This window comes from Anomaloglossus baeobatrachus, chromosome 1, assembly GCF_048569485.1.
Source record: "Anomaloglossus baeobatrachus isolate aAnoBae1 chromosome 1, aAnoBae1.hap1, whole genome shotgun sequence".
Classification (NCBI taxonomy): domain Eukaryota; kingdom Metazoa; phylum Chordata; class Amphibia; order Anura; family Aromobatidae; genus Anomaloglossus; species Anomaloglossus baeobatrachus.
The window spans coordinates 919,219,074-919,326,688 of record NC_134353.1 but is presented as its reverse complement, the minus strand read 5'-3'; the positions used below and the strand labels follow the sequence as shown (position 1 = coordinate 919,326,688).

Here is a 107,615-nt window from a genome sequence, read left to right as displayed (position 1 = left end):
ACAAACTCTAGTGTCACCTATTGGAAGTAGCAATCCTAAAAGTCAATAGTGACCCTTTAACAAGCCTTTTCGTATGACAGTGTTTATGCCAGATCAGAACCCCAATTTGCAGACACGGTGTTTCGGGATGGTTGTCCCTCGTCAGTGCAAAGTATGAGATCTGATCTGGCTGTATGAGAAGCTATAGTGGGGTCTAAGTGGAAATCTTTTTTCCTCGCGGAGACATAACAAACCAATTCTGGCTGCCAGTGAGGAGTCTTATCTTCTGTCATCTTCAGGACCTCGGACAGGGTAGCACACAAATATATACATTACTTAAGGCCTTGTCAAGTTTCTGAAGATGCCAAAAGATGATGTACGGGGAAGTACCAAGCGAACAACGGAACAGAAGGTAAGAGAAACCCTGTGTCTAGAGAAAGAAAAGATGGTGACCCCCTGCCAAACCTACAGCTGGACCCTGGGGTCCCTCACCAGCCCAGATAGGTTCAGCACCTATCCGCCGAGCCGGATACCTGACCCTAGGTATTCCTAGTGCTGGACTCTAAATAGGGAACAGATGGGATGAGCTCTTTGTCAAACCCACTAAACACTAAAAACGACAGAAGGATGACACACAGGGGGAAAGTGCATGAACTACTTATGCACAGATGACTCACGTAGAAGTTCAGCAGGGTTTTCAGCAATGATAGCACAGAGGAGTACAAGCCACCTGCTTGCAACCAAGGCTTGAATGAACTGAAAATATCACCAGCACCAGTCCAAGAAAAGGAGTATTTAAGCACCAAGAGAATTATTATGATCAGCAGCTGGTTCGGAGTCAAGCTACTGCTTTGTCCAAAAGGGGTACAGATGAATCCAGCAGGAAAGCTACCTATACCAATGAATACTGACAGCAGGAACAATAGAAAGTCAGGGAGCATTCTGCGCATACAAACACTGTGACCTTCTATTGCCAGAAACCACATGACTGTCTGCCACCCGAGATACACTCGTGACAGAAAATCAGCAAAGAAAGACAGGTGAGGACTAAGGAAAGAGGAGTCAAGAGATCACACAGCAAAACAAGGGGCATTTCATGTAAATTAAATAAATTCAATGCAAATCAAAATTCCCAGAAGAATTTGTGCAAATTGGCCGAATTCGAATTTCATCAGATTTGCTCTTCTCTACTCATTTGTCTTTATTACAAATATAATCAAATGTAACCAGATACTTTCTTATTAGCTTCTGTTTAATGTAGATAAACAGTTCATAAAAATATAAGTAGATGTGATATGCACAGCTATGCTTGAAGAATAAAGTCTCAACAGTCCTCTCGTGTTTTATTGTCCTGGCCAGAAGAATAGTAGTGGTCAATAAAGGATAGTTTATATCTAGTGATGGGTGAATACCAAAATATTCGGCTTCAGATTATTTGTCCTGAATAATCCATAATATTCTTGTATCAGTCACGAATAATGAATCTAATGGAAGCCAATGGGAAACTCAAATAATTTTCGGGCCTGTCCTCCCATGATAAACAACATGAAACACATACTATAAGGCCAAAAATTTAATCAATTTATTAAACAAAAATTATTTTCATAATAAAAATACACGGTGCCAACAGATATTGGGAGAGGACAGAGGATAAATATTACAATGAATTAAGATAACAATCAATAAATCAAATAAATATATCAAATATATCCAAAGGATTTATAAATATCAAAGTGCAAAATGCCTATTTGATTCCATAGATAAATATATTGTTATTCCATCCTAATTGCAGTCCATATAAGGTATAAAGTGCATAATGCAAGCTCTAGCAGCAACCAGCCAGCAGGGGGAGCTCAGATTGTTTATACATATGTAGATCTGAGTAATGTGGGATGATATAAATATACAGGGCAAATAAGGAAGGAAATATAGCAGCTACAGTGTGCATAGATTACACAAGAAAGGCTGGTGACCGCATAGCAGAACAGGCAATTAGAACACATAAAGATCTATTACAATAGGGGCTGCAATAAGAGCTTCCAAGTAGCACACATTACCTCTGTCCACACACCCACACTTCCAACGTACGTTTCGTGAGAACTTCTTCAGGGAGAAGATGCCATCCAGAGAAGATGCCTGGATGGTTGCAGCATTACTGTGATTGGAAAGCAATCCCTGCATATTTAGTGGCTGAAAATCAGGTGCCAAACAAGTGGGGTGGGGACTTGAAACTTACCAGCCGAATACCAAAATACTCAAACTGTATTGAATATTCAGAATACCTTAATATTCATGAGAGTAAGGAATAGTGCTAAGTATAGTCGCTTATCCCATTTGTGATGTTTAAAGTACCAGAAAACTATTGACACACATGCCAACTGCGTCTGTAGGGTTCTAATAAGACCGGATTCACACTGCCTTTTACCCGACTATCAGTGGTTCTGTCGGGCCTTAGATCTGAAGCCCTGCAAAAGGGATTCAGGAATATGTGCTGATAGCCGTTTAGATTGAGCACTGAATGCTCCATCCAACATCATTTTTGGCCATATCTGCCTATTCGAGGTGGGCTACAAGATGCAGTCGACCACGTCTTCAGCCAGTATGCTGCAAAAACAAGGTATGGGATCATGTAGTAGGCTACAGTATTGAATATGTAATACAAAAATGTATATACAAGAAATATATCTAATATATAAAGCTGAGTGTGTGTGTGTGTATGTGTGTGTATGTGTATATGTGTGTGTATGTATGTCCGCTAAAGGAATCCGCATCGTCGCATTTACAATCACAAAATTTTGCACAGACACCTCATGTGACTCAGGGAACGTCATAGACTATGCTTTCACAAGAAAATTTAACCCCACGCTTTACAGTTATTTACCAAAAACGTGCCTTCATTAAAGTCAATGAAGCTGCGAGCTACAGGCTATTAATAGCAGCTGTGATTAGTTGCTATAGGAACGAAGGAAATTCATAGCATAAGAAGCTTATGTGTGAGGTAATATGATGTCGGTGGAGAGACAAACACAGACAGCGACAAACAGAAACAGAAAGAGACAGACAGAAAGACACATGGGGAAAGAGACAGACAGAGGCAGACAAGAAAAGAGACAGAGAGAGACAGACAAAGACAGATGGGGAAAGAGACATGAATGGAAAGAGACAGACGGGGAAAGGGATAGACAGGGAAAGAGACAGACCTGGAAAGAGATAGACAAAGAAAGACAGGGAAAGAGATGGGGAAAGAGACAGACAAGGAAAGAGACAGACAGACGGGGAAAGAGTCAGACAGGGAGACACATGGGAAAAGAGAGAGACAGACAGGGAAAGAGACAAACACAGACGGACAAAGACAGACGGGGAAAGAGACAGACCTGGAAAGAGACAGACCTGGAAAGAGACAGACAGGGAAAGAGACAGACGGCAAGAGAGACAGACGAAGACAGACAGGGAAAGACAGGGAAAGAGACAGACCTGGAAAGAGACAGAACTGGAAAGAGACAGACCTGGAAAGAGACAGACCTGGAAAGAGACAGACCGGGGAAAAAGACAGACCGGAGAAAGAGACAGCCCGGAGAAAGAGACAGACGGGGAAAGAGACAGAAAGGGAAAGAGACAGATGGAGACAGACAAGGAAAGAGAGAGATGAGGAAACAGACAGATGGGGAAAGAGATATGGAGACAGACCGGGGAAAGATACAGACCATGGAAAGAGACAGACCGGGGAAAGAGACAGACAGGGAAAGAGACAGACGGGGAAAGAGACAGAACAGGGAAAGAGAGAGACCGGGTAAAAAGACAGACGGGAAAAGAGTCAGACGGGGAAAGAGTCACACTGGGAAAGAGTCAGACAGGGAAAGAGACAGACGGGGAAAGAGACAGACGGGGAAAGAAACAGACGGGGAAAGAGACAGACAGACACAGAGATAGAGAAAGACAGAGAGACTGATACAGAGACAGACAGAGAGATAGACACAGACAGACACACAGAGACAGACAGGGAAAGAGACAGACAGAGAGACAGACAGACAGACGGAGACTGGGAGAGAGACAGAGAGACAGTTACTATCCCGGGCAACGCCCGGGTACTACAGCTAGTACTGTATATAATTTATCATTTTAAATGAAGCCTTAAAGTATATATGATAAGGGCTGAGATACTCATTTCAGTAATATGTCACTTATTAGGCTTTGTGCTGTTGTGTACAATGTGAGTTTTATCAGCAGTAGATTATTACTGCTGGACTGATGCCCGCGTGAGTCCTAGTCCAACACCACCCCAGCTCTGATTAGAAGCTCACTGTCAGAATACACTGTACACAGAAATCAGTGGTGTGGCCGGGGTTAGCTTTCTGAGCTCTGTTAATCTACAACTCTGATTGTGTCACAACTACTGCACCTAGTAATCTAAGTGACACATTGTTGGAATCAGGGTCTCTTTCCCTACATCATGCTGCTCTCAGATAAGGTAGCAAAAACCTGCTGACAGATTCCCTTTAGGAATGTTGGATGCAACTGTATGGCAGCCTTCACAGGCATTCATACCCTGTATATCAGGAGCTTTTCCTAGCTTTATGGGCAAAGGACCTACGTATACTCCTGTCAGAGGTGTACTTTGGGAGTTCTCCAGACGTTTACCGAAAAGCGAAAAGGTTGCAACATGATGTGACCTGGAACTGACCCAAAGTAGCTCTTAGCTCATCAAGCTCATCAGAGAATTATCAAAATAAAATCCCATCTTATATATACAGCTGGGTCCAGAAATATTTGGACGGTAATTGAATCTTCATGATTTCAGCTCTACATACAACTATTTTTTATTAAGATGAAGCAACTGAGATGCAATTGTACCTGCTTGTATTATATAGAATAAAAGACGTCTCAACAAATAAAAAAATAAATGAGAAATATACACGTGATCAAAATTGTTGGTCCCCCTCATTTAATGAAAGAAAAACCCACAATGGTCACAGAAATAACTTGAATCTGTCAAAAGTAATAATAAATAAAAAAAATCTATGAAAACTAACAAATGAAAGTCAGACATTGCTGCTTTTCTGCTTCCACTGAATCTTCAAAAGAAATAAAACTCATGAAACATACAGTTAATAAACATTGCCATTATACTTACAGGTCCACGCGATGCGTCGTGCACTCTGTCTCCCGCCGCTTTTCCTTCCGATCATCGCTGCGTCCTCCTGGTAACCAGCACTGATGATAGGACCTTCCGTGACGTCAAAATAGCATGTGACCAGTCACGTGTCTATTATCTCATTGACTACAGACTGGTCACATGGCTAGATGTCATGCTAGGTCCTGTCATTGCATCTCTCCGGTACGCGGTGCTTGTATCGGTGAGATGCTTGGGCACATGCTTGGCTCCCCGTTCTTGCATGTCGGCGCTCTTTACAGAGTCAGCCCACATGCAAGGACTGGATACCACAGCCGGTGAATAACTGAGATCATCGTTGCTATAGTAACCCACCTGTCAGCGGTGACGTCACCGCTTACAGCCCACAGCCTCTGCTAACTCACTAAGTGATTAGACTGCACAGGAGCAGCAGCATCTTCCTCCCATGCAGTGCTGTCTGATGTAGCAGAGCTGCATGGGTTGAAGGAGAAAGAAGACAGAAGACCAGGATCGTGGAGGGATGAGAGGGAGTAATAAACATGGAGTCTCTAAGTGTGTCTGTGTATTTATTTCTATTAAAAGTATTTTTTGTCTGTGTGGTGTCTTTTTTTTAACCCTTTATTGGAGATTCTTAATGGCCGGGTCAAACTTGCCTGACATTAAGAATCTCTGGCTTAATACTAGCTAGTAAAGCAAAGCTAGTATTAACTCATTATTACCCAGCAAGCCACCTGGCTTCAGGGCTGCTGGAAGAGTTGGATACAGCGCCAGATGATGGTGCTTCTATGAAAGCGCCATTTTCTGGGGCGGCTGCAGACTGCAATTCGCAGCCGAGGGGCCCAGAAAGCTCGGGCCAACCTGGGATGCAGATTCCAATCCCCAGCTGCCTAGTTGTACCTGGCTGAACACAAAAATGGGGCGAAGTCCATGTCGATATTTTTTTTTTAATTATTTCATGAAATTCATGAAATAATTAAAAAAAGGGCTTCCCTATTTTTTTAGTTCCCAGCCGCGTACAAATAGGCAGCTGGGTGTTGGGGCAGCCGTACCTGCCTGCTGTACCTGGCTAGCATACAAAAATATGGCGAAGCCCACGTAATTTTTTTTGGGGGGCAAAAAACTCCTGCATACAGTCCTGGATGGAGTATGCTGAGCCTTGTAGTTCTGCAGCTGCTGTCTGCTCTCCTGCATACACTAGTGAATGGAGCATGCTGAGCATTGTAGTTCTTCAGTTGCTGTCTGCTCTCCTCCATACAGACAGACAGCAGCTGCAGAACTACAGGGCTCAGCATACTCTATCCAGGATATATGCAGGAGTTTTTTGCCCCCCAAAAAAATGACATGGGCTTCGCCATGTTTTTGTATGCTAGCCAGGTACAGCAGGCAGCTACGGGCTGCCCCCAACCCCCAGCTGCCTATTTGTACCCGGCTGGGAACCAAAAATATAGGGAAGCCTTTTTTTTTTAATTATTTTATGAATTTTATGAAATAATTAAAAAAAAATGACATGGGCTTCTCCCAATTTTTGTGTCCAGACAGGTACAACTAGGCAGCTGGGGATTGGAATCCGCAGCGCATGGTGCCCAAGCTTTATGGGCACCCCTTCTGCGAATTGCAGTCTGCAGCCACCCCAGAACATGGCGCTTTCATAGAAGTGCCATCTTCTGGAGCTGTATCCAACTCTTCCAGCTGCCCTGGTGACGGGTGTCTCGCTGGGTAATAATGGGGTTAGGGCTAGCTGTATATTATCAACTGGCCCTAAGCCCAAAATTCATGGTGTCACGCCAATATTAGACATGGCCACATTGAATTTCTAGTACAGATAAAAAAAAACACAACACACAGAAAAATATTTTATTAGAAATAAAACACAACACAATTAGTGAATCCATCTTTATTGAAATAAAGAACCCCCCTCCACAGTAATCCTAGGTCAAGGGTCCTGCACCGTCCACTCTGGATCCAATATCATCTGATCGGTTTGCTGGAAGGCAAAGCGATCAGATGATGTGTCAGGTTTAAGGGCCTGAATCACACGAAACAGCAGCTGATTGTATAAATGGCTTTTATTCAGCCATTATATTTATTATTTTATTCAGCTGATGCATCAGTTAAAAAAAAAAAAAAACAAACTATACACTTCTGTGCAGACTCCTGTCCGACAGCAGCAGCTGATAGTTTAGCTGGCCGGGCAGTGCTGTCTGATGTAGCAGAGCTGCATGGTTTGAAGGAGAAAGAAGACCAGGATCATGGAAGGCTGAGAGGGAGTAATAAACATGGAGTCTCTAAGTGTGTCTGTGTATTTATTTCTATTAAAGTATTTTTTCTCTGTGTGGTGTCTTTTTTTAACCCTTTATTGGAGATTCTTAAAGGCCGGGTCAAACTTGCCTGACATTAAGAATCTCTGGCTTAATTCTAGCTAGTAAAACAAAGCTAGTATTAACCCTTATTACCTAGCAAGCCACCTGGCCTCAGGGCTGCTGGAAGAGTTGGATACAGCAGCAGATGATGACGCTTCTATGAAAGCGCCATTTTCTGGGGTGGCTGCGGACTGCAATTCGCAGCAGAGGGGCCCAGAAAGCTCGGGCTCACCTGTGCTACGCATTCCAATCCCCAGCTGCCTAGTTGTACCTGGCTGGAGACAAAAATCATCATCACGTCATTTTTAAAAAAAATTATTTCATGAAATTCGTGAAATAATTAAAAAAAACAAAGGGCTTCCCTATATTTTTGGTTCTCAGCCGGGTACAAATAGGCAGCTGGGAGTTGGAGGCAGCCCGTAGGTGCCTGCTGTACCTGGCTAGCATACAAAAATATGGCGAAGCCCACGTCATTTTTTGGGGGGGCAAAAAACTCTTGCATACAGTCCTGGATGGAGTATGCTGAGCCTAGTCTTTCTGCAGCTGCTGTCTGCTCTCCTGCATACACTAGTGGATGAAGTATGTTGAGCCTTGCAGTTCTGCTCCCCCTGCCTCTCCCTCCAGCATACAGTGCTGAATGGAGGATGCTGAGCCTTGTAGTTCTGCAGCTGCTTTCTGCTCTCCTCCATACAGACAGACAGCATACAGCAGCTGCAGAACTACAAGGCTCAGCATACTCCATCCAGGACTGTATGCAGGAGTTTTATGCCCCCCCAAATAATGACGTAGGCCATGTTTTTGTATGCTAGCCAGGTACAGCAGGCAGCTACGGGCTGCCCCAACCCCCAGCTGCCTATTTGTACCAGGCTGGGAACCAAAAATATAGGGAAGCCCTTTTTTTAAAAATTATTTCATGAATTTCATGAAAATAATTTGAAAAAAAATGACGTGGGCTTTGCCCAATTTTTGTGTCCAGCCAGGTCCAACTAGGCAGCTGGGGATTTCTGGGCACCCCTGCTGCAAATTGCAGTCCGCAGCCACCCCAGAAAATGGCGCTTTCACAGAAACGCCATCATCTGACGCTGTATCCAAATCTTATAGCAGCCCTGAGGCCGGGTGGCTTGCTGGGTAATAATGGGGTTAGGGCTAGCTGTATATTATCAACTGGCCCTAAGCCCAAAAGTCATCGTGTCACGCTAATATTAGACATGGCCACCATGAATTTCTAGTACAGATAAAAAAAACACAACACACAAAAAGATATTTTTCTTAGAAATAAAACACAACACAATTAGTGACTCCATCTTTATTGAAATAAAGAACCCCCCTCCGCCGTAATCCTGGGTCAAGGGTCCTGCGCCGTCCAATCCGGATCCAATATCATCTGATCGGTTTGCTGGAAGGCAAAGCGATCATATGATGTGTCAGGTTCAAGGGCCTGAATCACATGACACAGCAGCTGATTGTATAAATGGCTTTTATACAATCAGCTGATGCATCAATGCAAAACAACCCCCAAAAAACTACACACTTCTGTGCAGACTCATGTCCGACAGCAACAGCTGATAGTTTAGCCGGCCGCTCGACTTATAGTGTCAGCTGATTCCGTCAGGTGACTGCATCAGCTGATCATCGCCAGGTCTGAGAGAGAGAAGAGAGAGAGAAAAGAGAGAGAGAAGAGAGAGAGAAGAGAAGAGAGAGAGAGGAGAGAGAGGGAAAAGAGAGAGGAAAGAGAGAAGAGAGAGAGTAGAGAAGAGAGAGGGAGAGAGAGAGAAGAGAGAGAGAGGACAGAGAAGAGGAGAGAGAAGAGGAGAGAGAAGAGGAGAGAAGAGAGAGAAGAGAGAGAGGAGAGAGAGAGAGGGAAAAAGAGAGACTGAGAAAAACAGAGAGAGAGAAAGAGAGAGAAAAAGAGAGAGAGAAAGAGAGAGAGAGAAAGAGAGAAAAAGAGAGAGAGAGAAAGAGAGAGAGAGAGAAAGCGAGAGAGAGAAAAAGAGAGAGAGGAGAGAGAGAGAGAGAGAGAGAGGAGAGAGAGGAGAGAGCAATGCAGCCTCATTCCGTGAACTGCTCCAATTTAAGAGGTGTGTCCCGCGGCTCACAGATGATGTCCGGCTCCTCCCCTCAGTGCATAATTAAATTAAATTATAATTATAAATAAATAATGATTATAATTTAAAATAAATTACATTCTGTACCGGGACAGCCAGGACTCGAACTCGTGAACTAACTCTCCTTAGGTAGCTGCTCTATTCATTGAGCCACTGCCCCTAATGAAAAGCACAGGAAGATTTGGTAATCTTGACCTCTATACTGCAGTAGAGAATCCAGAAGCAGATTGTTCAGCTGCAAGGATGGATGGATGTATGGTGAAAGGAGGAAACACTGGTACAATTCAGCGCGCTGGATGGATGGATGGGCGGATGGATGGATGGGTGGATGGATTGATGGATTGATGGATAGATGGGCGGATGGATGGATTGATGGATGGATGGGCGGATGGATTGATGGATGGGCGGATGGATGGATGGATGGGTGGGCGGATGGATGGATTGACGGATGGGCGGATGGATGGATGGGTGGATGGATGGGCAGGCAGCTACCGACAGTACCGCACTCAACACCGCACACATGCAGACATTACAACCACCATCATCCTCGCACACACGCAGGCATTACCTCAGTGACGTCCCCGCTGACAGCGCGGCTCACTTCATTGCTCCGTGGATCTGACACAGAGCGCTCGTGTTCTACGGCACTCTTGTCAGCTTCATGTAGCAGAGCTTGATGCATCGCAGGACCTCTATGGATTACGCTGGACCTGGAAGGGTATTTGGGGATTTTAATAAAATGGTGAAAGAGGGTGTTTTTTTGTCTTTTATTCCAAATAAAGGATTTTCCGCTGTGTGTGTTTATTTACTTTCACTTACAGGTTAATTATGGAAGGTATCTCGGGGAGACGCCTGCCATGATTAATCCCTTATTACCCCGATTGCCACCGCACCAGGGCAATTTGGGATGAGCTGGGTAGAGTCCCGGGACTGTCGCATCTAATGGATGCGGCAATTCCGGACGGCTGCTGGTGATATTGTTAGGGTGGTGGGCTCCCCATAACGTGGCGCTCCCCATCCTGACAATACCAGCCTCCAGCCGTGTGGCTTTATCTTGGCTGGTATCAAAAAATTGGGAGGAACCGCATTTTTTTTTATTATTATTTATTTATTTTACTGCACGGTATAGACCCGCCTGCCGGCGGCTGTGATTGGTTGCAGTGAGACAGCTGTCACTCATCGTGGGGGCGTGTCTGACTGCAACCCATCATGGGCGCCGGTGGGCATGGGAAGGCAGGGAATACGAGATTGAATAATGAAGCGGCAGCCACTTTCAAAAGAGGAAAAGCCGCCGGAGCTTTGTGACAGCTGTGCAGCGCCGCGCCCGTGATCGGTGAGTAGGAAAGAAAGAGGGATTGTGCTGGGGACGCAGGACGCATACAGATACGCAACGTGCGCACATACTTACTGTGAAAAGCCACGCTTTTGGTGATCGAACCGTTCTCGAACGGTAACTCGAACTGCCGAGCTTTAAGGAAATCGTTCGAGTTCGTCGAACGACTCGAACATCGCCCAAAATCACTCGAATTTGAAATTGGCGAACCGTTCGACTCGAGCATCGCTCAACTCTAGTATTAATTTCTTGAAATGCATCTCTTATATAATTTTTCAAATCACTGACACTTTTTGGGTTTCGACTATAAACCTTGTCCTTGAGTACTCCCCAAAAGAAAAAATCTATTGGGGTCAAGTCTGGTGAACGTGCCGGCCAATCAAGTGGGCCTCTTCGGCCAATCCATTTATTAGGATTAGGATTAGATTTCAGGATTCGCATGATAGAAGCTCGTGAAATTCCCAATTCTAAAGAGACTCTTCTGGGGGACTTTTCTGGACTCTGAACAAATGTTTAAGCAACAAGTTGTTTATTATTTTCTGTACAGGCTGTTTTGGGTCGACCAGTTTTTGGAGTATTAAGGATTGAGCCAGTGGCATCAAATTTGTCATGAATGCAGTAAATGGTTTGTCTCTTTGGGGCTTGAGCACCAAATGTTTCAACACAATTTGCTTTTACGGTTTCAGCATTTTGAGATTTTTAATACTCTTTTAAAATCCATTTTCTTTGATCTGTATTTAAATTATTTGCCATTATTGGTTATCTGAATTATCTTAAAAGAAAACAGATTTGGGGGAGATTTATCTGTGAAAACTGGATCTGTGAAACTGACTAAAGGGTACTTTACATGCTGTGATATCGGTACCGATATCGCTAGTGAGAGTACCCGCCCCCGTCGGTTGTGCATCACGGGCAAATCGCTGCCTGTGGCGCACAACATCGCTAACACCCATCACACGGACTTACCTTCCCTGTGACATCGCTGTGACCGGCGAACCGCCTCCTTTCTAAGGGGGCAGTTCGTGCGGCGTCACAGTGACGTCACACGGCAGCTGTTCAATAGCAGAGGAGGGGTGGAGTTGAGCGGCCGTAACATACCGCCCATCTCCTTCCTTCCTCATTGCCGGTGAATAGAGGTAAGGAGATGTTCGTCGCTCCTGCGGTGTCACACATAGCGATGTGTAATGCCGCAGGAAGGAGGAACAACATCGCTAGTGCCCAAGCAACGATATTTGGTGTTATAACGACCTCTCCAAAACCAACGATTTTTACCACTTTTGGGATCTTTGAAGGTCGCTCGTACGTGTCACACTCTGCGATGTCGCTAACGACGCTGGATGTGCGTCACAAACACCGTGACCCCGACGATATATCGTTAGCGATATCGCAGCGTGTAAAGAACCCTTAAGTTGACCTTAGCAACCAATTAGATTCCACCTTTCATTTTCTAAAGAGTCTGTGAAGAACGAAAAGTGGAATTTGATTGGTTGCTAAGGGCAACTGAGTCAGTTTCACTTTACACCATGTTTGATAAATCTCCCCATTCATAACCCTATTACACATAATGTCCACCTACTTTTGGACCACCCTGTATTTTGTTGCAGAACCTTTTGAGGCAATCACTACAATCAGATGATTCCTGTAACTGTCAATGAGACTTTTGCTCCTCTCGACAAGTATTTTGGCCACTCCTCAAGAGCAAACTGCTCCAGTTGTCTTGTGTGTGAAGGTTGCCTTTTCCAGATGGCATGTTTCAGCTCTTTCCGAAAATGCTTAATAGGATTTAGGTCAAGGCTCATAAAAGCCACTTCAGAATAGTCCAATGTTTTCCTCTTAGCCATTCTTGGGTGTTTTTAGTTGTGTGTTTTGGGTCATTAATCCTTTTGCAAGACTCATGACCTGTGACTGAGACCAAGCTTTCTGACTCTGGGCAGCACATTTCTCTCTAGAATCCCTTGACGGCCTTGACATGTCATTGTACCCTGCTTAGATTCAAGACACCCTGTGCCAGATGCAGAAAAGCAGCCCCAGAACATAACAGAGCAGAGCCTCCTCCATGTTCCACAGTAGTGACAGTGTTCTTTTCTTGATATACAGTGCCTACAAGTAGTATTCAACCTCCTGCAGATTTAGCAGGTTTACACATTCGGAATTAACTTGGCATTGTGACATTTGGACTGTAGATCAGCCTGGAAGTGTGAAATGCACTGCAGCAAAAAAGAATGTTATTTCTTTTTTTTTTTTTTTTTTTTTTTTAATGGTGAAAAGTTTATTCAGAGGGTCATTTATTATTCCACCCCTCAAACCACCAGAATTCTGTTTGGTTCCCCTAAAGTATTAAGAAGTATTTCAGGCACAAAGAACAATGAGCTTCACATGTTTGGATTAATTATCTCTTTTTCCAGCCTTTTCTGACTAATTAAGACCCTCCCCAAACTTGTGAACAGCAATCATACTTGGTCAACATGGGAAAGACAAAGGAGCATTCCAAGGCCATCAGAGATAAGATCGTGGAGGGTCACAAGGCTGGCAAGGGGTACAAAACCCTTTCCAAGGAGTTGGGCCTACCTGTCTACACTGTTGGGAGCATCATCCGGAAGTGGAAGGCTTATGGAACTACTGTTAGCCTTCCACGGCCTGGACAGCCTTTGAAAGTTTCCACCCGTGCCGAGGCCAGGCTTGTCCGAAGAGTCAAGGCTAACCCAAGGACAACAAGGAAGGAGCTCCGGGAAGATCTCATGGCAGTGGGGATATTGGTTTCAGTCAATACCATAAGTAACGTACTCCACCGCAATGGTCTCCGTTCCAGACGAGCCCGTAAGGTACCTTTACTTTCAAAGCGTCATGTCAAGGCTCATCTACAGTTTGCTCATGATCACTTGGAGGACTCTGAGACAGACTGGTTCAAGGTTCTCTGGTCTGATGAGACCAAGATCGAGATCTTTGGTGCCAACCACACACGTGACGTTTGGAGACTGGATGGCACTGCATACGACCCCAAGAATACCATCCCTACAGTCAAGCATGGTGGTGGCAGCATCATGCTGTGGGGCTGTTTCTCAGTCAAGGGGCCTGGCCATCTGGTCCGCATCCATGGGAAGATGGATAGCACGGCCTACCTGGAGATTTTGGCCAAGAACCTCCGCTCCTCCATCAAGGATCTTAAGATGGGTCGTCATTTCATCTTCCAACAAGACAATGACCCAAAGCACACAGCCAAGAAAACCAAGGCCTGGTTCAAGAGGGAAAAAATCAAGGTGTTGCAGTGGCCTAGTCAGTCTCCTGACCTTAACCCAATTGATTGAAAACTTGTGGAAGGAGCTCAAGATTAAAGTCCACATGAGACACCCAAAGAACCTAGATAACTTGGAGAAGATCTGCATGGAGGAGTGGGCCAAGATAACTCCAGAGACCTGTGCCGGCCTGATCAGGTCTTATAAAAGACGATTATTAGCTGTAATTGCTAACAAGGGTTATTCCACAAAATATTAAACCTAGGGGTTGAATAATAATTGACCCACACTTTTATGTTGAAAATTTATTAAAATTTAACTGAGCAACATAACTTGTTGGTTTGTAAGATTTATGCATCTGTTAATAAATCCTGCTCTTGTTTGAAGTTTGCAGGCTCTAACTTATTTGCATCTTATCAAACCTGCTAAATCTGCAGGGGGTTGAATACTACTTGTAGGCACTGTACCTCTTTTTTCCCATCTGTGAACATAGAGCTGATGTGCTTTGCCAAAAAGTTCAATTTTTGTCTCATCTGTCCTAGGACATTCTCAGTATGGTTATAGGAATCCATAGAAGAATACAATGATCTACGCATTTCAGATGTGTACATCCTTATTCAGGATATTAAAAGACTGCCACTGGTGGATTTAAATAGTGAATGGATCCAGATTGCACAGGAGCAGGCTGATTAATTTATCAAAGATATGTCAAATTGCAGATGACGTAGAAGAGCAATACGAATAAAAGGAAACATGTTCCATAAATCCTTCAAAATATATTCCTATAGAGAGTATACATTAAAAAATGTAAAATGGATCAGATCTACAATGCTAAACGAATATAAATTAGATATTTTAGAAAGTACATTTTTTTAGTATAGAAATGCACCAGTAAGATTAACATGTGCAAAATGTATTAGTTATCTTCAAATAAACAAATAAACAGCAAACACTATAATATGACATGATGTCTGCAATCTTTTTCCAGCCAAAATTTTGCTGCAAAATTCAAACAGTGCTCCTTCCCTTCTGAGCCCTGCCGTGCACCCAAACAGTAGTTTTACCCCACATATGGGGCATTGTCATACTCAGGAAAAAATGCACAACAAATTGTATAGACCATTTTCTCCTATTACTCTTGTGAAAATGAAAAATGTGTGACTAAAGCAACATTTTAATGTGAAAAATTATTTTTTTCATTTTCACATCTCAACGTTAAAAAAGCTTTGAGAAGCACCTGTGGGTTTAAAGTGCTCACCAAATATCTAGATAAATTCCTTGAGGATTACTTTCCAAAATGGGGTGACTTGTGGGGGAGGTTCAAACTGTTTAGGCACATCAGGGGCTCTGCCATCATGACATGGCATCCACTACCTATTTTAGGGGAAAATATGTGTAACTGGGTTAAAAACTGGCTCAGTGATAGGAAACAAAGGGTGGTTATTAATGGTACGTACTCGGACTGGGTCTCAGTTCATAGTGGGGTACCACAGGGGTCAGTATTGGGCCCGCTTCTTTTCAACATATTTATAAATGACCTTGTTGGGGGCATGCGGAGTAGAATTTCAATATTTGCAGATGATACTAAACTCTGCAGGGTAATCAATACAGAGGAGGATAATTTTATATTACAGGGAGATTTATGTAAATTGGAGGATTGGGCTGAGAAGTGGCAATTGAAGTTTAATGTAGATAAATGTAAGGTCATGCACTTGGGTAGAGGAAATAAAATTTATAATTATGTACTTAATTGTAGAGCACTGGGTAAAACAGACACAGAAAAAGACTTGGGTGTATGGGTGGATGGTAAACTTCACTTTAGTGGACAGTGTCAGGCAGCTGCTGCCAGGGCTAATAAAATAATGGGATGTATTAAAAGAGGTATAAGTGTTCATGAAAAAAATATAGTTCTACCTCTGTACAAGTCACTAGTGCGACCGCACTTAGAATACTGTGTACAATTCTGGTCACCGATATATAAGAAGGATATAGCTGAACTGGAGAGGGTGCAGAGAAGAGCGACCAAGATTATTAGAGGAATGGGTGGGCTGCAATACCAAGACAGGTTATTAAACTTGGGGTTATTTAGTTTGGAAAAACGAAGGCTTAGGGGGGATCTAATCACAATGTATAAATATATGAGGGGACAGTACAGAGACCTTTCCAAAGATCTTTTTACACCTAGGCCTGCGACTGGAACACGGGGGCATCCGCTACGTCTTGAGGAAAGAAGGTTTAAACATAATCACAGACGAGGATTCTTTACTGTACGAGCAGTGAGACTATGGAACTCTCTGCCGCATGATGTTGTAATGAGTGATTCACTACTAACATTTAAGCAGAGCCTGGACGCCTTTCTTGAAAAATTTAATATTACCAGTTATGTATATTAGATTTTATGACAGGGTATTGATCCAGGGAACTAGTCTGATTGCCGGATGTGGAGTCAGGAAGGAAATTTTTCCCCATTGGAACTTGTTTGCCACATTGGGTTTTTTTTGCCTTCCTCTGGATCAACATGTTAGGCTACGGGTTGAACTAGATGGACTTAGAGTCTCCCTTCAACCTTAAAAACTATGATACTATGATGATACTAGACAATTTTTTATTCCAAAATTCATACAGCACTTCTTCTCTTCTGAGCCCTGCCATGCACCAAAACAGTAGTGTTTCACCACATATGGGCTTGTGCAGAAAAATTGCACAATAAATTGTAATTTCCATTTTCTCCTGGTTACTTTTGTGAAAATGAAAAATTTGAGATTAATCATTTTTGTGGGAAAAAAATGAAAATGTAAATGTTTCTTTCCACATTGCTGTAATTCCCATGAATCACCTATGGGGTTAATAAACTTCTTGAATGTGGTTTTGAGCACTCTCAGGGGTGGAGGTTTTAAAATGTTGTCACTTTTGGGTTTTTCAAATAGGCACCTCAAATTCAATTCAAATGTGATCCCTAAAATAATGGTTTTGGTATTTTGTTTGGGAAAAATGAAAAATTGACGATAAACTTTTAACCCTTCTAACTTACTAACAAAAAAATTAAGTTTCAAAAATTATGCCCATGTAAAGTAGACATATGGGAATAATTTATTACCTATTTTGTGTGGTTTAGTTATCTGGTTTGAGGGCATAAAAAAATCAAATTTCAAAAATTGCAAAATGTTTTCTCAAATTTTAGATATTTTCACAAATAAACACAAATCATATCGACCATGATTTACCATTAATATAAAGTACAACATGTCATAAAAAAAAAAAAAACTATCTCAGAATCACTGGGATATGGTAAAGTATTCCAGAATTATTGCCTCATAAAGTGACACTGGTCGGAATTGTAACCTTTGGCCTGGTCAGGAAGGTGAAAACAGGATTGGTGGTGAAGGGGTTAAAATTATGTCAAGGCAATTAAAAAAATTAGTATAATCACTTAACCTGTAAAATGCTGCTAGTTTGTAATGTACTCACTTTCAGCATTCATCACTGTTACTTACATACCACACTTTGGTATGTGACCATCCTCATTTTTAATTTTGGAGGGTCAGGTCACATACCAACTAGTCTTTTCCTGTCTGAAGTCTAGTTGTAATGTCACAACTGACATTACACCCACTGTAAAAAAGCGAAGCAGTGCTGGGCTAGGGAATGCAGGCGAGCGCTGTGTGAACAGTGATTGGTCTGAACTGTCCAATCAGCTGTAAGGAGGGACATTTCATGTATATTCACAGCACTGTCTCCTATGCAGGGAATGCCATCCCCATGCCAATGCTATTATAAATGATTGTGAATTTTCTTGGAATGTCCCTCATTATAGCTAAGTGGACCTTACAGTCCAATCAGCCGTTTAAGCGCTGACACAGCACTGGACCATATCAGTATTACTTGGCAGCACGGCAGCTATTTCTGATTAGCAAATTTCCTTTCTTGGCAGTCGCAGCGTTTCCAGTTAGTGCCAAATCTCTGCGTTATCTCTATTGAACTCTGGACGCCTCTCCCCCCTCATCTCCTCCTCACATCAGACCTGGACTAAATTAATTACGAAAGGGAGGAGAACAATATCTTGAGCCATGGTAAAACTCCCATTATCAGCTGCAAGCTGCACAGTTTTCACTTGTGGACTCTTTTCCTCCTTTCTCTTCTTAACCTGGCTATTCTTCAGAAAACGTAAGTGTATGTGGATATGTTTGAGTTTGGATGCTTGAATGTGTATATATATATATATATATATATATATATATATATATATATATATATATATATATATATACACAGTACAGACCAAATGTTTGGACACACCTTCTCATCTCTAGAAAAACTATTAAGAGGAGACTTTGTGCAGCAGGCCTTCATGGTAAAATAGCTGCTAGGAAACCACTGCTAAGGACAGGCAACAAGCAGAAGAGACTTGTTTGGGCTAAAAAACATAAGGAATGGACATTAGACCAGTAGAAATCTGTGCTTTTGTCTGATGAGTCCAAATTTGAGATCTTTGGAACCAACCACCGTGTCTTTGTAGAAAAGGTGAATGGATGGACTCTACATGCCTGGTTCCCAGGATTTATTCAAAATTGAAGGAATACAGAACCAGCATGGCTACCACAGCATCTTGCAGCGGCATGCTATTCCATCCGGTTTGCGTTTAGTTGGACCATCATTTATTTTTCAACAGGACAATGACCTTAAACACACCTCCAGGCTGTGTAAGGGCTATTTGACTAAGAAGGAGAGTGATGGGATTCTACGCCAGATGACCTGGCCTCCACAGTTACCAGACCTGAACGCAATCGAGATGGTTTGGGGTGAGCTGGACCGCAGAGTGAAGGCAAAAGGGCCAACAATTGCTAAACATCTCTGGGAACTCCTTCAAGACTGTTGGAAAACCATTTCCGGTGACTACCTCTTGAAGCTCATCAAGAGAATGGCAAGAGTGTGCAAAGCAGTAATCAAAGCAAAAGGTGGCTACTTTGAAGAACCTAGAATATAAGACATATTTTCAGTTGTTTCACACTTTTTTAAGTATTTCATCCCACATGTTTTCATTCATGGTTCTGATGTCTTCAATGTGAATCTACAATTTTTAGAGTCATGCAAATAAAGAAAACCCTTTGAATGAGAAGGTGTGTCCAAACCTTTGGTCTGTACTATATATATATATATATATATATATATATATATATATATATATAAAATCACATTTTTGTAGACATAGCTTTCGTGGGACAACACTGATGATCTGACCCCACGGCTCCTCATGGCAAAGAATTCTCTGAGGAGCTGAAAAAAAGAGTTGTTGCTCTAAATAAAGATGGCCGAGGCTATAAGAAGATTAATATCACCCTGAGACTAAGCTGCAGCACGGTGGCCAAGACCATACAGCGGTTTAACAACACAGTTTCCACTCAGAATAGGCCTTGCCATGGTTGACTAAAGAAGTTGAGTGCACAAGCTCAGCGTCATATTCGTCTTTTCAAAACAGATACATGAGTGCAGCCAGCATTGCTGCAAATGTTACAGGGGTGCGGAGTCTGCCAGTCACTGCTCAGACCATACGCCACACACTGCATCACATTGATCTGTATGGCTGTCATCGCAGAAGGAAGCCTCTTCTAAAGATGATGCAGAAAAAAGTCTGCAAACAGTTTGCTGAAGACAAGCAGACTAAGGACATGGATTACTGGTACAATGTTTTGTGGTCTGATGAAAGTATGATAAACTTATTTGTTTCAGATGGTGTCAAGCGTGTGTGATGGTAACCAAATGAGGAGTACAACGACAACTGTGACCTGCCTACAATCAGGCATGGTGGTGGAAGTGTCATAGTTTGGGGCTGTCGGGAGCTACAGTTCATTGAGGGAACCATGGATGCCAACATGTACTGTGAAGCAGAGCATGATCCCCTCCCTTCAGAAACTGGGCTACATGGCAGAATTCCCACATGATAATGACCCCAAGCACACCTCCAAGACCACCATTGCCTTGCTAAAGAAACTGAGGGTAAAGATGCTGGACTGGCCAAGAGTCTCCAAACCTGAACCCTATGGAGTATCTGAGAGGCCTCCTCAAATGGAAGGTGGAGGAGCGCAAGGTCTCTTAACATCCACCAGATCCATGATGTTGTCATGGATAATGGTAGAGGATCCAGTGGCTATTGTGAAGCTCTAGTGAACTCCATGCCCAAGAGAGTTAAGGCAGTGCTTGAAAATAGTGGCAGCCACACAAAATATTGACACTTTGGGCACAATTTGGCCATTATCACTTAAGGGTGTACTCACTTTTGTTGCCAGCGGTTTAGACATTAATGGCTGTGTGTTGAGTTATTTAGAGGGCACCAAATCTACACTGTTATACAAGCTGCACACTGACACTGTACATTGTATCACAGGGTCAGATCTTCAGTGTTGTCATTAAAAAAAATGTACACAAATGTGAGGAGTGCACTGTGAAATATGTTTATATATGTGTTTATGTATATGTATAGTGTGAGTATGTGTTTGTGAATACTGTGTGTGTAGATATCTTATATACTGAAAGGGAAAATGTCATCAAGTTTTTCCCTTATAAGCTGCGGCCACCACCAGTGAGCTCTTATATACAGCATTCTAGAATACTGTATATAAGAGCCCAGGCCACTCTGTATAACGTAAAAAAACACTTTTTATAATACTCACATGAGGTTGCAGTCCGGTCCAATGGGCATTGCCATTGTGGAGCCCTTCAGGTGCGGTGCAGCAGGGTACTACCCTTAGGGACTCCACGGGATGGAACGGTCGGGTCACAGGTAGGGAACCTTCGTTTTGGGATTTGCCGTGACGCCACTCTCAGAATTGCGGTCAGTGAGGACCACCACTGCAGGTTAAGGGATGCCTGGGGCTGATGGTGGGTGCAGTCAGTATAATAGCCTCCTGAGAGTGAGGCAAGCCCCAGGCCCCTGTGTATGTGTGTGGGACCACAGGTCGCAGAATGACTCAAACACAGTCCAAGTAGTCTTTTAACGTGTTTACTCACTGTTTAGAGGTCACGGTGAGATGCCCGGGCGACACTGTGATAACCAGGTGGAACCAGGAATTCCAAGAGGCCGTTCTGAGGGTAGCTGTCCACTCGCCCTCCTTGCACTCTTTCTGTTTGGGAGGATCCCTTGCCTGAAGCGTGGTAGGACTCCTCCAGGGAAGCTGTTACTACCCTGCTCCCCTCTCTCTGGCCCGTCTGCCGGCAGCGTGGCCTTGGTGGGATGGCTTCTGGCCCTGTCCCCTTATGGGCCTGGTGGTTGCTGCTTGGCTCGAGCTCTGTGTAGTCGTGGTGAGGGCATGAAGAACCCCCCCCCACCTGTAGGTTAAGCAGCTCTGGATGATTTGCTGCCCGTACTGGGGATCTGTTTCCCCTTGCGTGCTCGGATACCAGGATCTCCGTACTCAGCCACCCCTCTCTCTGGATGTCTTTCAGGCCGACCCACGGTGCCCTTTCTCCCCCGCTTTCAGCTACTGCACTCCTCAGGACCTGTCTTACACGAGAGCCCCTCTGCTGCCTTCCACACACCTCAACCTCCAGCTCCCGACTTCCCTCACTTCCTCTCTGCCCTGCTTCCTAGCAACCAGCCTCGGAGCACACCCCTTGCTGGGAATTGAAAGTTAACCCCTACTGGCTACCCAAGGGTCCCCTCTAGTGATGTGGGAGACCTGGTCACTATGTGTTTGTGTGTGCACCTCATCCTGGCCTTTGGAGATTACCTGGAGGCATTGTCCCCGCATGGGTGCAATACTCTGTGGTGCCTGACCAGGTCAGGGGCGCCACATTCCCCCTTAGTTATCATCAGCACGTCCTCGGGCTGCAAAGACAAGAGAAAAGAAAAAAAAAGGTAAATACAAACTTTTCCCACACAGAGGCAATTATTTACATTTAAACATACCAGGTACCATTCCACCACCAACCACCCACATGTCCGAACCCCACCCAAAAACCTCCAGGAGGTAGGTCGCCAGTCCTTTTGGTGACCAGGGCTGGGCCATCACATTCCCCAGACCTTTCCTCCAATCTTCCTCTCCTGAGGAGAGTGGTGTAAGGTAGGCCCCATAAACAGGCGTACCCGCTTCCGAGTGTTGGAGGGCAGGCCCCATAAACAGGCGTGCCCCCTTGTTGGTGCAGAGCCATGCCCCCTAACAGGCAGACTCTGTGGTTGATACCAAGGAGGCAACTTTTTACAATGCAAAAGTTTGTGGTTAAAGCCAGTTCATAACCGGTGGTCCATTTTTTTTTTAAAGTGCACGTGAACTAGTGCAAAGAAAACATTTTAAAGAGGTCTCACAATAGTCCTTGTGGGCACATTTCACTTAAACGTTACTTAACTGTAAACAGGTTAAACATTACATTTCATACCGTCACTTTGAACTAAACTGTACTTTCTCTATAGCGTAATGGGAGCTGACCAAAGTTGCTGCGGGTTGACCTACGCAGTACTATACTGTCACCTGTCTGAGGTTGTATCCTCCCACCCGATGTATGTGTCTCAATGTGAATAATAGGTGTACTAGGTATTGATACCAGTGCATGGTCTTCTGCTTCAGCTACATTTGGCTCTTCCAGGTTCTGAACAGGTTCTTCTGGGTCTCTTACTTCTCCAGATTGAGGGAATGTAATAACCGGAATAACTACTGCTCCATTGTATTGAGGCCAACTTGCTGGAAAATCTCCAAGTACAGTATGGATCATCTTTTCTTTTGGTTCTTGAACTGGCAAAGGGTTGGGACTTTCTTCAGGGGTTCTTAGTTGTTCAGGACATTTCTTTAAGCGATCTCTAGAAACGACAGCTGTTGTTTTTCCTCCATCCTTGCTGATACGGCATGTCTTTTCATTGCTAAGCGTCGATGGTAACACAGTATAGGGTTCTTCTTCCCAGTGATTGTCAAGTTTATGATGTCTTCTCTTTCTCTTGAGAACTATATCTCCTGGCATCAAAGGAACAGCAGGTGCTTTTCGATTGTAGGCCTTTTCTTGTTTCTCACGCTGCTGAGTCAGGCTTCGCTCCACACACTCTTGTACTTTCTTGTATTGGGCTTGGCGGTTGGAATCCCAATCAGCACCTTGTAGATGGTCTTCAGGGGTCTCAACTCCCATTTCCAGATCTACTGGCAATCTCCCTGGTCTGGCCCTCATCAGGTATGCCGGTGTGCAGTTCGTGGAACTCACAGGGATGTTGTTATACATGTCCACTAGATCGGGCAGTTTTTCCGGCCACCGACTTCGTTCTTCTAATGGGAGAGTCTTCAGAAGGTCGAGAATGATGTGGTTCATTTTCTCACACATGCCATTGGTCTGAGGATGGTAAGGCGTGGTACGGATCTTTTTGCAGCCGTAAAGGTTACAAAACTCTTTAAACACTTCAGCTTCAAAGGCTGGTCCTTGGTCAGTGAGCACTTGGTCTGGATAGCCATGTGGTCGACAGAAATGTGTCTGGAACGCTTTGGCTGCAGTCTGACCGGTCAAGTCCTTGACTGGTACTACCACCAGGAATCTGGAGTAGTGGTCAACCATAGTGAGAGCGTAGTTGTAGCCTTGTCTGCTGGGTGCCAACTTTACATGGTCCAGGGCCACGATCTACAGGGGCCGTTTAGTTTGGATTGGCTGGAGTGGTGCTCTCTGGCTGGGCTGGTCTTTTCTTCTAAGATTGCAGGGCCCGCAGTTTCGACACCACTTCTCTAGGGCAGATCTCATGCCCACCCAGTAGAATCTTACTTTAAGTAGGGCCTCCAGTTTCTTCCAACCAAAGTGGCCTGCACCATTGTGATAGGCTTCTAGCACCATCCTCGTATCCTTCTGTGGTACAATCACTTGCCACACCTTCTCATGCGTCCTCGGGTCAATGATGCTCCTGTAAAGTTTGTCTTGATAGATGAATAATCGACCCCTCTCCTTCCATAGGTACTGTGCCTCAGGTGGGGCTCCTTTGTCAAGGCTGGCGCCAGGCTGGTTGATCAGTTTCTTTACCAAGCCTACCGCTGGATCATTTTCCTGGGTCTCCTTCCAGTTGTAGTGAGGTAGTGGGTTCAGGGTCACCTCTTGGCGGTTGGCACGCAACTGCCGACACTGTTTTGCTCCATGGCGATGGAACGCTGGCAGCTCAATCTCTTCAAGATCATCTACATCTTCACCCTCGTCTGCTAGGTGAGGCATCCTGGACAGAGCATCTGCGTTGCCGTTCTTGCGGCCAGCTCGATACTTGACAGTAAAGTCATAATTCGCCAGTCGGGCTACCCAACGCTGCTCCATGGCACCCAATTTAGCAGTATCCAAGTGGGTCAGGGGGTTGTTGTCCGTGAAGACAGTGAATTTGGTGGCTGCCAGGTAGTGTTTGAAACGCTCTGTGATAGCCCATACCATGGCCAGGAACTCTAGCTTAAATGAGCTATAATTTTCTGGGTTTCTTTCAGTAGGCCTGAGCTTCCTGCTGGCGTAAGCAATCACACGCTCTTTGCCTCCCTGCACCTGTGAAAGCACTGCTCCCAGTCCCACATTACTGGCATCTGTGTACAGTACGAATGGCAGACCGTAGTCAGGGTAGGCTAGGATCTCTTCACCCGTCAAGGCCCCTTTCATTTGTCTGAAGGAGTGTTCTTCTACTTCTCCCCAGTGAAATGGCGGGCCGGAGATCTTTCCTTTCTTCTTTGGGTGGCCTACCAGGAGCTCTTGCAAAGGCGCTGCCATTTTCGTGTAGCCCTTGATGAACCTTCTGTAGTAGCCTACCAAGCCAAGGAACTGACGTACCTCCCGAACGGTAGTAGGTGTGGGCCATTCCTGGATGACTGTGACCTTCTCTGGGTCCGGTGCTACTCCTTCTGCACTGACCACGTGACCTAGGTACTGGACCTTTGGCTTCAGTAAATGGCACTTGGATGGTTTCAGCTTCATTCCATATCGGGATAGCGCTTCAAAGACTTCAGCCAGGTGTTTCAGGTGGTCCTCGTAGGTCTTGGAGTACACGATGACATCATCCAGGTAGAGCAGGACGGTCTCAAAGTTGAGGTGCCCTAGGCAGCATTCCATAAGCCTCTGGAAGGTCTCGGGGGCATTGCAGAGTCCAAATGGCATGCTGTTGAACTCACAGAGGCCCATTGGGGTGGTGAAGGCCGTCTTCTCCCGATCTTCCTCTGCTACAGATACTTGCCAGTAGCCACTAGTAAGATCTAGGGTAGAAAAGTAGTTGGAGGTTTTTAAGGCAGCGAGGGATTCCTCTATCCTTGGCAAAGGGTAGGCATCCTTGTGTGTTATCTGATTTATCCGTCTGTAATCCACACACATCCTCATCGTGCCATCCTTCTTTCTCACCAGGACCAGGGGAGCCGCCCAGGGGCTGCAACTGTCCCTTATGACTCCTGCCTCCTTCATGTCCTTCAGCATGTCCTTTGTGCGCTGGTAATGGGCTGGTGGAATAGGCCTATGTCTTTCCTTAATGGGAGGATGACTGCCTGTGGGTATGTGATGTTGCACCCCTTTGATCCTACCAAAGTCTAGTGGGTTCTTACTAAAGACCTGCTCGTATTCCTGCACGACCCTGTAAACCCCATGTTTCTGGTAGACGGGTGTAGAGTCAGTCCCCACGTGTAGTTTCTGGCACCAGTCCTCTAACTGCTTTTGGGAGGTCTCATCCTCTGTTGAGTCAGCTTGTGTCAGGGGACCTACAGGTGTTATGGCGTCATCTGAGCATGTAAACAGTTTGGCTATGGTAGCGTACCTTGGTAGTCTGGCTTCCTCCTCCCCACAGTTCAACACTCGTACAGGCACTCGTCCCTTGTGTACATCAACTACCCCCCTGGCTGTCAGAATCGTGGGCCAGTGGTCTGAATGAGTGGGCTCTAGTACAGCCTGGTAATCTTGTCCTCTGAGACCTACCGCTGCTCTACACCACATCATCATTTCACTCCGTGGGGGTATCACAATGGGGTTAGCATCCATCACCCGTACACTACCAATCTCACCGCCAGTCTGTTTTACCTGTTGCTTCCTCAGAATGATTCGGATCTCCTTTTGCAAGGCTCTTTGCGACCCGCCCTCAGCACCTTCAACAATCTGGTGAAGCAACAACAACACTTCCCCTAGGCAATTTTCTATGACATTAGTGCCTAAAATCATTTGCGGGTTCCTTTCTCTAATATCAGTGTCCACAACAATCAGTCCTTGTCCCTTCATTTCCTGCCTTCCCACCTTTATGGTTACCTCTTTGACTCCAATCTGGCCTATAGGTTGTCCGTTGGCAGCATAGATGGTGAGGGAGGGGTCCGGGGGTCGGAGTTCGTCGTCCGACCAAAACCTGCGATAAAGGACATACGGGATCGTGGTTACCTGAGAGCCGGTGTCCAATAATGCCGGGGTAGGGATCCCATCCAGGACGATGGACAGGACAGGACGTCCACCCACGTACTGATCACGGCAGCGACCTGGGCCTGATCTTCTTAATCCTGAGGACTGGCCCTCGGCCCCAGGTTTGGCTCGTTTAAAGGGCAAGCCCTTGCATAGTGACCTGCCTCCTGGCAACGACGACAGATGGGTTGTCCAGATGAGTCATAGCGATCACTGCTCCTGCCTCGGGTTGTAGGACCTCTTCTCCTCCGCATCCACGGGACGTCCTCTGGGCTGTCAGCTAGCAGGATCCGATGAGGGACTTTGGTGTCTGAGGGCAACTGCATTGCTTTCAGGATTTGTGCGACGTCCTTAGTGAGCTGTTGCACCTGGGAGGATAGTGTATTTATGGTCTCTGCTGGCGTGTTGAGTCCTTTTGCAGTTATCAGGGCCTGCGAGGAGGATTCCGCTCCTGCAGCCGTGGAACTGGCAGGCCATGCTGGTGCGACGGGGTCTGTGTCCACAGGAGGTTGGAGTGCTTTCACTGCCCTGTCTTTCAGAATGGCAAAGTCCACGTCAGGGTGTTCCAGGGACCACAGCTTCATCTGCTTCCCATCCTCAGGAGAGCGCAGGCCCCGCAAGAATTGTTCCTTCATCATCCGGTTTCCTTCCTGATCACTGACAGGGTCCACCAGCTTGAGAGCCCGTAGTGCAGCCTGCAGCCTGAGGGCATAGTCTCTTATACTATCTTGGGGCTTCTGACGGCAGTTATAGAAGTCCGTCCTCAGCTCTCCCTCTGTGCGGTGTTCAAAAGCAGCTGCTAGTTTGGCAAAGATGGTCTCAACAGAGCCCCGGTCATCATTGGTCCAGGACTCAGCTTCCAATTCTGCTGCTCCAGTCAATTGTCCCAGCACCACAGCGGCCCTCTGCTTACCAGTCATCGCGTGCATGTCTAGCAGGGTGTTGATCTTCTTCTTAAACCCGGTCAGCGTGTCTATTTTACCGGCGTATTGGGGCAGCCATTGCGCTCCTGGGACATACAGTAAGGAAACTGGCATTATGGGGGAGATTTCGGCCGGCGCAGCTACGACCGCGGCACCGGCACCGGGCGCTGCTGCGTCCAGCGCGACGGGGGCTGGCATCGCTTGGGCTGCGTCGCCCTGACCAGGGGCATTACCTCCTGCAGCGTCCATTTTTCTTCAAAAAATCTGCGCGCTCCCTTTCCACTTCCTGGGTCAGTACGCTCTCTGAATTGTGGGGATTCTGGGGCGGCCACACCTCTTCGTGGGCGGTGCTCTTCTCCCTCGCGCGGGCTGCAGCGCGCGCTTTTGAAGATGGCAATATGGCGGCGGTTCAATTTTTGCGGTCGGACCTCTGAGGCACACGGTCACCTGTCTGAACAGGTCTAGTCCAAATCCTGTTCGTGACGCCAGATCTGTGGAGCCCTTCAGGTGCGGTGCAGCAGGGTACTACCCTTAGGGACTCCACGGGATGGAACGGTCGGGTCACAGGTAGGGAACCTTCGTTTTGGGATTTGCCGTGACGCCACTCTCAGAATTGCGGTCAGTGAGGACCACCACTGCAGGTTAAGGGATGCCTGGGGCTGATGGTGGGTGCAGTCAGTATAATAGCCTCCTGAGAGTGAGGCAAGCCCCAGGCCCCTGTGTATGTGTGTGGGACCACAGGTCGCAGAATGACTCAAACACAGTCCAAGTAGTCTTTTAACGTGTTTACTCACTGTTTAGAGGTCACGGTGAGATGCCCGGGCGACACTGTGATAACCAGGTGGAACCAGGAATTCCAAGAGGCCGTTCTGAGGGTAGCTGTCCACTCGCCCTCCTTGCACTCTTTCTGTTTGGGAGGATCCCTTGCCTGAAGCGTGGTAGGACTCCTCCAGGGAAGCTGTTACTACCCTGCTCCCCTCTCTCTGGCCCGTCTGCCGGCAGCGTGGCCTTGGTGGGATGGCTTCTGGCCCTGTCCCCTTATGGGCCTGGTGGTTGCTGCTTGGCTCGAGCTCTGTGTAGTCGTGGTGAGGGCATGAAGTACCCCCCCCCCACCTGTAGGTTAAGCAGCTCTGGATGATTTGCTGCCCGTACTGGGGATCTGTTTCCCCTTGCGTGCTCGGATACCAGGATCTCCGTACTCAGCCACCCCTCTCTCTGGATGTCTTTCAGGCCGACCCACGGTGCCCTTTCTCCCCCGCTTTCAGCTACTGCACTCCTCAGGACCTGTCTTACACGAGAGCCCCTCTGCTCCCTTCCACACACCTCAACCTCCAGCTCCCGACTTCCCTCACTTCCTCTCTGCCCTGCTTCCTAGCAACCAGCCTCGGAGCACACCCCTTGCTGGGAATTGAAAGTTAACCCCTACTGGCTACCCAAGGGTCCCCTCTAGTGATGTGGGAGACCTGGTCACTATGTGTTTGTGTGTGCACCTCATCCTGGCCTTTGGAGATTACCTGGAGGCATTGTCCCCGCATGGGTGCAATACTCTGTGGTGCCTGACCAGGTCAGGGGCGCCACACCATCTTCCTTCCCTGCTCCGTGTGTATGATGCATCCTATGTCATTCACACAGAGGCCATCTTTGCCCTCCTGCGCACGCGCACTTCTCCTTGCCCTGCTGCGGACAGAGCAAGGTACTGTTATGCACAGGCGCCTAAAAGGTCGAAGACCGCCCTTGCATATGACACGCACACACCAGGGCCTTGGGGCACTCAGAAATGGGCCGGCTCTGTCGAGGGGAGGTCACAGCTGCAGGGCCCGACTCCGTGACTCTGGCGGTGTCGTTTTCAACTGACGAAGGGGGAATATAGTGATTCGTGATGCCACCTGTGGTATTCGGCCACATATAGCCGACACTGCTGGATGGGACTGCTGGGGCAGATGGTGACGCAGCTGAGATGGTACAACCTTTGTAGTCGTTGGTTGATAGGATGTTTGTTTAGCGTGGAGCTGGCGGCGCAGACAATAAATCCAGGACACAGCGGGATGCAGTCATTTGTTGTTTTACTTACAGATGTCAGTTCCAAGTCAACACGGCCGGCCGGTCAAGTCGCTGCCCTTGGAGTGCTGAGTCCTGTTGTGATGTGCTCCAGCCAATTCCCAGATAGTTCGGAGGCAGAAACCGGTGTATCTTTCTGTATCCCTTTCCTGGTCATCTTCCTGCGCTGACTTCACCCTCCCGTCCTGCGCGTCACACACAGTACCCTGAGCCGGTGTCCGTGGACCCTTCTTTTAGAGGCTTCTCTGCCCTGTCCAGTTGGCCCTCTGTGGTCACCTTTTCAGCGGATTCATGTGTGGTGGTGGCTTCGGCACTTGAAGCTACCTCAGCCTCCGGTTTGATAGCTGAGCCTGGTTATTCTCCACTAGTCTAGGGGTCGGTCCGCTTTGCAGCTAATTGCCTCAACAGCGGTATGCCAGCTGTGGATGCGAGCCCACGGGTGGGTTTCCCACTTCCTGTGACTCTAAAGGCTGCTTTACATGAGTCAATCCATCGTGCGATTTATTTGGCAAAGTCTTTTTTTTTTTTTTTGTTTGTATCGCTGATAGGTAGTTGTCCATGTGTCACACGTTGAGTGTTGTCAAACGACCACAAAGCGCTCATCGATATATTGATTGGCCATGGTGGACGTCCAAAAGGCTTCACACATGTTTTCCTTTGGTCAATCTGTCTTTTGTATGGGCGTAATTAGGCAAACTATACAGCCCTCCGTGACGTTGTCTGGATTGTTGCACGCCCTGAATTCTTCTGACCTGCTCAATCCAGTTCTGCTAATGTGGTTGATTGGTTACATCCCATATATATTGTTTCTCTTCTGCGTCTGTCTTTGTTGCCTCGTGCGTCCTTAGCATCAATCTTGTTTGTTGTTTGTGGTCTGGTTTATGTCGATTTCAGAGTATCTATCTTCACAAGTTGGGTTAAATTTGTTTTTTTATGGTTTATTTATTGTGTCATTTAGCCGTTCACAATGTGTCTTTTTTTTTTTTTAAGGTTTTGTATGATCTGCTTGTAGTTTTTTTCATTAATTTTTATGTACCAAAAGAAATAACCAACAGAAAATATTGTACACACAAAAGGGTTACCTGATTTTTATTTTCCATTATTGTAGTTACAAAATATGTTGTATCTTCTCTCTAATGTGTTCACACATCATGACTACAGCTCCGTATTTTATAACAGTAATAACCAATCAAAACGCATCTGCTACAACCAATCCGATTAGATTAGGCGTGATTATTTAAAACCACAAATACGCCGTGAACGTTTACTGACGTCACAAACAACTACGAGGATGGCCGATTACACGGTGTCACACTTTGCAATGTGTCGTTCATGAAGACAAAACTGAACGATTTTATGGAATTAAACGATGAGTACACGATGGCCGAATTTCAAACGATTAGGCATCGGTTGGACTCGCAAGGAGCTGTCACATGAGGAGATGTCGTTACGAATGACGGAAGTGCGTCACAAAATCCGTGACCCCAACGATGCATCGCACAATATATCGACTCGTGTAAAGCAGCCTTAAGACTCCTTCAGGTTTTTAAGCTCCCTCCTGGTCCTAGGACGAGCTCCTCTGGCTCCAGTCCTCAGGACTTCTCTCCTCCATGTCTACTTCATTCTGCACTCTGTTCTTAAGTGTCCACCCACTAACTGACCACACCTCCACACTGGCTCCGGAACTGAGCTGTCCCTCAGGAGCAACTCGACCTATCCATCCTGGAGTGGTGTAGCTATACTAAAGGGTGCTGTACACGCTGCAACATCGCTACCGCTATATCGTCGGGGTCATATCGTTAGTGACGCACATCCGGCGCCGGAAGCGACATCGCAGCGTGTGACACCAAGGAGCGACGATCAACGATCGCAAAATCGTTCAAAAATGGTGATCGTTGTCTTTCCTTTCCTTAATATCACTGCTGCCACAGGTACGATGTTGTTCGTTGCTATGTGTGACACCGCAGGAACGACGGACATCTCCTTACCTGCATCCACCGGAAGGTGGGCGGGATGTTACGTCCCGCTCATCTCCGCCCCTCCGCTTCTATTGGCCGGCCGCTTAGTGACGCCGCAGTGACGTCGCTATGACGCCAAACGCACCTCCGCCTTGAGGGAGAGACTGTTCGGCAGTCACAGCGACGTCGCTGACAAGGTATGTGCGTGTGACGCTGCCGTAGCGATAATGTTCGCTACGGCAGCAAGCACCAAATGTGGCACGTACGACGGGGGCGGGTGCTAATGCTCGCGATATTGCTAGCAATCTCTAGCAATGTCGCAGCGTGTAAAGTACCCTTAAGAGTGTGTGTGTGTGTGACGGCCTGTGGCCTCCTCACCTGGAAATGGGATACAACACCTCTGGCTGAGGTGCAGTACCACTGTGGCGACTGGACCTTCAGGGGTGCTACACATATGCACTACAATGCTTTGCTCTGACATCAGCAGGGCAAAATATAGTATGCATGTGCAGGAGCGCAATGGTGACCTCTGTGTGGATGACATGGGATGCCTCATCCACACAAAGCAGGGAAGAAGAACGGAAATCACAAAAAGAGATGAGGCGCTGGACTGAGGCCAGCGACGCCCATCAGACCGGACCACCCGCAGGTGAATATGTTTTTTTATGTTAAAAAGATCTGCCTAGAACGCTTTACATAAGAGCTCACTGGTGGTGGCCGCAACTAGGGGATAAATCTGGTAACAGGTTCCCTTTAAGAATAAAGTGCAAATAAAAACATATGTATACTTTTTTATTGTACATGAATCATAGGGATATTGTATATCTTTATTCACACACTATTTGTACAGTAGGTGTTTAATATGTGTCTGTAACATGATGCACTCTAAAATTTTGAAAATTTTTGTTTTGTTTTTTTGGCTTGTATATTGGAACCGTAAAGGTCATCTGATAGCAGGTGCTGACAAAGCTGTACACGGTCCACCCGGTATTGTATAAATAACCTATTAATTAGGACACATGACGATAACTGCTGTATGTTGCATCAGACAGTCACCGCTGCCAATATTCCAGCCCATGTGCACCAGTATTTCTCTGTGCTTGTTGTCGTCGTATAGTGCAGAGTAGCAAGGCTTGAAGAGATCCAAACATCAGGATTTTCCTATATAAAGTAAAGCCAGTGCTACACGGGTGCTAGGATGCTGATTCCAAGTATACGTTAAGTTCTGAGATTGAATGTTTGCTTTCAAAAATATGTGCAAGTAAATTTACATGATTGATAGCTCTCAGTAAGAGAAACAAAATTAAAATCTTGTGATACCTTTTAATGGCTAATTAAAATAAAATAAGAGAATGTTACAAAGCAAGCTTTTGAGACATCTCAGGTCTCTTCCTCAGGCATGGTATGACAAAATATCTGAAGAAGCACAAATATATACACAAACAAAGCAGAGGGATGGCAGAATAAAAGGACATTTAAATAAACAAACATTGAGCTTAGAAAGTGAATCCTTCATTAGCTTTGATTAGTGGTGTGAGAGTTTTATTGTCCCAATATCTATGTAGGATCAGAGGCCTGGTGCCCTCAGTCTCTGGAGCAGACTCCTCAGATTTTGTAGTGAGACATAAATCCTCCTTTTTTTTGAGAGTTTTATTGTCCCAATATCCATGTAGGATCAGAGCCCTGGTTGTTATGATCCGGAACCATGGAAGACCACCACAAATCATTGGCAAAATGTGACAAGAGCATTGGCAACTAATCTGGCCGCCATCCCCTTACTAACCATCACAACTAGAAGTAGCCGAGGGGTGAACTAACATCCTGTGCACCGCGAACCCAGCCGGAGAACTAACTATCCTAAAGGTAGGAAAAATGAATAACTCTCTGCCTCAGAAAATAGACAAGAATAGCTAGCCCCCCACATTCAAAAACTGCGGTGATATAGGAAAAACACAATACACAGGTAGATGACAGGATTAGCAAAAGGTGAGGCCCCCGCTGACTAAAATAGGAAAGGACAGGAAAGGGACTGATGGTGGCCAGAGAAAAACCCTGCAAAATACCAACTTCCTGATAGTACAAAAAGGCCCTCAGATCGCACGATCTGAACTCTGTCCTATACCAGGTGCCCTTGTCATACCAAGAACAGAAAACAAGAATCATAACAAAGTCAACAAGCCACAAACACATGGACCCAAAGGAGCAATACTCCACACAGAACTGCAGGGAGTTCCTCAACAATCCACTAAGGGGGAAAATCCCTGCAAGCAAATAAACTGAAACCAACCACAGCAAATGACAAACCCAGATAAACAAAAGAACCAGACAATAAATAAAGAGCAAGCACTTATCTGGGGAAGATGTGGTGTAGAGCAGGATTAAGCATGCTGGAGATACAAAGAACAACTGACATCCGGCAACAGCCTGCAATCAGACCAGGATTTAAATAAGCAGAGAGTTAGCAAAGGAAACACCCACTGCACAACACACCTGGTCCAAGCCCAAACCATTCCTGGCCACCAGAGGGAGCCTCCCAGCAGCCAAAACATAACTAACATTCACAACACCTGGTGCCTTCAGTTTCTGGAGCAGACTCCTCAGATTTTGTAGTGAGACATAAATCCTCCTTTTTTGAGAGTTTTATTGTCCCAATATCCAAGTAGGATCAGAGCCCTGGTGCCTTCAGTTTCTGGAGCAGATTCCTCAGATTTTATAGTGCGTCATAAATCCTCCTTTTTTGAGAGTTTTATTGTCCCAATATTCATGTAGGATCAGAGCCCTGGTGCCCTCAGTCTCTGGAGCAGACTCCTCAGATTTTGTAGTGAGTCATAAATCCTCCTATTTATTTGGGTTTCTTCAGAAATTTTGTCATACCATGCCTGATGAAGGGACCTGAGATGTCTCGAAATCTTGCTTTGTAACATCATTTTATTTTATTTTAGTTAGCCATTAAAAGGTATCACAACCACAACATTTTAATTTTGTTTCTCTCACTGAGAGCAATCAATCATTTTTCAACTGGCTAACAAGGTACCAAAGCCTTTTTGTTTTAAGTAAAGTTACATTAATGCACTGCTATTTGATTGACAGGTGCAACAGGGGTGGGTCTATGTAGTTCGGATCTTGCTAGCTATTACTGCCCCTGTCTGGCCGTCTGGCTTTCCTGTCATGAGGGTACCATGACGGAGAGTGGTCCCTCCTATTTCTGGTGTCAGGAGATCACAGTGCAGGGCTTCGTACACACTTGCTCATTAATACTGCTGGCTGTGCAGATTCTCCTTTATCCAGCATTGCTAGGGTTAAGTAGATCTTCTGGTCTCCAGAAACTCTGAGTGTGAGCAATAGTCAGGTGTTCTCTAATGCTAATTAGCTCTGCTATAAAGACTTCCCTCCTAGTCCAGGTAATCCCTGGTGATAGTTTCTGCTTTACTTGCCTCTAGAGGGAACCTGTGAGCTAAGAACCAGGAAGCCATTCAGAGAACATTTGCTGTGTGAAAGTTCTGTTCTATTCCCAAGTCCTCTTTGTTTTTTCCCCTTTGGTCTGTTCCTCATTATTACTTCTTATTGTTTGGAGTGCTTTGTATGATTGCTGTTTATTTTACCCGTTTGTCTAATGATTTCTGTGTCTTTAACCTAGAGTGGGACTAGCGTTCCTGCTGCCCTGCACACTATATAGGGCTGAGTCCAGGGAAAGACAGGGATAGGCACGTGATCAGCAACGAGGTGAAAGAACCTGTATAGGGATGTTAGGGAGTGCAAGGATCGGTCTCAGGTTAGTTTAGGAGGTGATCCTGTTCCCCTTTCCTTAGCAAAATGAATGTCTCACTGTTTTGACGTGTACCCTATGTGTTGAACACTATGCACATGAAATACCTTGTTTCTTCCAACTAATCCACTCTCTGTAGTACATAGGAAATATCCAGACTGCTGCACAAAGGACCACCGACCACCTGTCCAAGCTTTGAGATTCTAGCTCACCAGGCACCAGGAATGACACTCTGTGGTCCCAAGAAAACCCCAGAAGAAAACTTCTGGCCCTCCTTTGGCGAGATAAACCATCAGCATTCCCATGATCAATTCCTGTCCTATGTTGGATTATATAGTTACATACAGCTCTCAGTCTCTTCTTTTCTTTGAGGATGGGGTCAGAGATTTTACCACTAAGGCCAGAGTAGATCCTTATGCTACCAGATGATCGGCATCTCTTCTACATATACAGGAGGGGGTGGGGGTAGTCACTAGTGCCAGAGTAAAGTCTTGCACTCCCAGTCAATTGAGGAGAAAGCCAACTTTGCTCTCGTCTTATTATTATTATTATTTATTTATAGAGCACCATTAATTCCATGGTGCTGTACATGGGAAGGGGGTTACATACAAAATACATATACAAGTTAACAGTAGACAGACTAGTACAGAGGGAAGAGGGCCCCGCCCTTGCGGGCTTACATTCTATAGGATTATGGGGAGGAGACAGTAGGTGGGGTGTAGATTGGGCGGTAGCTCCGAATGGTGGTCGGGCGGCAGCTCCACACGGTGGTCGGGCGGCAACTCTGCACGGTGGTCGGGCGGCAGCTCCGCACGGTGGTCGGGCGACAGCTCCGTATGGTGGTCGGGCGACAGCTCCGCACGGTGGTCGGGCGGCAGCTCCGCACGGTGGTCGGGCGGCAGCTCCGCACGGTGGTCGGGCGGCAGTGAGTTCATTGTAGATTGTAGGCATTTCTGAACAGGTGGGTTTTCAGGTTCCGTTTGAAGTTTGCATGGGTAGGGGATAGTCTGACGTGTTGAGGCAGCGAGTTCCAGGAGACTGGGGATGCTCGGGAGAAGTCTTGGAGTCGGTTGCGTGAGGAGCGAATGAGAGAGGAGAGGAGATCTTGGGAGGACCGGAGGTGACGTGTTGGAGTGTAGTGGGAGATTAGTTCAGAGATATAGGGAGGAGATAGATTATGCACAGCTTTGTAGGTCAGTATTAGTAGTTTGAATTGGATACGGTGGAAGAGTGGGAGCCAGTGGAGGGACATGCAGAGAAGAGAAGCGGGGTGGTATTGAGGAGAGAGGTGGATCAGTCGGGCAGCAGAATTAAGGATGGACTGGAGAGGGGCAAGCGTGTTGGCAGGGAGGCCACAGAGGAGGATGTTACAGTAGTTGAGGCGGGAGATTATGAGGGCATGCACTAGCATTTTTGTAGATTGCGAATTGAGGAAAGAGCGGATTCTGGAAATATTTTTGAGTTGAAGACGGCAGGAAGTGGTGAGGGATTGGATGTGTGGTATGAGGGACAAGGCAGAGTCAAAGGTCACTCCGAGGCAGCGAACTTTGGGTACTGGCGAGAGCATGGTGTTATTTATTGTAATAGATAGATCAGGTGGAGAGTGTAGGTGAGATGGAGGAAAGATGATTAGTTCAGTTTTGGCCACATTGAGCTTTAGGAAGCGAGAGGAGAAGAAGGAGGATATAGTGTGGCGCCCCTGAGGCTTCCGTCGCCACAGAGACATTGCACCCCAGTCAGAGGTGTGATGTCCCATCCTGGGTAAGGAAAGGGGTACATGCCAGTTCACAGGTAAAACTGCACTACACCCATTGCTAGGCACACACTGGGACCAGGGACAGTGGCAGTAACCCTCCCATGCTGCATGCTGGGAGGGGTCGTAAGACCCATCCCTGCTCCCATAGGGTGGTAGCTTAGCAACCGGGGGGGTGGGAGGAGCCAGCCGAGTGTAGAGTAGAGAGGAAGGTCAGAGTTTCACCTCAGAGAGTGAGAGAGTGAGGAGACAGCATGTAGCTGTGAAAGAGAAAGGAGCTCTGTGAGTTCAGAGTGTCCGCACAGAGAAAGAAAGCAACAGAGAAGGAGAGAAACAGAGAGTAGAAGAAGAGCTCTAGTCAGGCAGGAGCTAAAGAAAGAAGAAAGTGACGCTTCCTGGTGAAGACCCTGGGACTCGGAGGGTCCAGGTGACACCAAGCAGGGAACGAAGGGATTCAAGGGCCACAGATAGCTTCAGAGCTGGTGGCCAGTGAAGTCAGCTGAGAAAGGACACAATTAGAGGGGTGCACTGGCATTTACCCCCAGATCTACCCAGCAGTCCAAAGGCTCCTGCAGGCCTTGACAAGAACTGTGAGTAAAGACCTTGAAACTGCACCCCTGGTGTTGCCTCAGTTATTTCCCTGCATAGACACTTCCAAGCACCAACAATGTCCCCGGGGCACCGCTCCACCTGTGGGGAGCAGTACCACCATTGCTGCCATTCCATCACCCCGGAGGCCTCACACAGCAACGGCGGCTTGATAGCCGCAAACCACAGGTGGCGTCACGACAAATATAAACTTTATTCACCCCAAGTCACCAGCCATATTAATTGACACCCACCAGGGCCACGGAGCCGGTCCCCGCCACCACTGACGTCCCCCGGACTAGTCCGGCCCGGCACCGGGTGTCCCATAGCCCTGGGGTGGGTGAGTCAATAGCAGATAGACATTTCGGGATTTTGGAGGGCAGAGATGTGACATCTGGGCCAGAGAGGTAGATCTGGGTGTCATCGGCATATAGGTGGTATTGGAAGCCATGGGACTTTATGACTTGTCCCAGGCCAAATGTGTAGATAGAAAAAAGTAAGGGTTGTAGGACAGAACCTTGAGGAACGCCAACAGAGATGGCGGGATGAAGAGGTTGTGTGAGAGTGGGAGACACTGAAAGTGCGATTGGAAATTTATGAAGAGATACAAGAGAGGGCAAGATCTCTGACACCAAGGGAAGAGAGAGTCTGTAATAGGAGGGAGTGGTCAACGATATCGAAGGCTGAGGACAGGTTTAGAAGTAGGAGTATGGAGAAGTGCTTGTTAGCTTTGGCAGTAAGTCATTCGTGATTTTGGTCTGAGCAGTTTCGGTAGAATGATGTGGACGGAAGCCGGACTGTAGGTTGATAAACAGAGAGTTAGAGGAGAGGTGGGAGGAAAGTTCAGCATGGACATGCTGTTCCAGGAGTTTTCAGGCAAGTGGGAGTAGTGATATGGGGCGATAGCTGGTAGTAGAGGTTGGATCGAGAGAAGGTTTCTTTAGGATGGGTGTGACAGTTGCATGTTTAAAGGCAGAGGGGAAGGTACCAGTCGTTAAAGATAGGTTGAAGAGATGGGTTAAGGCTGGAATAGGGATAGTGGTGAGGTTGGGGAGGAGGTGGGGTGGGATGGGATGGGGTCAAGTGCGCAGATGGTGAGGTGCACTTTTGAGAGAAGACGTGCAAGCTCTCCTTCGGTGATGGTGGGGAGGAAGTTTATGGGGGTTGGGCAGTGGTCAGTTATATGAAGGGGTTGTGGTGGCTGAGCAGAGAAGACTTGCCTTATTTGGTCGATTTTTTCTTTGAAATAAGTGGCAAAGTCTTCTGCAGAAATGAGGGACGTTGGAGGGGGCAGTGGTGGGCGAAGGAGGGAGTTGAAAGTATTGAATAACTGTTTGGGGTTGTGTGTTAGAGAGGATATGAGGTTTCTGAAGTAATGTTTAGCGGAGGTGAGGACTGAACGAAATGTGTGAATTGCATTTTTGAATGTGGTGAAGTCTTCCTGGGAGTGCGTTTTCTTCCAGCGCCGCTCTGCAGCTCTAGACACTTGTCGAAGTTTTTTAGTGAGGCTGTTGTGCCAGGGCTATCTATTGATTCGTCTCACTCTGCCGTGCACAAGAGGGGCGACTGAATCAATAGCTGATGTGAGAGTGGTGTTGTAGAAAGTGGTGGCACTGTCTGTGTCGTGGAGGGATGATATGGAGGACAGCGAAAGGATAGAATCAGAAAGGGTGTGCATGTTGAGGTGTGCAAGATTTCTGCGGGGATGTGCTAGGTGCTGGGCAGGGGGGGCAGGTAAGGAGGGTGTGACGCCCTGGGCAAGCCAGGGGTCACAGGTCATCACACCACCACACCCTACACCCCAGTTAGGAACACCAAAGCTAACCTAAAATCCTTGTTGCCTTCCTCCAGAGGCTGATGTTCACACCAGGGGGTGGGCCAGGCGTTTGGCTCCGCCCACCGAGGAGTTCACAGCTCTGGAGGCGGGAAGAACCAGGCAGTTAGAGTTTGAGGAGGAAGTGGAAGGAGACGAGAGTTGAGCCCAGGCAGGGCTAGAGTGAAGTCCAGCTAGGGACAGAAAGGAGTAAACAGCTAAGATAAGTTAAGGAAGTGAAAGTAGTGAAGTGAAGGAAGTAAAGTGGTAAAGGAGGAAAGAAGAGAGGTGACAGTAAGAAAGCCTGAAGTGGTCCAGCTGTGTGCAAGACAGAGTCAGCAAGGTCAGCAGCGGCGGTGATTGTCCGGAGGGGTGACCGTTTGGAAGTTCCTGGAAGGACTGCGGACGGGTGGTGGCCCGGCGGTCTGGAGCAGTGTACAAAGGACAGTCAGCACCAGGGCAGGGGCCTCTCAGACCCCGGCAAGGCTAGGAGTCGCCATAATTTGCCAAATCCGTCAGTGAAGGGGACGTAGATCCCCCAACAACCAAGTCCCGATTGAAGGCAACAGCCCAACCATTACAGTAGAGACACCGCCACCGCCAGGGCACCAGTTTCTAAGGGCCAGCGCCTGCGGGCAAAGAGTAGAGCTCCTCCGGTCCAGCTTGAAGCCGGGGAGCGGGTTACCGGTGGGAACCCATCGAGACCATCAACAACATCAGGTGCAGGGAAAAGGGACATCACCGTCACCTACTGGGGAAAGCAAGTGCAGCCGTCCGTGGGAACCGTCTTTCCAGCCATGTGTTTTACCGAGAACTGTGTCAACGTCTCAGGCTGAGTGAGTACCACAGTGCCGCAAGGCACAGCGCTGCCCCCCGCGTCCCTGCGCCCACCAGGCCCTGCATCTCCCCACCTCATCACTGGGCCCCGGGATCACCAACCCCTACCCACGGAGGGGCAACACAACAACTTGCTGCTACACACCATCACTCCCGGGATCCCCACACCGAGCAGCGGTGGTGCTAACAAATCACCACAACCGTGGGTGGAGTCACGGACAATAAACTTTATCCCAACACCCAATCCCCTTTCACTCACGGGCGAGGAGCGCTGCTCGAGAACCCCCGGGATCCGGCCCACCGCTCGAGCCACCACTGAGCAGCAGCAGCCGGACCCGAGCAGAGGGGTGAGCGCAGTGCTGACACCCTCCTCCCCGCCCGTGACAACTTGGCGTCACGAACAGGATCTTACCGCTCTGCCGTCTGGTAGAGGTGCGCCTTGTTACTGCCGGAGGTATCCGGCAGGAAAATTTCAGAAGCCGCCATCTTTGGCGCGAAAAGTTCCCGCTCGAGCGTCTTCTCGAGTAGCAGAGGCGCGAAGGCCAAAACCCCGCCCCGAGAGAGGAGGGGCCGGAAAGAGCTAAGGGGAATGGAAACAAGATGTCTGCGCCCGACGGAGCTGCTGGAAGAGCGGCGGTCGCAGCCGCAGTGGCACCCGCGGATGGGAATGGGCCTGCCCAGGCCCCGGTTGCGCTAGCGGGAGGTGCCGCGGCCCCCGCGCTCGCTCAGGTGATGCCGTTCTCTTTGCCCTATGCGCCCGGAGCTACCTGGCTACCGCAGTATGACGGGAAACCTGATGCTTTACAGGTCTTCCGGAAAAAGCTTAACCCGTTGCTAGAACTGTACCCCTTGACCGATAAGCAACGTGCGGCGGTAGTGCTAGGCCAGTTAACCGGCGCGGCTGAGCAGGAGGTGGAGACCTGGGCCGAGGGGGACCGGCTCTCTGTAGCCACCATCTTTGAGAAGCTACAGACTGCCTTTGAGACCCGGACTGAAGCTGAGCTGAGGATGCAGTTTTACCAGTGCCGGCAACGGGCTGTAGATAGCATTCGGGACTATGCTTTATGTCTGCAGACCGCCCTCCGCACGCTAAAGCGGGTGAACCCTATCAATGAGGCGGATAGCAACAAGATGCTAGTAGAGCAATTTGTGCAGGGGATTAGATCCCCTGAGGACCGCAAGCAACTCCGGCTGTGGGCCCTGGAACACCCTGATGTGGACTTTGCTGTGTTAAAGGAACGGGCCATTAAAGCACTACAGCCCCTAGCGGCAGAAGTCTTGGAGCCAGCCCCGTGGCCCGTTGAGACGGCCCCCGTTGTGGCAGCCCCTGCCCTACCAACCTCTCCAGTACCTGCAGCCTCAAGTAGCACAGTGGAAGAACTGGCAGCTTAGGTCCGTCGCATGGACGGAGACCTCACCAAGATCCTTGCTGCACTACAACCTCTGACCAGATCTCAGCCTCCAGCACAGATACAGCTTGCTGACAGCCCCGAGGATGCTCCCTGGATGCAGCGGAGAAGTGCTAATAACCCGCGGAGCAGACCTCCAATCTGCTATAAGTGCCGTAAGCCTGGTCATTACTTCCGACAGTGCCCGTTAAACGAGCAACCCCTGGGGCCTCGGGCCAATCCTCAGGAGTAGAACATCGTGGCCCCCCGGACTGGCGGGACCGATATATCGGGGCCCGCCCCATCATCCCCGTGGCTGAGGACGGCATACCAGTGATGGCTCTCTTGGACACTGGATCACAGGTAACCACCATACCATATACGTTGTACCAGCGGTATTGGGGAATAGACGAGCTGGCACCCCCAGATAATAGCATAACGCTAATTGCTGCTAATGGACTCCCATTGACCCAGGTGGGGTATAAACAAGTGGCTATGACAGTGGGGCAAGCTGAACTGCAACACCAGGGTATGATTGTGATCATGAATGAACCCAGTGATCATAACCCGAAGATAGTGCTGGGAACCAATGTAATGGAGCACTGCATGGCTGATGTGTTGACCTTATTGCAACAGCTAGCCGCCACAGCAGCGGGAAGCCGGCAGAGAGCTGTGCAGCGTGAGATCCGAGCTCTGATGTACCGCCAGCATGCAAGCTCAACAGGAGGAGAGATTGGTGGAGTGAGAGTGATGGATGTTGCTCCATTGACTGTGCCCCCTAGGAGTGAGATGATGATTTGGTGTAGGGCAGCAGTAGGGCCTCAGGGGCGTGACTACCCTGCCATGATGGAGCCCATGCCCTCCGAGCACTGGCCCACTGTAATGGCCGCCCGAGGGGTGGTGGATGTAAAAAAAGGGAGAGTGCCTGTGAGGGTGTTGAACTCTTGGGAAGGAAGAAGTCAGGCTTCCCCGGTATGCCACCATTGCCAAGCTGCTCACCCTGGATCCGCACACCATTCACGAAGCCAGTCCCTCAGTCTCCCCACCAATCACCAGCACTCCCCCGGCTCAAGGGGTCGTAAAAGAGTGGCACCAACACTTACACGTGGGTACTGACGATACTCCTACACATCACAAAGCAGGGGTGTACAGGGTGGTGCAGGAGTATGAACAGGTTTTCAGTAAACATCCACTAGACTTTGGGCAGATCAAAGGGGTCCAACACCACATCCCCACCGGTGAACACCCCCCTAGCAAAGAGAGGTACAGGCCCATTCCCCCTGCACATTACCAGTGTGCCAAAGATATGTTGAGGAACATGAAGGAGGCAGGGGTTATTCGGGACAGCTGTAGTCCCTGGGCCGCTCCGTTGGTACTGGTCAAGAAGAAGGATGGTGCCATGCGGATGTGTGTGGACTACCGGAAGATTAATCAGATAACCCATAAGGATGCCTACCCACTGCCTCGTATTGAAGAGTCTTTGGCTGCACTGAGAACTGCAAATTACTTCTCTACCCTTGACCTCACCAGTGGGTACTGGCAGGTGGCCGTGGCCCCGGAAGATCGGGAGAAAACCGCCTTCACCACTCCGATGGGGCTCTGTGAATTCAATAGTATGCCGTTCGGGCTGTGCAACGCCCCAGGAACCTTCCAACGGCTGATGGAGTGCTGTCTGGGACACCTAAACTTCGAGACCGTCCTATTGTACTTGGATGACGTGATTGTTTACTCCCAGACGTATGAAGCCCATCTGGAGCACCTGGCCGAGGTGTTCGCGTCCCTTGCCAAATACGGGATGAAATTGAAGCCTTCTAAGTGTCACCTGCTGAAACCTAGAGTGCAATACCTGGGGCACGTGGTAAGTGCAGAAGGTGTCGCCCCCGACCCTGAGAAATCACTGCCATCCAGGGCTGGCCGAGACCAACCACAGTGAGGGAAGTAAGGCAGTTTCTGGGTCTGGTGGGGTACTACCGGCGCTTTATCAAAGGGTACATGAAGATGGCTACTCCCATGCAAGATCTCCTCGTGGGACAGACCAAAGGTGGTAGGTCCCTAGGGGCCCCACTGGTGTGGGAGGAGAAGCATTAAGAATCCTTCTGCCAGCTGAAAGCGGCTTTGACTGGGGAAGAGGTCCTAGCGTATCCTGACTATGGCTGCCCATTCATCCTCTATACCGATGCCAGCAATGTGGGACTGGGAGCAGTCCTGTCCCAGGTCCAGGATGGGAAGGAGAAAGTGATAGCTTATGCTAGCCGGAAGCTTAGGCCAACCGAAAGGAACCCCGAGAACTACAGCTCTTTCAAGCTCGAGCTCCTGGCATTGGTATGGGCTATCACAGAGCGGTTCCGCCACTACTTGGCTGCAGCAAAATTCACCGCCTTCACAAACAACAATCCGTTGACCCACCTGGACACAGCCAAGCTGGGTGCATTGGAGCAGCGGTGGGTGGCCCGGCTAGCTAATTACGACTTTACCATCAAGTACCGAGCTGGCCGTGTCAATATTAATGCTGATGCACTCTCCCGAATGCCCCATTTGTCAGAAGAAGGGGGCGAAGATGATGACCTCGAGGAGATTGAGTTGCCTGTATTTCACCAGCCACCAACTGAGAAGGTACAAATACACCAACAACGGGTGGAGTTGGACCCACTGCCCAGTCAAGAGTGGCAGGAGGCTCAAAACCAGGCGCCGGCTGTCCGCCTAGTCAAGACCCTGGTGGAGCAAGGTGCTGTTGGAATGGACCCTGCCGCTCCAGCTGAAGCCCAGCGCTTGTGGAAGGAACGGAAACGGCTTTATCTACATCAAGGGAAGCTGTACCGTGAGCTGATCAACCCGAAGACCCATGAGAAAATCTGCCAGTTGGTTATTCCCCAAGCTGATGTGGCTACTGTTTTGCGGGCATACCATGATGGTGCCGGACACTTCGGGTGGAAGAAGCTGGAGATGCTGTTGAGAGAGCGGTTCTACTGGAGTGGGATGCGGGAGTCGGTAGAGGCCTGGTGCCGAGAGTGTGGTCCTTGCACGCTGAGAAGGAAGGACGAGGCCAGCCAGAGGGCGCCCCTACACCTAATCATCACACATCAACCGCTGGAACTGGTCGCCCTAGACCATGTCAAGCTCACCCCCAGCAGAAGTGGGTACGCCTACGCGTTGACCATCGTAGACCACTATTCAAGATTCATGGTGGTTGTCCCCATCAAGGACCTAACTGGTCGAACTGCTGCTCGAGCGTTCCAGGCTTATTTCTGCCGCCCACATGGATATCCAGAAAAGGTGCTTACTGACCAAGGCCCGGCTTTTGAAGCAGAGGTGTTCCACGAGTTCTGCCAGTTGTACGGTTGTAAGAAGATCCGGACCACCCCTTACCATGCCCAGACCAACGGCATGTGTGAGAAGATGAATCACTTGGTCCTGGGACTCCTCAAGACGCTACCGCTGGAAGAGCGGAGCCTGTGGCCGGAGAAGCTACCCGACTTGGTCGATATGTACAACAATATCCCGTCCAGCTCGACAAAGTGCACCCCGGCATATCTGATGAGGGCTCGTCCCGGCCGCCTGCCGGTGGACCTGGAAATGGGGTTGGAGGCCCCAGAAGCACTCCCGTCGACAGCTGAATGGGAAACTCGGCGGAGAGCACAATACCGGCAGATCCAGGAGTACGTGGAAAAGAACCTATGTCGAAGTCGAGAACAGCAGGAGCAGCAATTCAACCAGAAAGCGTCTGCGGCCCCTTTCCAGCCAGGAGATGTGGTGTTAAAGCGGAAGAGGAAGACCCACAAGCTGGATGATCAATGGGAACCAATCCCATACGTCATACAACCCACAGGATGGGAGGATGGGAAGGCCTACCAGATAAGTCGTGATCAAGGGGGCACTTTGGTCACGGTTTCCCGGGACCATCTGAAAAGGTGCCCACCAGCATTGAGGGCAATAGCTGACGTACCAGTTCCTCCACCAGCAGAGAAGTCAAAAGAGGTGATCCACACCGTGATGGGTGACTTCCCAGCAGACTGGCCTACGCAGAACGGCGCGGTGATTCTTCCAGTGATACTGTTCCCACAACCTGTGGATGAAGAAGTGGTGGAAGCGGTCAACCATGAGCCAGAACCAGTGCCAGTGCCCAGGGATGAATCTGTGCCCAGCTCCCTTACACCTCCGCCTGCCCCACATGATAGCCGGGAGGAGGAACCGATTGTTCCCTCTGCCCCACTGCCTAGCCACACTGACACCGGACCCCGGAGGTCCACCCGTCCCAACCTAGGTAGACCCCCACTTAGGTACAGGGAGACCGTCCTTTAAAAGGAGGGGGGGGGGAAAGGTGTTTGTCTGAAGTTATGTTTTTGTTTGAAAATTTTAAAAATGATGAAAATGATTACCGAAGTTTAACCAGATTGTCTAACAGTGATTGAACCAGCCGGAGCCGGCACCGTTGTCCCCATGGGGACCGTTTGAAAGTTGTTTTGCATGAGGAACTGCTCATGGACAAGCCCGTGAACTTGCAGGGCAACCACAAACGTTAAGTGGCTTGTAAATAAGTTGTTTGCCGTTACCGTTTCCGCAGTTGCCGCCTCCGGAGAGGCAGGTTGGAGGGAGGGCCCTCAGCAGAGCAGGCTGGGGCCCAGCCACCAAAGGAACCGGTGGCTACCCTCTGGAGGGAAAGGACAGATCCCGCTCGGGTAACTTGTGCTGGACTGTGGGTCAAGGGGTGCTGCCTGGGTTTTAGGGGCAGCATCAGGGCCAGGTTGCTTGGGTGGGAGAGAGCGGAAACCATAACCGTGAACCGTTATGCAACGTTTAAGAAATGTGCCTCCCGTCAGGGGAAGAATTATTAAAAATGTAAATATGTTACCGTTTACCTTTTATGCCTTTACAGAAAAATAAAACCGGTGTTGGACGGGCAGCCCGCGGACGGTCTGCATTTTGCTAAGGGGGAATGTGACGCCCTGGGCAAGCCAGGGGTTACAGGTCATCACACCACCACACCCTACACCCCAGTTAGGAACACCAAAGCTAACCTAAAATCCTTGTTGCCTTCCTCCAGAGGCTGATGTTCACACCAGGGGGTGGGCCAGGCGGTTGGCTCCGCCCACCGAGGAGTTCACAGCTCTGGAGGCGGGAAGAACCAGGCAGTTAGAGTTTGAGGAGGAAGTGGAAGGAGAGGAGAGTTGAGCCCAGGCAGGGCTAGAGTGAAGTCCAGCTAGGGACAGAAAGGAGTAAACAGCTAAGATAAGTTAAGGAAGTGAAAGTAGTGAAGTGAAGGAAGTAAAGTGGTAAAGGAGGAAAGAAGAGCGGTGACAGTAAGAAAGCCTGAAGTGGTCCAGCTGTGTGCAGGACAGAGTCAGCAAGGTCAGCAGCGGTGGTGATTGTCCGGAGGGGTGACCGTTTGGAAGTTCCTGGAAGGACTGCGGACGGGTGGTGGCCCGGCGGTCTGGAGCAGTGTACAAAGGACAGTCAGCACCAGGGCAGGGGCCTCTCGGACCCCGGCAAGGCTAGGAGTCGCCATAATTTGCCAAATCCGTCAGTGAAGGGGACGTAGATCCCCCAACAACCAAGTCCCGATTGAAGGCAACAGCCCAACCATTACAGTAGAGACATCGCCACCGCCAGGGCACCAGTTTCTAAGGGCCAGCGCCTGCGGGCAAAGAGTAGAGCTCCTCCGGTCCAGCTTGAAGCCGGGGAGCGGGTTACCGGTGGGAACCCATCGAGACCATGGACAACATCAGGTGCAGGGAAAAGGGACATCACCGTCACCTACTGGGGAAAGCAAGTGCAGCCGTCCGTGGGAACCGTCTTTCCAGCCGTGTGTTTTACCGAGAACTGTGTCAACGTCTCAGGCTGAGTGAGTACCACAGTGCCGCAAGGCACAGCGCTGCCCCCCGCGTCCCTGCGCCCACCAGGCCCTGCATCTCCCCACCTCATCACTGGGCCCCGGGATCACCAACCCCTACCCACGGAGGGGCAACACAACAACTTGCTGCTACACACCATCACTCCCGGGATCCCCACACCGAGCAGCGGTGGTGCTAACAAATCACCACAACCGTGGGTGGCGTCACGGACAATAGACTTTATCCCAACACCCAATCCCCTTTCACTCACGGGCGAGGAGCGCCGCTCGAGAACCCCCGGGATCCGGCCCACCGCTCGAGCCACCACTGAGCAGCAGCAGCTGGACCCGAGCAGAGGGGTGAGCGCAGTGCTGACACCCTCCTCCCCGCCCGCGACAAGGGCAGGGCTGAAAAGGTCAGAAGATGGTGGTCGGATAGGGGGAGGGGGGAAGTTGTGAGGTCAGAAAGGGAACAGAGGCGGGTAAAGATAAGGTCTAGTGTATGTCCATCTTTATGGGTGGCAGAGGCGGACCACTGGGTTAAACCAAAGGACGAAGCAATGGAGAGGAGTTTGGAAGCAGCTGATTGGCGGGTATCAGTGGGGATGTTGAAGTCACCCATGATGATGGTGGGAATGTCAGCAGAGAGAAAGTGTAGAAGCCAGGCAGAGAACTGGTCAATAAAGGCAGTGGTAGCGCCCGGGGGTCTGTATATGACGGCCACTTGGAGGTTGGAGGGAGAATAGATTCGGACAGAGTTCACTTCAAAGGAAGGCAGGACGAGGGAGGGTATAGGTGGGATTGGGGTGAAGCTGCAGTTGTTAGAAAGAAGGAGGCCCACTCCTCCACCCTGTCTTTTGCCAGGGCAAGGAGTGTGGGTGAAGTGGAGGCCGCCGTAGCATAGTGCAGCCGGGGAGGCAGTGTTGGAGGGTGTCAGCCATGTGTCGGTGAGGCCCATAAAGGATAGATTGCTGGAGGTAAAGAGATCATGAATGATGTGCAGTTTATTACACACTGAACGGTCATTCCAGAGTGCTCCATAGAGAGGGGGCGGCGAAGTGGGTGAGAGGGGAATGGATTTTAGGTTGGATAGCTTGCGGTAGTTACTAGTATGTGGAGAGTGGTAGGTGGGTGATAAAGAGGGGTGTACCATCTGTGGGGGGCCAGGATTGGGGGATATGTCACCAGCAGTGAGAAGGAGTAGAGAAAGGGAGAGCAGATGGGCGAAAGAGAGTGGACGGCATGGTCTGCGTGATATTAGGAGCGATCTGAGGTTCAGGAGTAGGTCAGCAGATGAGGACAGGTGAGAAGGCAGGAGGGAAGGGGAGATGAATATTTGTTTAGAGGGTGCTGGGGTGTGGGGATATCGAAGGAGAGTAAGGAGGAGAGGGGCAAGGACTGTGAGGGCATAGGTGAACATAGTGGGAGTAAGGTGTCACGTATGGGATTTTACAAATGAAATGTCACAGTGGTAAACCTAGTTAGAATGAGTAAAATATTACCTTCTGGTCAATTCTGGTATATTTCTGCCACTTATGAGGCACTTAGGCTACTTTCACACATCCGGTATTTGCTCTGCGGCACAAAACGGCGCTCTGCAGAAAAACCGCAACCGTTTTTTTTTGCCGCCGGTTGCGGGTTTTTTTGCATAGACTTACATTAGTGCCGTATTGTGCCGCATGGGCTTGCGGTCGGTCCGGTTTTTGCCGCATGCGGCAGATTTAGCCGATGCCGCGGCCGGATGAAACGTTGCCTGCAACCGGCCGCTGCGGCACATTTTTCAATGCATGCCTATGGACGCCGGATGCGGAAAAAAACGCATCCGGCCGCCGCATGCGGTTTCTTCCACTGCGCATGCTCAGTAGCATGCCGCAACCGGAAAAAAACGGACGGGCCGCATGTAAAAACTTATGCAAAGGATGCGGTGTTTTCGCCGCATCCATTGCATAGCTTGCACAGCCGGATTGAGCCGCACAGCTCAAACCGGATGTGTGAAAGTAGCCTTATCCAGAGGCACGCACACAGACCACGGTCATAGACCTAGTATACCACTTTTATACATGTCTCATTGACCCAGATGAACATCAGCTGACCAGCAGGGGTGAGGCACAGGAAAGAATTACAAACAGGTAGAAATGTCGCGGGCGGAGGAGGGGACGCCGCGCTCTCCCACTGCTGCTCGGGTCCGGCTGCCGTGGCTGCTGCGGCCCGCTGCTGCTCGGTGGCTCGAGCGGTGGGCCGGATCCCGGGGACTCTAGCGGCGCTCCTCGCCCGTGAGTGAAAGGGGGTTGTTGGGTGTGGGGATGGTTTATTGTCCGTGACGCCACCCACGGTTGTGGTGATTTGTAGCACCACCGCTGCTCAATATGGGGATCCCGGGAGTGGTGATGCGGAGCAGCCAGGTGTTGTGTTGCCCCTCCGTAGGTAGGGGTTGGTGATCCCGGGGCCAGTGATGAGGTGGGAGATGCAGGGCCTGGTGGGCGCAGGGACGCGGGGGCAGCGCTGTGCCTTGCGGCACTGTGGTACTCACTCAGCCTGAGACGATGACACAGTTTTTAGTAAAACACTCGGCTGGATGGACGGGTACCCCCAGATGGCTGCGGTTGTTGTTTCTCCCCTGACCCAGTTTGATGGTGTAAGTCCTTTCTTCCACCTCCGTGCACCCCTCTCCTGCACTCCGGCTTCCAGCTGGCTCCCCGACTCCGTACCGGGGGGGCCATTGCCCAGCCCCGGCTACCTGCGGTTCCACCAGCTGTCTCCCCAGCTCCCTGCAGACGGCACCTAGCATCTGCCGGACTCTCCGTACGAGGCCCTAGGCTCCAACCTAGGCCCCTGGCTCTGTCTGCCTCTCTGTAGACCTTCACTCTTCCTCTCCTAGGACTAGACTGGGCTTGTTTCCTGCCTCCAGGTCAGCTCACTCCTGGGTGGGCGTCTCCATATCCTGACTCCGCCCACCTGGTGTGTCAGTCTGAGCCCGAGGCAGAAAGCAGGTCACTTTGGGGATGCCTGCTGTGAACTGCTAGGGGTGGGGGGGTGTGTGTGTTGTTACCTGTGTCCCCTGGCTTGTCCAGGGCAACACAGAAACCACTCAAAGAAAGAAGAAAAAAAAAAAAGATACAGTTGTCGCGGGCGGGGAGGAGGGGGTCAGCACACTACGCTCACCCCTTCTGCTCGGGTCCGGCAGCTGCTGCTCAGTGGTGGCTCGAGCTGTGGGCCGGATCCCGGGGGTTCTCTAGCGGCACTCCTCGCCCGTGAGTGAAAGGGGTTTGTTGGGTGTGGGAATTGTTTATTGTCCGTGACGCCACCCACGGTTGTGGTGATTTCACCACCGCTGCTCAATATGGGGATCCCGGGGATGGTGATGTGGAGCAGCTAGGTGTTGCGTTGCCCCTCCGTGGGTAGGGGTTGGTGATCCCGGGGCCCAGTGATGGTGAGGGAGGTGCAGGGCCTGTTGGGCGCAGGGACGCGGGGGCAGCGCTGTGCCTTGCGGCACTGTGGTACTCACTCAGCCTGAGACGTTGACACAGTTTTACGGTAAAACCACACGGCTGGAGAGACGGTTCCCACGGACGGCTGCACTTGCTCTCCCAGTAGGTGACGGTGATGTCCCTTTTCCTTGCACCTTTGTTTCTGTGTTGGTAGCGATGGGTTCCCACCGGTAACCCGCTCCCCGGCTTCAAGCTGGACCGGAGGAGCTCTACTCTTTGCCCGCAGGCGCTGGCCCTGAGAAACTGGTGCCTTGGCGGTGGCGGTGTTCTCCTACACTGGTTGGGCTGTTGCCTTCAATCGGGACTTGGTTGTTGGGGGATCTACGTCCCCTTCACTGACGGATTTGGCAAATTCTGGCGACTCCAAGCCTTGCCGGGGTCCGAGAGGCCCCTGCCCTGGTGCTGACTGTCTTTCGGAACACTGCTCCAGACCGCCGGGCCACTACCCGTCCGCGGTCCTTCCAGGAACTTCCAAACGGTCCCCCTCCAGACAGTCACCGCCGTTGCTGACCTTGCTGACCTGTCCTGCACACAGCTGGACTACTTCAGGCTTTTCTTTCTGTCACCTTTCTTGCGTTCCTCCTTTACCACTTCACTTCACTTTCACTTCCTTAACTCATCTTAGCTGTTTACTCCTTCACTCCCCTAACTGTTCTGCCTGGTTTCTCCCGCCTCCAGAGCTGTGTCCTCCTCGGTGGGCGGAGCCAACCGCCTGGCCCACCCCCTGGTGTGAACATCAGCCTCTGGAGGAAGGCAAGAAGGATTTTTGGTTAGCTTTGGTGTTCCTAACTGAGATGTAGGGTGTGGTGGTGTAATGACCTGTGACCCCTGGCTTGCCCAGGGTGTCACATTCCCCCTTAGCAAAATGCAGACTGTCCGCGGGCTGCCCGTCCAACACCGGTTTTATTTTTCTGCAAAACATAACATGGTAAACGGTAACATATATACATTTTTAATAACTCTTCCCTTAACGGGAGGCACATTACTTAAACGTTTCATAACGGTTTACGGTTGCGGTTTCCGCTCTCTCCCACCCAAGCAACCTGGGCCCTGATGCTGCCCCTAAAGCCCAGGCAGCACCCCTTGACCCACAGTCCAGCACACGGTACCCGAGCGGGATCTGTCCTTCCCTCCAGAGGGTAGCCACCGGTTCCTTTGGTGGCTGGGCCCCAGCCTGCTCTGCTGAGGGCCCTCCCTCCAACCTGTCTCTCCGGAGGCGGCATTGCGGAAAACGGTAACGGTAAACAACTTATTTACAAGCCACTAACGTTTGTGGTTGCCCTGCAAGTTCACGGGCTTGTCCATGGAAAGTCCTCCATGCAAAACCTTTTGAACGGTCCCCACTGGGACAACGGTGCCGGCTCCAGCCGGTTGCAAATCACAAAGAAAATCAGGTAATGTACTCGGTATCATCATTTTTTTCATCATCTTCTGCAACTTTTTCAAACTTTTAAACACAATTCACACAAACTCAGTGGTGGTCCCAACGGGGACTGGACAACGGTGCTCCGCTGCCCTACTCCAGACTTTCAGGCTCAAGTGCTCCTTCCAAGGGAGGGGGTGCGGCGCTCACTCGGGACTCTTGGCTGCCCCTTAACTTAGCGTCCAGCGTGAACCACCACCGCTCCCCACAGTGCCGGGTATATTGCACGATGTCGCCCGGCATCAGGTTGCGGCCGGGATGTTCCTCAGGCAGGTGGGCATTCACATCCCGCCGGGCTACAAACACTTCGGCCTCCAGGCCCGGCTCGTAGATGAACCCGTAGCCCCGGCGGACATCAAACCGCCTCACCTGCCCCTCGTACAACGGACCACGGACACGGAACGTGGCCTGGCGGAGATTCTCCTTCTCCCGGATAGCTCGAGCCACCAGCTCGGCCTTCTTCCGTTCCCTCTCAGCGATCTCCAGGCCCAGCGGTACCGGCTCCCTATCCCAATACGGCGCTGCTGCGAGCGCCAGCGCACGGGTCGGGCCCCGCGGGACATTCTGGACGTTGCCCACTGTCAGGAATCTGGGCGGCGTGTCCCGCGGTGTCTTGGCCTTGGGCGCTGCCTTACAGCAACAACCCGGCGCTACCTCAGCCGAGGTGTGGGGGATGGGCATAGGGGCTTTCCGCTGCTGGGCCTTCGGCTCGGAGCGGGTCATCGGCTCCGGATCAGGGGACTTCTCAGGGGATGCCTCCGGTTCAACCTTTGGAATCTTCCACGGCAACACCTCCGGTTTACTACGGGCTCCGGCTACAGGTTGGCCCGCCTGGGCGGGGACGCTGGGTACTGCTACCGGTTGCGGTGGTAGCATGCCTAGTGGCGGGGTCACGGCCTCCGAGACGGGTGGCGAGGGAGGCAACGGGGGGAGAGGGCTTGGACCTAGCCCCGCAGCCGCGATGACCGGCCCTTCCAGGGCATCGGGACGTGGGTCACTCACCCTCCCTTTCTCCGCCTCCTCCTCGCGTCTCCGCACGGTGGCTATAACATCCGCCATGTCGGCCTCCCACTCCTCCATGAGGAGCTGCATCTTCACCTGCAGCCGTTGGTAGAGCTGCGCGGTCCGGATCTCCACCCACGCCGCGGTTCCAGGCGCAGGGGCTACGGTGTCGCGGGACGGCATCCACATGGTTACTTCTTCTCTTCTTCCAGGAACGGTATGTCTGCAGAGTCCTGGCGTCCCTGCTTTTATAGCTGCAGCTACATGCAGCCAGCCGCCATCGCGTCCCCCTTAGCTCTTTCCGGCCCCTCCTCTCTCGGGGCGGGGTTTTGGCCTTCGCGCCTCTGCTACTCGAGAAGACGCTCGAGCGGGAACTTTTCGCGCTAAAGATGGCGACTTCTGAAATTTTCCTGCCGGATATCTCCGGCGGTAACAAGGCGCACCTCTACCAAACGGCAGAGCGGTAAGATCCTGTTCGTGACGCCAAGTTGTCGCGGGCGGGGAGGAGGGTGTCAGCACACTACGCTCACCCCTTCTGCTCGGGTCCGGCGGCTGCTGCTCAGTGGTGGCTCGAGCTGTGGGCCGGATCCCGGGGGTTTCTCGAGCGGCGCTCCTCGCCCGTGAGTGAAAGGGGTTTGTTGGGTGTGGGAATTGTTTATTGTCCGTGACGCCACCCACGGTTGTGGTGATTTCACCACCGCTGCTCAATATGGGGATCCCGGGGATGGTGATGCGGAGCAGCTAGGTGTTGCGTTGCCCCTCCGTGGGTAGGGGTTGGTGATCCCGGGGCCCAGTGATGGTGAGGGAGGTGCAGGGCCTGGTGGGCGCAGGGACGCGGGGGCAGCGCTGTGCCTTGCGGCACTGTGGTACTCACTCAGCCTGAGACGTTGACACAGTTTTACGGTAAACCACACGGCTGGAGAGACGGTTCCCACGGACGGCTGCACTTGCTCTCCCAGTAGGTGACGGTGATGTCCCTTTTCCTTGCACCTTTGTTTCTGTGTTGGTAGCGATGGGTTCCCACCGGTAACCCGCTCCCCGGCTTCAAGCTGGACCGGAGGAGCTCTACTCTTTGCCTGCAGGCGCTGGCCCTGAGAAACTGGTGCCTTGGCGGTGGCGGTGTCTCTCCTACACTGGTTGGGCTGTTGCCTTCAATTGGGACTTGGTTGTTGGGGGATCTACGTCCCCTTCACTGACGGATTTGGCAAATTCTGGCGACTCCAAGCCTTGCCGGGGTCCGAGAGGCCCCTGCCCTGGTGCTGACTGTCCTTCGGAACACTGCTCCAGACCGCTGGGCCACTACCCGTCCGCGGTCCTTCCAGGAACTTCCAAACGGTCCCCCTCCAGACAGTCACCGCCGTTGCTGACCTTGCTGACCTGTCCTGCACACAGCTGGACTACTTCAGGCTTTTCTTTCTGTCACCTTTCTTGCTTTCCTCCTTTACCACTTCACTTCACTTTCACTTCCTTAACTCATCTTAGCTGTTTACTCCTTCACTCCCCTAACTGTTCTGCCTGGTTTCTCCTGCCTCCAGAGCTGTGTCCTCCTCGGTGGGCGGAGCCAACTGCCTGGCCCACCCCCTGGTGTGAACATCAGCCTCTGGAGGAAGGCAACAAGGATTTTTGGTTAGCTTTGGTGTTCCTAACTGGGATGTAGGGTGTGGTGGTGTAATGACCTGTGACCCCTGGCTTGCCCAGGGCGTCACACAGACAGGATTTAACTAATTATACAACAGGAAAATAGCAGTTTAGCATACCAAAAGCAAAGGGACTTTAAATGTATATGCAGGTGAGGAGATGAAAGTCAAGGCAGGAAATTCAGTCTTAAGCGGGCTTTACACACTACGACATCGCTCAAGTGATCTGGTTGGGGTCACGGAATTTGTGACGCACATCCGGTCGCTTTAGCGATGCCGTTGCGTGTAACACGTATGAGCGATTTTGCATCATCGCAAAAACGTGCAAAATCGCTCATCGGTGACTTGGGGGTCCATTCTCAAATATCGTTACTACAGCAGTAACGAAGTTGTTCCTCGTTCCTGCGGCAGCACACATCGATACGTGTGACACCGCAGGAACGAGAAACCTCTCCTTACCTGCCTCCCGGCCACAATGTGGAAGGAAGGAGGTGGGCGGGATGTTACGTCCCGCTCATCTCCGCCCCTCCGCTTCTATTGGGCGGCGGTTCAGTGACGCTGCTGTGATGTCACAAACAGGTAGAAATGTCGCGGGCGGAGGAGGGGACGCCGCGCTCTCCCACTGCTGCTCGGGTCCGGCTGCCGTGGCTGCTGCGGCCCGCTGCTGCTCGGTGGCTCGAGCGGTGGGCCGGATCCCGGGGACTCTAGCGGCGCTCCTCGCCCGTGAGTGAAAGGGGGTTGTTGGGTGTGGGGATGGTTTATTGTCCGTGACGCCACCCACGGTTGTGGTGATTTGTAGCACCACCGCTGCTCAATATGGGGATCCCGGGAGTGGTGATGCGGAGCAGCCAGGTGTTGTGTTGCCCCTCCGTAGGTAGGGGTTGGTGATCCCGGGGCCCAGTGATGAGGTGGGAGATGCAGGGCCTGGTGGGCGCAGGGACGCGGGGGCAGCGCTGTGCCTTGCGGCACTGTGGTACTCACTCAGCCTGAGACGATGACACAGTTTTTAGTAAAACACTCGGCTGGATGGACGGGTACCCCCAGATGGCTGCGGTTGTTGTTTCTCCCCTGACCCAGTTTGATGGTGTAAGTCCTTTCTTCCACCTCCGTGCACCCCTCTCCTGCACTCCGGCTTCCAGCTGGCTCCCCGACTCCGTACCGGGGGGGCCATTGCCCAGCCCCGGCTACCTGCGGTTCCACCAGCTGTCTCCCCAGCTCCCTGCAGACGGCACCTAGCATCTGCCGGACTCTCCGTACGAGGCCCTAGGCTCCAACCTAGGCCCCTGGCTCTGTCTGCCTCTCTGTAGACCTTCACTCTTCCTCTCCTAGGACTAGACTGGGCTTGTTTCCTGCCTCCAGGTCAGCTCACTCCTGGGTGGGCGTCTCCATATCCTGACTCCGCCCACCTGGTGTGTCAGTCTGAGCCCGAGGCAGAAAGCAGGTCACTTTGGGGATGCCTGCTGTGAACTGCTAGGGGTGGGGGGGTGTGTGTGTTGTTACCTGTGTCCCCTGGCTTGTCCAGGGCAACACAGAAACCACTCAAAGAAAGAAGAAAAAAAAAAAAGATACAGTTGTCGCGGGCGGGGAGGAGGGGGTCAGCACACTACGCTCACCCCTTCTGCTCGGGTCCGGCAGCTGCTGCTCAGTGGTGGCTCGAGCTGTGGGCCGGATCCCGGGGGTTCTCTAGCGGCACTCCTCGCCCGTGAGTGAAAGGGGTTTGTTGGGTGTGGGAATTGTTTATTGTCCGTGACGCCACCCACGGTTGTGGTGATTTCACCACCGCTGCTCAATATGGGGATCCCGGGGATGGTGATGTGGAGCAGCTAGGTGTTGCGTTGCCCCTCCGTGGGTAGGGGTTGGTGATCCCGGGGCCCAGTGATGGTGAGGGAGGTGCAGGGCCTGTTGGGCGCAGGGACGCGGGGGCAGCGCTGTGCCTTGCGGCACTGTGGTACTCACTCAGCCTGAGACGTTGACACAGTTTTACGGTAAACCACACGGCTGGAGAGACGGTTCCCACGGACGGCTGCACTTGCTCTCCCAGTAGGTGACGGTGATGTCCCTTTTCCTTGCACCTTTGTTTCTGTGTTGGTAGCGATGGGTTCCCACCGGTAACCCGCTCCCCGGCTTCAAGCTGGACCGGAGGAGCTCTACTCTTTGCCCGCAGGCGCTGGCCCTGAGAAACTGGTGCCTTGGCGGTGGCGGTGTCTCTCCTACACTGGTTGGGCTGTTGCCTTCAATCGGGACTTGGTTGTTGGGGGATCTACGTCCCCTTCACTGACGGATTTGGCAAATTCTGGCGACTCCAAGCCTTGCCGGGGTCCGAGAGGCCCCTGCCCTGGTGCTGACTGTCTTTCGGAACACTGCTCCAGACCGCCGGGCCACTACCCGTCCGCGGTCCTTCCAGGAACTTCCAAACGGTCCCCCTCCAGACAGTCACCGCCGTTGCTGACCTTGCTGACCTGTCCTGCACACAGCTGGACTACTTCAGGCTTTTCTTTCTGTCACCTTTCTTGCGTTCCTCCTTTACCACTTCACTTCACTTTCACTTCCTTAACTCATCTTAGCTGTTTACTCCTTCACTCCCCTAACTGTTCTGCCTGGTTTCTCCCGCCTCCAGAGCTGTGTCCTCCTCGGTGGGCGGAGCCAACCGCCTGGCCCACCCCCTGGTGTGAACATCAGCCTCTGGAGGAAGGCAAGAAGGATTTTTGGTTAGCTTTGGTGTTCCTAACTGAGATGTAGGGTGTGGTGGTGTAATGACCTGTGACCCCTGGCTTGCCCAGGGTGTCACATTCCCCCTTAGCAAAATGCAGACTGTCCGCGGGCTGCCCGTCCAACACCGGTTTTATTTTTCTGCAAAACATAACATGGTAAACGGTAACATATATACATTTTTAATAACTCTTCCCTTAACGGGAGGCACATTACTTAAACGTTTCATAACGGTTTACGGTTGCGGTTTCCGCTCTCTCCCACCCAAGCAACCTGGGCCCTGATGCTGCCCCTAAAGCCCAGGCAGCACCCCTTGACCCACAGTCCAGCACACGGTACCCGAGCGGGATCTGTCCTTCCCTCCAGAGGGTAGCCACCGGTTCCTTTGGTGGCTGGGCCCCAGCCTGCTCTGCTGAGGGCCCTCCCTCCAACCTGTCTCTCCGGAGGCGGCATTGCGGAAAACGGTAACGGTAAACAACTTATTTACAAGCCACTAACGTTTGTGGTTGCCCTGCAAGTTCACGGGCTTGTCCATGGAAAGTCCTCCATGCAAAACCTTTTGAACGGTCCCCACTGGGACAACGGTGCCGGCTCCAGCCGGTTGCAAATCACAAAGAAAATCAGGTAATGTACTCGGTATCATCATTTTTTTCATCATCTTCTGCAACTTTTTCAAACTTTTAAACACAATTCACACAAACTCAGTGGTGGTCCCAACGGGGACTGGACAACGGTGCTCCGCTGCCCTACTCCAGACTTTCAGGCTCAAGTGCTCCTTCCAAGGGAGGGGGTGCGGCGCTCACTCGGGACTCTTGGCTGCCCCTTAACTTAGCGTCCAGCGTGAACCACCACCGCTCCCCACAGTGCCGGGTATATTGCACGATGTCGCCCGGCATCAGGTTGCGGCCGGGATGTTCCTCAGGCAGGTGGGCATTCACATCCCGCCGGGCTACAAACACTTCGGCCTCCAGGCCCGGCTCGTAGATGAACCCGTAGCCCCGGCGGACATCAAACCGCCTCACCTGCCCCTCGTACAACGGACCACGGACACGGAACGTGGCCTGGCGGAGATTCTCCTTCTCCCGGATAGCTCGAGCCACCAGCTCGGCCTTCTTCCGTTCCCTCTCAGCGATCTCCAGGCCCAGCGGTACCGGCTCCCTATCCCAATACGGCGCTGCTGCGAGCGCCAGCGCACGGGTCGGGCCCCGCGGGACATTCTGGACGTTGCCCACTGTCAGGAATCTGGGCGGCGTGTCCCGCGGTGTCTTGGCCTTGGGCGCTGCCTTACAGCAACAACCCGGCGCTACCTCAGCCGAGGTGTGGGGGATGGGCATAGGGGCTTTCCGCTGCTGGGCCTTCGGCTCGGAGCGGGTCATCGGCTCCGGATCAGGGGACTTCTCAGGGGATGCCTCCGGTTCAACCTTCGGAATCTTCCACGGCAACACCTCCGGTTTACTACGGGCTCCGGCTACAGGTTGGCCCGCCTGGGCGGGGACGCTGGGTACTGCTACCGGTTGCGGTGGTAGCATGCCTAGTGGCGGGGTCACGGCCTCCGAGACGGGTGGCGAGGGAGGCAACGGGGGGAGAGGGCTTGGACCGAGCCCCGCAGCCGCGATGACCGGCCCTTCCAGGGCATCGGGACGTGGGTCACTCACCCTCCCTTTCTCCGCCTCCTCCTCGCGTCTCCGCACGGTGGCTATAACATCCGCCATGTCGGCCTCCCACTCCTCCATGAGGAGCTGCATCTTCACCTGCAGCCGTTGGTAGAGCTGCGCGGTCCGGATCTCCACCCACGCCGCGGTTCCAGGCGCAGGGGCTACGGTGTCGCGGGACGGCATCCACATGGTTACTTCTTCTCTTCTTCCAGGAACGGTATGTCTGCAGAGTCCTGGCGTCCCTGCTTTTATAGCTGCAGCTACATGCAGCCAGCCGCCATCGCGTCCCCCTTAGCTCTTTCCGGCCCCTCCTCTCTCGGGGCGGGGTTTTGGCCTTCGCGCCTCTGCTACTCGAGAAGACGCTCGAGCGGGAACTTTTCGCGCTAAAGATGGCGACTTCTGAAATTTTCCTGCCGGATATCTCCGGCGGTAACAAGGCGCACCTCTACCAAACGGCAGAGCGGTAAGATCCTGTTCGTGACGCCAAGTTGTCGCGGGCGGGGAGGAGGGTGTCAGCACACTACGCTCACCCCTTCTGCTCGGGTCCGGCGGCTGCTGCTCAGTGGTGGCTCGAGCTGTGGGCCGGATCCCGGGGGTTTCTCGAGCGGCGCTCCTCGCCCGTGAGTGAAAGGGGTTTGTTGGGTGTGGGAATTGTTTATTGTCCGTGACGCCACCCACGGTTGTGGTGATTTCACCACCGCTGCTCAATATGGGGATCCCGGGGATGGTGATGCGGAGCAGCTAGGTGTTGCGTTGCCCCTCCGTGGGTAGGGGTTGGTGATCCCGGGGCCCAGTGATGGTGAGGGAGGTGCAGGGCCTGGTGGGCGCAGGGACGCGGGGGCAGCGCTGTGCCTTGCGGCACTGTGGTACTCACTCAGCCTGAGACGTTGACACAGTTTTACGGTAAACCACACGGCTGGAGAGACGGTTCCCACGGACGGCTGCACTTGCTCTCCCAGTAGGTGACGGTGATGTCCCTTTTCCTTGCACCTTTGTTTCTGTGTTGGTAGCGATGGGTTCCCACCGGTAACCCGCTCCCCGGCTTCAAGCTGGACCGGAGGAGCTCTACTCTTTGCCTGCAGGCGCTGGCCCTGAGAAACTGGTGCCTTGGCGGTGGCGGTGTCTCTCCTACACTGGTTGGGCTGTTGCCTTCAATTGGGACTTGGTTGTTGGGGGATCTACGTCCCCTTCACTGACGGATTTGGCAAATTCTGGCGACTCCAAGCCTTGCCGGGGTCCGAGAGGCCCCTGCCCTGGTGCTGACTGTCCTTCGGAACACTGCTCCAGACCGCTGGGCCACTACCCGTCCGCGGTCCTTCCAGGAACTTCCAAACGGTCCCCCTCCAGACAGTCACCGCCGTTGCTGACCTTGCTGACCTGTCCTGCACACAGCTGGACTACTTCAGGCTTTTCTTTCTGTCACCTTTCTTGCTTTCCTCCTTTACCACTTCACTTCACTTTCACTTCCTTAACTCATCTTAGCTGTTTACTCCTTCACTCCCCTAACTGTTCTGCCTGGTTTCTCCTGCCTCCAGAGCTGTGTCCTCCTCGGTGGGCGGAGCCAACTGCCTGGCCCACCCCCTGGTATGAACATCAGCCTCTGGAGGAAGGCAACAAGGATTTTTGGTTAGCTTTGGTGTTCCTAACTGGGATGTAGGGTGTGGTGGTGTAATGACCTGTGACCCCTGGCTTGCCCAGGGCGTCACACAGACAGGATTTAACTAATTATACAACAGGAAAATAGCAGTTTAGCATACCAAAAGCAAAGGGACTTTAAATGTATATGCAGGTGAGGAGATGAAAGTCAAGGCAGGAAATTCAGTCTTAAGCGGGCTTTACACACTACGACATCGCTCAAGTGATCTGGTTGGGGTCACGGAATTTGTGACGCACATCCGGTCGCTTTAGCGATGCCGTTGCGTGTAACACGTATGAGCGATTTTGCATCATCGCAAAAACGTGCAAAATCGCTCATCGGTGACTTGGGGGTCCATTCTCAAATATCGTTACTACAGCAGTAACGAAGTTGTTCCTCGTTCCTGCGGCAGCACACATCGATACGTGTGACACCGCAGGAACGAGAAACCTCTCCTTACCTGCCTCCCGGCCACAATGTGGAAGGAAGGAGGTGGGCGGGATGTTACGTCCCGCTCATCTCCGCCCCTCCGCTTCTATTGGGCGGCGGTTCAGTGACGCTGCTGTGATGTCGCAGGGCAGGTAAGTAGTGTGACGGGTCCGGGCGATGTTGTGTGACATGGGCAGAGATTTGCCCGTGTCGCACAACCGATGGGGGCGGGTACGCACACTGGCGATATTGGTACCGATATCGTAGTGTGTAAAGTACCCTTTAGTCTGTTCTGACTCATTACCTTTTAGGCTTGGGTTGTTGTCACTAAAGTTCTGTCCTCCGGACCCTCATGTCAGGGGTCACTTTGTTGGATGGCCAGTCTTTAGACTCATTAAATACTCAAGGATCTTACTATTTTGAATTCTGTCTCCTCTTTCCTTCTTCTGCCAGAAGTCACCCACTGCATGATTATTTCTCCACTATTGTTTTTATCACAGACCCCAAGGTTCAAGGGTGCCAAAGACTTTGGAGAAGTCACCTACACTGATATTGAGGTGGCAGGGGCAAGTCCTTGATCGTCGCTTGCAGTTGAGTCACTGCCATCGCGTACTAGCCCCGTGGTGCATCTTTCTTAGGAACTGTATCCTCTCGCCCATCTGCAGGCTGGGTCTACACCAAAGAGAGATGGCAATTATGTAAATGTTATGTCTGGTCTTGTAATCCTTCATGAAGCCGAAGCCCTATCCAAGGTTGTAGTACATCACGGTACCCTGGGTCATCTGCCGGCCAAGTCCCTCCCCACCAGGGTGGTCAACTTGGGCCAGTACCCATACTTCCTGTCTTACCCTTCGTGATCCCTCCTGCCTCAGCGTCAAAGAAGTTTCATTCAGAGAGTCGGAACCTTTGGTGGTTTCAAAACAGGTCCTAATGTCACATCATCCACAAGAGTTTGGGCAGGGTTGAGACCCTTGTTGGAAACCCACTTGACACTGAACCAGCAAGTCTGTATGCTGTTTGGCCAGAGGCAAAGAGTAAGCATATGCCTGAGGTTCGTACTTGCACTCAGGGGTTCGGGTGACCTTCTCCGTGAAGCCGCCCAGTTGCATTTCCTCCATCATAAGGACCATAAGCCTCCACCATTCATTGTATCCCGATCCTCCTCTGTTGTGTACGCTGTTCGGAAACCTGGTGCAATATATTAAGGATCTTCACTTATACATATCTCCCTCCTTCCTTTCTGATTCTCTCCCACAAAATGGTGCTTATCCAGCGTACCCTTCGTCCAGCTCTGACCGATTACCTTTTAGGCTCATGGACCATCCTATCTGGGGCCACTCCATTGGAAGGCCATTTTCTAGCCTCAGCATTGTTTTGCGGTCTGTCACATTCAACCTTCAAGGATCACGCTATTTCTACGCTAGTCTTCTCTCTCCTTCTTATGCCACAAGTCACCCACTGCATGCATCCTTGACAACATGCAGACTATACATCTGTCAATTGCCCACTGGGTCTTCACTAACTTTCTAGTAGGAACCATCTCTTCCCCTATCAGCTAACCCCTCCCATTTTGGGCTTGTCCCAACACTTAACTATCTCTTACCCTATGGTCTGGCAACTACATATACAAGTGCTATGAAATATACATTAAAACATATTGTGTTACTGTACATTACACATGAACATATTATGTAACATTACATATCACATTATTTACAAAAGACACAGGACACAATGACAATACAATAATGTGATTCATATCTTGAAGGAAAGGAATCTGACAACGATCAGTCCATCTCCTTTCATCTGTAATCATAAAACCCCATAAAAGAATGCTCTTCATGGCTGCTGAAGAAGCACATGGCATCATGGTATGGGAAGTGTGACATATTGTGTGGTTAGTGTTATGGGTGTACATCCTTAAAGCTCCAATGAAGCAGGCATGGTAGTGTGCGCGGTTGCTGGGGCCACAAAAGATATCTAATGCTTTTGGAACACCGAGTAATCAATTTTAGAGGACTCTTCCTTGCATTAATGTTTTTTTCCATATTACACACAGAGAAACCGTCCCCGTAGGTTTGCTGTTGCTTTTAGACAACATAATAAATGAATACATAAGGTGCAGGATAAATGAGTGTACGGCCATCTCTACTGCTATCAAAGGAGAACATGATGTATTTTCTTGCTCCTCATTAGTACAGAGAAGGATTCTGGTTGATTGTAAGAAGTGTTGTATGTGCAGACCCTATGAAAATAAATTCTTGTCTTGAAACCTTTACATTTACTTAATTTTAATTGTGTCTTCTAGGCCCTTATCTCCCTTTTAAGACTCCTTGATCTTCAGATATGGTTGGTCTATCCGTCTCTCCTGAGATCTCCTTGGTGGATGAACCAGTGAAGATCCAAGCTTGGGGCCTTCCCCCCAACCAGGTAATCACCCTAGGAGCATGGCTGAAGGATGAGAAAGGTCATATATTTCAATCCAGAGCTTTCTACAAGACAGACATGGAAGGGAAGGTGGATTTGGATAAATCTCCGTCCACTGGTGGAGACTTCCATGGAATCTGTCCTATGGGTCTCTTCTGGGCTCTCAAACCAACAACCCCATTTCGACGGCTGATAAAACGTGATGTAATGGGAAGTCCTTTCTTAGTTCATCTGGAGCTATATTCCTCATTGGAGCTCAATGTTCCTGAAGACTTACCTGCTGCCACCAAGGTAATTAAAAGATGGTACTCAGCTCCTGGAGTCCAGAGAATATTAATAAGAGAAGGACAGGTACGAGGAGCACTTTTTCTACCACCTGGTAAGTAAGAGTGTGCATATAGTTATACAATTCAGTGTCTAATTCTAATTGCCTTAAGCCTGCTTTACACGTTACGATTAAGCATATGATATCGTATGCGATCGTAACCGCCCCCATCGTATGTGCGGCACGTTCAATTTGTTGAACGTGTTGGACAAACGATTATTTGCCGTCACACGTACCCTTCCATACCACCTCGATGTGGGCGGTGAACATCCACTTCCTGGAGTGGGTGGGACGTTCGGCATCACATCGACGTCATGCGGCAGCCGGCCAATAGAAGCGGAGGGGCGGGGATGAGCGGGACGTAAACATCCCGCCCACCTCCTTCCTTCCGCATTCCCGGCGGGAGCCGCGGGACGCAGGCAAAATCTGTTCATCATTCCCGGGGTATCACACACTGCGATGTGTGCTACCTCGGGAACATTGAAAGATGAATGGATAGATAGCTGGATCAATGTTGGGGCATAAAAAGTAATGCAGACATAAAACTTAACTTTTACTGTGTTCGTAGTATAAAATGAACTTACGTTCATACATGCGAGTTAAAAAATAGGGTGACATTCATCCAATCACTCATGTAGACACCCTCTGGGTCAATGATGAATAAAGGACCCAAATATTACGCGCTACCTTGGCTAGCTTAGCGTGAATAGACGGCTATACCACCTCAAACCACTATATCAAACCAAGATAGTAGTATCATATACACACTGAGCAGTTTATATTCTGAACTCCCAGCTCAAGGGAAAAACCACTCATATGTGTGTATCAAAAAGGGATACTCATAGAGGGAAGACCATATCAAACAACAGTCCCTATAAACGGGAATGGTCTTACCACATCCCTAGATGCATGGCGGGCATAATGTATGGAGTACCGGTTCCGTAGGGGGGGCTGTCACTCAGCACTTTAGATCCCGAACCAGCCGGTTATACCATATCAAGCATGTAGCAATGGGCTCCCACTCCCAACGTTTCAATATGGATCATCAGGGGAGTCCAAGTGGGATATAGATAGCGAACATCAGTATGTCATTATCGTCCACCGATGCCCGGCTCACTATAAGAGCAATAAGCAATAATCAGAAAAGCCCAGATAACTAACAATAAACCGCATACCAATAGGTTGTAGTAACTCACCGCTCACTGGCGTATCTCCAGTCTCATTCAAACTAGCCGCGCCTCACACCCGGAAGAGCGTTCCAGATAAAGCCCGGCGCATGCGCGGAATGGCTGGATTGGCGTGACGCGTATTCCCATAACACCCCTTACCGGAAGTTACGCGTCATCCGGGCAACGTCACTGGAGCGACGTGGCCGTCCTCACCTGATGTCATCACATCCGGTTGAGTGGAACGCAAGCATATCCATTGCAAGGAAGCCACTATAGCGCTCCCATAGCAACCATAACACCGTGTGTAGCTGCCGCGTTCATGTTTATGAATTCAAGGGCATGAAGGAACAGGTCCAAACAACATATGCCCGTGTATATGATATATGTCATAGGTCAGGTATACGTAAAACGTACCGGGCACTAGGCCAAAGGCCATATGGATGTACATGGGGAAGGGGAGGAAACATAGCAGGGGGCATGTACTATACAAATTAGTCATAGAGAGAGGGAGGCCAATATCCGCTGATATTGACACTAGGCAGTGGGCCTCTGAGGCAAAGGATGTTTTTTCCGAAAAAAATCTTGTTCTGAAAAGGTATACCCCCACTTTAAGTGGTGCTTTCAAAGACCTCACTAGGGTGTATAAAGAAAGGATAATATCCTGGTGGGAAGTCCAATCACTAGAAAGCTATCTAAAAGATAAAATCGTTCCTAGACATCTTAGGATAACACTTCAGCCGGGGTATCGCCATAAGAACCCTGATTTCATAAGCAAATGGGAAAAGGAAGCTACTGAGAGCTCCCTTAGGCTTATGAAACTTTTGTTAGAGGAAGAGAGGAAAAGTCTGTCAGCTCTAGAAGATTCCCTGAAGGAACACATCGATATAACACGCAAATTTTCCAGTGAGAGCGAGTTTGCCAATAAAGAACTTGTATTGCAAGGTGTAATTGAGAAATTTCAATACAAACTGAAAGAAAGGAAACATAAATTCTATATTAGGGATCTTCAAGATTTCAAAGACAACAAGGTCTATTTTCCATCTAATAACCGTAGTATCAGACAGAGTGAGACAGACTTTTCCTCCACGGATGCGGAACTCTCCGATACGGACTCTAGGAATAATCCGTTCAAACCTCAACAACAATACAAAAAACACAGAGGAAGGGGTAGAGGCAACTTTAGGGGAGCTAACCATAATTCAGGCCGTGGGGGTTTTTTAGACAACCAATATCACCTGAGGAGCAAAGGTCTAATCAATCCCATGTAATGGGTAGAGCTCCACAGGTGATAAATTTGTCTTCTAGACATCTTAGCAATACCGAACTACTGGTTTTGAACAAGGGCTTGTCCTTTGTCCCCACCACGGACTTTGATGAATTTACAGCTATAAAAGATCTTAACCTGTTTGCTAGACGCCTTAAATGGAAAAAAATTTTTGGTAGACAAAATGAGAAAACATCAGCGGAATTGGGGATCCCGGAAGATCTCATACAGGATGTGAGATTACTTTTCCATCTGAGTGACACCAACCCCAATGAATTAGGTGAAGGGCCATTCACGGACCTCAAAAACAGAAGCGTGAAAATGCCCCCTACATCTGCGGAGGTCGACGCTATAGATGTGTTCGTAAATTTAGTGACTGAGGATATAAAAAATAGTACAAGAACACGTAGGAGTCAATATAACCTGTCAAAAATGGAAATGCTCAGTTTACAGGGTCTAGAGAAGGATTCCAGTATCACCATCAAGCCCTCGGATAAGGGGGGCAACGTGGTGATACTGGATTCTAGTGACTACAAAAACATCTGTCTTGATATACTTAATGATGAGGCTTGCTATGCCAAACTTAGGTCAAACCCAACCTTGAGTTTCAAAAATGAATTGAAGAATATGCTGGTTGAAGCTCTTGACCTAAATATCATAAGCAAAAACGAGTTTGATTTTCTACTAACTACCTTTCCAATAATGGCAACGTTCTACATTTTACCTAAGATACACAAGGGGTATGATCCTCTGAGAGGTCACCCTATTGTGTCGGGTATTGGCAGTCTAACTGAAAAATTGAGTATCTATGTAGACAGGATCCTAAGACCCTTCGTGCTCTCCCTCAATTCGTATCTGAGGGACACCACGGACTTCCTACGTAGAATTGACGACATCTTTCTAGAGGAGGGTATGCTACTGTGTAGTATTGACGTGGAGGCCTTGTACTCGTCCATCCCCCATGATGCGGGGGTGGAGGCAGTGAAGTATTTCCTCAGCACTAGGGGCAATCAGTATGAACAACATAACACATTCGTGATTAAGGCCCTAACTTTTTGTCTAACCAGAAACGTGTTTACCTTTGGTGGGAGGTTCTTCCATCAGCTCAGGGGGACAGCGATGGGGACCATGGGGATGCTGTGCCCCATCGTACGCCAACCTCCTCCTGGGCTGGTGGGAGGAGAAGGTGGTCTTTGGGGGCTTGGTGGATACCGAAGACGTCGTCCTATGGGCTAGGTACATAGACGACGTTTTCGTTGTTTGGAAGGGCTCAGAGATGGCCTTTAACTTGTTCATGAGCAGATTGAACATCAATAACATTGGTCTACACTTCACTAGTGAGGTGGGTGGTGACAAGTTGGCGTTTCTTGACGTTTTGGTCGAAAAAGGTCCAGAGGGCCGTTTAAGAACAACAACTTATAGAAAGACCACCTCCTCCAACTCCCTGCTAAAATGGGAGAGTGCCCATCCTGTCCCCCTAAAAAGGGGGATCCCTAAGGGACAGTTTACGAGGATGCGGAGAAACTGCTCGGATGACGCCACCTTTGAAACACAATCAGCTGACTTGATGGGACGTCTGAGAGAGAGAGGCTACCCTGAGCGGGTGATCATGGAGGCGTACCAATCTACATGCGGCTTGGACCGCAGTAACCTATTAAATTCCAACCACCAAAAAACTGCCACCCCGGACACTCTAAGGTTTATTACAACTTTCAACAATGGTTCAATAGACTTGAGAAAAACACTGTCTAAATACTGGCCCATATTACATATGGATCCTACAATTGACAAACATCTATTTGACCACCCATCGATCACCTTTAGAAAGGCGAGATCCCTGGGCGATAGACTGGTCCATAGCCACTTTCAAGATAAGACATCAGCCGTGGAAAGGAGTGATGTAAAAGGCTGTTTTAAGTGCTATGATTGCATCAATTGCAAATATGTAGAGGAAGGGAAAGAGTTTAAAAACTCAAAAGGCAGTAAAGTCTATTCCTTGAGGTCACTTATAACATGCAAATCGAAGGGGGTGGTGTATAAGGTGAGCTGCGGTTGTGGCAGGCTATATGTGGGTAAAACCATCAGGGAGCTGAGGCGTAGAATAGGGGAACACAGGAATGACATCGTTAAGAAGAATGACACACCAGAGGCAAGACATTTCAACGCCTTCCATGATGGCGACCTGGAAAGTTTCAAGGTAATGGGTATTGATCTGATGAACCCCCCCCACGCGGTGGTAATTGGGACAAGATCATCCTCCAGAAAGAGTGTTTCTGGATATATACCTTGGACACTATGGTGCCAACGGGATTAAATGAATCCCTTTCTTTCACCCACTTCTTAGGAGCACCTTAGATTTTAGGGCTATAATAGGAGGGAAAGACGACGCCCGAGTGGGGGCACCATGGACGTATAGATTGCTAGGGTGCCGACCCCCACATGTTAGGTAGGGCCTCCTTTTTCCGGCAGGGTCAGCGGTTTAGTGTGCACTTTAGAATCGCCGCTGACCTCTTTTTGATGATCTTGTCTTGTTTCCCCCGCCCCGTCCCTATAGCTACTCTGGTGGTCGCCCCCTCAGGACTGGCCTCCCTCTCTCTATGACTAATTTGTATAGTACATGCCCCCTGCTATGTTTCCTCCCCTTCCCCATGTACATCCATATGGCCTTTGGCCTAGTGCCCGGTACGTTTTACGTATACCTGACCTATGACATATATCATATACACGGGCATATGTTGTTTAGACCTGTTCCTTCATGCCCTTGAATTCATAAACATGAACGCGGCAGCTACACACGGTGTTATGGTTGCTATGGGAGCGCTATAGTGGCTTCCTTGCAATGGATATGCTTGCGTTCCACTCAACCGGATGTGATGACATCAGGTGAGGACGGCCACGTCGCTCCAGTGACGTTGCCCGGATGACGCGTAACTTCCGGTAAGGGGTGTTATGGGAATACGCGTCACGCCAATCAAGCCATTCCGCGCATGTGCCGGGCTTTATCTGGAACGCTCTTCCGGGTGTGAGGCGCGGCTAGTTTGAATGAGACTGGAGATACGCCAGTGAGCGGTGAGTTACTACAACCTATTGGTATGCGGTTTATTGTTAGTTATCTGGGCTTTTCTGATTATTGCTTATTGCTCTTATAGTGAGCCGGGCATCGGTGGACGATAATGACATACTGATGTCCGCTATCTATATCCCACTTGGACTCCCCTGATGATCCATATTGAAACGTTGGGAGTGGGAGCCGATTGCTACATGCTTGATATGGTATAACCGGCTGGTTCGGGATCTAAAGTGCTGAGTGACAGCCCCCCCTACGGAACCGGTACTCCATACATTATGCCCGCCATGCATCTAGGGATGTGGTAAGACCATTCCCGTTTATAGGGACTATTGTTTGATATGGTCTTCCCTCTATGAGTATCCCTTTTTGATACACACATATGAGTGGTTTTTCCCTTGAGCTGGGAGTTCAGAATATAAACTGCTCAGTGTGTATATGATACTACTATCTTGGTTTGATATAGTGGTTTGAGGTGGTATAGCCGTCTATTCACTCTAAGCTAGCCAAGGTAGCGCGTAATATTTGGGTCCTTTATTCATCATTGACCCAGAGGGTGTCTACTTGAGTGATTGGATGAATGTCACCCTATTTTTTAACTCACATGTATGAACGTAAGTTCATTTTATACTACGAACACAGTAAAAGTTAAGTTTTATGTCTGCATTACTTTTTATGCCCCAACATTGATCCAGCTATCTATCCCTCCTCTTTTGGATCCTCTATATTGTATATTGCTATATTATACTCGGGAACATTGAACAACCTCACGTTCAATTTTTAGGAATTGAACGACGTGTATGTGATGAACGTTTTAACGTTCAATCGCAATCGCACGTAGCTGTCACATGTTACAATATAACTTACGATTCCGGATGTGCGTCACTTACGATGTGACCCCGCCGACACATCGTAAGATATATTGTAGCGTGTAAAGCCCGCTTTACAGTTGTAATAATAACCATATCTATGTACTGATTTACAATTACTTTTAGGATTTGTAGGGGAATCCATGGATGCTAGGTAATACGTGGCATCTATTTTATCAAGGGTAGTTAATGTATCTATTAGCATGTTGCACACCAAGGTTTACGTTCCTATGTTCTAAAGTGATGTTCTCACTAGGACCCCAATCCAAATAATGGAGGGACAAGCAACAGTAGTGTAGAGCACTGTGCCTTCACTGTTTCTCATCACTGCATTTCAGTGAACGAAACTGGCTGCAGTTCCTTGGATGTGGCCAGGAATGCGTCTTTGCAGGGAAAAAAATGAAAAATGGGGATCTGCCCTACACCAGTTCTTGGGAGGGATTGCTTGGGGTCAAAGAGATTGTATCCCTGAGGATTCTAAATGGATGGAATATCCTAAACACATGCAATTACATGACGCATTGAAATCCACGCTAACGCTGTTGTTATCACCCTAAGCCTCTCTCATCTTCATGCATGATCTGCTGTTCTACTCACAACATGACAAGACTTTCACTTCCCATGTAGCAAAAGTCCTGGTCTACCCAATCTCCTCTCACTCTTTACTTACCACTGTGAAGTTACATCACAAGCTGTCACTGCAAGTCTGAGAGCCAGAATGAGGCCAGAACAAGGCTCTCATACAGGGCCAGCTGCAGATTTTTATGGTTCCCGGGCAAAAGAGTTTAAGTTGTCCCCATGCACACGTAGAGATGAAGTGATGGCCGGGAGGACCACCGCAGTGCAGAGTAGGTTACAGTACACAAGACGAGGTGCGAACAAAAAGGGTGTATTTATTAACAGGCGGGGAAAGATGTGGTGAAGGCAGGTCCAGGCACGGGGTATACAGTGGCAAAACGTGATTTAACAACACTTTTGTATTCTCTAGCTGGTCCGCTCAATAGCACGGTGCTCCAACTATTACAGGTTCAAGAAACACAAAAACAGTCAGGTACAATGCTACTCTACATGTAACCTCTCTGTCCTCTGCTAAACGGGCCACACGGATGCCGTGTTCTACCTACTGAAGCCTACTTCAGCCCCTAGTATGTGCACAATATTCAACTCACAGTGATGCTGGGGACGTGGATCCAGTCCAGGGGGCCCCCCCAAAAACAGTCTCATCTGAAGGTGCGCACTTCTCCTGGGCCGGGTTAAGGAGATCAAAATCTTCTTCTTGTGTCCGATTACTCGCTGGTTCCCTGGGATATGTGAGTCTCTCTCTCAATTCAGAAGAAAAACTCCAATCCTCCGAGACACACCGGCTGTGTGTTCCTTCACACGCTTCTGAAATCAAAACAGAAACTCACTTCTCTTCTTACACTCGGGCTGTCCATTAGCACACTTTCTGCAGGGGGAGCAGAACATTCCATTACCCCTCAACACGGGGAGGTTTCTGTCTCTTAAAGTGGCAGCGTGTTTCTTATTGTCCATAGCAGTAGCACCCCCAATATGCCTCCCCACTTAATGATGGTCGTCCTCGGCCATCACAGCTTCGAGCCCACTGTGTTTTGAAGGAAGGTTCAAACCTGTAGAGGAGACAACAATGGCAGTACAGCAGACCTAGTACATTGTTCAACATATCGGATTGGTGGAACCCCTGCAGTAGACCTCTGAGATCTTCTAAGATCTTGACTATCAGGCCCGGCTTGACTAGCTTCTGGAGGAACACTTGCTGTGGGAGCTGCAGTGGAATCTTGGCAGGTCTCTTCTTACCGTGGCGGTAGTGGCTCATCCATGGGATCTCCGTTTACGGAAGGCTGAGGGTCCCCCCCTGCATCGGGGACTGTCCACCAGTCATCATCGACTTCATACACAGATGACGTAAGTTCAGGGAGTGGGGCAGAGACTGCAGGAGATCTTGGCGTAGAAAGAGCTTCAGACCGGCATGGTCGCAACATATTTCTGTGTAGTACTCTAGGGCCGGACGCTACATTCTCAATTTGCACCTTGTAGACCGGACCGTCAGCATACACCCGTTCGATTACTCTGTAGGGTTGAACTTCCCATCTTTCACTCAGTTTACCCTTGGGGCGTTTCTCTCTGACTAACACTCGATCTCCAGGTTGAAGCGGTATCTCTTGAATTGGTTTAGGGCTCATATGTTCTTTCTTCTGTAGCTGTTGACAAGCCAACTGACGTATCGTCTGTAATCGTTGTCAATGTTCTTTCACCCACGAAGTGACCGTTCGTTCCATGAAATCCTCTGGCTGCTCCAAATTCAGCTCGATGATTTCTCGCCCAACTCTTCCAAACAGCAGTAGATATGGGGTGTAACCTGTAGTGGAGTGAACTCGGTTATTGTAGGCCCAGACCAGTTCTGCGAGGTAATCCGGCCAACATGCCTTCTTATCTTCCTCTAATGTTCTCAGCATTTGAAGTAGAGTTCGGTTGAAGCGTTCACATGCTCCATTGCCTTGGGGATGGTAAGATGTAGTCCGAGATCGCTCTATGTCATACATACGACATAATTCCTCCATCACCTTGCCTTGAAAACATGCACCTTGATCGGAGTGGATCCGCTTCGAGCATCCATACACCCGGATGAAGTCTTGGCAGATGGCCCGTGCCGCCGACTCAGCAGTCTGATCTCTAGTCGGGGTGACTACAGCGAACTTGGAGAAATGGTCGGTCATAACCAAACAGTATTGTAGTCCCCGAGTGGAGTGTCCCACGAGGAGATTATCAATCATCAACAGTTCTAGCGGTTCTTTGGTCTGTATGGTCTGAACGGGTGCCCTTTGTTCGGTGCTTTTAACGAGGTGGCATACTCGACATTGCCGGGAAACCTCTTCCACCACAGACTCCAACCTGGGGCAGTAAACGTACTGCTGTAACCATTGGTAGGTCTTTGCAGGTCCGAAGTGAGCGCCAAACTTGTGAGCTTCCTTAGCTACCTCTTGAGCCATTTTTCTGGGGATGACCACCTGCCATCTTGCTTCTATATCTTTTGGCTGTTGTCTCTTACGATATAACACTGATCCTCGAACTTCCAGTCTATCCCACTGGTGTAAGACACTCTTCATCTCGGCGTCCAGGTTAGCCCTTTCTTGTTTGTCTGGCTTCTGCCTCTCAGTTACCAAGTGTTTCATCTGTTGCAGCCCTTCGTCTGCATCTTGAGCACGTCCCCATTCTTCATTGGTTCTCTCCAGGGACCGGGGCAGTGTGCAAGCCTGCCTACTCAACTGGGACGCGACCACCGAGAGCCCAAACTTGCTAAAGTCTGGCGTTTCTTCCTCCTCTAATCGTTCATCGAGATCCCCCACTCTTGACAGCCCATCCGCATTTGCGTTTTCGGTAGCAGGGCGATAACAGATGGTAAAGTCAAACTTTGCAAGCCGAGCCACCCACCGTTGTTCCAAGGCTCCAAATTTGGTATTCTCAAGGTGGGCCAGAGGATTATTGTCTGTCCGGACCTGGATCTTGGTTCCTGTCAGGAAGCCAGCAAATTTCTCTGTCATGGCCCACACTAGGGCCAGGAGCTCTAGTCGAAAGGAGCTGTAATTTTGGGGATCTCTTTCGCTGTCCCGCAGGGACCTACTGGCGTAGCCAATGACTCTCTCATGTCCATTTTGCATCTGAGACAATACGGCACCGAGTCCATGAAGGCTACCATCTTTGTACAGCAGGAATGGTCGGTCAAAGTCCGCATAGGCCAGGATCGGGGCTGAAGTAAGGGCATTCTTCATAGCCTGAAAAGCCTCATCTTGTCTCTGAGCCCAAGAGATGCCCTGGTTCTTCGACACTCCGGCAGTCCCCCTCAGCAGCTCGTTCAAAGGACCCGCCACCTTTGCGAAGTCTTTGACTAACCGGCGGTAATACCCGGCGAGTCCAAGAAATGCCTTGAGTTCCCTCACCGTTCGTTCGAGGGACTGGCCACTTCTGAATGGCCGCCACCTTTTCTGCGGAGGGTAGGACTCCATCTTGTGACACTGTGTGGCCCAGGTACTCGATCTCTCTCTTGAAGAGGTGGCATTTTTTGGGCTTCACCTTCAGGTTATGAGCCTGCAGTCTCCCGAGTACCTGTCCAAGCCGGTCAAGGTGTTCTTTGAACGTGGCCGAGAATACGATGATGTCATCCAGATAGATCAGGGTCGCTTCAAAATTTAGGTCTCCCAAGCACTTTTCCATCAGCCGTTGAAACGTGCCCGGAGCATTGGAGAGTCCGAAGGGCATCCAGTTAAACTCAAACAATCCCATCGGGAGGATGAACGCGGTCTTGGCTTTGTCTTTTTCCGCCACAGGTACTTGCCAGTACCCGCTTGCTAGATCCAAGGTGGAGAAGTACTTGGCCTTCCCCAAGGCCATCAAGGATTCTTCAATTCGTGGTAATGGGTACGAGTCGCGAACGGTACAAGCGTTGAGTTTTCTGTAGTCTACACAGAACCGGATGTTTCCATCCTTTTTCTTGACGAGTACCACCGGGGCCGCCCAAGGGCTCTGGCTGCCCTGCACTATTCCTGAATCCAGCATCTGCTTCAGTAACGTCTTTACCTCATGCATGATGGCTTCAGTGCAGCCGAAATCTTCAGCGTGGCGAGCGAATGCGGCTTGGTTCTCCCACAGCATAGCTTCTACTGCTTGCACACACTCAGGGCCCAGCGAATTCACATCCACTTCCATCTGATCGAGGATGACCTTTCCACTCCACTCTAGGGATGGCATCTCTTTGGCCCTCGCAGAAACTGCTAGGGTCCACCCCACACCTTCTATCCGCGATAAGGATATCTCTTTATGACTCATTACCTCACCTTTATGTACGTACACCAGGGCCAGATCCATCCCTCGAGGCAAGGTGACCTCACCGGGGCCCACATTCAAGGCTCTGATAGGGACGCGTCCTTGTTGGATCACAGCTACCGTACGAGCTATCACAACTTCTTGGTCCACTCTTCCAGTTGCTACAGGCTGAACAATCACTTCTATCCCATCGAGATTGCGATAGGTTCCCACTGGGAGGTGTAATATACTTTCTCGGCCGGGAGGCAGGATTATAGGTTCCTTCCCAGGAGCCCTGATGACCCCTACCGTCTGATGAGATGGCACACTCTTCTGCGTCCCACAGACGCGGATCAGCCGTTGAAGTGCTTCCTGTGTAGGCTTATGTGTAGTAGCTTGCTTCCAGTATCCGGGTCCCCGTTTGGTGAACATAATCTGATCTAATTCACGTAGGACATTCATCCCCAAATATTACAGGTACATCTTCGTTGATGGCCTCGGGGACTAGTAGGATCCTAGGACCACTTCTTGCCCACAGATTCGAACATTCATCCACACAACTCCTGTGACCGGGATCGGTTGTTGATTAGCAGCAATCACCCGGATCAGGGTCTCTTTCTCTGGCCTGGCCAGTGTCTGGAAATGTTGATTGAAATATGCTTCTGGCATCGTCGTCACTTGTGACCCAGTATCTATCAAGCAATTCACTGGGACACTCTCGAATTCAGCACGTAGGATGGGACAACCAGCGATCAAATGTTCGTTATGATACGGAGCGGCCTCCCTTCTCGCCTCCCCCGCAGAGTGCCGCACTACTGCGGGGGTTGGTAGTTTAACGATGGCTTCCGTTGGCTTTGAGTGTTATTCCGGCACCCCCTGGCAATATGCCCCCGACCTCCACATCCCCAGCAGTGGATGTCTTCTCCTCGCTGGGGAATACCTCGTGCCTCTGGTGGCTGATGAGAGGAAGCCTGCAGCCTCCAGTCCCCCATTGGTAGAGCCGAGGAATTATTGCATGAGTATGATGGGCCAGGTTGGAAGGAGGAGGCTGCAGCTGGGTAGGGATGTTCACCAGACAAGTCCCTCATTCTTTGCTCTATATGGGTGAGCTTCTCCTGTACATTGAGAACGGATTTCTGTAAATCTTGCACCACCTGGACCAGTCCCACCTGGCAGTTTGGGTCCACTCTGGAGGTGGCGGTTTGGACGCGCACCACCCCAGATGCGTAACTTTCTTCTTTACTTCGGGCTACAGCTTCTGCTAGGATTTGACGAAAAGTACGAGCCGGATTTGCTCGGACCCGTTCTGCCAGGGCTCGCCGCAAGGATACGCTATGCAATCCCAGAATAAACTGTTCCCGGAGTTTCCGGTCGGTAGAGCCTATGCCGCCGAGTCCATCTGACTCCTTTCTCTGGACCTCCGCTAACACTTGTTGTAGTGCTGTTGCATACTGAGAGATCCCTTCTTCTTCCCGCTGCAGCCTCGAAAAAAATTTGGCGCGAAGATGTCCCGCGCTAGCAGTCTTGCCATAGATCTCTTCCAAGAATCCAACTAACTCTTTCAGGGTACTACGGGTGGGTTCTGGTTGTAGACAGACATTTCTACGTGCTTCTCCCTCTAGGGCAGTCAAAGCGATGTCCACCTCAAGCTCTGGGCCAATGTTATACACTTTCAGGGTGCTCTGCAGCCGGGACACCCAGTCGCACAGTGCCATGTTATTGCCATCGAATTTTGGTAGCACACTAAATATGGTGCCCATTAAAAGTGTCCTTGCAGGGGTTCCACCATTGCCCACAGTACTCCCATTAATATTAGCGTTCCCGCCGTTGCTGTCTGCTGCCTCCATCTTGGTGACCGTACCCTGCTCGCATCGCCACTTGAAGCGATGGCCGGGAGGACCACCGCAGTGCAGAGTAGGTTACAGTACACAAGACGAGGTGCAAACAAAAAGAGTGTATTTATTAACAGGCGGGGAAAGATTTGGAGAATGCAGGTTTAGGCACGGGGTATACAGTGGCAAAACGTGATTTAACAACACTTTTGTATTCTCTAGCTGGTCCGCTCAATAGCACGGTGCTCCAACTATTACAGGTTCAAGAAACACAAAAACAGTCAGGTACAATGCTACTCTGCACGTAACCTCTCTGGCCTCTGCTAAACGGGCCACACGGATGCCGTGTTCTACCTACTGAAGCCTACTTTAGCCCCTAGTATGTGCACAATATTCAACTCACAGTGATGCTGGGGACGTGGATCCAGTCCCGGGGGCCCCCCAACAACAGTCTCATCTGAAGGTGCGCACTTCTCCTGGGCCGGGTTAAGGAGATCAAAATCTTCTTTTTGTGTCCGATTCCTCGCTGGTTCCCTGGGATATGTGAGTCTCTCTCTCGATTCAGAAGAAAAACTCCAATCCTCTGAGACACACCGGCTGTGTGTTCCTTCACACGCTTCTGAAATCAAAACAGAAACTCACTTCTCTTCTTACACTCGGGCTGTCCATTAGCACTAGAGATGAGCGAACCGGTCGCGGTTCGGCTCGAGGTCGGTTCGCCGAACGGGGGTCCCGTTCGAGTTCGGTTCGTCGAACGTTCGACGAACCAAACTCGAACCTATAGGCTATAATGGGAGGCAATCACAAACACATAAAAATGCATGATAAATGTACACAAACAGTTAATAAACATTGCCATAACACTTACCGGTCCTCGCGATCCCTTCTGCACTCTGTCTCCTGCCGCTATTCCATCCGATGATCGCTGAATCCTCACGGTGACGGCACTGCCAGCAGAGATACAGGACCTATCGTGACGTCAAAGTAGCCATGTGACCAGTCACGTGGCTATTATCTCATTGGCTACAGACTGGTCACATGACTATGATGCGACATGTAGGACCTGCGAGTGCATCTCTCCGGTACACGGTGCACATAAGTGTATCGCCGTGTACCGGCGACATGCTCTAGCACACGGTCGACTCCCCGTTCCGTTAGGGACCGGCTGACACAGCCGGTCATTAACGGAGATCACCGTTGCCATAGCAACGCAGTTAGCGGTGACGTCACCGCTAACCGCGGCTCCAAGAGCACCGTTGCTATGGTAACGCGTTTGTCAGCGTTACCGCTGTTACCGCTGACAGCCAACACTGATCACTCACGGAGTGAAGGCTGCACGCTGCTTCCCGATTGTAGTGAGGATTGTAGTGAGGATGAGGTTCCCCAGCCCCAAGTGATGAGCTGGTGAACCTCATCCTCACTACAAGAGTCACTACTACTACACTAGAAAGAAAGAAGACAGAAGAGCAGGATTGTGGAGGGCTGACAGGAGGTAATAAAGAGGGAGTCTCTAATGTGTCTGTGTATTTATTTCTATTAAAGTATTTTTTCTCTGTGTGGTGTTTTTTTTTAACCCTTTATTGGAGATTCTTAATGGCCGGGTCAAACGTGCCTGACATTAAGAATCTCTGGCTTAATACTGGCTAGTAAAACAAAGCCAGTATTAACTCATGATTACCCAACAAGCCACCCGGCTCCAGGGCTGTTGGAAGAGTTGGATACAGCGCCAGATGATGGCGCTTCTATGAGAGCGCCATTTTCTGGGACGGCTGCGGACTGAAATCCGCAGCAGAGGCGCCCAGAAACCTCGGGCTAACCTGTGCTGCGGATTCCAATCCCCAGCTGCCTAGTTGTACCCGGCTGGACACAAAAATGGGGCGAAGCCCACGTCATTTATTTTTAATTATTTCATGAAATAAGTGAAATAATTAAAAAAAAATGGGCTTCCCTATATTTTTGGTTCCCAGCCGGGTACAAATAGACAACTGGGGGTTGGAGGCAGCCCGTGGCTGCCTGCTGTACCTGGCTAGCATACAAAAATATGGCGAAGCCCACGTCATTTTTTTGGTGGGCAAAAAACTTCTCCATACAGTCCTGGATGGAGTATGCTGAGCCTTGTAGTTCTGCAGCTGCTGTCTGCTCTTCTCCATACAGACAGACAGCAGCTGCAGAACTACAAGGCTCAGCATACTCCATCCAGGACTGTATGCAGAAGTTTTTTGCCCCCTGAAAAAATTATGTGGGCTTCGCCATATTTTTGTATGCTAGTCAGGTACAGCAGGCAGGTACGGCTGCCCCCAACCCCCAGTTGCCTATTTGTACCCGGCTGGGAACCAAAAATAAAGGGAAGCTCTTTTTTTATTATTTCATGAATTTCATGAAATAATTAGAAAACAAATGACGTAGGCTTCGCCCCATTTTTGTGTCCAGCCAGGTACAACTAGGCAGCTGGGGATTGGAATCCGCAGCACAGGTTGGCCTGAGCTTTCTGGGACCCACTGCTGCGAATTGCAGTCTGCAGCCGCCTCAGAAAATGGCATTTTCATAGAAGCGCCATCTTCTGGCGCTGTATCCAACTCTTCCAGCACCTGCCTGCTATACCTGGCTAGCATACAAAAATATGGCGAAGCTCACGTCCTTTTTTTGTAGTTTTTTGGCAAAAAAAATAAAAATGCTTCCCTGGATTTTCCATTGCCAGTGAAGGTAACACCAAGCAGTGGGGGTTAGCAGCCAGTAGCTGCTTGGATTACCCTTAGCTAGCAATACAAAAAATGCAGCGGGAGCCCATATATATTTTTTTTAATTATTTATTTAAATAACTAAAAATAAAATGGGCTTCCCTGTATTTTGATTGCTGGACATCACAGTGCTGTAAAAATAAATCTTTAAAAAAATGATGTAGCGCTCCGCGGTATTTTTGATTCTCAGCGCAGATAAAGCAGACAGCTATGAGTTGCCACCCCCATCTGCCTGCCGTTACCTTGGTTGGCAATCAAAATACAGGGAAGCCCATTAAGTTTTTTCTTTTTAAAAAATAGTTAAAAAAAAATGACGTTGGGTCCCCCCATTTTTGATAGCCAGCTAGGGTAAAGCAGACGGCTGTAGCCTGAAAACCACAGCTGGCAGCTTTACCGTGGTTGGGGATCCAATGTGGAGGTCCCCTCAGGCTCTTTTTTATAATTATTTTATAAATATTAATAATTACACAATAAAAGTAGGGTCCCCCCCAAATTGGATCACCAGCCAAGGTAAAGCGGACAGCTGTGGTCTGGTATTCTCAGGGTGGGAAGGTCCATAGTTATTGGGCCTTCACAGCCTAAAAATAGCAGGCCGCAGGCACCCCAGACGTGGCGCATCCACTAGATGCGCCAATCCTGGCGCTTCACCCCAGCTCATCCCGTGCCCTGGTGCAGTGGCAAACGGGGTAATAAATCGGGTTGATACTAGCTGTAAAGTAACCTGAGATCAAGCCCAGCAGTTTGTGATGTCATGGCGTCTATTAGATACCCAACATCATAAACTGTCAGTACTAACAAAAAAAAAAAATCGACAAAAGAAATTTATTTGAAAAAACAGTCCCCAAAACATTTCCTCTTTCACCAATTTATTGTAAGAAAAAAAATTAAAGGGGTCCCACGACGACTCTGGACCGTCTAGAATATGGGGGGGGAGACACTCAGGGAACGTATCCCCCATTTTCTAGGAGTGCGGACCCTTCATGTGAGGAGTGTGGGTGCAATGAATCTGCACTCACTCTCCCCGGGTCCACCCATGTCGTAATGGTTGCTACCAAAGCTGCAATGCCCTGCTCATGAGGTAAGGGCATGCCTAATCAGGAGAACTACTGTAGAGGAAGCTCTGCTCACTGGTATATAGGTGCTCAGAGGTAATAATAGATAAAATTAGTGAGTAACCTCGGCACTCTAAATCTCCCAGACTAAGTCAGTAAGTCACAACGGATAGTAATGCAAAATCACTCTTTATTGGTCCGTATTAAGAAAAAAATTTTTTTCATAAGCATATATGTTTTTGTCCAAAACAAGTTACAAATGACGTTTCGGCCTGAGCCTTCGTCAGATTGGACTTATCTGCATGTAATCATGAAAAATGACAATAATCAGTATCACATAAGAGTGAGAGAACAATAACATAAACTCGAACAATGTAGAGGTACAATTGGGATGCAGCAAAAAAATTGCAACACAGCAAGAAATGAAACACATGATACAAATGTCATAATACAGTACAAGGACAATATAGTAATGACAAATATGGGGTCAGAGTAGGCTTAGACAGCTCTGGTACGAAAGAGATGTCAATCATAAAGTAACATGTGCAGTAAGTGTAGAGCTACAGTATGCATGGCAGAGCTAATGGGTAGACCGACCATAGAAAAAGAACGGAGAATAAGTGGAGAATAAGTGGAGAAAAAGTGGAGAAAAAGTGGAGAAAAAGTGGAGAAAAAAGTGGAGAATAAGTGGAGAATAAGTGGAGAAAAAGTGGAGAAAAAGTGGAGAAAAAGTGGAGAAAAAGTGGAGAAAAAGTGGAGAAAAAGTGGAGAAAAAGTGGAGAAAAAGTGGAGAAAAAGTGGAGAAAAAGTGGAGAAAAAATGGAGAAAAAGTGGAGAAAAAGTGGAGCACCCTTTGGTGCCTTTCATGTGGCACTAAGGGGTGCTTAGCTTTGTATTTAGCCAAAAAAATGAAAAAAAAATGACGTAGGGTTCCCCCTAGTTTTGTAGCCAGCTAGGGTAAAGCAGACGGCTGCAGCCTGCAGACCACAGCTGGCAACCTCACCTTGGCTGGTAATCCAAAACTGAGGGCACCCCACGCTGTTATTTTAAATTAAATAAATAATTTAAAAAAAAAACACGTAGGGATCCCCCAAAATTGGATCACCAGCCAAGGTAAAGCAGACAGCTGGGGCCTGATATTCTCAGACTAGGGAGGTCCATGGTTATTGGACTCTCCCCAGCCTAAAAATAGCAGGCCGCAGCCGCCCCAGAAGTGGCGCATCCATTAGATGCGCCAATCCTGGTGCTTCGCCCCAGCTCATCCCGCGCCCTGGTGCGGTGGCAAACGGGGTAATATATGGGGTTAATACCAGATGTGTAATGTCACCTGGCATCAAGCCCTGGGGTTGGTGAGGTCAGGCGTCTATCAGATACCCGACATCACCAACCCAGTCAGTAATAAAAAAAAAATAGACGACAAACACATTTTTATTTGAAAAAACACTCCCCAAAACATTCCCTCTTTAACCAATTTATTAGAATGAAAAACAAATCCAGGTCTGGTGTAATCCAAGGGGTTGCCATGACGATCCACACTGACCCAGTCAATGAAGAGCAGGATGTTCCCCATTGGCTGGGAGAGCAGTGCAGTGACCTGAGCTAACATCAATGGGTCAGCCCAGGTCACTGCAGGGCATGACAAGTGCTGCTGTCAGCGAGGTACATTACCTGCGCTGATCTCCAGCACACTGACAGCCCCTGTCACTGAGTTCAATGACCGGCGCCTTCATACCAAGTATCGCGAGAGGCCCGTGACGTCACCGCTAGTCAGTCTCGGGTCGGAAGCGAGAGAAGGTGATGTGACAAGCGGCGGCCATGGAGGACAGTGACAGCGCTGAGGTCGGGATGGCGGGACTTCATCACCGCAGGTAAGCCGAGCGGGACCATGTGTGTGTGTGTGTGTGTGTGTGTGTGTGTGTGTGTGTGTGTGTGTATGTGTGTATGTGTGTATGTGTGTGTGTGTGTGTATGTGTATGTATGTGTACATGCCGCGGGCAGGAGGGGGCGGAGCGAGCTGAGCGGGGAAGTGTGGGCTTCCTGCACGTAACTAGGATAAACATCGGGTTACTAACCAAAGCGCTTTGCTTGGATACCCGATGTTTATCTTGGCTACCAGCTTCTGGCAAGCTGCCAGCGATGGCTCCTGCACACTGTAGCTGTAAAAAGCCCTGCTTTTTGCTGCTAGAACCGTTCTCGAACGTATCTAGAACTATCGAGCTTTTGCAAAAACCTCGAGTTCTAGTTCGATCTCGAACAGCCCCCAAAATCACTCGAGCCTAGAGCTGGAGAACCGCGAACCTAGAACCGCGCTCAACTCTAATTAGCACACTTTCTGCAGGGGGAGCAGAACATTCCATTACCCCTCAACACAGGGAGGTTTCTGTCTCTTAAAGTGGCAGCCTGTTTCTTATTGTCCATAGCAGTAGCACCCCCCCAATAGAGACACACATACTCGTACACAGATACGTACATATGCCTGCATGTGTACATATACATATTTGAAGACAAATTCCCCAAAATTCCTATAAACAGATATAAATATATACACAGTTATATACACTGACATACATAGATATACACATCATACATGCACACAGATACAGTCATATGAAAAAGTTTGGGCACTCTTATTAATGTTAACCTTTTATCTTTATAACAATTTAAGTTTTTGCAACAGCTATTTCAGTTTCATATATCTAATAACTGATTCTGGATTGAAATGAGGTTTATTGTACTAACAGAAAATGTGCAATCTGCATTTAAACAAAATTTGACCGGTGCAAAAGTATGGGCACTAGTGATGAGCGAGTACTTAAAAGCTCGGGTGCTCGAGGCTCGGGCCGAGCATCCCAAGATACTCGTGTACTTGGCCCGAGCACCGAGCCCAATGTTATCCTATGGGAGACGCGAGTATTTTTATGAAATCACCCCCGGCAGCATGTAGAAACCCTAAAAATGTCACAAAAGTCTCAGAAGAGTGCTCAAATGACATGGCAACAGCATGGGGAAGATGCCTTGAAGCATTTATCACTCAAAAGTCACAGCTGTGAACAATTTTGTCCGCGTTTTACGCCATTTTTACGGACTCACCAGAAAACCTTCCAAAATGACACCAAAATGAATTTTCATGGCGGAAATGTTAAGGGCACATACCCAATAGTGAGATAGAGCTGGTGTATGTTACTTTTGGAGATTACATGAAAGATTTTACGTGAAAACATTGTGTGGCACTTCGATTTCCCTGAGAAGAGACATACATGAAGGCCTCTTGAGTCTAATGTGCCCATTTTGAGGAAGTGGGTCTATTGTAGTATAGCCCTTTGGCAGGGCAGCCAAAAATTGGGAGGCTCCACGTTTTCCCTGGATAGAGACGTGCATGAGGGCCTGTAAACCTGAAGTGCCCATTGTAAGGAAGTGGGTCTATTGTAGTATAGCCCTTTGGCAGGGCAGCCAAAAATTGGGAGGCTCCACATTGTCCCTGGATAGAGACGTGCATGAGGGCCTGTAAACCTGAAGTGTCCATTGTCAGGAAGTGGGTCTATTGTAGTATAGCCCTTAGGCAGGGCAGCCAAAAATTGGGAGGCTCCACATTGTCCCTGGATAGAGACGTGCATGAGGGCCTCAAAACATTGTTCCCATTGCAAAGGAGCGGGTCTCCTGTCGTTGTAATGTCCATTCTGAAAGAATGGGCGAAAAAATTTACCACTGGGGGTATACCTGAAACAAAGGCCTAACTATTGTAACGGTCATCATGGTGGCGCATGAGGAGAAGGAGGAGCAGTCCAGCGATTATCCAAAGTCCAGAAGTGTGTACCCATGGGTGAGTGGAGGTACATGGCAAATTCCCGTTACAAACTTTAAATTCCGCTCTCATTTGCTGGTGGTGTGGTGAAGTCTGGCCCAATCCAACCCTTGTTCATCTTGATCAGAGTCAGCCTGTCAGCATTTTCAGTTGACAGGCGGGTGCGTTTATCTGTAATGATTCCACCTGCGGCACTAAAAACACGCTCTGACAAAACGCTAGCGGCAGGGCAGGCCAGGACTTCCAAGGCGTAGAGAGCCAATTCATGCCACGTGTCCACCTTGGATACCCAATAATTGTAAGGCACAGAGGAATGTCGGAGTACAGTTGTTCGATCTGCAAGGTACTCCTTGAGCATCTGGGCAAACTTAGGATTTCTTGTGGCACTACCCCGCACCTCAGGGGCTGTGGTACGTGAGGGGCTGAGAAAACTGTCCCACATCTTAAACACTGTTCCCCTACCTCTGGCGGATTGGACTTGTGCCCCTCTCGGCTGTACGCCTTGGTTGTCCACTGATTCCTGACCTATGCCGCTAGCGTTTTGTGAGGGGAATGCTTTGCCTACTTCCGTGACTATGGCCTTCCGGAACTGCTGCATTTTGGCTGACCTCTCCGCCTCGGGAATAAGAGACATAAAGTTCTCCTTGTAGCGTGGGTCTAACAGTGTTACCAACCAGTAATGATTGTCGGCCAAGATGTTCTTAACGCGAGGGTCACGAGAGAGGCAGCTTACCATAAAGTCAGCCATGTGCGCCAGACTCTTAACAGCCAGGACTTCAGTATCCTGACCAACACGATGACTGAACATGCTGTCCTCCTCCTCCTCCTCCTCCTCCTCCTCATCTACCCTGTCCCCTGGCCAGCCACGCTGAACCAAGGATATGACTGGTGTGCATGTCATATCCTCAATTTGGCCGGAGAGTTGCTCCATGTCTTCATCCTCCTCCTCGTCATAGTCCTCCACTGCACGTTGTCATGAGACGAGGCTGGGCTGTGTGTTATCACCCACACCCACTACTGTTTCTTGCTCCAACTCATCGCGCTCTGCCTGCAATGCATCATGTTTGTTTTTGAGCACAGACCGTTTTAGAAGGCAGAGAAGCGATATGGTGACGCTAATAATGGCGTCATCACCACTCACCATCTTGGTGGAGTCCTCAAAGTTTTGGAGGATGGTACATAGGTTGGACATCCATCTCCACTCCTCAGGTGTTATGTGTGGAGTTTGACCCATTTCCCGACGGCTTAGGTGATGCAGGTACTCAACAACTGCCCTCTTCTGCTCACATATCCTGACCAACATGTGCAGAGTTGAATTCCAACGCGTGGGGACATCACACACCAGTCTGTGAGCCGGAAGATGCAAACGGCGCTGAAAGCCGGCAAGGCCGGCTGAAGCAGTAGGTGACTTTCGAAAATGTGCAGACAGGCGGCGAACTTTTACCAGCAGATCAGACAGCTCTGGGTATGACTTTAGAAACCGCTGAACCACGAGGTTGAGCACATGGGCCACGCATGGAACATGTGTCAGCTGGCCTCGCCTCAAAGCCGCCACCAGGTTCCGGCCATTGTCACACACGACCTTTCCTGGCTTTAGGTTCAGAGGTGTGAGCCAGTGATCTGCCTGCTGTTTCAGAGCTGTCCACACCTCTTCTGCATTGTGGGGTTTGTCACCTATGCAGATTAGCTTCAGCACAGCCTGTTGCCGCTTCGCCGAGGCAGTGCTGCAGTGCTTCCAGCTTGGGACTGGTGTGGAGGGTAAAGTGGATGAGGATGCGCAGGAGGAGGAGGAGGCTGAAGAGCATGATATTCCGGAGCTGTAGAGTGTGGGTGAAACCCTGACTGAGGTAGGGCCTGCAAACCTTGGTGTGGGAAGGACGTGTTCCGTCCCTCGCTCAGACTGGGTCCCAGCTTCCACAATATTAACCCAGTGTGCCGTCAACGAGATGTAGCGGCCTTGCCCACAAGCACTTGTCCACGTGTCTGTGGTTAGGTGGACTTTGGGTGAAACAGCGTTGTTCAGGGCACGTGTGATGTTTTGTGACACGTGGTTATGCAATGCGGGGACGGCACACCGGGAGAAATAGTGGCGGCTGGGGACCGAGTAACGTGGGACAGCTGCCGCCATCAGGTCGCGGAATGCTTCTGTCTCCACCAGCCTAAAAGGCAACATTTCCAGCGCAAGCAGTCGCGAAATGTTAGCATTTAGAACTGTGGCATGTGGGGAGTTGGCAGTGTATTTTCGCCTGCGTTCAAAGGTTTGCTGAATGGATAACTGAACGCTGCGCTGGGACAAGGACGTGCTTGATGATGGTGTTATTTCTGCGTAGGCAACTGCAGGTGCAGGACCGGAGGAGGCTTGTTCGCAGGCAGCATGGACAGGGGATTGGCTCGCATGCACAACAAGCGAAGACGTAGCAGTGACATCAGCAAGCACTGCTCCTCGACTCTGTTGTACTTCCCACAAAGTCGGGTGCTTGGCTGACATGTGCCTGATCATGCTGGTGGTGGTCAGGCTGCTAGTTTTGGTACCCCTGCTAATGCTGGCATGGCAGGTGTTGCAAATGGCCTTTTTAGAATCATCTGGAGCCAACTTAAAAAACTGCCAGACTCGGGAGGACCTAACATTTGTACAGGCACCTTGTGTCGTGTTGTTGTTCCGGGGAACGGTTGCCTGACTTCTGCCTGGAGCCACCACCCTGCTTCTTACTGCCTGTTGGGATGCTACGCCTCCCTCCCCCTGTGCACTGCTGTCCTCGCTCTGCATATCCTCCTGCCAGGTTGGGTCAGTTACTGGATCATCCACCACGTCGTCTTCCTCTTCCGCACCCTGCTCCTCCTCCTGACTTCCTGACAATTGTGTCTCATGATCGTCCACCCCTTGTTGAGACACGTTGCCAACTTCGTGAGAACGTGGCTGCTCAAATATTTTGGCATCTGTACATACGATCTCCTCATGACCCACTTCAACATCAGCTGGCGAGAGGCCAGAAGTGGGAATGGAAACGTGAACAGCTCTTCCGAGTGTCCAAGTGTGGGATCAGTAATGTCCGAGGACGTGTACTCAGCCTTGTGGTAGGAAGGAGGATCAGGTTCTGAAATGTGCGGTGCAGTATCACGGTTACTGACACTTGACCGTGTGTAAGACAGAGTGTTTGTGGTGGTGGCAATCTGACTGGAAGCATTATCCGCTATCCAACTAACAACCTGTTGACACTGGTCTTGGTTCAAGAGCGGTGTACTGCTGCGGTCCCCAAGAATTTGGGACAGGACGTGCGAGCGAGTAGATGTGGCCCTTTGTTGTGGCGAAATTAGAGCTTGCCCACGACCTCGGCCTCTGCCTGCACCACCATCACGTCCACTTCCTTGTTCGTTGCCAACGCCCTTGCGCATTTTGCAATGCTGTGCTGACGTGTATTCACTAGACTTGTGCGTTATATCCAAGTTTGTGCAAAACGCACACAAGTGCACCTGTACGCTGCCACCGACAGGCACACACGTGCGGTTTTTAAATGCAAGCACGGACGCACTAAGAACCTCAGGTTTTTAGGAGCGACAATTACTGAGAAGTCTGACACTATCAGACACTGCTGACTGACGTGTATTATTCACTAGACTTGTGCGTTATATACTAGTTTGTGCAAAACGTGCACCTGTACGCTGCCACCGACAGGCACACACGTGCGGTTTTTAAATGCAAGCACGGACGCACTAAGAACCTAACAGGTTTTTAGGAGCGACAATTACTGAGAAGTCTGACACTATCAGGACTGTTTTAGACTGTGTACACCAGCCCCAGATATGATGAAGGCTGGTATATGGTCACCACTAGGAATGGCTATATACCCTGCCTGCCTGCCTGTATACTGCTACAATAGTCCTGACAAGGACTCTTCTGGTCACTAGCCTGTATTCCGACCTGGCTATACCCTGCCTGTATACAGCAACAATAGTCCTGAGAAGGACTCTGCTACTGTACTCCGACCTGGCTATACCCTGCCTGCCTGTATACAACTAGAATAGTCCTGAGAAGGACTTCTGGTCACACTGTTTGCAGCCCTGCTACGGAAATAACTATAAAGGGCCGCAAACCTTTCCCTGAAGCAGCAACACTCTCCCTGCACTGACTGTCTGGATGGCTGTGAGCAGAGCACAGCGCGCCCGCCGGTATAAAGGCTCGGTCACGCTGTGCAGGCCGGCCAATCACTGCAATTCCACAACTAACAGGGCTGTGGCATTGCAGTGGTCTGCCAGCCAATCCCTGAATGAGGGCTGGCTCTCAAATGAGCGCCAACGTGCAGGGATGAAGACCACGAGTACAGCACGAGTATCGTGAGATTACTCGGTCCCCGCCGAGTAGCCCGAGTACAGTGATAGTCGTGCGAGTACCGAGTAGTAACAAGCATACTCGCTCATCACTAATGGGCACCCTTATCAATTTCTTGATTTGAACACTCCTAACTACTTTTTACTGACTTACTGAAGCACTAAATTGGTTTTCTAACCTCATTGAGCTTTGAACATAGACAGGTGTATTCAATCATGAGAAAAGGTATTTAAGGTGGCCACTTGCAAGTTGTTCTCCTATTTGAATCTCCTATGAAGAGTGGCATTATGGCTCCTCAAAACAACTCTCAAATGATCTGAAAACAAAAATTATTCAACATAGTTGTTCAGGGGAAGGATACAAAAAGTTGTCTCAGAGATTTAAACTGTCAGTTTCTACTGTGAGGAACATAGTAAGGAAATTGATAGGTACAGTTCTTGCTAAGCCCAGAAGTGGCAGGCCAAGAAAAATATCTGAAAGGCAGAGAAGAAGAATGGTGAGAACAGTCAAGGACAATCCACAAACCACCTCAAAAGACCTGCAGCATCATCTTGCTGCAGATGGTGTCAATGTGCATCGGTCAACAATACAGCGCACTTTGCACAAGGAGAAGCTGTATGGGAGAGTTATGCGAAAGAAGCCGTTTCTGCAAGCACGCCACAAACAGTCGCCTGAGGTATGCAAAAACACATTTGGACAAGCCAGTTACATTTTGGAAGACGGTCCTGTGGACTATGAAACAAAGATTGAGTTGTTTGGTCATACAAAAACGCGTTATGCATGGAGGCAAAAAAACACGGCATTCCAAGAAAAGCACTTGCTACCCACAGTAAAATTTGGTTCCATCATGCTTTGGGGCTGTGTGGCCAATGCCAGCGCCGGGAATCTTGTTAAAGTCGAGGGTCGCATGGATTCAACTCAGTATCAGCAGATTCTTGACAATAATGTGCAAGAATCAGTGGCAAAGTTGAAGTTACGCAGGGGATGGATATTTCAGCAAGACAATGATCCAAAACACCGCTCCAAATCTACTCAGGCATTCATGCAGAGGAACAATTACAATGTTCTGGAATGGCCATCCCAGTCCCCAGACCTGAATATCATTGAACATCTGTGGGATGATTTGAAGTGTGCTGTCCATGCTCGGCGACCATCAAACTTAACTGAACTGGAATTGTTTTGTAAACAGGAATGGTCAAATATACCTTCATCCAGGATCTAGGAACTCATTAAAAGCTACAGGAAGCGACTAGAGGCTGTGATTTTTGCAAAAGGAGGATCTACAAAATATTAATGTCACGTTTATGTTGAGGTGCCCATACTTTTGCACCTGTCAAATTTTGTTTAAATGCGGATTGCACATTTTCTGTTAGTACAATAAACCTCATTTCAATCCAGAAATATTACTCAGTCCATCAGTTATTAGATATATGAAACTGAAATAGCTGTTGCAAAAACCCAAATTGTTATAAAGAAAAAAGGTTAACATTAATAGGGGTGCCCAAACGTTTTCATATAACTGTACATTAGAGATATTTTTAATATTAGGAAGCCTGCAGCAGCCTCACTCACGTCCCCTGCTTGTCTCCAGTTCAGCTCCTTCCAGCATGTGGCTGTGCAGGCCGCACTCTGTGATGGCCGTCACCATCACTAACAGACGTGGCCACGCATAGTATACACTGATACTGCTGCATATACATCACAGGAGGGGCTGGGGGCTACAATTTATACATCCCAGGAGGGTCTGGGGGATGCAAAATATACATCACAGGAGGGGCTGGGGGCTACAGTATATAAATCCCAGGAGGGGCTGGGGCTACTGTATATAAATCTCAAGAGGGGTTGGGACCTACAATATATACATCCCAGGAAGGACTGGGGCTGCAAAATATACATCCCAGGAGGGAAGGGGGGCTGCAGTATATACATCACATGAGGGGCTGGGGGCTACAGTATATACAGTACAGGAGGGCCTGGGGGCTACAATTTATACATCCCAGGAGGGTCTGGGGACTGCAAAATATACATCATAGAAGGGGCTGGGGGATACGGAATATATGTCGCGGGCGGAGGGGACGCGCTCACCACGCTCGGGTCTGGGGCTTCTGCTGCTGCTGCTCGGTGGCTCGAGCGGTGGACCGGACCCGGGGACTCGAGCAGCGCTCCTCACCCGTGAGTGAAAGGGGGGGTGGTTTGGTTAGGGAGATTGTTCGTGATGCCACCCACGGGTCGTGGTGATAATGGCACCACCGCTGCTGGTAACGGGGATCCCGGGAGAGATGGTAGGGTGCAGCTGAGATGTTGTCCCCTCCGTGGGTGGGGTGTTTGGCGTTCCCGGGGCCCGGTGGTGGTGACGGGGAGGCTGGATGGCTGGGGTGCAGGGACTGCGCGGCGCGATGCCGGACGACATTGCTGTACTTGTCGCGGGTGGGGAGGACGCCGTCGCTGCTGCGCTCTCGCTAATGCTTGGGTCCGGCGCTGCTGCGGCTGCTGCTGCTCGGTGGCTCGAGCGGTGGGCCGGATCCGGGGACTCGAGCGGCGCTCCTCGCCCGTGAGTGAAAGGGGTGGTTGGTTTGGGGGATTTAGTCCGTGACGCCACCCACGGGTCGTGGTGAAGATAGGCACCACCGCTGCTGATGACGGGGATCCCGGGAGCGATGGTAAGGAGCAGCTGGGATGTTGTTTTTCCCCTCCGTGGGTAGGGGTCGGTGGTCCCGGGGCCCGGTGATGTTGTGGGGAGGAGGCAGGGTCAGTGAGGTGCAGGGTTGCAGGGACAGCGCGGCGCGGTGCCGGATGGCACGGGTGTACTCACTCAGCAAGAAAGGTACAAAGTCCTCGGTAAACCAAACGGCTGGATGGACGGGTCCCACAGCTGGCTGCAGTGCTTCTCCCCGAACAGGTGATGGCGGCTGTCTTTCCCTGCACCTTAATGTTCTCTTTCTGACTACTATGGATTCCCAACGGTAGTCCGCTCCCCGGTGTATGGGTACCGGAGGAGCCTGTTTGCCCGCAGACACTGGCCCTTGGGTCTCTAGCCTTAGGCGGTAGCTGTATACTCTCACGGTGTGGGCTGTTGCCTTCAATCGGGACTTTTGCTGTTGTGAAACCCCTGGGGTTCCAGTCACATTCGGATCTGACTATTGTCGGCGGCTCCAAGCCTGGTCGGGGTCCGATGGCCCTGCCTGTGTGTGCTGGCTTCACTTCGCTCCCCGGTCGGTACCGGCGGGCCGTCGCCCGTCCCCAATGCTACGGTTCCACGTTGCTCCACCACTCCTGCAGACGGCCACCACCATCTGCCAACCTTGCTGTTAGTGCCTGGGCCACAAACCCAGACACCCAAGTGCTTGCTCCTCTCTCTTCAACTCCTAAACTCTAACTGACACTTTTCCCGCCTGCAGGCCTGTTAACTCCTCGGTGGGTGGGGCCAACCGCTTGGCTCCGCCCCACCTGGTGTGGTCATCAGACACTGGAGGGAGGCAACAAGGATTTTTGTTTGGCTGGTGTCCCTGTCTAATGGGGGTGGGAGGGGGTGTTTGTGTGTTATCTGTGACGACCTGGCTAGGCCAGGGCGCCACATACTCACTCAGACAATCACTGACAGAGTCTCTGGTAAACCAAAACGGCCGGATGGACGGGTACCGCAGCCGTCTGCAATGTTGTTGTTGTGCTCTCCCCGGACGGCTGATGGTGGCTGTCTTTCCCTGCACCTTTGAAAATGTTCTTGACTCCTGTGGTTGCCCACCGGTAGTCCGCTCCCCGGCGTATAGGTGCCGTAGGAGCCCGTTTTGCCCGCAGGCGCTGGCCCTTGGATCTATAGCCTGTGGCGGTGGCTGTATATCCTCTCTGGATGGACGGTTGCCTTCAATCGGGACTTAGTAGTTGAGAAACCCCTGGGGTTCCTGTCACATTCGGATTTGACTATTGACGGCGGCTCCAAGCCTGGTCAGGGTCCGATGGCCCTGCCTGTGTGCTTAGCTTCACTCCGTTCCCCGGTCCGTTACTGGCGGGTCGACGCCCGACCCCGGTCCTTACGGCTCCACTAACTCCTGCAGACGGCCACCACCGTCTGCCAACCTAGCTGTCAGTGTCTGGGCTCCAACCCAGACACCTAAGTATTCACTCCTCTCACGTTCGCCTCCAAGACTGAACTGCACTTTTCCCGCCTCCAGGCCTGTGAACTCCTCGGTGGGTGGGGCCAACCGCCTGGCTCCGCCCCATCTGGTGTGGACATAAGACTCTGGAGGGAGGCAACAAGGGTTTTGTGTTTGGCTGCTGTAACTGTCTAGGGTGGGGGTGTGTATGTTGGTATGTTTGTGACTACCTGGCTAGTCCAGGGCGTCACATATATATCACAGGAGGGGTTGGGAGCTACAGTATATAAATCCCAGGAGGGGCTGAGGATACAGTATATAAATCACAAGAGGGGTTGGGAGCTACAATATATACATCCCAGGAGGGGCTGAGGGCTACAGTATATACATCACAGGAGAGGTTAGGACATATACTTTACTGCACAGGCAAGAAAGAGTAAAAGTGTTGAAATCAATGCCCTGTAAATAATTGAAAATGCTGCATAATATTTAGAATAATGTTGAGTTGGGGTGAGCATCTGGGCAACAGCACTGGGTATGGCCAGGACTCCAAAAGGTTTATGCATTTCACAGTGCTCAAGGGTTTCTATGTTGTGATGTAAAATATGTAAAAGTTTGCAATGTTTATGTGATGGTGCCTCCCATAAAGGGAAGAATGTTGATGTTTAATGCATAACCAAATTTTTGCGGTTTTCTACTGTAATGTTTTCTTTGCATCCCATGGATGTGCTGGGATTCGCTGTGGGGGTGTGTGGCACCCCTACAGCTTCATGCGCCACAGGGTACTGTGCCTCAGCCGAGGTGCAGCATTCATCCCGGATACAGAGGAGGCAATCACCGGTAAAGCACCACAATTCATTCAACACACAGCTTAGTTGACATTACTACTGGGACTGGGCTAGGGCAGGTGCTGGGGGTGGCCATCACAAGATATGGGACCTCCTGCCGGCTAGTTTAGCAACCCGGGAGGCGGGACAACCTTGGGGAGAAGTAAGGAGTCGCATTACACATAGTCAGTCAAATCGGGACCACGGTCCAGGCAACGGCAGACAACAGAAGGGAAAGTGCAGCAAGGGACCTGCGGTCTGGAGCTGGTAGCTTGACCTGGGTTCTTAGGAGTAAGGGGGATCCTAGGGTTCGTGGAGAATGCAGCTGGCATCCGCAATTTCACGGCCCAGGAGCTGGGGTGAAGGAAACAACAACAGAAAGGACACACAGAAGGGACACTGGCTGTGACCTCCGAACTGGCTGGAGCCCATAAGAGCGGAGCCTGGCACTCCAAAGGCGGTGACAGCTCAGTGAGTAAAGACCTTTGACTGCAGCCTATGTGTCGTCCCATCCCAACCGGCGCTGGCGACAGGGGCAGGGAACTTAAATTTAAAGCACCACTCCAACAGTAAATATTAAAAAAAAAAGGCTGAAGTGGTGCTTTAAATGAAGGGTCGTAGCAGTGAGTATATCTAGAAAGCAGCAGCATTTCCACCTCTCTTCTCCCACAGTGGGGTAAGTCAGAGTGATCGCCTGTAAACCCTGCAGAATTAATATGCACCCAACTACCAGTCTCCTCTGTGGAATACAATAGAAACAATTCCAAGTAGGCTCCCCACCTCTCACTGCTGATATCCCCCTTGCATGAATAAAACCCGCAAATAGTTCAGATCAATTAATTTGGTGTCCCCCACCACCTTTATGTTAAAGACAGCGGTGGTGGGGGACTAAGCAGATAAAGATTTGGAAGGCGACTGCCAGCTCCCGAGCTGCGCTATAAAACAGCAAGTCTGCTTTGGGATCTACCAAAACTGCTCCCACTCAGTGTCCTGTCTTGATACATCATTGTGAACTATAGGATCTGTTTTCTTTAACCTTTCCAACATGATATGGAATTCCACACAGCTATAAGGCTTGCATGGTGGTGGTCCAATTTTCAATACATTTTTGAATAGGTAAAATGGGGAACTCCATTTTATTGGTCTTCAATATAATTGAAATCCATTTTTTCCCATTTATCAGGTGAAGGACCCTTTCCAGGAGTTGTTGACATGTTTGGAGGTATTGGTGGCCTTCTAGAGTTCCGTAGTAGCCTCTTGGCCAGCCGTGGTTTTGCCTCTCTTGCTCTGGCTTTTTTTGCTTATGATGATTTGCCTAGTTCCCTTGGTGAAATGGATTTAAAATATTTTGAAGAAGCCGCTCAGTTTCTATGTGATCATCCAAAAGTAAGTTCGACTCTTACTTATAAACATGTCAGCAAACCTTAAGCGTTATGGTCTCCTTAGAAGAGTCAACATGTGAATGAAAGGTCATTCCCTCAATCGTAGATCAGTAGCTTACAAACCTGAAATATATGAAGTTGTCAAATGCAATTCATTTACAAAAGTGCTCACTGTTCCACCCCTCTTAAAACCTGCATGTCAGAAGGTGTCGCCCATGGATACGTCCTGTAGTTCTTCAAGGTCGCACATGCTCAGTAGACACCTGCTATTCTATGGTTCTTACTTTACAATGGTGTATGTGTGATTGCGCTATTCTCACTACACAATGGGCACTGCCCACCTGCTGCTGTGTTGAAGTAGTTCTCACTTCAATTAAAAGGTTTTGGAATTCATTGTACGACACCAGTGAAAATTAAAGAAATACACAGGTATGTGATTTCCAAAGCTCTCCAAAATTTTAATGAGCATCATCTCTTTTATAGTCCTCAGAAATATAGACGAACCATGCATACATTTTGGCGTTTTTTACATTATACCAGATAGTAGAATACATAACTGCATAGTAAATGCAGACACTCCTGTTGTGTGGGTGGCAGGGGGCCATAGTCGTGGGCAGAGGTTAGTCCCTGCTTCCAGGCAGCTCCTCTCTTCGATGCTGTACTCCTGCCACCTCCACAGTGCAACCAAGGACACCACAGCTTCTCCTCCTCAGGACAAATTCAGACATGAAGTCCAGGATAATATTTAACACTTCTTTACTGAATAACTCGCTCAGTTTCTGTGACACATAGCTTGATCGTTACAGGCATGTTACGGTTTGGTTTCTTTTCACATTTTCCTGCACACTGCTCCCTCCTGCACTTCTCTACATCTACTATAGGACTGTCTTCCTCTCCGGCAACACCACAATGGCAGCTAGCAAATTCATGGAGTACCACATGGCTCTAGCCGCGTCCCCTCCCACAGGGATTCATTTCACCACCGGACGGAGTTCCTTCACCACTGTCTCTGTGATGACTCGTTCTCCCAGGTCTATGCTCCCTCACACCTTGACCGGTCCTATTGGAGTCAATTGCTTCCTGGAAATTCCACTAGAATCAAGGCCCACAGCTTCAGGACTGGTCCGTGCCTATTTCTACACCCGGCTACTGAAGAGTTTCCTTTGTCCACTTGATCTGGGTTTCCTGGGGTGACCCTGAGGGTCTGGCCAAATTACTCTGGACTTCTCTAACTATACCTCCCTCAGGTACAGCTCCTTCTCTCTACTCAATGGTGTCCATATCTGACTAATCCCAACTGTCAACTCCCTATTGCTGGGCAGATTTAACCTTTAAATGTTTCAGCCCTGTTCCTCATCCGAACCCCAAGCTAAGGGACCAGGGAGCAGTGACACCTTGTGGTGCCTGAAAAAAACATGCAAGATTTCTGGCTCTCACAGAATTGGAACTTCTTTCTTTAAGAGACTCCTCTATCTTCTACTCATTACCTATTGTAATGGCACCTGTTATCAGTATAAAAGACACCTGTCCTCAAACAGTCACCCTCCAAACTCCACTATGGTGAAGATCAAAGAGCTGTCGAAGGACACCAGAAACAAAATTATAGCACTGCACCAGGCTGGGAAGACTGAATCTGCAATAGGCAAGCAGCTTGGTGTGATGAAATCAACTGTCGGAGCAATAATAAGAAAATGGAAGACATATAAGACCACTGATAATCTCCCTCGATCTGGGGCTTCACACAAGATCTCACCCCATGGGGTCAAAATAATCACAAGAACAGTGAGCAAAAATCCAAGAACCACACGGGGGGACCTAGTGAATGACCTGCATAGAGCTAGGACCACCATACATACACTCAGCTTTAGGAAAACAGACAAGATCCAGCACTCGTGTTCAATGTGTATAAAACTTGACTTTTACTTATATTCCATTAAAAATCCGATGTCAATCACATGAAAGATGAGATGTGGTGATGGTACGCGTTTCGAGCTGACACGCTCTTAATCTCAATCATGGATTGAGATTAAGAGCGTGTCAGCTCGAAACGCGTACCATCACCACATCTCATCTTTCATGGGGATTTTATATCCTGGATGTGATTGACATCGGTTTTGTAATGGAATATAAATAAAAGTCAAGTTTTATACACATTGAACACGAGTGCTGGATCTTCTCTGTTTTCCTGGAATTTTTGGCCGGGTCGGCTATCTCCGAGCACCTGTTCTCTATTGGAGTCTGCAAGACCTGGTTGAGCTGATTTTTTGTTTCTTGTTCCTTATACTCAGCTTTGTATGTTAGACAAATTAGAGACTGGGAAGAAATCTAACAGCAAATGGCACAAGTCCTGTTAACCTTTTTTATCTAGTGGTGCCAGCCCCTCCCTCTTGCCTTTTCTACCAAATGATGCATTACACTATACCCATTAATACCCACTAAACTCATTTATATGAGACTTGAATGTGTAATACAGGATAGGAAATATCCTTAAGAGAGAAACACTCTTTATTCATCTTTTCACTAGACTAGGGGACCCGACCCTCAGAACTCCCAAAAAGTGTGTGACGCTAGTCACTACAAAGGCTAGGTTGACACAGAATACAAAGCTAGTCACTCCATAGACTTAAGGGGGCTTTACACGCTACAATATCGTTAATGTTTTATCGTCGGGGTCACGTCGTTAGTGACGCACATCCGGCGGCATTAACGTTATCGCAGCATGTGACACTTATGAGCGATTTTGAATCGCTGCAAAAACGTTCAAAATCGCTCATCGGTGACATGCCCCCCTATTCTCTAAAATCGCTGCTGCTGCAGCTAGCGATGTAGTTTCTCGTTGCTGTGGCAGCACACATCGCTATGTGTGACGCCGCAGGAACGAGGAACCTCTCCTTACCTGCCGCCGGCCGCAATGTGGAAGGAAGGAGGTGGGCGGGATGTTACGTCCCGCTCATCTCCACCCCTCCGCTTCTATTGGGCGGCCGCTTAGTGACGTCGCTGTGACGCCGCACGGACCGCCCCCTTAGAAAAGAGGGGGTTTGTCGGTCACAGAGACGTCGCTAGGCAGGTAAGTAGTGTGACGGGTCTGGGCGATGTTGTGCGGCACGGGCAGCGATTTGCCTGTGTCGCACAACCGATGGGGGCGGGAACGCACGCTAGCGATATCGGTACCGATATCGCAGCTTGTAAAGCGGCCTTTAGTTGTGCACAGTCACCACTTACAGGAATGGGGGCAACAGGGATGTCAGGAAATCCGGGGTCAGTTCCAGTAATGTTTGCAGTATTTAGAGGGAGTAGATAAAGACGTAGTCATAGTGTGGCGCCCTGGACAAGCCAGGACGTCACAGGTACTACGCCAACACACCCCACACCCCGGTTAGGCACACTGAAGCCAAACAAAAATCCTTGTTGCCTTCTTCCAGGGGCTGATGTCCACACCAGGGGATGGGCCAGGCGGTTTGTCCCGCCCACCGAGGAGTACACAGTCCTGGAGGCGGGAAAAGGAGTCAGTTTAGTTTTGGAGTTCAGGAGAAGTAGTAGCAGAGCAGTCTGACAGCGTCCGGGTGTGTGGCCTGGACGGAACAGCAAGGTTAGCAGACGGTGGTGACCGTCTGCAGGAGAGGCCGATTAAAGTGAGCCGTAAGGACCGTGGACGGGTGGTGGCCCGGCGGTACCGGACCGGTGAACAAAGAGAAGCCACCACCAACCGGCAGGGCTTACGGACCCCGACAAGGCTAGGAGTCGCCGTTGAAATTGTCAAATCCATTAGCAAAGGGAACCTCCGGGGTTTCCCAGCAGTCAAGACCCGATTGAAGGCGACAGCTCAAACCGTAGAGGGAAACACAGTCACCGCCAAGGCTACAGTTCCCCGGGCCAGAGCCTGCGGGCAAAAGGGGCTCCTTCAGCACGCATCCAAGCTGGGGAGCGGGTTACCAGTGGGAACCCATTGGAACCGTGCACAAAACACAGGTGCAGGGAAAGGCAGTCACCATCAACCTGCCGGGAAGAGAGAAACACCGCAGCCGTCTGTGGGACTCGTCCATCCAGCCGTTTGTTTTACCGGAGACTTTGCATTCATCATTGGCTGAGTGAGTACCACCGTGCCATGCGGCACAGCGCTGCCCCCGCGACCCTGCACCTCACCAGGCCCCGTAACCCGCCTGCCATCCATACCTACCCCTCACCGGGCCCCGGGACAACCAACCCCCCTACCCACGGAGGGGAGAAACAACATCCAAGCTGCTCCCTGTCACCGCTCCCGGGATCCCCGTCCAGAGCAGCGGTGGTGTCACAACCTCACCACAACCGTGGGTGGCGTCACGGACAATATCGCTAACCCAAACCACCCCCTTTTCACTCACGGGTGAGGAACGCCGCTCGAGTCCCCGGGATCCGGCCCACCGCTCGAGCCACCACCGAGCAGCAGCAGCAGTAGCCAGACCCGAGCAGTGGGTGAGCGCAGCGTCCCCTCCTCCGCCCGCGACAATAGAACGGTCCAGGGTCAGGTTTTCCGGGAGATCACCGAGAGGATTAAGGGATAAAACAGAGGCGTATACAGGTCACGATCAAGGGGTCAAAAAATACAGGAGAATGATAACAAATACAGGGAACAGGCAAAAGAGTAATCAAGCAACAATCCAGGTCAGGCTGCTTTCACACTACGTCTTTTTAACATGCGTCCTGAACGTTTTTTTAACGCAGAAACGGATCCAGTGCAAATGCGTTTTCATTTCAATGCATTTGCAATGGACTCGCGTTAACATGCGTTCACCTGCGTTTACGTGCGTTATAGTGAGGATCCAGCGACTTGCAGTTTTTTAACATCTTTCAAAAACGCTACTTGTAGCATTTTTGAGCTGCGTCCAACTTCTGCAAATTGCTGGATCCTGACTAAACAGCACGCAAACGCATGTGAACGCTGGCATGCTGATAGGCAGGATCCTGCTTGCTCTACTGAGCATGCACAGAAGCCAGCCCCGTGATCAGTCTATCTCTCTCCTACCTCTCTGTCTCTCCCCCTCACTCTCCCCCACCTGAGAGCTGCGGACACTCGTAACCAAGGTAAACATCGGGTAACCACTTATCTTAGTTACCCGATGTTTACGTTGGTAACGTGTGCAGGGAGCCCGGCTCCTAGCAGCTGCAGACGCTAGTAACCAAAGTAAATATCGGGTATCCAAGCAAGTATACCCGATGTTTACCTTGGTTACGAGCCTCGCAGCTGTCAGATGCCGGCTCCCAGTCTGGCACGTTTAGTTCCCCTCACTCCCGATCACATGACTCCAATGCCCGCCCCTAAACATCCAGTGACAGGATCCTGCAAAGTAACACATGCGTTTGCATGCGTTTTTTGCTGTAAAAGCAGGATCCGCTTTTGCAGCAAAAAAACGTTCAGGACGCATGTTAAAAAGACGTAGTGTGAAAGCAGCCTCAGATAACAGAGATCAGAGCAGACACAGGAATGCAGGTCACACAGCACTTCAGACAGGATGTACGACTGGCAGCATCATGAGAGAGGCTGCTCAGCTAAGTAGCAGAGCAATCACTGGAAGTTGGAACACCTGACCAACAGAATCCCTCCAGAACAAGAATGGAAGACTGCTCTGAAGATCAGCATACTGACCCCTCAGCACAGCCAGGTATCAGTAACAGCATAACTACAATAGTGTCCCAGACGCACCGCACAGAAGGATCATGACATAGGGTTAATAAAAATTAGTTTTTTAATCTGGACATCCACTTTAAATCCATGTTAAAGGAGTTGTCCTACTGAGAATACTAGGCCACATGGACATTATGTAGACCTCTGTCTAGAATTTGCCCTCATAAACTGATTGGGACCACATATTACTTTGTCAGCCATTCACTTTAATGGTCGCTAAATGCCATATCATTACCATAAAACAGTAGCTTCATCAATGGCCAGAAATTTCTGTAGGTTGAATTTGACACTTTAACTGTCCCCCACATCATATACATATAGACATGTGAACCAATTTCACCATACATTTTATTTTTTAGGTGTCAAGTGATGGAGTTGGAGTGGTCGCTACATGTAAAGGAGCTGAGATGGCTTTAGCTATGGCGTCCTACCTGCCTCAGGTCGCTGCTACAGTATGCATCAATGGAACCAATGCCGTGAATGACAACAACCTAGTTTATGGTGATCTCCTTATCAAAGCCATACCTTACAAAATGGAAAGGATTCTGAGCACAGATTTTTTGTCCCTCAGTTTTACCAATGTAATGAATGATCCAAGAAAACCAGAATTCAAGGACTCTATACTTCCCCTGGAGAAAGCCAGAGGCCCCATCCTCTTTATGGTGGGAGAGAAAGACCAGCAATACAATAGTTTGTTCTTTGCTAGAGAAGCAAAATCCCGGGCAGAAAAGTATGGCAAGAAGGATGTATATGTGCAATGTTATCCAGGAGCGGGCCATCTTATAGAGCCTCCCGGTTCCCCTTTGTGTCCATTATCGAAAACTCCAAACCTATTGCTTCCTGTGACTTGGGGTGGAGAACTTTTGGCTCATTGTAGAGCGCAAGAAACTAGTTGGAAAGAGCTTCAAGAATTTCTCCGTACAAATATTAGGTGTTCTCGACGAAATAAATTATGAAAATCTTTATTCTTTGGGGGTGTATGTACTATCCTGCATCCTATGCACAAAGCTGACAATGAGGAGTATTGAAGTTTCCTTTACCTAGATTGGTTCACCCATGTACATGTCTATATGTAAAGGGCATCTGTGAATTGCTTAATTTGGCCCAAACCACAGGTAGAATGGTAGAGTTGGAAGGGACCTCAAGGGCCATCGAGTCCAACCCCCTGCAAGTGCAGGTTTTCTTAAATTACTTATCAATCTACACCCCACCTACTGTCTCCTCCCCAAAATCCTATAGATTGTAAGCCCGCAAGGGCAGGGCCCTCTTCCCTCTGTACTAGTCTGTCTACTGTAACTTGTGTATGTATTCTGTATGTAACCCCTTCTCATGTACAGCACCATGGAACGAATGGTGCTCTATAAATAAATAATAAATAATAATAATAATAAAATTATCCCAGCTATGTGTTTATCTAGTTTCCACTTGATTTCCATTGATGGAGAGCTCACTACCTCCCGTGATCGCCTGTTCCACTCTCTGACTGCCTTCACTGCTTCCCGTGGTCGCCTGTTCCACTCCCTGACTGCCCTCACTGCTTCCCGTGGTCGCCTGTTCCACTCCCTGACTGCCCTCGCTATTAGAAAGTTTTCCTAATGTCTAATCTGAATCTCCTTCCTTTCCTAATATAAAAGCAGACTGCACAAATGCAGCCAGGTATATATTTCACTGAAATGCTGCAAAGTTTCAGATGAAACATAATTTAAATATCCAGCGTAGCTCTTGACCAGTTTCTCTGCACACCACTTGAGGTGATTGATAGATCTCTTCCATGTGTGTACATCGAGAAAGACCTGTCAATCAAGTAGAGTGGTTAGAAGGACGCTGGGCAGCGTGTGCTGGTCTAGTTCAGTCTCTGCCTATGGTCTCTCCGCCAGCTCCTCAGATGATGTTTTCTCTAATTTTCTATCTTTCTTTCGGAAGGTTGCACTAGATAGACATAGGTCTTTTTTCAACCTAAATAACTATGTAACTAATAAAATGCTAAAAACATACCTCGCTGCAATCATGCAACCAGGTTCTCATTCATGCTATGTGTGGTTTGGGCAGCATAAATTTACCGACAGGTTCCCTTATAGATTATTGGACATGTGACCATCATAGAGGGGATTTGATAACAACTAGCATCAGCTTTCACTCTGGTGGATTCAGGTATTTAGTTATTACATAGACAGCCATTTATCTGAATGGTCACCATGTACTACTGCAATGGTTGCTTGTTTGTTGGAGGTATCTGGAGCCTAAAGACCGCTTTGCACGCTACGACATCGCTCAAGCGATCTCGTTGGGGTCATGGAATTTGTGATGTACATCCGGTCGCTTTAGCGATGTCTTTGCATGTGACACCTATGAGCGATTTTGAATCGTCACAAAAACGGTCAAAATCGCTCATCGGTGACATGCCCCCCTATTCTCAAATATCGCTGCTGCACGGTGTACGAAGTAGTTCGTCGCTCCTGCGGCAGCACACATCGCTATGTGTGACACCGCAGGAACGAGGAACCTCACCTTACCTGTGGCCGCCCGCAATGAGAAAGGAATTAGGTGGGCGGGATGTTACATACCGCTCATCTCCGCCCCTCAGCTTCTATTGGGCGGCGGTTCGGTGACGCTGCTGTGACGCTGAACAAACTGCCCCCTTAGAAAGGAGGCGGTTCGCCGGTCACAGCGACGTCGCTAGGCAGGTAAGTAGTGTGATGAGTCAGCGCGATGTTGTGCGCCATGGGCAGCGATTGCCCGTGTCGCAAAACCGATGGGGGCGGGTGCGCACACTAGCGATATCGGTCCCGATATCGCAGCGTGTAAAGCGGCCTTTAGCCACTGTAATTAGTTGATTACAATTCAAGTTTTCATAATAATAAGATTGTCTGTGATGAGACATCTGTAATCACAAATTTGTATTAAGTCTCCACTGAGGTTTTCTCCTGTAGCATCCTTAGCCACCAAGACCCACGTCTGACTGTTCTAAAGTTGTATACAGTTAGGTCCAGAAATATTTGGACAGTGACACAATTTTGGCGAGTTGGGCTCTGCGTGCCACCACATTGGATTTGAAATGAAACCTCTACAACAGAATTCAAGTGCAGATTGTAACGTTTAATTTGAAGGTTTGAACAAAAATATCTGATAGAAATTGTAGGAATTGTACACATTTCTTTACAAACACTCCACATTTTAGGAGGTCAAAAGTAATTGGACAAATAAACCAAACCCACACAAAATATTTTTATTTTCAATATTTTGTTGCGAATCCTTTGGAGGCAATCACTGCCTTAAGTCTGGAACCCATGGACATCACCAAACGCTGGGTTTCCTCCTTCTTAATGCTTTGCCAGGCCTTTACAGCCGCAGCCTTCAGGTCTTGCTTGTTTGTGGGTCTTTCCGTCTTAAGTCTGGATTTGAGCAAGTGAAATGCATGCTCAATTGGGTTAAGATCTGGTGATTGACTTGGCCATTGCAGAATGTTCCACTTTCTTGCACTCATGAACTCCTGGGTAGCTTTGGCTGTATGCTTGGGGTCATTGTCCATCTGTACTATGAAGCGCCGTCCGATCAACTTTGCGGCATTTGGCTGAATCTGGGCTGAAAGTATATCCCGGTACACTTCAGAATTCATCCGGCTACTCTTGTCTGCTGTTTTGTCATCAATAAACACAAGTGACCCAGTGCCATTGAAAGCCATGCATGCCCATGCCATCACGTTGCCTCCACCATGTTTTACAGAGGATGTGGTGTGCCTTGGATCATGTGCTGTTCCCTTTCTTCTCCAAACTTTTTTCTTCCCATCATTCTGGTACAGGTTGATCTTTGTCTCATCTGTCCATAGAATACTTTTCCAGAACTGAGCTGGCTTCATGAGGTGTTTTTCAGCAAATTTAACTCTGTCCTGTCTATTTTTGGAATTGATGAATGGTTTGCATCTAGATGTGAACCGTTTGTATTTACTTTCATGGAGTGTTCTCTTTACTGTTGACTTAGAGACAGATACACCTACTTCACTGAGAGTGTTCTGGACTTCAGTTGATGTTGTGAACGGGTTCTTCTTCACCAAAGAAAGTATGCGGCGATCATCCACCACTGTTGTCATCCGTGGACGCCCAGGCCTTTTTGAGTTCCCAAGCTCACCAGTCAATTCCTTTTTTCTCAGAATGTACCCGACTGTTGATTTTGCTACTCCAAGCATGTCTGCTATCTCTCTGATGGATTTTTTCTTTTTTTTTCAGCCTCAGGATGTTCTGCTTCACCTCAATTGAGAGTTCCTTAGACCACATGTTGTCTGGTCACAGCAACAGCTTCCAAATGCAAAACCACACACCTGTAATCAACCCCAGACCTTTTAACTACTTCATTGATTACAGGTTAACGAGGGAGACGCCTTCAGAGTTAATTGCAGCCCTTAGAGTCCCTTGTCCAATTACTTTTGGTCCCTTGAAAAAGAGGAGGCTATGCATTACAGAGCTATGATTCCTAAACCCTTTCTCCGATTTGGATGTGAAAACTCTCATATTGCAGCTGGGAGTGTGCACTTTCAGCCCATATTATATATATAATTGTATTTCTGAACATGTTTTTGTAAACCGCTAAAATAACAAAACTTGTGTCACTGTCCAAATATTTCTGGACCTAACTGTAAATTGACTGACGTTTTGTAATTCTACTTAACTCAATGTTCTATTGTTTATCCTCAGTAAATCACATTTAAATCTTACATTATAAGGAACTTTCATTGTCTAGCTGCAATAGCTACTCAATAGTTGTGAACGGCAATCCCAAACTGTAAAGTTTGGAGTCCTTGCACGGACCCTGAACATGAAATGCTCAGGAAAGTCTATGTTACTATTCAGGTTCAGCCACCCATCTGATATATAAAGCTGAATGTGTGTGTATGTATGTATGTATGTATGTATGTATGTCTGTATGTATGTATGTTTGTATGTGTATGTGTGTGTGTGTGTGTGTGTGTGTGTGTGTGTGTGTGTGTGTGTGTATGTATGTATGTATGTATGTATGTATGTATGTATGTATGTATGTGTGTATGTGTGTCCGGGATTGGCATCTGCATCGTCGCAGCTACAGCCACAAAATTTTGCACACTCACACGTCTGGACCCCGAGAGCGTCATAGGTAGTGTTGAGCGCACCCGGATCTGAAAAATCCGGATCCGCACGGTTCGAGGGTCCGATCCGAGTCCGACCACTACCCAGGATTCGGGGTGCACAATCCGGATCCGTGTTTTTTGTTTTTTTTCTCTCTCTCGCTCTCTCTCTCTCTCTTTCTATCTCTCTCTCTCTCTATTCATTAACATAGCCACGGATTCCGGATCGGATCCGGACTTCTCCGGCAACCAGATCCGAATCCATCGGACCCGGATTATACCCGATCCGCTCAACTCTAGTCATAGGCTATGTTGTGAGGCGAAATTTTAACCCCGCGCATTCCAATTTACCAATGAATTTTGCCCCTATCCACATAATGGGGAAAGAGTGAAACGAAACGTGTATCCGCACCGTCGCATTTACAATCACAAAATTTTGCACAGACACCTCATGTGACCCAGGGAACGTCATAGACTATGTTTTGACAGGAAAATGTAACTTCGCACTTTACAGTTACTCTCCAAAAAACATGCCTTGATTAATGTAAATGGAGCCTAAAACTACAGGTTATTAGTAGGAGCTGTGATTGGTTGCTATAGGAACAAAAGACATTCATAGTATAAGAAGCTTATACAGTTAGGTCCAGAAATATTTGGACAGTGACACAAGTTTTGTTATTTTAGCTGTTTACAAAAACATGTTCAGAAATACAATTATATATATAATATGGGCTGAAAGTGCACACTCCCAGCTGCAATATGAGAGTTTTCACATCCAAATCGGAGAAATGGTTTAGGAATCATAGCTCTGTAATGCATAGACTCCTCTTTTTCAAGGGACCAAAAGTAATTGGACAAGGGACTCTAAGGGCTGCAATTAACTCTGAAGGCATCTCCCTCGTTAACCTGTAATCAATGAAGTAGTTAAAAGGTCTGGGGTTGATTACAGGTGTGTGGTTTTGCATTTGGAAGCTGTTGCTGTGACCAGACAACATGCAGTCTAAGGAACTCTCAATTGAGGTGAAGCAGAACATCCTGAGGCTGAAAAAAAAGAAAAAATCCATCAGAGAGATAGCAGACATGCTTGGAGTAGCAAAATCAACAGTCGGGTACATTCTGAGAAAAAAGGAATTGACTAGTGAGCTTGGGAACTCAAAAAGGCCTGGGCGCCCACGGATGACAACAGTGGTGGATGATCGCCGCATACTTTCTTTGGTGAAGAAGAACCCGTTCACAACATCAACTGAAGTCCAGAACACTCTCAGTGAAGTAGGTGTATCTGTCTCTAAGTCAACAGTAAAGAGAAGACTCCATGAAAGTAAATACAAAGGGTTCACATCTAGATGCAAACCATTCATCAATTCCAAAAATAGACAGGCCAGAGTTAAATTTGCTGAAAAACACCTCATGAAGCCAGCTCAGTTCTGGAAAAGTATTCTATGGACAGATGAGACCAAGATCAACCTGTACCAGAATGATGGGAAGAAAA

General features: G+C 49.3%; 1 protein-coding gene across 1 annotated transcript; it reads left to right on the top strand.

The window, feature by feature from the left end:
* The first annotated feature begins 18,235 nt into the window (after positions 1 to 18,235).
* Positions 18,236 to 102,427, top strand: LOC142302102 (acyl-coenzyme A amino acid N-acyltransferase 1-like). Its single transcript, XM_075343187.1, has 4 exons — positions 18,236 to 18,305; positions 63,688 to 64,185; positions 95,171 to 95,373; positions 101,391 to 102,427. The coding sequence occupies exons 2-4, from the start codon at positions 63,726 to 63,728 to the stop codon at positions 101,985 to 101,987; spliced, it is 1,260 nt and encodes a 419-aa protein (XP_075199302.1). The 5' UTR covers positions 18,236 to 18,305; positions 63,688 to 63,725; the 3' UTR covers positions 101,988 to 102,427.
* Positions 102,428 to 107,615: the final 5,188 nt, after the last annotated feature.

What these genes read in the sequence shown, in the direction of transcription:
- LOC142302102 (XM_075343187.1), top strand. Translation starts at nt 63,726, where the DNA reads ATGGTTGGTCTATCCGTCTCTCCTGAGATCTCCTTGGTGGATGAACCA. An exon ending in AGCACTTTTTCTACCACCTG is followed by an intron (nt 64,186 to 95,170) that starts GTAAGTAAGAGT and finishes CCCATTTATCAG; the next exon opens with GTGAAGGACCCTTTCCAGGA. An exon ending in TTCTATGTGATCATCCAAAA is followed by an intron (nt 95,374 to 101,390) that starts GTAAGTTCGACT and finishes TTTATTTTTTAG; the next exon opens with GTGTCAAGTGATGGAGTTGG.